At 42.1% G+C, this 144,179-nt stretch overlaps 6 pseudogenes; all 6 read left to right on the top strand.

The window, feature by feature from the left end:
* Window positions 1-4,508, top strand: part of LOC141128530 (legumain pseudogene) — a 9,168-nt pseudogene extending 4,660 nt beyond the window's left edge.
* A 1,176-nt stretch (window positions 4,509-5,684) lies between these two features.
* On the top strand, window positions 5,685-16,360 carry LOC141128521 (serine/threonine-protein kinase SBK1-like; annotated as a pseudogene).
* A 24,442-nt stretch (window positions 16,361-40,802) lies between these two features.
* Window positions 40,803-42,778, top strand: LOC141126589 (legumain-like; annotated as a pseudogene).
* A 3,413-nt stretch (window positions 42,779-46,191) lies between these two features.
* On the top strand, window positions 46,192-53,128 carry LOC141126580 (legumain-like; annotated as a pseudogene).
* Window positions 53,129-56,484: 3,356 nt separating this feature from the next.
* LOC141128517 (cathepsin Z-like) lies at window positions 56,485-119,483 on the top strand (annotated as a pseudogene).
* LOC141124100 (legumain pseudogene) lies at window positions 114,411-118,067 on the top strand (annotated as a pseudogene).
* Window positions 119,484-144,179: the final 24,696 nt, after the last annotated feature.

The following is a 144,179-nucleotide window of genomic DNA, read 5'->3' as shown; positions in this document are numbered from 1 at the left end:
AACACTCAGCAGTCTTCAAGGGATGGTTTTCAGTCCCCAGAAACCCAAGGAGTTGTACGTGGCTGGGAGGAGGTAGTTATGGATAATGTGATCCTTAGTGACCCAGAGGACTCAGAATCAAATGCCTCTTCAAACTTACGCTGCACGGCCTCCCTCAGTCTGCAAAAGGACCATAGGATTTGTGCTATTAAAAGGAGTGATCATTACTGGCTGGCAACCCTTCTTGATCCACGTTACAAGGGTAAGATCGCAGAATGCATCCTGCCTTCGTAGAGGGAGCAGAGGATGAAACATCTTCAGGATGCCTTGAAGAAAAAAAGTATGTAAATGCATTTCCAGACCCTGGGAGGTTACCATTTCCTGGTGCTGGACAATGTGTTTCTGAGGCTTCGTTCGGTCAGAGGAAGAGCGGTGGAGAAGGTGGCCGGCTGACTGATGCCTTTAAACAATTTTTCAGTCCTCAGCACCAAGGTCTAATCGGTTCAAGCAACCATCTCCAGCGTCTGCATTATATGGTGCAGGAATATCTAGGGGCAAGAGCAGACTTTACACCAGTGCATCCACTGGGTTGAGGATGAACCACTGGCCAGAACTCGCTCAATATGCAAATTGAGCTATTGGCATGTCCTGCATCCAGCCTGCTTTCTCAACGCACATTCAGTGCTGCTGGAGGGTTTGTAACAGATCAAAGAGTCTGCCTGTCCACAGACTCCGTTGATAGGCTCACATTCATAAGAATTAATCAGTCATGGATCAGCAGCTATCAAGCCCCTGATGCTGATGTAACTGACAGAATTTGCTATGGATCTGTGTTCCGTTGATGACACCCTATGCTGCATATCCTATGCCTGAATCTTGATAATGCTAGCTTCCAACAGTATTTTTGGTTTAGGGCACCACCAACACCCAAGGCCCAATTTTTTTTTGACTGGGGGGGCATGTAATTTCAATGGGTCTGGTATGGATTTTGGGGCAGATCCCTACGCCAAATTTTTCCTTGTTTTATATCTATATTGCCGGGAGTAGGCAATTTTAAATACATTTTTTACTTTAGAAATGTAATTTTGCTGCGGCACCGTTTTACACATCGCACAGATGCGCTACTTTACAGGCAGACTAAGGAGACACCCCAGGCATAATATTTAAAGGAATATTTAATTTTTATTGTTTCACTTTAAGCATTATTAAAATCACTGCCCTTGAAAAAATTGGTCATTGTTAATAAAAAAATGTTGCATTGATACAAGTCCCCTGTGGGTAGTACCCAGGTCCCCCATACACTTTTTATGGCAATAACTTGCATATAAGACTTTAAAATGAACACTTGTTTTCATGTTCCTGTCCCATAGACTAACACTGTTCACACACGTTTTTTGCCTGTTCCCGGTGTTCTGGTGCAAATCGAACCGGGGGTGTTTGGCTTATTCCTACTTGTGAGTGTCAGTGACTAAAATTAACATTTAGTCCATTTATCAGTGAAGAAAGTAAATGTACCTGTACTAGTCCACAAAATATTTAAATAAAAATATTGTCTTCACAGTCTCACGCTTTTCCTCTCTCTTTCGCTCATGCTTTCAGACATACTGAAACTTTCTGTAAGTTAAAAGAAACGTTGAAGCCCTTTCACCCTAATGGCCCGTACACACGATACAAAAATTGAATGGAATTTTTTTTATGACAAGCAGTCTGCCGATTTTCAGTTCATTAGTACGGTGCTTTCGACAGCCGATTTTTTTGTCAGGCAAAAGCTGGAAGTACAGACTCTAAAATTTTTGGCCAATTTTTGTTTAATTAGTACGGTTTTCGGATTTAAAAAGATTGTAAGAGCAAGACTACGCATGCTCAGAAATTAAATATGCATACAAAACTTATTCAACACATTACGTTACTTCTGACGTATTCTGTCGTATGAAAATTTTTGTATTGTGAGTAACCCTTCACTTTCGACATGAGACTAGCATGCCACAAAAAATGGATGTTTGGTCGTCCGCAAATCTAAGCGTGTGTATGAGGCTTTAGAGAGTAAAGATTTTAAATAATAAATGTTTGTGTTTTCTAGATACATACAGCTGAACTTACAGAACTCCCAATGTTATCGAAAATATTCCAAAGAAGTGCCTTTTTTTAAGAAATAAATGTTATAAAAAGAATGTCAAGCAATCCTAATGCTGCAGATAAAAAAATAAAAGCAAAAAAAAAACACAACACTACATCTGGTATATTAGAACTAAAAAGAGAATCTGAAATGGAGAAAATGCACATTGTTGACTTATCTGAAAAAATGCCATCATGCACTTGTATGTATGGGTTGGAAAAAAAGGTCATGCCTTGCAAGCACATGTGCTTCATTTTTGCTTTTGTAAATGAATAGGATGGGAAAGCTGCATCCCACTTAGAGAGACAATCCCCTTTTTTTGATGTTCTTTTAGAAAAGGGTTTGGAGGAAATCTCACCATTGTGGCAGGGGCAGAGGCAGATCACTCGGACTGCAGACCACTGGAGGGGAGCAGGATCCTGCTACTTCATCCAAGATGCTTCCAGTGACACTAATCCTTAGCTTCACTGTACTAGCCACATCCATGCCCATCAATGACCTAAATAATGGGGGGGAAGCACTGGGTGATCCTGGTGGCTGGCTCTAATGGTTGGTAAAACTACAGACATCAGGCCAATGTGTGCAAAGCTTATCAAATCGTCAAGAAGAACGGCATCCCTTATGAGCAGATCAGGGAGTTGATGTAGTACGATATTGCAGATAATGAAGAGAATCCATCAAAAGGAATCATTCTAAACTGGCCCAACAGGACAGATACGTATAAAGCAGTGCTGAAGGACTACACAAAAAGGAGTTTGCATCTCCTGACAACTTCCTAGCAGTTCTGAGAGGTGAGACAGAGGAGATGAAGGGAAAAGGATCTGGGAAGGTGATTTAGAAGGGACCTTACAACCATATCTTCATCTTATTTCCTTATCACAGAGCTCCGGGTCTGCTGGCCATTCCCTGTGATGACCTCAACATTTAGTAACTTTACAAAAATCTGCCTCATTTCTGTGCCCAGTACCAAACCAAAACATGACATCTCCTCAACCCCATAACCCACTCAAATGCATTCACTTTAAATTTCAGAATAGAGCGATAAATGTGTGCTCCAGCTATAATAGTAAAACCTTTTTTATGGCCTTGTAGGAGGGCAAGGGGAAAATGCACACTACTGAGAGGAAATCTCACCATTATGGGAGGGCAGAGACAAAACACACAGATGGCTGGAGGGGAGCAGGGCCCTGCTACATCATCCAAGATGCTTTTAGTGAGATTAATCCTCAGCCTCGATGTCCTGGCCACATCCATGCTCAATGACCTAGACAATAGGGGGGAAGCACTGACTGGTAAAACTACAGACTCCATGCTGACATGTGCCAAGCTTATCAAATCATCAAGAAGAACGGTATGCCTGATGAGCGGATCGGGGTGATGAAGTACGACAATATTGCATATAATGAGGAAAATACAACAAAAGGAATCATTCTAAACTGGAGTGCTGAAGGACTACATAAAAAGGAGTTTGTCACTCCTGACAACTTCCTGGCGGTTCTGAGAGATGACACAGGGGAGATGAAGGGAAAAGGATCCCGGAAGGTGATTAACAGTAGACCTAACAACCATATCTATCTACTTCACTGATCTTGGAGCTCTAGGTCTGCTGGTCTTTCCCAGTAATGACCTCCACGTCAAAGAACGGAACAAGACCGTTCAGTACATGTATGACAACAGGAAGTACAAAGAGATGGTTCTAGACATCGAGGCCTGTGAATCAGGCTACATGATGAATCACATGCCAAACAACACTGTAGTTTATGCCACCACAGCCGCCAACCCTCACAAGACCTCTTCCACCTGTTATTATGGTAAGGGAGTGAGACACATACCCCGGCAATTTTTACAGCGTCAGCTGGAAGGAGGACTCAGACAAGGAGACACTACATAGTTGTTACTGGTCAAGCAATACATCACTAGCAGTCAGGTGATGCAGTATGGGAACCAGACTATTTCCAAGATGAAGGTGAGCCAGTTCCAGGGTAGCACTAAAAACAGTGGCCCCCACGCATGACCCTGGGACCAGTACACAATATTGACCTGATCCCCAGCCCAGAGGTGCCCATGGCCATCCTAAAGAGGAAGTTCCTGGCTACCAACAATGGAATTGAGGCCTGGGAAGTACCAACCAGGATAAAGGCCCTACAGGAGGCCACAGCCTTGATCAAGGAATCCATGAAGAATGTTTCTGTGGTGATAGAGTCTGATGAGTTAGCAGGAGAGCTTCTCACCGATCAGACTGAAATAATGATCGTGTTACTCCGCAGCAGCTGAGCACCCCAATAACCAGTGCTTCAACTGGCACAACCCTCTGTATAAATACTCTGAGACAGTTGAACACTCTGGTGAATCCAGATACTCACTACAGAGCATAACCCATGCTATGATTAATGTCTGCCAAAATCTGCACTGACACAGCTGGCGACACCGAGTCTTCCAGTGGAGGGGGGATGAGTGATGATTAACCCTCTCTGAGATTTGCCCCTCTTAAGCTGCTGCCTCAAACCCAATCTCTACTTTAAGACCGTTTTATTTGCCTTAAGCCCTGGTTCCAACTGACAGCAGGAATGAAATTGTGCGAGTTTAGTTGAGCTCGCACAATTTCATTCCCGCATGTGTCAGTCCCAACTTTGGGGCGATTTCAGAGACATCTGTGCAGGTTCCTGATTTTGGGGTGGAAATCACACCCCAAAATGGCCAAAAAGTAGGACAGAAACTGTACGGTGTCGCAACAATTCGGACGGTGCCATTTCCGGCAATTGCCACTGATTTGGCATGCAGTTTGAAATGTCAAATTGCTTCAATGTGAACCAAGGCTCCTCGTTCACAAACATTCAGCACTAGCCCCAGCCTTCACTTACACAGCCAAGTCCATCTAAGTTGGCTCGAATGCACAACCACAAAACTACATGTCTGTGTAAATGGATATTTTAGGCTGACAAGCATTGTTACCTTCAGATCACATTGATGATTGTCATTATTAATAATTTGACAGTGAAATTTTGACTAAGTAAATTAAAGTAAAGTTACTAATTTACATCAACCAGTAACAGTGCGTTATTCAAACTATACGTTAGTACAATCTCTTAGAAGTGGCTTACCAAATATAGCAAAGAGGGACAACTCCACAACACTCCTCTGCACACCCACAATGGCCCACAGTGCAATGTGGTCTATATATAGGGTATTTGGGCATGTACGCTTGTTTGCAATCCCAAATTTATGCGCGCCAGCGAGCCCCTCTGATCATAAAATGGCAGAGGATCAGCTTATGTTGATGGTGGCAGTATTCTTTGCTGCCTTTTGCGAGGCAGCACAGCAGGTGACATCAGAGCAGGATGCACCTGTGGTTTGCCTTCATCAGCCACGGCTTTTTGCCCCACTGGCATATTTGGAAAACACGCAGGACTCTGATATCCGTAGGAGGTTTTGCTTAGGGTTAGACACGATTATGCAATTCTATCACCTCATACAGTATAAAATGTCACCATCCACAGGCAGCAGTTATGCTGTGCCAGGCACGGTCAGGTTGCTTGCGACTTTGTACATCTTGGGTCGGGGCACCTTCCAAGCCACCTTTGGAAGTATTATGGGTGTAAGCCAACCCACGGTGTCCAGGGTGTTTAAGCAGATCATAGATGCCATTTTTGACCTTGTACCACAATTTATCCGCTGGCCACAAAATGATGATGAGTGGAATGAAGTGAAGGTGGCTTTCTACCGCCGTGTGCAAATGCCACGAATCCTGGGGGCCATTGATTGTATATGAATGGCAATCAGGGCCCCCAGGAAAAGTGAAGCTGGCTATCAGAACCCGCAAGCAGTACCACTTCCTCAACGTCCAAATTGTGTGCGACGCCAAACAGCGGATCATGAGTGTTCAGACGGCTTTCCCAGGGTTGTGCCATGATGCCTACATCCTAAAGCATACTGGCCTATTCCAGAAGTTTAAAAGGTGGCCAAATTCCACCCGGGTGTTTTATTGGTACAGCATTTTTTTTTTTGGCAGAACATAAACTGTAATGTCACATACAGGCATACATGGTTGGATAATTTTGCGGCTCTACAGGGAGAAACAGATTTAGAATCAATGTATGTCCACCTTGGTTGGACACAAGCCTAAATCTTAATCCACTTGTGTGCACCCAGCCTGTCAGCTCATCCCAGCAAAATTAGAGAGGTTGTCTATAGCCAGCAACATTCATGGTGTAAACCAAGCTGTAAAGGCTTTACCCCCTCCATACAAGCTGAACACACAAGTCATTACAATGGTATTTATGAAAGTATTTACAATATAAGTTAAAGTAAGTAGTGCTGACTAAACAATATAAATCAGTAAACCCAGTGACAGGTGATCGTTATTAAAAACTCATACATTAGTAAACAAATGAAAAATAATAAAGCCTGGGATTAAACAGTCCATAAATGAGACCAGGATGTCTCAAACGAAAAGTAAAATTATCCTGATGTGAGATCTTCAAAGCTTTCACCATACCACATGCAATCAGTGTTTCCACTCACCAATAAGTGATATCATGACTCTCCATATATAATAAAACAAAAGTACTCCAATAGTGCAGTATCATTGTAAAAAATGTATTTCTATTAAAAGGCTTCAAACATTGCACTCATATAAGCTAAGATCAAATAAAGCAGAGAGACATCCACTTGCAGCAGCAAGTACTGTCTTAGTGTGGTCACAGTGGACAAAGCATGTGTGAACTGAACCTCACCAACGAGAAATTGTCCTCCTCGGAACGTCACTTCCGGTATAGTGTCAAGCGTTAATAACTGGTTGCCTTACAGCCAACGTCCCTACATGCTGTGTCCGCTGTGACCACACTACGCCAGTACTTGCTGCTGCAAGTGGATGCTTTTATTTGATCTTCCATGATATCGAGTGTCACATCTGGATTTCGTTGGATGTTTAACCCTTTTAGGGTTGATGCTGTTTGGCCGAGCATGAGAGTGCAAGGCATCGCTATTTGGTGAGTGTATAACCAAAGGGGAGTGGAAACACTGATTGCACGTGGTATGGTGAAAGCTTTGAAGATCTCACATCAGGATAATTTTACTTTTCATTTGAGACATCCTGGTCTCATTTATGGACTGTTTAAATCACAGACTTTATTTATTTTCATTTGTTCATTAATGTATGAGTTTTTAATCACTATCACCTGTCACTGGGTTTACTGATTTATATTAGTCAACGCTACTATTTACTTTAACTTATACGCTAAATACTTTCATATATATTATTTCATTTAAAGTAGCAGCTTTTGCACATTGAGGGTACTCCTGGCGCAGTGGCAGTACCTAAAGAGTGTGTGCACGGATCTTTTGTCCCAGCTATTCCCACATAAACAATGAATTTTTGATGCAGGAATGAATCAATTTTGTCGTGGACTAAACATGGTGCAAGATATGTTACAAAAGAAATGTGTGGGCTGCTTTAGGGACACACAGATGACCACGTTGGGCCAATACATTCTTCATTGTCTTCCTTTTTTTTTTTTTTTTTTTTTTTTTTTTTAACAGGAATCTAAGGTCACATGAAGGGATGGGAAGGACCAATTTATTTTTTTGTTTCCAGGGGATGCCGGTTATCCAAAGCTGCCATGGCTGATGGCTCCAATCAGGTATCCCCAGGGCCAGCCACAACATCACTATAACAGTGCCTTGAAAAGAAGCCGGGGCATTGTTGAGCTTACTATTGGCCTGCTTAAGTCCTGGTTTCTCTACTTGGCCAGGCCCGGGGGGAGTTACTACAATCACCTCCTAAGTGCCGGTTCAAACAGGGGCGACTTGTCAGGCGACCTAGCCGCCTGACAAGTCGCCTCCCGTTCCGTACAATGGAACCGTTCTAATAGGAGCGACGCAAGTCGCTCCGACTTAGAAAAAGGTTCCTGTACTACTTTGGGGGCGACTTGCATAGACTTCTATACAGAAGTCGTTTTGCAAGTCGCCGTGGAAGTCGTGTGCAGGTCGCTTCGGTGAGGCGACCTGCAAGTCGTGCCGCCCCTGTGTGAACTGGGGCTAAGGTTTATAGGATCATCAATGCCTGCTGCATCTTGCACAACATGTGCACTGTGAAGGAGGATTATTGGGAGGTGAATGAGCAGAGGTAGCCAGAGGTCAATCATCTGTTGGTCCCCAGATAGCAGAGCAGCATTGCCACCCGGAATCGGGTGATTGCTGTTTACATGTACGTATTACAGCATAGCTATAGATAGAGAATATGTAATAAATCCCTACTTTGCGGGATATCCCTTGCAGGGACACAGATGCTAATAAACATCTGACATTTGTGGTTGACCCTCTATCCAGTGTGTAGTCAACATGGCAAACAGTTTGCTTGGCCACTAACACTAAACTCAATTCAGAACTGTGTGGCAATTTCAAAAAGAGTGGAAAGGGAGTAGAACACCTAGCAGGTGTTTGATTGTGCTACCTGTATATATTTAGGAGGAACAATAACCTCAGCTAGGTTATATATATATTTTTTTATTATAAACACACACTCACACAGTATATAGTTTTAGAATATATGATGTGTAATTTGCATTTTTCCTGTCTTTTTATGTTTTTAGGATTCATAATGACAGCAATATAAGAGCACTTTCACACTGAGGCACTTTACAGGCGCTACAGCACTAAAAATAGCTGCATAGCGCCTGTAAAGAGCCTCTCCTGTGTCTCCAGTGTGAAGCACTTGCAGGACGGTAAAAAAAAAAAGTCCTGCAAGCCGCATCTTTGCAGAGCTATAGGAGCAGTGAATACACGGCTCGTAAAGCGCCCCTTCCCATTGAAAACAATGGGACAGCGCTGCAAACCCACCAGCAAAGTGCCACTACAGTGGCACTTTGCGGGTGGTTTCAACCCTTTTTCGGCTGCTAGCGGGCCCCCCCGCTAGCGGCCGAATATGCCGATAAAATGACGGTAAAGCGGTGCTAAATATAGCGCCGCTTCACCGCCGATGCCCGCCCCAGTGTGAAAGTAGCCTTAGTCTCAACTTGCCCCTTTACCACCACATCTGCTATTACGTTGTTAGTAATTATATTGATTGATGAATTAATGGAGATCTATATATATGTTCTGTTTTCATTTTTGCGTGTGCTGTGATCAAGGCTATTCGCCAAAACACGTTTGCCACTGTTTTTACTCGTTGATATGCAATAATCAAAGGATACAAATATTTATACAAAGCAAACTGCCCCATCCATCCATTTATCCATTTTTATTATGTTGAGAAGTCACAATTGGTGGTCTCATCACCATGATAAAACCTGGACCGCAGACCACTGGAGGGGAGCAGGGTCCCGTTACTTCATCCAAGATGCTTCCAGTAACACTAATCCTCAGCCTCGCTGTCCTGGCCACACCCATGCCCATCAATGACCCAAAAGATAGGGGGAAGCACTAGGTGGTCCTGGTGGCCGGCTCCAATGTTTGAAACACACACCCAGTGGAATATTGCATACCTGGAAACCTATGTTAAAAATAGCATGGTTCCCAGGAGCCTCAGATGGGAGGTTAGCCCCCAAAAAAGGTGACATATAGCTTGATGATTGGTTTAAATATTTTAAAGAGGCAGGGGTCAATTTCCTCAGATTTTTGATTGAGAGGAAAAGTGCTAAGCTCTCATGTTTGGATGAGGAAATTAAAACCATCAAGGAGAAACTCAGTCCACTCTATGATTGTGATTTATCCTTATATTCATTGCTATCACTTTTAAAAATATTGTAGGAGGACAGAGAACAAAAAAATAATAATAAGAAAAAATAACTAATCTATGTCATTGATCCCCATAGCTGAACTCCTTTGCTTACCTTATTAATTGTGTTGCCCTTCGAAGAAATCAAAACTGAACTGGATATTCCAGATGAGGGTGAACCAGTGTTTTGTAAAGGGATAGAACTATTGATTTACTGTATCATTGGAAGGTATGTGCTTTTTACTGCATGAGAGTAGTCTGCTGGATTTGTTAGCAATCGCGTTCAGGACCTGGATGATCTGCTGGTGGCACTGTGGTTTCCGAAGCCGAGGGTTGTAATTCCAGTGTCCACCAGCGGGTTTCTCCCAGCATTTTAAAGGGATGCAATTGTGAAATATTTATAGTACTTTGTTTTTGCTACTTTGGCATAGCTTGGAGACCTCAGTCTGGTACCTTGGATCTGTGTGCCCTCATTGCGTGTATTTCATTGTGTGTATTTTGTTCCCTGTGCATGGTGCTTGTCGCCTTCGTCCCTCTTTTTTCCCCCCGGTATTGAGTCCTGAGTATTTATTTCACTGGCTCCACCCTGGATGGGTTTTAAGTAAAATTGGATGGCTCATTCATGCAACTACATACTGTAATAATTATGGTTAATATTATTGTGATTATTACATTTTTGTTTTGTTTGTATTAGTAGTCTGTACCTAAACCATAGCTCATGATGAAGTCAACGTAATCCAAGAGACGTGTTGAGCTCTAAAGTGAAAGATGTTTGGAGCACAAAGAAGAAATTTATTTCTGCTATATTTAAATTCAATTATAAAAATGAGTAGACCACAGTTATGTGCCCCAAACTATTTTAATTTAGTATTTTACCATTTTTAGTAGTAATTTCTGTATTGTAATTATTTGTAAAATTAAAGTATGTTTTTAGTGAATATCTGAAGTGGTGTCTCAGAAATCCCACCATTTTGTCTTTTTTCATGGTTGTTTTAACTGATTAGATGAGAACTCCAAATATCAACCCAATGCTTGTATATTATATTAATGTACACCACAGAAGTCTGAATGCTTTACAAACACTTAGCAGAGAGCTTTGAGCATCTTAAGCCAATTGATATACTATAAAATCTTAATTTTAACATAAAAATCTATCCACCTGGGAGATTATAAAGCAATATATACTGTATATTTATGAATTATATCTGGATGCATGTTTGAGTGTATAGTTAATTTATTTAGACAGATCATTTACATGATCTTTAGATGAAATTGTTTTCCAAAGTGTGCCTATGTTTATAAAGGTGTGGTTATAACATTTCTATATTTTTGTTTATTTATTTTAGTTAAAAAATACTCTATTACAGAATATAATTGATACAAAATGCTCCATTATAAAATGTTTATTATAATACTTAGTTTTTCTAAAGTTAATGCATAAAATAAGTTTATAGAAACTGTTTTCCTTTGAAATTCTTAGTATCAGGGTAAGGTTTCCACCCTCTACTGAATACACAAACCCCATTCATATGAACCTACCTGTTACACCTTTCTACATCTCATGCCAAACACTCCAGTCATGTGATAATGAGCAGCTCCTGTGTGTTGGCCACTCAGAATATCTCATCAAATTGGAATTCCATTCTCTCCCTGACTAAATATCAGTCACTCCAGGCCCTCATTTCAATGAATCTTGTTTTGCTTGTAGCAAACGTGATTTATTTTCTCAGTTAACTATTTCCCAATGGAATTTATCTTGTGAAGACCACATAGATTTCCTCAGTGAAGACCAACTTGGAGATCATCTATACCTTCATTTTTAAGGTAAGCCATTTCAAGCATTGTATGTTTATAATCCTCAGAGTTTTATTATTTAAAATGCTAGGATTTTTTTCCACTAGCCTGTTATTTATTGCCACACAAAGGGGTGCATTTTTTCAGCGATCCGTATATTAATTAAATATTTACATTATCTTGCAATATTTTTTTTTTAGAACATATTCAACCTCATGCATACACTCAGATGGTATTTCTTCATTTAAGTTTGAAATAAAATTTGATGTTGAATTGTTTAAACTTGGAACTTTAATCTTAACATTCCTATATTCCTTTAATCTTAACATTAATAAATAGTTGTATATGGAAATGTTTTACTAACTTTCTTTTTCAGCTAAATTTACAATGACAACCTAACAATACAAATGTCTTCGCAGAAAGTTGTTTCCTAAATTTAGAATATTTTTCTTTATTTCACTTATTTGATATGGCCCTACTATGTTTTGTTTTTAATTTAAGCTCCTTGGGTGTACTAAAAGTTAAAATTTCAGGATACTTGTTTGAAAAAAAAATATGTTTTTAGTTTTTGGGGTTTACTTTTCCCACCTTGGTTTTCTCAAATTGTTAGTGGAACTTTGAAAAGGTTTGAATATAATAACTTGGAAACTACACTTACCCTCTGATAGAATTGGCTGCCATGTCCAATTTGGAATACTTTGTAGCTTGTAGTCTTAAAGTAGAATTCCAGATACCACCAAACTAATCTTTAAAATGCCCCCCTTCCTAGATTTATTCTGACCAACCTGTCTAAGAAAGATTTGTGCACTTACCTGTTTTAAAGCCGCTCTGGTCATGTGATCTCTCCATGTCAGTCAATGACAGGGGAGAGGCGAGAGCACCCAAACAGCTGGTAAAGCCTGGAGTCAATGGCCCATCCATTGACAGCGCTCCCTCCTCTCCCCTGCAGCTGGCTGACACCAGGGAGCCAGATCATGTGACTGGACTGAAGCGACCTGAAAATAGGTAAGTATAAAGACCTGTCTTACACAGGTTAGTCAGTCTGTATAGTCATTAAGAGAGGGCAGGGGACAGTTTTAAGATTAGTTAGGTGGTGCAGTTGGGGTATATATGTCCTGGATTTTTTAGATATTTTTTTGGGATATTTTATCCACTCCAGCTCCGGAAGATTTGGCTGCTCAATGACCGGGCCATTTTTTTGTGATACGGCACTGCGTCGCTTTAACTGACAATTGCGCGGTTGTGCGACGTTTCACCCAAACTAAATCGACGTCCTTTTTTTTCCCACAAACAGAGCTTTCTTTTGGTGGTATTTGATCACCTCTGCGGTTTTTATTTTTTGTGCTAAACAAAAAAAAGAGCGACAATTTTGAAAAAAAAAAAAAAACCCACAATATTTTGTACTTTTTGCAATAATAAATATCCCAAGTTTTTTTTTAAAGAAGGCTATTTTTTCACTCAGTTTAGGCTGATATGTATTCTTCTACATATTTTTGGTAATAAATATTGCAATAAGTTTATATATAGATTGGTTTGTGCAAAAGTTATAGCATCTACAAAATGAGGGATAGCTTTATGGCATTTATATTATTTTTTTTTTTACTAGTAATGGCGGCGATCTGCGATTTTTATTGGGACTGACATTATGGCGGACACATCGAACATTTTTGATACATTTTTGGGACGATTGACAATTATACAGCGATCAGTGCTATAAAAATTCACTGATTACTGTATGTCACTGGCAGGGAAGGGGTTAACCCTAGGGAGTGATCAAGGGGTTCACTGTGTTCCCTAGTGTGTGTTCTAACTGTAGGGGGAGGGGACTGACAGTAGGAGATGAGAGATTGTGGTTCCTAACTATTAGGAACTCATGATCTGCCTCTCCTCACAGAACAGGGATTTATGCGTTTACACACACGTCCCTGTTCTGCCTCTCATGCCCGTGATCACGCGTGGCCGGCGGTCATCACGACTGCCGGTCACGAGCATCGGCAACCCCGCAGTGCAGCGGGCGCCTGCTATCCCGCTTAAAGGAGCTGACATACAGCTACGACGGCTCACGGGATCGTGCCAACCTGCCGCCGTATACTGATGGCAGCTGGTGGGCAAGTGGTTAACAAGGAGTTGAAACATGAATAAATAATGCATGCTGCCTGCTAAAACCATGGGTACAAACAATTGGAGAAAGTTGATCACATCATAGATGCATACAGAGAGGTCCAAGATCAGCCCCAGCAAACAACAAAAAAAGGAAACATTATAGAACCATGTTCAATACAAACAGGGTGAGGAAGTAACAGAAAGGAGGTCATCTCACAATTGTGTATCACATGCTGCCAGATCTTATTGAGCAAGACTTAGATAAGGATCCATGATCCAAGTGTGGAGGAAATGTAGGAAATATCCAACCCCTTGATGGTAGCCTAACAAATGACATGAAAGAAAATCACACACTTGAAGATAACAGATTGTGGGTGGCTACAATAAAGGAAACCCCACAAGGATGCAGATACAGTACCCCAAATACTTTTAGCCCAGAATGCTTTTAAACATTTTTAGAGCAGTGGGAGCATCTGGAGGACTCCAAGAAATTGGGCATACCATTGGAAATGGTTACCTTGAAAAGATTAAGAGGAAGCCCACAGGTCTCTTTCCATCTATAAGAAAAATACAACATTGAAGGATAATTCAGATCTGACCTGACTTGGGAAGAGATTTTGTAAATCCGAAAAGGACCTTGATTTTGTATTAATTTCTGAACTGGGATAATGAATTGAAGAGTTCACTTTTTTTTTAATTGCCTGTCTAGCATGTAAAAATGAAATAGAAGGGAAAAGTACATTGAGGCAACATTTTTTTTTCCATTGCTTTTCTTTAAATCCCGTATCTCCCTTAATCCTGCTTTCTTGGTGTTGTGGGTTTTTTGTGTACAAAAACAAAAAAGTGGGGGGTGGGATATTTTGATTACCATTTCTAAATGGTTAACAACTTAAATGTTATTTAAGCCCCCCTCCTCTCTCTCTCTCTATATTGGAATGCTCTTCATGGGCATTTGGCATGTAGTCAGATGGCATATCCCCCTAAATCATGCTGCAGACTAATATTGTAGTATGTATTTTGTTATATGGGGTGTTTTTTTATTTTTAAATGAAGGAGACCATACATAGGTGTTATTTTAATGAGAGCCAAAACATTGTTTTCTTTTATCCAGATCAAAATGGCTTCTGCTGCTCATGAGGTGGAGATTCTCCTGAACGGACTTTTCTCCTCATAATCACAACGTCTGCTGCAAATAGACTTAAGCTGGCCATACACCATACAATTTTCTTATTCGATTTCCTTTGGATTTACTTTCAACTATGTAGTAGAAGGGCCTGCCTGATTGCATTCACATTGAAAGTTTTTAAGTTTGACCTCATATTATATGGTTTTGGTAAATCTAAAAGGAAAGTTGTACAAGAAAATTGTATAATGTATGGCCAGCTTTAGAGAAGAAATTCCACTTCATAAAAGAACTTGGAGTTGGAGCATACGGGTCAGTGCTGCTGGTGAAGGACAAAGAATCAAGTAAGTGTGACCAATTATTACGTGTTGTGGATGTTTTCATTTGATTACATGTTAAAAATATTCTCACACAAGTTGTGCCTAATCTTTATTGAACTTTCCCTATTTACAGATCAGAGGATGGCACTGAAGATCATGCAAAAGAGAAAAACAAGTGAAAAAAAAATTCTGATGGAGTTTAGTGTGTCCTCCTACCTATTATCTCATCCCAACATCATCAGGAGTTTTGGCATGGTCTTCCAGACCCAGGACCACTTCATTTTTGCCCAGGAGGTTGCACCACTTGGTGACCTGTTCTTTCTCATTACACCCCATGTAAGTCTGATTTTGTTTTATAAAAGATGTAGCAAATTCTAGACATTTTATTAGAAGAATAACTTTTTTTTTTTTTATATTGCAGGTTGGACTTCCAGAAGTCAAAGTTAAGAGGTGTGCAATGCAGATTTCAAGTGCTCTGGAATTTATTTCAGAGATAGGACTGGTGCATATGGATGTAAAACCTGAAAATGTTTTGGTATTTGACCAGGAGTGTCATTGCGTGAAAATCACTGACTTTGGTCTTGCTCTTGCCAAAAGGAACAGTGATTAGATTCCAGGTTGGCAGTACCTCCTACATGGCCCCTGAAGTGTGTGAGCTCACTGGTGAGAAAAAACTGGCTGTAGACTCCACACTGGATGTATGGGGTTTTGGAGTACTCCTCTACCTCCTGATCACAGGAGAATTTCCCTGGAAGGTGGCCATGTCAAAAGACAAGGCATTCAGAAGATTTGTTACCTGGCAAAGCAATACTCATTGTAATGACCCCCCAGCATCATGGAACAAACTATCCACATGTCTGTGGAGAATGTTTAGATGTCTCTTAGCTGCGGACTACAGTGAGAGGAGCAAATCAACTAAAATCTTACGTTACATGGGGGGATGCTGGAAAAGGGATTCAACCTTAACTGGTCAGAATCAGATAACTGGCATCACTTCCACCTCATACGCAAGAGATAAAGACTCGCTAAGCAACCATCTTCACAGAAAAGAGTCAGATTTCACCTCCATGTCTTGCCATTTCATTGCACAGAGTTCTGCATCTCAGTTTGAGGAGTTACCAGGTCAATGTCAGGATAATGCCGTATGCCCACTAATACTGATGGATGACCAGATATCAATGTTTGTTGGGGCAGAAGTGGAAATCACTTGACCAAACATCATCTGTGTCCTGTGTCATCATCCAACAGGTAAATATCTGTCTTCAAAAGTCTGTATGTATTAATTCTGGATCTGTTAAATCATTTCCATGGAATTGAGCAAGCAAACATTACTTAAATAGCGTTTTTAGGTTGTCTTTAATGTATAATGGTAATTGCAGGTCCATATTACTGAGAAGAAACACATTTTATGAAGAAAAATACTTAAATTAGTTCAACTGAAAGCTTAAATTGTCTTTTCTTAGTTTCTAGGAAGGATCTGCCTGGATAATTCAGTTGAGTGAGGTCTTGTCATTTGCATGGGGGATGTAATTGGTTATTGGCAATTACTCTTCCCACACACAGAGTTGGGGCTCTTAACCAGTTGCCGACTAGTTACTGATTACTGCATTGGTGCCATTTGTGACAGTTATAAGTGGTAGGGCAGTTAGTGGTAGGCCCCTTTAGGTCTAGGATACCCCCCCTAATAAAACGTTTAACCCCTTGATCATCCCCCAGTTAACCCGTTGCCAGTGTCACTAAGCAATCTTTTTTTCTGATTTCTGTATTAGTGTCACAGGTGACACTAGTTAGCCAGGTAAGTATTTGGGTTCAGTGTCAGGTTTTTATAGCGCCAGGTACCCCCATATACTACCTAATAAAAAAGTTTTAACCCTTTCACCAGTGATCACCGTATAACTGTTACGGGTGACGCTGGTTAGTTTGTTTTTTATAGTGTCAGGGCACCCGCCGTTTATCACCTAATAAAGGTTTAACCCCCCGATCGCCTAGCGGGTGATATAAGTTAGGTTTTAGGGTCAGATAGGATCTGCGTCGCCTCAGGTTTAGTGCCAGTACCGCTAACACCCACGCACGCAGCATACACCTCCCTTAGTGGTATAGTATCTCAACGGATCAATTTCTGATCTGATCAGATCTATACTAGCGTCCCCAGCAGTTTAGGGTTCCCAAAAACGCAGTGTTAGCGGGATCAGCCTAGATACCTGCTAGCACCTGCATTTTGCCCCTCCGCCCGGCCCAGCCCAGCCCACCCAAGTGCAGTATGGATCGATCACTGTCACTTACTAAACACATAACTGCAGCGTTTGCAGAGTCAGGCCTGATCCCTGCAATCGTCAACAGTTTTTTGGTAGCGTTTTGATAGTTGCTGACAGTCAGGAGCTTTTTTACCTGTGAGTCTCACTAGTGTACTACTAAATTTAGAGCCCAAAATGGCAAATCGAAGGTACAGTAGTGAAGAGGCCTACACGTTTCTGAGCATGACAGATAGTGAAGAGGAAGTCACTCATCTGTCAGATTCAGGCTCAGAATACGATCCTGTAGACGACAGCGGATCCATGACAGATACCTCTGACGACGGAGTTGTGGTCCCTGCCAAGGTCAGGCGTACCAGACCCCAATCTTCTACTGCTGTTGTTGAGGTGCAAGAACCGCAGGTCCCTCATATGGAGCAGAGCAATACTAGCGCCGCTATACCTTCTGGTGAACTGGCAAGCACCAGCGGCCTAGTACACCCTGGTCATAGTCAAACCAGCACTGCAGTATCACGTGGTTACGTGGCGAGTCCCATAAGTGCAGTTCAAGCTGGTGAGGTGGCAAGCACGAGTAGTGTCCCGCTGCCACCAAGAAGATGAACACAGGCCTGCCGTGCCTATGGTGCCCTTCCTGCTGCATTTGCCAATCCTAATTGGGAACCCACCACTTCTGCAGCACCCATACTTCCCCCATTCACTGGCCAATTCGACATTCAGGTGTTAACAGTTGATTTTACGTTACTTGATTCTTATTCACTGTTTTTTACCGAGGATCTCTATAGATCTATTGTGGACCAAAGCAATTTGTACGCTGGTCAACACATCGCCACTATTCCCCAGTCCTCACTTGCCAGAGATTGGAGACCAGTTACGGTTTCCAAACTGGACACGATTGGCTCTACAAAATTCGGCCCCTCGTAAACCACTTCAACCAACGTTTTGCAGACTTGTTTACTCCCCATCAAGTTGTCTGCGTTGATGAGTCCCTGATTAAGTTTTCTGGCCGTTTATCATTCAAACAGTACCTTCCCAGCAAGCGTGCCAGATACGGGGTCAAGATGTATAAGCTCTGTGACAGGGCCACAGGCTATACATGTAGTTTTATGGTTTACGAGGGAAAAGATAGCCACGTAGAGCCGACAAAATGCCCTGACTACATAGGAAGCGCTGGCAAGATTGTGTGGGACTTGGAGTCACCCTTATTCAGAAAAGGGTACCACTTGTACGTCAACAATTATTACACGAGCGTGCCACTTTTTAGTCACTTGTTTAATCATCAGATTGGAGCATGTGGCACCGTGCGATCTGATCACCGGGGCTTTCCCAAGCGGCTTGTAGATTCCCGTCTTAGGCTGGGGGAGAGAGCCGGCTTGAAGTGTAATAACTTGCTCGCTATGAAGTGGAGGGATAATAAGAATGTTTTCGTTCTTACCTCCCTTCATGCAGATACGACGGTCCAAATTACTACGGCAACTGGTGTTGTGGAGAAACCCCTCTGTGTCCACGAATATAACCTTAATATGGGAGGGGTGGACCTCAACGACCAGTTGTTGGCGCCGTACCTAGTTGCCCGTAAGGCCAGATGCTGGTACAAGAAAGTGTCTATTTATTTCAATTGGCTTTGATGAACACTAGGGTTCGGCATGTGGTGGACCGGGTGGATAAATTACTGGGAGGGGCTGGGCATGACCCAGCTGTCTTGGTCCACGTTGGAACCAATGACAGTATACATGGAAGGTGGAGGCTCCTTAAGAATCAATTTAAAGAACTAGGCTGCAAGTTGAAGGGAAGGACCTCCAAGGTGATATTCTCTGAAATATTGCCTGTGCCATGCGCAACACAGGAAAGGCAGTGGGTGATTAGAGAGCTGAATGCATGGCTCAAGACCTGGTGTAGGGAGGAGGGATTTGGGTTTCTAGAGCACTGGGCTGACTTTTCATTTGGGTGCAACCTATATGCTAAAGACGGTTTGCACTTGAATGGAAGGGGGTCTGCTGTGCTGGGGGAGAGGTTTATAGGAAGGCTGGAGGAGTATTTAAACTAGGATTGAGGGGGGAGGGTGAACTAGAATTACATCAAGAAGACAGGTCAGTTAGGGGTCAGACATTAATGGAGGGTGGAATGGGGACAGATGGGGGGAGGGTTATGGCAGGTGTCAAGAAATTTCCCATGTTGCAAACAGCCATTGGAAACTGTAGTGCCATTTGTACTACTAAAAAATATATGAAAAACACCAGACCAAAATGTAATAATGCATTAAAGTGTTTGTTCACCAATGCCAGAAGTCTGCCAAGCAAAATAGGTGAGTTGGAAGCTCTGGTGCATGAAGTGAACTATGATGTAATCGGTATTGCTGAAACTTGGCTTCAATCCTCACATGACTGGGCTATTAATATTCCTGGCTATGCACTCTTTCGGAGAGACAGGGTAAAAAGGAAAGGTGGCGGGGTCTGTCTCTATGTGAGAAGTGATCTCAAAGCAAGTGTGAAAGAGGACCTGATTGATGGAGAGTGTGATGAGTCTGAAGCATTATGGGTGGAACTACATATAGATGGGCGTAGTTCAAAGTTAATCATTGGAGTTTGTTATAGACCACCCAATGTTAACGAGGAGGTGGAGACTCAGCTCCTTGCACAGATGGAAAGGGCTGCAAGGGCTGGGACAGTGATAATAATGGGAGATTTTAACTACCCAGAAATTGACTGGAGTAATGGCACTGCTGGGACAGTTAAAGGGCAAAAATTTATAAACCTAGTACAGGACAATTTTATGGTCCAGTTTATTGAGGCCCCAACTAGGAATGAAGCTCTGTTGGACCTGGTAATCTCAAACCATGCAGAGCTTATTACTAATGTGCAGATAAAGGAACACCTGGGTAGCAGTGACCATAACATGATTTCATTTGATGTTAGCTGTAAACAAGAAATACATAAGGGAAAGATAAAAACACTTAACTTCAAGAGAGCAAATTTTCCAAGGATGAGGGCTGCTCTCGAGGACTTAGACTGGGAGGGAATATTGGCAGCGATAAACATAGAACAGAAATGGGAATTCTTCAAAAAGACTGTTTGGGACCTCACTGCAAAGTATATTCCCATGGGCAATAAGTTTAAAAGGCTAAAAAGAAAACCTATGTGGCTCACGGTCAAAGTTAGAAAAGCTATAAACAATAAGAAAAGAGCTTTTAAAAAATATAAAAATGAAGGAACACTAGTGTCATTTAAATGCTACAAAGAATTTAACAGAATATGTAAAAAGGAAATCAAGGGTGCAAAAATTCAAAATGAACGAGAGATCGCAAAAAATAGTAGGACAAACCCCAAAAAATTCTTCAAATATATTAATAGTAAAAAGGTCAGGTCTGAGCATGTAGGCCCTTTACAAAATAATCTAGAGTGGGTGACTGGGGACAAGGAGAAGGCTAATTTATTAAATACTTTCTTCAGCTCTGTATATACAAAAGAGCATGGGGAAGCTCATGTCCATAAGGGGGGTGGTATTGACACAGCCTCCAATGATCCACAATGGCTCAAAAGGGATATGGTCCAGAAATATTTAGACAGAATAAAGGTGGATAAAGCACCTGGACCTGATGGCATCCACCCACGGATCCTAAAAGAATTGAGCTCTGTAATTTCAAAGCCATTGTATCTAATTTTTAGGGACTCATTAATGACGGGAATAGTACCGCTGGATTGGCGCAGGGCGAACGTGGTGCCTATATTTAAAAAGGGATCAAAGTCTTTACCAAGTAACTATAGACCTGTTAGTTTAACTTCTATAGTTGGGAAGATACTGGAGCGTTTAATAAAAGACCACATAGACGAGTTCTTGCTGGAAAAAAACATTTTAAGCAACAGACAGCATGGGTTCATGAAAGACAGAAGTTGTCAGACAAACCTGATTTCTTTTTATGAAGAGGTAAGTAAAACCTTGGACAGAGGGGTGGCTGTGGACGTGGTTTACTTGGATTTTGCAAAAGCGTTTGATACAGTTCCGCACACACGGCTCATGTGTAAGTTAAAGTCTACAGGGTTGGAAATATCAGTTTGTAAATGGATAGAAAACTGGCTAAAAGACAGAATTCAGAGAGTAGTGGTTAATGATTCTTACTCTGAATGGTCTAAGGTTATCAGTGGTGTACCCCAAGGTTCAGTGCTGGGACCCTTACTCTTTAATATCTTTATAAATGATATTGGATCTGGGATCAAAAGTAACATTTCTGTCTTTGCAGATGACACCAAGCTATGCAGTGGAATAACGTCCTTACAGGATGTCTCCAATTTACAAGCTGACCTCAATGCTCTGTCTAATTGGGCGACTATGTGGCAGATGAGGTTTAATGTTGAGAAATGTAAAGTTATGCACTTGGGGGCTAAGAATATGCATGCATCATACATGCTAGGGGGAGTACAACTGGGGGAATCTGTAGTGGAGAAGGATCTGGGGGTTTTGGTAGATCATAAGCTCAATAATAGCATGCAATGCCAAGCTGCGGTTTCCAAAGCGAGCAAAGTTCTTTCTTGTATTAAGAGAGGTATGGACTCCAGAGAGAGAGATATCATTTTGCCCCTGTTCAAATCATTAGTAAGACCTCATCTGGAATATGCAGTTCAGTTTTGGACACCAGTTCTCAAAAAGGATATCGGGGAACTGGAGAAAGTGCAGAGAAGGGCAACCAAACTGATAAGAGGCATGGGGGAGCTCAGCTATGAGGAAAGATTAGAGGAACTGAATTTGTTCACTCTTGAGAAGAGGAGAATAAGGGGGGATATGATCAACATGTTTAAATATATAAGGGGTCCATATAGTGAACTTGGTGTTGAGTTATTCACTTTACGGTCAACACAGAGGACAAGGGGGCACTCTTTACGACTGGAGGAAAAGAGATTTCATCTCCAAATACGGAAAGGTTTCTTCACAGTAAGAGCTGTGAAAATGTGGAATAGACTCCCTCCAGAGGTGGTTCTGGCCAGCTCAGTAGATTGCTTTAAGAAAGGCCTGGATACTTTCCTAAATGTACATAATATAACTGGGTACTGACATTTATAGGTAAAGTTGATCCAGGGAAAATCCGATTGCCTCTCTGGGATCAGGAAGGAATTTTTTCCCCTGCTGTAGCAAATTGGAGCATGCTCTGCTGGGGTTTTTTGCCTTCCTCTGGATCAACTGTGGGTATAGTATTGGGTATATTGGATTGTACGTTTTTTTTTTTTTTTTTTTTTTTTATGGTTGGACTGGATGGACTTGTGTCTTTTTTCAACCTGACTAACTATGTAACTATGTAACTATGTAACTATGTAACACTCATATGCTATACAGAGCTTCAGGACGGACTGGATCCTTCCTTAAATTCCAGAAAGTGATCGTCAGAGCCCTTCTATTTCCCCAACCAAATGCAGTAAGCCGGCTGCATGAGAGGCATTTTATGTCCTCCAGAGTACCCCTACCCAACGAGCCCCCCAAAAAAGATGTTGTGTCTGCAGCAAGCGCGGATATAGGCGTGACACCCACTATTATTGTCCCTCCTGTCCTGACAATCCTGGTCTATGCATTGGTGAATGTTTTGAACGCTACCATACAATAGTTGAGTATTAGCGTAGGGTACAGCACTGCACAGACTAGGCACACTTTCACAGGGTCTACTTTACTGTTTACTGTGTTTTATTGTTAACCATTTTTTTTTGTTTTCAGGTACGCCATTCAGCTGCAGAGTGGATTTATTTATCTTGACAGCAACAGTGTTTGCTCCCATGATACATAAAGCTGTGACTCCAGCGCTGTAGGAGGTGATTTCACCACCACAGTTAAAAAAAAAAAAAAAGAGCATATATGCCGAAGCATGGGGGCAGCAGGGGCGGAGGAGCGATTTGCTCCTACCTTTTGCGGGTGAATGCCCCCATGCTTCGGCATATATAAATAGTGCATGTATGCCCATCATCAGAAGTGGGTGGATGAATGGAGGTATTCTAATGGTGGGAATACCCACCGATCAATCTCTTTTTTTCGTTCAGCCCATAGGCTGCATGAAAAAAAAAAAAAAAGAAGAAGATTACAATATATGCCCAACAAGGACCAGCAACATACTGGTTCGTTGCTGGAGTTTGAGTGGTTATACCAGAATGATGCCTGCAGGTTTAGGTATCATTCTTTTCAGCCAGTGGTCAACTTTCATGTAAAAGCAATCCTAGCAGCTAATTGGCCTCTAGACTGCTTTTAAAAGCAGTGGGAGGGAATGACCCCCCCCCCACCGTCTTCCATGTTTTTCTCTGGCTCTCCTGTCCCAACAAGGAACCTGAGAATGTAGCTGGTGATTTGGCCAGCTGACCATAGAGCTTATCAGAGACCAGAATGGCTCCAATCATCTCTATGGCCTAAGAAACCAGAAGCTATGAGCATTTAATGATTTAATGATTTCTCCGGATGTAAACAGCGCCATTGGGAAATTGGGAAAGCATTTTATCACACTAATCTTGGTGTGGTCAGATGCTTTGAGGGCAGAGGAGAGATCTAGGGTCTAATAGACCCCATTTTTTCAAAAAAAAAAGAGTACCTGTCACTAACTATTGCTATCATAAGGGATATTTACATTCCCTGACATAATTATAAAAAAAATGAAAAGGAACAGTTTAAAAGTAAAATAAAAAAAATAAAAATAAAAAAAGCAACCCTGCCCCCCCCCCCCCCCCCACTCTCATGCAAAGGTGAACGCATGCATCGGTCTGGCGTCAAATGTAAACAGCAATTGCACCATGCATGTGAGGTATCAATGCAAAGGTCAGATCGAGGGCAGTAATTTTAGCAGTAGACCTCCTCTGTAAATCTAAAGTGGTAACCTGTAAAGGCTTTTAAAAATGTATGTAGTTTGTCGCCACTGCACGTTTGTGTGCAATTTTAAAGCGTTTCGTGTTTGGTATCCATGTACTCGGCCTAAGATCATCTTTTTTATTTCAAACATTTGGGCAATATAGTATGTTTTAGTGCATTAACATTAAAAAAAAAGTTTTTTCTTCCCAAAAAATATGTTTGAAAAATCGCTGCGCAAATACTGTGTGAAAAAAAAAAAAAAAATGAAACACCTACCATTTTAATCTGTAGGGCCTTTGCTTTAAAAAAAATATATATAATATTTGGGGGTTCAAAGTAATTTCCTTGAAAAAAAAAAAAAAAAAAAATCATGTTTACAAAATGTGTCAAAAAGGGCTTTGTCTTCAAGTGGTTAGAAGAGTTGGTGATGTGTGACATAAGCTTCTAAATGTTGTGCATAAAATGCCAGGACAGTTCAAAACCCCCCCAAATGACCCAATTTTGGAAAGTAGATATCCCAAGCTATTTGCTACGCGGCTAGGCTCCCAAAAAGTCCCAAACATGTGGTATCCCTGTACTCAGGAGAATCATCAGAATGTATTTTGGGGTGCAATTCCACATATGCCCATGGCCTGTGTGAGCAATATATCATTTAGTAACAACTTTTTGTATTTTTTTTTTGTCATTATTCAATCACTTGGGACAAAAAAATTTAATATTCAATAGGCTCACCATGCCTCTCAGCAATTTCCTTGGGGTGTCTACTTTCCAAAATGGGGTCATTTGGGGGGGGGGGGGGGGGTGTACTGCCCTGCCATTTTAGCACCTCAAGAAATGACATAGGCAGTCATAAACTAAAAGCTGTGTAAATTCCAGAAAATATACCCTAGTTTGTAGACACTATAACTTTTGCGCAGACCAATATACGCTTAGACATTTTTTTTTTTTACCAAAGACATGTGGCTGAATGCATTTTTGCCTAAATGTATGACTAAAATTGAGTTTATTGGATTTTTGTTATAACAAAAAAGTACAAAATATTATTTTATCAAAATTTTTGGTCTTTTTCCATTTATAGCGCAAAAATTAAAAACCGCAGAGGTGATCAAATACATCAAAAGAAAGCTCTATTTGTGGGAAAGTTTACAGTTTTTGTGAAAAAGCTGTTTAAGTTTAGCGATCATTTTGTGCAAGGTGTCCAGCGCCATTTTAAATTAGGGCAACCAGGCTTTTGTTGCCATGGTTACCAAAGCTTCTTATACACCGTGATGGGTGGTGGGGGAGGTGGCTGGAGCATCTCAGCTCTGATTACAGAGCCCGGGGGACAGCACAGACACACCATGTACTGATTTATAATAGAGGAATATGATGGGGTCAGTTTTGATGGGGTCAGTTTTGATGGGGTCAGTTTTGATGGGGTCAGTTTTGATGGGGTCAGTTTTGATGGGGTCAGTTTTGATGGGGTCAGTTTTGATGGGGTCAGTTTTGATGGGGTCAACATGATGGAGCAGTTTTGATTATGGCAATGTTGTGAATAATAAGTCATAAGTATGTGCCTTTTTAAGGACAGGTTTCCCGCACAATATTATTGAGTAATTAACGAGGATATTTTTAAGATACAAAATCAATCTATATGACACAGTCTATGCATATGAAACTTATTCACGGAAACATGTGAGCATACGAAAGTCACATTTATTGGTTGACAAAAACAAATAATCACATGAAATTAAGATACCGATTGTGTTACATGAACGTCTTGAAAATCAATAAAAACACTTGCAAAAATGGGCGTACCATCCCTTTGACATAATGCCACCATGATAACTTCTCGGTAGAATCAATAACCTTGTGAACTTGACAATTAAACAGAACGTCTGTATTTCACACGTACAACCGTTACTATACTGCAGGTAAGTGGTTAACAATGTGAAATAAATTAAACATTTGTTTTGTCAATAAATGTGGCAACTATACAAAAAGAAAAATAATGAAAAATTTGAATCTTTAGAGAAAAATCTACAAGGCGGTTATTGATTCGGGAGAATGATTATCATTTGTATAATATTCAATACATCAATATTTGAGAGAACATACAAGATAAAATCAACATGACATAATTACCCATTCCAAGATGGCTACTATTCTTATTGGCTGGTTACCAGAGTTAAAATGGCTGCCGTGGCTTTCAAAATGGATACTCTTAGAGGATTTACTTCTTGTGACCTCCGAGTTCTAAGGATTAGGATTCAGGAATCTTCATAGCTGTTTAAAATATGTATTCATGCATGGTGCATAAGTGTCAGTCTGTCTGGGAGTGTGTGTATCTCCCAGTGTCCCCCCTCAGGGTGGATTCCTGAGCTTCCTCCTGAGCTCTCCCCCTGAGCTCACTTCCTCCTCTCATGGCCTCTTACTTGCCTCTAAATACCATTTCAGATAATGAGACCATAAAAATTATAATGGCTCTGCCCAAAAGGATGTGGCTTCTGTTCTATTGGTTAATGAAAACTTAATCATTTACCTTTCCCGGAAGTTTAGTGAGTTCAAATAATACCACCTTTAACCACCAGGTGTCTCACATGTGTTTTGAGTTTATCTTTTTAAGTTAATACGTTCTATTTTCATAACGTGTATAAATGGTAAAAATAGTATATACCTTTAAATACTCTGGTAATCGGTCTAATATAAAATACACTCAGTATAGTCTTGATTAATCACCATTACATAAACTGGTTATATATATGTATCTCTATAATTGTATATCTATAAAGAATGGTCTATCTATGAAAGACCCATGTTGTTATATATACTAAGCAATACTACGCAAAAATGATTATCCATATGAATATATGTATAATTCTGGTATATCCAATGAATATTTGTTTATCTAAACATAGGCTACAGTCTTATATAGTTATAATTATTTTTCATAATACTAATTAGTTTCTTAAAACACTTCTACTTATAAAAATCACATATATAATAAATATATTTCTTTATACCAAAGTTGTTGGGTCCGCAAATACTAAAATTATATGTCTCTGTGACTTACATTATCATACATTACTTGAAATGACTTATAATAACCATATAGGTACTTTTAAAATATGTCTGACTTGCACAAACTTCAAATCTTTTCCACCGTGTGTTGACTTGACCTTAGTTCAAGGGATGTTTAGATAGTTTAGCTCAGTTTGTCCCAATAGTTCCTAAAAAGTCACACAATGGGTTTTGTTGGCCAAGGTGTTAGCTAGTTAAACAGTTCCTCACTTGAACACAATGGTTTTGGCCAGGTGACATAATTTCTATTGTGATAAGTCTGTATAACCTTGTTTCCTATGGCTATAAGGGTAGTTTTTGCTTATTTACTAAAACCACATAAATATCTCCTTGTTTTGTTACTGAAAACTACCATTGCTCCATCGAGTTTCTGTCTCAAGGTAGGCTTGTGAAACTTTAAGAGATGGTTGATGCATTAAGCTTTCTAAAGTATGTGAGTTCACCTCTTTTGCATTAAATGGTTCCAAGAGGGGAACAGTTCAATTATTGCAAAATCACAATTCATCTACTTTTTGAGGCCTAAGCAACTCTCATATTTCTGCCAGTAAATATAAAATGTATTTCTTCATGAATTCAAAACAGCAATATGATGGGGCAGTTTTGATGGCGGCAATATGATGGGGCAGTTTTGATGGCGGCAATATGATGGGGCAGTTTTGATGGCGGCAATATGATGGGGCAGTTTTGATGGCGGCAATATGATGGGGCAGTTTTGATGGCGGCAATATGATGGGGCAGTTTTGATGGCGGCAATATGATGGGGCAGTTTTGATGGCGGCAATATGATGGGGCAATCTTGATGGGGGCCGTTTTGATGGTGGCAATATGATGGGGCTCATAGTAGTTTGCCTTCCAAAGCGGCCTATTCCATCGTATCCTTGTCCAGTTACTCCTTCTGTAGCCCCACCATCATGCACGGAGAAGTCCCCAGAATTATTCGACCACAGTGTTAGGTACATGCTGCTGGAGGATGTGCAGAAATTTGAAGCCTCCGATGTTGGTTCCCAGGTGGAGGAAGGGAGTAACGTGAGCCTAGAGAGAGTGGGTGCCACAGAAGGACAAGAAACTGGCACTCATGTTCCCCAAGCTGCAGCAGTTTGCTCCAGTGACAAGGAGGGAGGGGATGATGAGGTCACTGACCGTACTTGGGTGCCTGAGAGAAAGAAAATGAGGAGAAGGCAGCAGGATGTCCTCCAGGGGTCAGCTTAAGGGCAGCCACCCTATTGCATCGCTTCGCAGGTGCAGGGCGCTGCTGACTTTTAAAAGTGCCTTGGTGTGGGCCTTTTTCATCACATGTGCAGCAGATCGCACCGTTGCTGTTTGCAACTTATGTCTGAAGCGGATAAAGCGTGGCCAGAACAGCAGCTGCTTGGGCACCACATGCTTGACCAGACGTATGATGACCTGCCATGCAGTCTGTTAGCAGCAGCACCTGCAAGGCCCACATTATAGAAAAAGGCAGACTTATCCTTGCTCCTCATCTGGGATCTCAAACCCTGCTATACCTCCAGTCCTCTCAAAACCTGCACTGAGAGGAATGAAGGTATAGCAATAGTGTCAAAAGTACTTGCAGCCAATCTGCTAGCAGTAAACCACCAGTTGATTTCAGCAGGCAAAGTCTCCCTACCCCAGATGCTCAACTGTAAAAATAAATTTGGTCCCAGCCATCCACATGCTCAGCGTCTAAATGACAGCTTGGCCAAATTGCTACCACTGCAACTGCTGCCTTTTCAGCTGGTAGACTCAGCCCCCTTTCGTGAATTTGTGGAATGTTCTGTACCACCAGTGGCAGGTTCCAAAACGCCATTTCTTTTCACATAAAGCCATCCCAGCTCTTTACTGCCATGTGGAAGACAATGTTTTGGCCTCGTTGGACAGGGTGGTCAGCAGTAAGGTTCATATTACCACTGACTCATGGTCCAGCAGTCATGGGTAGGGATGTTACCTTTCCTTTACGGTGCACTGGGTAACTCTGCTGGCAGCTGGGAAGGATGCAGGACAAGGTTCAGTGTTGGTTCTTGTTCTGCCACCACGCCTCCAAAAAGCTAGTGGTGATTCTGCCACAACATCTGTAGCCTCCCCTCCCTCCTTTTCTTCATCTATGGCCTCTTCTGCAGAATTGTCCTCTGAACCAGCAGTGCTCCCTAAACACTCAAGGGGCTACGCAAGCAGTCAGGCAAAAAGATGTCATGCGGTGCTTGAGTTGGTCTGCCTAGGGGACAGGAGCCACACTGGGGCAGAGATTCTGTAAACTCTGCAGGGGCAGGCTCAGAGGTGGTTGACGCCATGCCAGCTTCAGCCAGGAATGGTTGTATGTGACAATGGCACCAACCTTCTCTACGCCCACAGGGACACTTGATCCACGTTCCATGTCCTGAATTTGGTGGTGCAGCGTTTGACCAGGTACCCAGGCTTACAAGATCTCCTGAGGCAGGCCAGAAAAGTCTGGTCATTTCCGCCGGTCATACAAATGCCAGTGCTCAGCTGGCTGATATTCAAAAGGGAATGCAACCTGCCCATCAACCGCCTCATTTGTGACATTCCCACCATATGGAACTCAAAGTTGACAATGCTGCAGCAGCTGCACACACAGCAGAGGGCCATCAATGAGTAACTGTGCGAGTACGGCACTAGGACAGGGTCAGGGGAGCTTGGCTTCTTTTTGCCATGCCAGTGGCTACTGATCAAGGATGCATGCACTGTCCTGCCACCATTTGAGAGGGCCAGGAGGATGGTGAGCAGCGACAATGCATGCATCAGTGAAACTGTCCCTCTAATCTTCCTGCTGGAGCACACGCTTTGTGAAATCATGGACAGGACACTCTAGGCAGAACAGCTGGAGGAAGAGGACTTCCTTTCCTCTCAAGGCCCCTTTATCCAGATAGCATTCCTGCGGGTCCGCCAAAACACACAGGAAGAGTAGGATTGTGTCAGCATGGATGTCGAGGATAACACTCAGCAGCCTTCAAGGGATGGTTTTCAGTCCCCTGAAACCCAAGGAGTTGTACGTGGCTGGAATGAGGTAGTTACAGATAATGTGATCCTTAGTGACCCAGAATCAAATGCCTCTGCAAACTTACGCTGCATGGCCTCCCTGAGTCTGCAAAAGGACCCTAGGATTTGTGGTATTAAGAAGAGGGATCATTACTGGCTGGCAACCCTTCTTGATCCACGTTACAAGGGTAGGGTTGCAGAGGGAGCAGAGGATGAAACATCTTCAGGAGGCCTTGAAGAAAAAAAAAAAAGTTTATGTAACGCATTTCCAGACCCTGGGATGTTACCATTTCCTGGTGCTGGACAATGTGTTTGAGGCTTCGTTCGGTTAGAGGAAGAGCTGTGGAGAAGGTGGCCAGCTGACCGATGCCTTTAAACAATTTTTCAGTCCTCAGCACCAAGGTCTAATCGGTTCAAGCAACCATCGCCAGCGTCTGCATTATATGGTTCAGGAATATCTAGGGGCAAGAGCAGACTTTGAGTCCTTTCCAACAGAGCATCCACTGGGTTTTGAGGATGAACCACGGGCCAGAATTCGCTCAATATGCAAATAGAGCTACTGGCCTGTCCTGCATCCAGCCTGCTTTCTGAAAGCACATTCAGTGCTGCTGGAGGGTTTGTAACAGATCAAAGAGTCTGCCTGGCCATAGGCTCACATTTATAAAAATTAATCAGTCATGGATCAGCAGCTATCAAGCCTCTGATGCTGATGTAACTGATTGAATTTGCTAGGGATCTGGGTTCTATTGAAGACTGCCTATGCTGCATATCCTATGCCTGAATCTTGATGATGCTAGCTTCCAACAGTATTTTTGGTTTAGGGCACCACCAACATCCAAGGCCCAATTTTTTTGACTGGGGTGGAATGTAGTTTCAATGGGTATGGTATGGATTTTGGAGGGATCCCCATGACAATTTTTCCTTGTTTTATATCTATATTGCCGGGAGTCAGCAATTTTAAATGACATTTTTTACTTTAGAAATGTAATTTTGCTGCGGCACTATTTTACACATCGCACAGATGCGCTACTTTACAGGCAGACTAAGGGGACACCCCAGGCACAATATTTAAAGGAATATTTAATTTTTATTATTTCACTTTAAGCATTATTAACCACTTCAGCTCCGGAAGGTTTTACCCCCTTCCTGACCAGAGCACTTTTTACAATTCGGCATTGCGTCGCTTTAACTGCTAATTGCGCGGTCATGCAATGCTGTACCCAAACGAAATTTGCGTCCTTTTCTTCCCACAAATAGAGCTTTCTTTTGATGGTATTTGATCACCTCTGCCGTTTTTATTTTTTGCGCTATAAACGGAAAAAGACCGAAAATTTTGAAAAAAAATGATATTTTCTACTTTTTGTTATAAAAAAAATCCAATAAACTCAATTTTAGTCATACATTTAGGCCAAAATGTATTCGGCCACATGTCTTTGGTAAAAAAAAATGTCAATAAGCGTATATTTATTGGTTTGCGCAAAAGTTATAGCGTCTACAAACTAGGGTACATTTTCTGGAATTTACACAGCTTTTAGTTTATGACTGCCTATGTCATTTCATGAGGTGCTAAAATGGCAGGGCAGTACAAAACCCCCCCAAATGACCCCATTTTGGAAAGTAGACACCCCAAGGAAATTGCTGAGAGGCATGTTGAACCCATTGAATATTTATTTTTTTTGTCCCAAGTGATTGAATAATGACAAAAAAAAAAAAAAAAAAATTACAAAAAGTTGTCACTAAATGATATATTGCTCACACAGGCCATGCGCATATGTGGAATTGCACCCCAAAATACATTTAGCTGCTTCTCCTGAGTACGGGGATACCACATGTGTGGGACTTTTTGGGAGCCTAGCCGCGTACGGGGCCCCAAAAACCAAGCACCGCCTTCAGGATTTCAAAGGGCATACATTTTTGATTTCACTCCTCACTACCTATCACAGTTTTGAAGGCCATAAAATGCCAAGATGGCACAAACCCCCCCCAAATGACCCCATTTTGGAAAGTAGACACCCCAAGCTATTTGCTGAGAGGCATGTTGAGTCCATGGAATATTTTATTTTTTGACACAAGTTGCGGGAATGTGACAATTTTTTTTTTTTTTGCACAAAGTTGTCACTAAATGATATATTGCTCACACAGGCCATGGGCATATGTGGAATTGCACCCCAAAATACATTCTGCTGATTCTCCTGAGTATGGGGATACCACATGTGTGGGACTTTTTGGGAGCCTAGCCGCGTACAGGGCCCCGAAAACCCAGCACCGCCTTCAGGATTTCTAAGGGCGTAAAGTTGTGATTTCACTCCTCACTACCTATCACATTTTTGAAGGCCATAAAATGCCCAGATGGCACAAAACCCCCCAAATGACCCCATTTTGGAAAGTAGACACCCCAAGCTATTTGCTGAGAGGCATGTTGAGTCCATGGAATATTTTATTTTTTGACACAAGTTGCAGGAAAGTGACAATTTTTTTTTTTTTTGCACAAAGTTGTCACTAAATGATATATTGCTCACACAGGCCATGGGCATATGTGGAATTGCACCCCAAAATACATTCTGCTGATTCTCCTGAGTACGGGGATACCACATGTGTGGGACTTTTTGGGAGCCTAGCCGCGTACGGGGCCCCGAAAACCCAGCACCGCCTTCAGGATTTCTAAGGGCATAAATTTTTGATTTCACTCCTCACTACCTATCACAGTTTTGAAGGCCATAAAATGCCGAGATGGCACAAAACCCCCCCAAATGACCCCATTTTGGAAAGTAGACACCCCAAGCTATTTGCTGAGAGGCATGGTGAGTATTTTGCAGCTCTCATTTGTTTTTGAAAATGAAGAAAGACAAGAAAAACATATTTTTTTTTTTTCTTTTTTCAAATTTCAAAAGTTTGTGACAAAAAGTGAGGTCTGCAAAATACTCACTATACCTCTCAGCAAATAGCTTTGGGTGTCTATTTTCCAAAATGGGGTCATTTGGGGGGGGTTTGTGCCATCTGGGCATTCCATGGCCTCCGAAACTGTGATAGGCAGTGAAGAGTGAAATCAAAAATTTACGCCCTTAGAAAGCCTGAAGGCGGTGATTGGTTTTCGGGGTCCCGTACGCCGCTAGGCTCCCAAAAAGTCTCACACATGTGGTATCCCCATACTCAGGAGAAGCAACAGAATGCATTTTGGGGTGTAATTTCACATATTCCCATGGCATGTTTGAGCAATATATCATTTAGTGACAACTTTGTACAAAAAAAAAAAAAAAAAAAAATTGTCTTTTTCCCGCAACTTGTGTCACAATATAAAATATTCCATGGACTCGACATGCCTCTCAGCAAATAGCTTGGGGTGTCTACTTTCCAAAATGGGGTCATTTGGGGGGGGTTTGAACTGTCCTGGCATTTTATGCACAACATTTAGAAGCTTATGTCACACATCACCCACTCTTCTAACCACTTGAAGACAAAGCCCTGACACTTTTTGTTTACATGAAAAAATTATTTTTTTTTGCAAGAAAATTACTTTGAACCCCCAAACATTATATATTTTTTTAAAGCAAATGCCCTACAGATTAAAATGGTGGGTATTTCATTTTTTTTTTTTCACACAGTATTTGCGCAGCGATTTTTCAAACGCATTTTTTGGGGAAAAAACACACTTTTTAAAATTTTAATGCACTAAAACACACTATATTGCCCAAATGTTTGATGAAATAAAAAAGATGATCTTAGGCCGAGTACATGGATACCAAACATGACATGCTTTAAAATTGCGCACAAACGTGCAGTGGCGACAAACTAAATACATTTTTAAAAGCCTTTAAAAGCCTTTACAGGTTACCACTTTAGATTTACAGAGGAGGTCTACTGCTAAAATTACTGCCCTCGATCTGACCTTCGCGGTGATACCTCACATGCATGGGGCAATTGCTGTTTAAATTTGACGCCAGACCGACGCTTGCGTTCGCCTTTGCGCGGGAGCAGGAGGGGACAGGGGTGCTTTTTTTTTTTTTTTTTTTTTTTTTTTCTTTATTAATTTTTTAATTTTTTTTCTTATTTTTAAACTGTTCCTTTCATTTTTATTTTTTTTTTTAATCATTTTTATTGTTATCTCAAGGAATGTAAATATCCCCTATGATAGCAATAGGTAGTGACAGGTACTCTTTTTTGAAAAAATTGGGGTCTATTAGACCCTAGATCTCTCCTCTGCCCTCAAAGCATCTGACCACACCAAGATCGGTGTGATAAAATGCTTTCCCAATGGCGCTGTTTACATCCGGCGAAATCTAAGTCATGAAATGCTCGTAGCTTCCGGTTTCTTAGGCCATAGAGATGATTGGAGCCATTCTGGTCTCTGATCAGCTCTATGGTCAGCTGGCCGAATCACCGGCTGCATTCTCAGGTTCCCTGTTGGGCCAGGAGAGCCAGAGAAAAACATGGAAGACGGTGGGGGGGGGGGGGATCCCTCCCACTGCTTGTAAAAGCAGTCTAGAGGCTAATTAGCCGCTAGGATTGCTTTTACATGAAAGCCGACCGCTGGCTGAAAAGAATGATACCAAGATGATACCTAAACCTGCAGGCATCATTCTGGTATAACCAAAGTCCAGCAACATACCAGTACGTTGCTGGTCCTTGTATTGTAAACTTTTTTTTCATGCAGCCTGTGGGCTGAACGAAAAAAAGATATTGATCAGTGGGTATGCCCACCATTAGAATACCTCCCTTCATCCGCCCACTTCTAATGATGGGCATACATGCACCATTTATATATGCCGAAGCATGGGGGCATCCTCCCGCAAAAGGCAGGAGCAAATTGCTCCTCCACCCACTGCTGCCCCCACGCTTCGGCATATATGCTGAAGTATGTAACTGTGGTGGTGAAATCACCTCCGACAGCGCTGGAGTCACGGCTTTATATATCGTGGGAGCAAACGCTGTTGCTGTCAAGATAAATAAATCCGCGCTGCAACTGAATGGCGTACCTGCTAAGCAAATGATGGTTAACAAAAAAACAAAGTAACATTACAGTATAACAGTAATACTTACCATACCTGCAAAGCAAATACAAAAAAAACCATAGTAAAAAATAAAACATTTAACGCAACCTGTGCCTACCTAAAATATATATATGCCGAAGCATGGGGGCATCCTCCCGCAAAAGGCAGGAACAAATTGCTCCTCCACCCACTGCTGCCCCCACGCTTCGGCATATATGCTGAAGTATGTAACTGTGGTGGTGAAATCACCTCCGACAGCGCTGGAGTCACGGCTTTATATATCGTGGGAGCAAACGCTGTTGCTGTCAAGATAAATAAATCCGCTCTGCAGCTGAATGGCGTACCTGAAAACAAAAAAGTGGTTAACAATAAAAAAACAAAGTATAAAAAACATTGCAGTATAGAATGCAGAACAATAGAGAGAGAATAGAGAGAGAGAACAATAAAACGACAACTATTTTTGTTTTTTTTTATTTTATATTTTTTTTGTATTTTTATTTTTTTATTTATTTTATTTTTTTTTTAACACTTTTTTTAGTAACTTTAACTTTTAACTGTAACTGTACCAGGTTTGGGTCTCTCAAAATGCGATGGCATCTTGGGAGACCCTGTGTTAGTGTGCCTAGTCTGTGCCGTGCTGAACCCTACGCTAATACTCCACTAGTGTATGGTAGCATTCAAAACATTAACCAATGCATAGACCAGGATTGTCAGGACAGGAGGGACAATAATACCGGGTGTCACGCCTAAATCCGCGCTTGCTGCAGACACGACATCTTTTTTGGGGGGCTCGTTGGGTAGGGGTACTCTGGAGGACATAAGGAAAATGCCTCCCATGCAGCCGGCTTACTGCATCTGGTTGGGGAAGGTGAGGTGGAGCACCGTCTGGATACAGAAGGGCTCTGACGATCTCTTCCTGGAATTTAAGGAAGGATCCAGTCCGTCCTGAAGCTCTGTATAGCACATGAGCATTCAGCAAAGCCAATTGAAATAAATAAACAGACACTTTTTTGTACCAGCGTCTGGCCTTACGGGCAATTAAGTACGGCGCCAACAACTGGTCGTTGAGGTCCACCCCTCCCATATTAAGGTTATATTCGTGGACACAGAGGGGTTTCTCCACAACACCAGTCGCTGTAGTAATTTGGGTCGTCGTGTCTGCATGAAGGGAGGTAAGAACGAAAACATTCTTATTGTCCCTCCACTTCATAGCGAGCAAATTATTATACTTCAAGCAGGCTCTCTCCCCCAGCCTAAGACGGGACTCTACAAGCCGCTGGGGAAAGCCCCGGCGATTAGGTCGCACGGTGCCACATGCTCCAATCTGATGATCAAACAAGTGACTAAAAAGTGGCACGCTCGTATAATAATTGTCCACGTACAAGTGGTACCCCTTTCCGAATAAGGGTGACACCAAGTCCCACACTATCTTGCCAGCGCTTCCTATGTAGTCAGGGCAGTTGATCGGCTCTACGTGACTATCTTTGCCCTCGTAAATCATAAATCTACATGTATAGCCTGTGGCCCTGTCACAGAGCTTATACATCTTGACCCCGTATCTGGCACGCTTGCTGGGAAGGTACTGTTTGAAGGACAAGCGGCCAGAAAACTTAATCAGGGACTCATCAACGCAGACAACTTGATGGGGGGTAAACAAGTCTGCAAAACGTTGGTTGAAGTGGTTTACGAGGGGCCGAATTTTGTAGAGCCGATCGTATTCAGGGTCTCCACGAGGACGACAGAGTTCATTGTCGTTGAAGTGCATGAACCGCAAAATCTGCTCGTATCGTGCCCTGGCCATGGAGGCAGAGAACACGGGCATATGGTGAATTGGGTCAGTGGACCAATATGACCGCAACTCACTCTTTTTGGTTATGCCCATGAGGAGGGAAAGGCCCAGAAAGATCTTAAATTCGGAGACCGTAATTGGTCTCCAATCTCTGGCAAGGGAGGACTGGGGAATAGTGGCGATGTGTTGACCAGCGTACAAATTGCTTTGGTCCACAATAGATCTATAGAGATCTTCGGTGAAAAACAGCGAATAAAAATCCAGTGGCGTAAAGTCAACTGTTTCCACCTGAATTCCGGGTTGGCCAGTGAAAGGGGGAAGTACGGGTGCTGCAGAAGTGGTGGGTTCCCAATTCGGATTGGCGAATGCAGCAGGAAGGGCACTATGGGCACGACGGGCCTGTGTTCGTCTTCTTGGTGGCAGCGGGACGCTACTTGTGCTTGCCACCTCGCCAGCTTGAACTGCACTTATGGGACTCGCCACGTCACCACGTGATACTGCAGTGCTGGATGTACGACCAGGGTGTACTAGGCCGCTGGTGCTTGCCAGTTCACCAGAAGGAGTAGCGGCACTAGTACCTCTCTGCTCCATACGAGAGCCCTGCGGTTCTTGCACTTCAAGGACAGAAGAAGTTCGGGGTCTGGTACGCCTGACCCTAGCAGGGACCACAACTCCGTCGTCAGAGCTATCTGTCATGGAGCCGCTGTCCTCTACAGGTTCGTATTCTGAGCCTGAACTTGACAGATGAGTGACTTCCTCTTCACTATCTGTCATACTCAGAATCCTGTAGGCCTCTTCACTAGTGTACCTTCGATTTGCCATTTTGGCCTCTAAATTTAGGGGTACACTAGTGAGACTCACAGGCAAAAAAGCTCCTGACTGTTAGCGACTGATTCAAAACGCTACCAAAAAACTGTTAGCGATCGCAGGGATCAGGCCTGACTCTGCGAACGCTGCAGTTATGTGTGCTTAGTGTTTTGTAAGTGACAGTTATCGATCGATACTGCACTTGGGTGGGCTGGGCTGGGCTGGGCCGAGGAGCAAAACGCAGGTGCTAGCAGGTATCTGGGCTGATCCCGCTAACACTGCGTTTCAGGGAACCCTAAACTGCTGGGGAGTATAGATCTGATCGGATCAGATATCGATCCGTTCAGATACTATAGCACTAAGGGAGGTGTATGCTGCGTGCGTGGGTTTTAGCGGTACTGGCGCTAACCTGACGCTGCCTGGGGCGACGCAGACCTTATCAGATCCTAAAAACTTAACTTATATCACCGCCGGGCAATTAGGGGGTTAAACCTTTATAAGGTAATAAACGGCGGGTGCCCTAAAACTATAATAAACTATAATAAACTGTAATAAACTACAAAAAACAAACTAGCTAACCAGCGTCACCCGTAACACTTATACGGTGATCGCTGGTGAAAGGGTTAACTAGGGGGCAATCAAGGGGTTAAAACCTTTAGCAGGTAGTATATGGGGGTCCCTGTCGCTATAAAACACTGACAGCGAACCTATATACTTACCTCCCTAACTAGCATCACCTGTGTCACTAATACAGCGATCAGAAAAACGATCGCTTAGCGACACTGGCGACGGGGGGTAATCAAGGGGTTAACTTTTATTAGGGGGGGGGTTAGGGGGGTACCCTGGACCTAAAGGGGGGTACCCTAGACCTAAAGGGGGCTAACCTAACTGCCCTAACACTTGTAACTGACACAAACTGACACCAATGCAAAAAAAAAAAAAACTGCTATTGGTGACAGAGTGACAGGGGGTACAGGGGGGTGATCGGGGGGTGACAGGGGGGTGAAATGTGTGCCTGCGTGTTCTACTGTAAGTGTAGTGTTGGTGCACTTACTTGGATGTCTTCTCTCCTCTGCGTCGGATCAAAAAGACCGACTCGAGGAGAGATTACATCACTTCCTTTCCCTCTGTTTACATTACAGAGGGAAAGGAAGCGTTTCCATTCGCTGGGAGCGATCGGGAGGGGGTGGCCAACAATGGATGGCCTCCCCCTCACCTCTCATCGCCCGCGAACGAGAGCCGACCGCCTATGGCACCGGGGGGGGTCCGATCGGACCCCCCACCCGCGGGAGGCAGATCACGTACAGGTACGCGATTCTGCCTGCCCGTGCCATTCTGCCGCCGTATATATGCGTTAGGCGGTCGGCAAGTGGTTAAAATCACTGCCCTTGAAAAAAAAAAAAAAAAACGGTCATTTAAAAAAAAAAAATTGCACTGATACAAGGCCCCTGGGGGCAGTACCCAGGTCCCCATACACTTTTTATGGCAATAATTTGCATATAAGACTTTAAAAAAGAACACTTGTTTTCATGTTCCTGTCCCATAGACTAACAGTGTTCACATGTTCGCCCACATTTTTTGCCTGTTCGTGGTGTTCTGGTGCGATCCAAACCGGGGGTGTTTGGCTTATCCCTACTTGTGAGTGTCAGTAACTAAAATTAACATTTAGTTCATTTATCAGTGAAGAAAGTAAATGTACCTGTACTAGTCCACAAAATATTTAAATATCCTCACAGTCTCACACGTTTCCTCTCTCTTTCGCTCATGCTTTCAGACATACTGAAATTTTCTGTAAGTTAAAAGAAATGTTGAAGCTTTCTCCCTAATGGCCCGTACACATGATACGAAAATGAAATGGAATTTTTTTTACGACAAGCAGTCTACCGATTTTCATATCATTAGTACGGTGCTTTCGACAGCCGATTCTGTTTTTTTGTCAGGCAAAAGCTGGAAGTACAGACTATAACATTTTTGGACGATTTTTGTTTAATTAGTACGGTTTTCTTATTTTAAAAAAATCGGAAGAGCAAGACTACGCATGCTCAGAAATTTAATATGCATTCAAAACTATTCAACACATTATGTCACTCCTGACGTATTCTATCGTATGAAAATTTTTGTATTGTGAGTAACCCTTCACTTTCGACATGACTAGCATGCCACAAAAAAATTGATGTTCGGTCATCCACAAATCTAAGCGTGTGTATGAGGCTTTAGAGAGTAAAGATTTTTAATTATAAATGTTTGTGTTTTCTAGATACATACAGCTGAACCTACAGAACTCCCAATGTTATCGAAAATATTCCAATGAAGTGCCATTTTTTTAAAGAAATTGATCACAACAATTTGTCACTTATGTTATGAAAAGAATGTCAAGCAATCCTAATGCTGCAGATAAAAAAAAAAAAAAATACTACATCTGGTATATTAAAACTAATAAGTGAATCTGAAATGGAGAAAATGCACATTGTTGACTTCTCTGAAAAAATGCCATCATGCACTTGTATGGACTGGAAAAAAAGGTCATGCCTTGCAAGCACATGTGCTTCATTTTTGCTTTTGTAAATGAATAGGATGGGAAAGCTTCATCCCACTTAGAGAGACAATCCCCTTTTTTGGATTAGATATTGATTGTTTTTTTACAGAAACTGTACCAACTGCAGGCACTGAATGGTGTATTCCATAGGCATCCATAGAATATGATGTAAACAAACTCCCATCACGAAGAACCAAAAGAACAAGACTGATACGAAAGTTGTTCACAAAAATGTATAAAAACTTGTGGATACTGTGTATTTAATAAAAGACGAAAAGTGTCTATCAGAGGTGGAAGTCACAATTGATGTTCTTTTAGAAAAGTGTTTGGAGGAAATCTCACCATTGTGGGAGGGGCAGAGGCAGAAAACCCGGATTGCAGACCACTGGAGGGGAGCAGGATCCTGTTACTTCATCCAAGATGCTTCCAGTGACACTAATCCTTAGCCTCACTGTACTAGCCACATCCATGCCTATCAATGACCTAAATAATAGGGGGGAAGCACTGGGTGATCCTGGTGGCTGGCTCTAATGGTTGGTAAAACTACAGACATCAGGCCAATGTGTGCAAAGCTTATCAAATCGTCAAGAAGAACGGCATCCCTGATGAGCAGATCGGGGAGTTGATGTAGTACGATATTGCAGATAATGAAGAGAATCCAACAAAAGGAATCATTCTAAACTGGCCCAACGGGACAGATATGTATAAAGCAGTGCTGAAGGACTACACAAAAAAGGAGTTTGCATCTCCTGACAACTTCCTAGCAGTTCTGAGAGGTGAGACAGAGGAGATGAAGGAAAAAGGATCTGGGAAGGTGATTTAGAGGGGACCTTACAACCATATCTTCATCTTATTTCCTTATCACAGAGCTCCGGGTCTGCTGGCCATTCCCTGTGATGACCTCAACGTTTAGTAACTTTACAAAAATCTGCCTCATTTCTGTGCCCAGTACCAAGCCAAAACATGACATCTCCTCAACCCCATAACCCACTCAAATGCATTCACATTAAATTTCATAATAGAGCAATAAATGTGTGCTCCAGCTATAATAGTAAAACCTTTTTTTATGGCCTTGTAGGAGGGTAAGGAGAAAATGCACACTACTGAGAGGAAATCTCACCATTGTGGGAGGGCAGAGACATAACACCCAGATGGCTGGAGGGGAGCAGGGCCCTGCTACTTCATCTAAGATGCTTCTAGTGAGACTAATTTTCAGCCTCGATGTCCTGGCCACATCCATGCTCATCAATGACCTAGACAATAGGGGGGGAAGAAATGGCTGGTAAAACTACAGACACCAGGCTGACATGTGCCAAGCTTATCAAATTGTCAAGAAGAACAGTATGCCTGATGAGCGGATCGGGGTGATGAAGTACGACGATATTGCAGATAATGAAGAAAATCCAACAAAAGGAATCATTCTAAACTGGAGTGCTGAAGAACTACACAAAAAGGAGTTTGTCACTCCTGACAACTTCCTGGCGGTTCTGAGAGATGACACAGGGGAGATGAAGGGAAAAGGATTCCGGATGGTGATTAACAGTAGACCTAACAACCATATCTATCTACTTCACTGATCTTGGAGCTCTAGGTCTGCTGGTCTTTCCCAGTAATGACCTCCATGTCAAAGAACGGAACAAGACCCTTCAGTACATGTATGACAACAGGAAGTACAAAGAGATGGTTCTAGACATCGAGGCCTGTGAATCAGGCTACATGATGAATCACATGCCAAACAATACTGTAGTTTATGCCATCACAGCCGCCAACCCTCACGAGACCTCTTCCACCTATTATAGTGAGACACATACCCCGGCAATTTTTACAGCGTCAGCTGGAAGGAGGACTCCGACAAGGAGACACTACATAGTTTTTACTGGTCAAGCAATACATCAATAGCAGCAGGTGATGCAGTATTGGAACCAGACTATTTCCAAGATGAAGGTGAGCCAGTTCCAGGGTAGCACTAAAACAGTGGCCCCATCGCATGACCCTGGAACCAGTACACAATATGGACCTGATCCCCAGCCCAGAGGTGCCCATGGCCATCCTAAAGAGGAAGTTCCTGGCTACCAACAATGCTATTGAGGCCTGGGAAGTACAGACCAGGATAAAGACCCTACAGGAGGCCACAGCCTTGATCAAGGAATCAGTGAAGAATGTTTCTGTGGTGACAGAGTCTGATGAGTTAGCAGGAGAGCTTCTCACCGATCAGACTGAAATAATGATCAATTGTGTTACTCCGTAGCAGCCGAGCACCCCAATAACCAGTGCTTCAACTGGCACAACCCTCTGTATAAATACTCCATGAGACAGTTGAACACTCTGGTGAATCCAGATACTCACTACAGAGCATCACCCATGCTATGATTAATGTCTGCCAAAATCTTCACTGACAGCTGGGGACACCAAGTCTTCCAGTAGAGGGGGAATGAGTGATGATTAACCCTCTCTGAGATTTTCCCCCTCTGAAGCTGCTGCCTGAAACCCAATCTCTACTTTAAGACCGTTTTACTTGCCTTAAGCCCTGGTTCCAACTGACAGTGGGAATGAAATTGTGCGAGTTCAGCTGAACTCGCACAAATTCCCGCATGTGTCAGTCCCAACTTTGGGGCGATTTCAGAGACATCTGTGCAGGTTCCTGATTTTGGGGTGGAAATCACACCCCAAAATAGCCAAACTGTACGGTGTCGCACCAATTCGGACGGTGCCATTTCCGGCAATTGCCGCTGATTTGGCATGCAATTTGAAATGTCAAATTGCTTCAATGTGAACCAAGGCTCCTCGTTCACAAACATTCAGCACAAGCCCCAGCCTTCACTTACACAGCCAAGTCCATCTACGTTGGCTCGAATTCCCAACCACAAAACTACCCGTCTGTGTAAATGGATATTTTAGGCCGACAAGCATTGTTACCTTCAGATCACATTAATGAGGATTGTCATTAATAACTTGACAGTGAAATTTTGACTAAGTTAAAGTTACTAATTTACATCAACCAGTAACATTGTGTTATTCCAACTATACGTTAGTACAATCTCTTAGAAATGGCTTACCAAATATAGCAAAGAGGGACACAACTCCACAACACTCCTCTGCACACCCACAATGGCGCACAGTGCAATGTGGTCTATATATAGGGTATTTGGGCACGCACGCTCGTTTGCAATCCCAAATTTATGTGCTCCAGCGAGCCCCTCTGATCACAAAATGACAGAGGTGGAGGATCAGCTTATGTTGATGGTGGCAGTATTTGTTGCTGCCTTTTGCGAGGCAGAACAGCAGGTGGCAGCAGAGCAGGATGCACCTGTGGTTTGCCTTTATCAGCCATGGCTTTTTACCCCACTGGCATATTTGGAAAACACGCAGGACTGATATCCGTAGCAGGTTTTGCTTAGGGTTAGACACAATTCTATCAGCTCATACAGTATAAAATTTCAACTTCCACAGGCAGCAGTCATGCTGTGCCAGGCATGGTCAGGTTTCTTGCGACTTTGTATATCTTGGGTCGGGGCAGCTTCCAAGCCACCTATGGAAGTATTATGGGTGTCAGCCAACCCACGGTGTCCAGGGTGTTTAAGCAGATCATAGATGCTATTCTTGACCTTGTACTACAATTTATCCACTGTCCACAAAATGAAGGGCAGTACAATGAAGTGAAGGTGGCTTTCTACCGCTGTGTGCAAATGCCACAAATCCTGGTGGCCATTGATTGTATATGCGTGGCAATCAGGCCCCCCAGGAAAAAGTGAAGCTGGCTATAAGAACCGCAAGAAGTACCACTCCCTCAACCTCCAAGTTGTGTGTGACGTTAAACAGCAGATCATGAGTGTTCAGGTGGCTTTCCCAGGGTTGTGGCATGATGCCTACATCCTAAAGCCGACTGGCCTCTTCCGGATGTTTAAGGGTGGCCAAATGCCACCCGGGTGGCTTATTAGTAGAGTATTTTTTTTTGGCAGAACATAAACTGAAAAGTTACATACATGGATAACTTTGTGGCTCTACAGGGAGAACCGGATTTAGAATCAATGTATGTCCACCTTGGTTGGACACAAGCCTAGATCTTAATCCATTTGTGTGCACCCAGCCTGTCAGCTCATCCCAGGAAAAATAGAGAGGTTGTCTATAGCCAGCAAGATTCATTGTGTCAAAATAACTCAACACAGCCATTAATGTCTAAACCGCTGGCAAAAGTGAGTACACCCCTAAGTGAAAAATTCCAAATTGGGTCCAATTAACCATTTTCGCTCCCCGGTGTCATGTGACTTGTTAGTTTTACAAGGTCCCAGGTGAGAATGGGGAACAGGTGTGTTAAATTTGGTGTTATCGCTCTCAGTCTCTCATACTGGTCACTGGAAGTTCAACATGGTGCCTCATGGCAAATAACTCTCTGAGGATCTGAAAAAAAAAAATTGTTTCTCTACATAAAGATGGCCTAGGCTATAAGAAGATTGCCAAGACCCTGAAACTGAGTTGCAGCATGGTGGCCAAGACCATACAGCGGTTTAACAGGACAGGTTCCACTCAGAACAGGCCTCACCCTGGTCCAAAGAAGTTGAGTGGACGTGCTCAGCGTCATATCCAGAGGTTGTCTTTGGGAAATAGACATGAGTGCTGCCAGCATTGCTGCAGAGGTTGAATGGGTGGGGGGTCAGCCTGTCAGTGCTCAGACCATATACCACACACTGTATCAAGTTGGTCTGCATGGCTGTCTTACTAGGAGGAAGCCTCTTCTAAAAATGATGCACAAGACAGCCTGCAAACAGTTTGCTGAAGACAAGCAGACCAAGGACATTTATTACTGGAACCATGTCCTGTGGTCTGATGAGACCAAGATAAACCTATTTGGTTCAGATGTCAAGCGTGTGTGGTGGCAACCAGGTGAGGAGTACAAAGACAAGTGTGTCTTGCCTACAGTCAAGCATGGTGGTGGGAGTGTCATGGTCTGGGGCTGCATGAGTGTTGCCGGCACTGGGGAGCTACAGATCATTGAGGGAACCATGAACGCCAACATGTATCGTGACATACTGAAGCAGAGCATGATCCCCTCCCTTCGGAAACTGGGCCACAGGGCAGTATTCCAACATGTTAACTACCCCAAACACACCTCCAAGACGACCACTGCCTTGCTAAAGAAGCTAAAAGGTAAAAGGTGATGGACTGGCCAAGCATGTCTGCTGACCTAAACCTTATTGAGCATCCTCAAACAGAAGGTGGAGGAGCGCAAGGTCTCTAACATCACCAGCTCCATGACTTTATGCCCAAGATGGTTAAGGCAGTGCTGGAAAACAATGGAGGCCAGACAAAATATAGACACTTTGGGCACAATTTGGACATTTTCACTTAGGGGTGTACTCACTTTTGTTGCCAGCGGTTTAGACATTAATGGCTGTGTGTTGAGTTATTTTGAGGGGACAGCAAATGTACACCGCTACAATGTAAAGTAGTGAGTGTACAGCTTGTATAACAAAGTGTCATTTCTTCAGTGTTGTCATATGAAAAGATAGAATAAAATATTTACAAAAAAAAGTGAGGGGTGTACTCACTTTTGTGAGATACTGTGTATATGTATTATATATATATTCTGTTTTCATTGTTAGGTGTACTGTGATCAAGGCTATTCGCCAAAACACGTAAGCCACTGTTTTTACTCGCTGATATGCAATAAGGAAACAAGTATGTATACAAAGCAAACTCCCCCATTTCTACATTTTTATTTTTTTGAGCAGTCACAATCTGAGGTCTCATCACCATAAAACCTGGACCGCAGACCACCGGAGGGGAGAAGGGTCCTGTTACTTAATCCAAGATGTTTCCAGTAACACAAATCATCAGCCTCGCTGTCCTGGCCACATCCATGCCTATCAATGACCTGGAAAATAGGGGAAAGCACTAGGTGGTCCTGGTGGCCGGTTCCAATGACTGGTACAACTACAGACATCAGGCTGAAGTGTGCCACGCTTATCAAATTGTCAAGAAGAAAGGCATCCCTGAAGAGCAGATTGTGGTGGTGATGTATGACGATATTGCAGATAATGAAGAGAATCCAACCAAAGAAATCATTATAAACCATGCCAGCAGAGAAGACGTGTATGCGGGAGTGCTGAAGGAAAAACACAAATAAGTTCCTCACTCTTGACAAATTCCTAACGGCAGTTCTAAGGTGATGCATATGTGGTGAAGGGAAAGGGATTGGGGAGGTCATTAAGAGTAGACCTTATTATTTTTGCAACTGTGCTATGTGCCTTTCAGCTATATTTTGTTCTACACTCACACCATAACTGTTTGTTTTCTGCATCTTTGGTTTCTCATACAGTACACAAAGAGCCGCACACATCAGAAATGTAATGTAGAATTCAGCAAAATAGCATGCATGACCTCACGTAGTGCAGTGGGTCAGCTGACTCAGACATTGTAATGATTTCATTTCTGTCACTTATTTGCTAAAGTGATTTTAAATTTAGTAATGTTTCCCATCAATGTCCAATTCCATTCATTATGAGATTGTTCATGGTGAATACATTGTAATTAATCTTTTAATTCTGAATGTCATTTTTCTCCTGTTATATTGAAAGAAAAACAAAGACGAATGATGGTCACAAAACATCTGGGAAAGATGTCCATAGAGATATACAAGATGAGACCAGATAAGATCAGGAACAGATCATCCTAAACCTCGCTCCAGTCACAGAGGAGGAGGAATCAATCAACAGCACCAACACAGGTATATGACATTTTTGCTTACCTCAAAGTTGTTCTAAATTAAAAATCTTTTTGATATTAATGCATGTTATGCATTCATATAAAAAAAAAAATTATATATATATCTATAAATATATAATTTGGACTTAATTGTTATAGCAGGAATACACAATTAGAAAATTGGCCGATTGCTCGACTGCTGACCAACAAAGCAGCATTTGTTTGTCAAAATCGTTGCCAACATTTACCCATTGAAAAAAAATTGTTAAAAGAGCAATTGATTTAATACGTAGTGTTGACATCTCACGCACAAGTGGGAGTGATGTAGTGTGCATGTGACCTTGTAGCCACACCCTTCCTCCCAGCACAAACATTCCCAAAATACCTTTCATAGATTTCGTAGTGAAAGCATCTACGTGCATTGATAGTGTTTCTTCGGTGTGCGTGTGTTCAAGAACGTACAGTTGAGATTCAATATGGATGAGGCCCAGGAGGTAAAAAATTTGCATCATTGCAATTGGTGTTTTGGCCATACATAAATATTCTTAATATCACTTGAAAAAAAAAGCCTTTGAAAATTTGTTTGTAATAACTCCATCATTATCACCAGCAAAGCAGCTTCATTATTATCCCATTAAAGAAGAAGAGAATTGTGCGCTGCATTTGGAGATTTCATAATTTGCCGCGTCACGAATGTTAATTCTCCATAAGGAACGCTAGTTTACAAGACCAACCGCTTCTGAGCATGCGTGGACTTTTGTACACTTGAACAGAAAGTCCGACAACAAAAATTTGTTGGCGGAAAATTTGAGAACCTGCTAGCCAACATTTGTTGGCAGAAAGTTCGACAACAAATGTTCAATGAAGCGTACACACAGTCAGATTTACCGCCAACAAGCTCACATCCAACATTTGCAGTCATGTGTACGGGGCATGAGGGTTGAAAGAACAATCCAGATGACTACAGGAACTCCCGGAGGCTGTCGGACGCCTGTTTCCAGCAACCATTATCTGTGGTTGGTCCACATATTTGAAAGCAAAACACAGTTATGAGAAACTCCATCACCGTTGAGCAAAGACTTATTGCCACCCTGAAGTTCCTAGCAACTGGAAGAAGCCTGCAAGACCTGAAATACAGTACTGGAATATCCTCTCAATCTCTAGGAAATTGACATTTTTCCATCATCATAATGCCAAAATATTTTTTTTATTCAAATGTATCCAATTTTACTAAATTTCATTATCTCTATTTTTAACACCTAGTATTGCATCCAAAAACACTTTCCCTTCTTCAGTTAAAATATACAAAACAAATAAAGAACAAAATTATCCTAATATACCTATAATATCCAAGCCCAGTACCATCCAGTTTTATTTACTTAACATATATTTTACATTCTTGTGCTTGGTATTAAGGTTATTATTTACATGGACATGTTAGTATTCATTAATTGATAGATATTTGAATTAAACTTCCTCTTTTAATTTAAGGTATATGGTCATCTATTTATATTTTTATTATGTCTTTTACTTGTGTCAAAATTTCCATTACCATTATTATATATTATTCCTGGTAAAAGTTTATAGTGAAGTATGTGCACTCTATTCTTTCCCCATTATCATTTGATCCTTTACTATGTTCATATTGCTTCTGTGCTCACACAGTTAGCGATATTGAATCTCACCACTAGGTGGCAACACCAAGGCACATAAATAGGCCACATACAGCCTATACACCGTAGCTTGAGAAAGGAGCGCGCACCTCCTGTATTCCCCTGGTGCGTATGCTCAGAAACGCATCGTTTTACGGCAGTACAGTCACTCCACTGAACTCTGTACTCCAGCCCTCTCTGTGACCGTTCGGCTGCGGTCCAAGCCTCGCTTTGGATTCCGCCTGAATACCGGAAGTCTCCTGTGGAACAGGACGCCAGCTGCATGGACAGACAGAACACACCACTATCCTGATTGCAGAGACTGAGTATGACTATACTGGTCCCCCTGTGCCTGATAACAAATACCTACATGTCAGTGTTTTAATGCATTTTGCTATTGAATTCTAAACAGTCTTACTAAGAGGCGCTTGTTGCTTTGTTTTTTCTAGACTAAGGGGACCCCCCAGGCACAATATTTAAAGGAATATTTCATTTTTATTGTTTCATTTTAAGCATTAATAAATCACTGCCCCTGAAAAAAAAAAACAAATAAAAAAAAAAATGTTTTGCATTGATATATGTCCCCTGGGGCAGTACCCAGGTCCCCATACACTTTTTATGTCAATAACTTGCACATAAGCCTTTAAAATGAAGACTATTTTTCATGTTCCTGTCCCATAGACTTTAACGGTGTTCACATGTTTGCACACATTTTTTGCCTGTTCGCGGTGTTCTGGTGCAAACTGAACCGGGGGTGTTTGGCTCATCCCTACTTGTGAGTGTCGGTAACTAAAATTAACATTTAGTCCATTTATCAGTGAAGAAAGTAAATGTACCTGTACTAGTCCACAAAATATTTAAATAAAAAAAAATTATCCTCACAGTCTCACACTTTTCCGCTCTCTTTCGCTCATGCTTTCAGACATACTGAAACTTTCTGTAAGTTAAAAGAAATGTTGAAGCCCTTTCTCCCTAATGGCCCGTACACACGATACGAAAATTGAATGGAATTTTTACGACAAGCAGTCTGGCGATTTTCAGATCATTAGTACGGTGCTTTCGACAGACAATTCTGATTTTTTGTCAGGCAAAAGCTGGAAGTACAGACTATAAAATTTTTGGCCGATTTTTGTTTAATTAGTACGGTTTTCGTATTAAAAAAAAAATCGTAAGAGCAAGACTACGCATGCTCATAAATGAAATATACATACAATAACTATTTAACACATTACGTCACTTCTGACGTATTCTATCGTATGGAAATTTTCGTATTTTGAGTAACCCTTCACTTTCGACATGAGACTAGCATGCCACAAAAAATGGACATTTGGTCGTCCACAAATCTAATCGTGTGTATGAGGCTTTAGAGGGTAAAGATTTTAAATAAGAAATGTTTGTGTTTTCTAGATACATACAGCTGAACTTACAGAACTCCCAATGTTATCGAAAATATTCCAATGAAGTGCCATTTTTTTATGAAATTGATCACAACAATTTGTCACTCATGTTATGAAAAGAAGGTCAAGCAATCCTAACGCTGCAGTCAAAAAAAAATAAAATAAAAAAACACTACATCTGGTATATTAAAAACTAAAAAGTGAATCTGAAATGGAGAAAATGCACATCGTTGACTTCTCTGAAAAAATGCCATCATGCACTTGTATGGACTGGAAAAAAAGGTCATGCCTTGCAAGCACATGTGCGTCATTTTTGCTTTTGTAAATGAATATGATGGGAAAGCTTCATCCCACTTAGAGAGACAATCCCCTTTTTTGGATTAGATATTGTTTTTTTTACAGAAACTGTACCAACTGCAGGCACTGAATGGTGTATTCCATAGGCATCCATAGAATATGATGTAAAAAAAACTCCCATCACGAAGAAGAACCAAAAGAACAAGACTGATACGAAGTTGTTCACAAAAATGTATAAAAACTTGTGGATACTGTGTATTTAATAAAAGACGAAGAGTGTCTATCAGAGGTGGAAGTCACAATTGATGTTCTTTTAGAAAAGTGTTTGGAGGAAATCTCACCATTGTGGGAGGGGCAGAGGCAGAAAACCCGGATTGTAGACCACTGGAGGGGAGCAGGGTCCTGTTACTTCATCCAAGATGCTTCCAGTGACGCTAATCCTTAGCCTCACTGTACTAGCCACATCCATGCCCATCAATGACCTAAATAATGGGGGGGGAGGGGGAAGCACTGGGTGATCCTGGTGGCTCTAATGGTTGGTAAAACTACAGACATCAGGCCAATGTGTGCAAAGCTTATCAAATCGTCAAGAAGAACGGCATCCCTGATGAGCAGATCGGGGAGTTGATGTAGTACGATATTGCAGATAATTAAGAGAATACAACAAAAGGAATCATTCTAAACTGGCCCAACAGGACAGACATGTATAAAGCAGTGCTGAAGGACTACACAAAAAAAGGAGTTTGCATCTCCTGACAACTTCCTAGCAGTTCTGAGAGGTGAGACAGAGGAGATGAAGGAAAAAGGATCTGGGAAGGTGATTTAGAGGGGACCTTACAACCATATCTTCATCTTATTTCCTAATCACAGAGCTCCGGGTCTGCTGGCCTTTCCCTGTGATGACTTCAACATTTAGGCCCCTTTCACACTGGGGCGGTGGGGGCGTCGGCGGTACAACAGCGCTATTTTTAGCGCTGCTGTACCGTCGTTCTTGCAGCGGTATTCGGCCGCTAGCGGTGCGGTTTTAACCCCCGCTGGCGGCCGAAAAAGGGGTAAAATCCCTTGTACAGCGCGGCTATAGCCGCGCTGTCCCATTGATTTCAATGGGCAGGAGCGGTGAATACACCGCTCCAAAAAAGCGGTTTGCAGGACTTTTTTCACCGCCCTGCCTGCGCACCGCTTCAGTGTGAAAGCCCTCGGGCTTTCACACTGAACAGCGGAGGCTGTTTAGGGGCGGTTTTCAGGCGGTATTTTTAGCGCAATACCGCCTGAAAACCGCTCCAGTGTGAAAGGGGCCTTAGTAACTTTACAAAAATCTGCCTCATTTCTGTGCCCAGTACCAAGCCAAAACATGACATCGCCTCAACCTCATAACCCACTCATGCATTCACTTTAAATTTCAGAATAGAGCAATAAATGTGTGCTCCAGCTATAATAGTAAAACCTTTTTTATGGCCTTGTAGGAGGGCAAGGGGAAAATACACACTACTGAGAGGAAATGTCACCATTGTGGGAGGGCAGAGACATAACACCCAGATGGCTGGAGGGGAGCAGGGCCCTGCTACTTCATCTAAGATGCTTCTAGTGAGACTAATCCTCAGCTTCGATGTCCTGGCCACATCCATGCCCGTCAATGACCTAGACAATAGGGGGGGAAGCAATGGGTGGTAAAACTACAGACACCAGGCTGACATGTGCCAAGCTTATCAAATTGTCAAGAAGAACGGTATGCCTGATGAGCGGATCGGGGTGATGAAGTACGACGATATTGCAGATAAATCCAACAAAAGGAATCATTCTAAACTGGAGTGCTGAAGAACTACACAAAAAGGAGTTTGTCACTCCTGACAACTTCCAGGCGGTTCTGAGAGATGACACAGAGGCGATGAAGGGAAAAGGATCCCGGAAAGTGATTAACAGTGGACCTAACAACCATATCTATCTACTTCACTGATCTTGGAGCTCTAGGTCTGCTGGTCTTTCCCAGTAATGACCTCCACGTCAAAGAACGGAACAAGACCGTTCAGTACATGTATGACAGCAGGAAGTACAAAGAGATGGTTCTAGACATCGAGGCCTGTGAATCAGGCTACATGATGAATCACATGCCAAACAATTCTGTAGTTTATGCCATCACAGCTGCCAACCCTAACGAGACCTCTTCCACCTGTTATTATGGTGAGGGAGTGAGACACATACCCCAGCAATTTTTACAGCGTTGGAACCAGACTATTTCCAAGATGAAGGTGAGCCAGTTGCAGGGTAGCACTAAAACAGTGGCCCCCTCGCATGACCTTGGAACCAGTACACAATATGGACCCGATCCCCAGCCCAGAGGTGCCCATGGCCATCCTAAAGAGGAAGTTCCTGGCTACCAACAATGCTATTGAGGCCTGGGAAGTACAGACCAGGATAAAGACCCTACAGGAGGCCACAGCCTTGATCAAGGAATCAGTGAAGAATGTTTCTGTGGTGACAGAGTCTGATGAGTTAGCAGGAGAGCTTCTCACTGATCAGACTGAAATAATGATCAATTGTGTTACTCCGCAGCAGCTGAGCACCCCAATAACCAGTGCTTCAACTGGCACAACCCTCTTTATAAATACTCCATGAGACAGTTGAACACTCTGGTGAATCCAGATACTCACTACAGAGCATCACCCATGCTATGATTAATGTCTGCCAAAATCTTCACTGACAGCTGGGGACACCAAGTTTTCCACTAGAGGGGGAATGAGTGATGATTAACCCTCTCTGAGATTTGCCCCCTCTGAAGCTGCTGCCTCAAACCCAATCTCTACTTTAAGACCGTTTTACTTGCCTTAAGCCCTGGTTCCAACTGACAGCGGGAATGAAATTGTGCGAGTTCAGCTGAACTCACACAATTTCATTCCCGCATGTGTCAGTCCCAACTTTGTGGCGATTTCAGAGACATCTGTGCAGGTTACTGATTTCGGGGTGGAAATCACACCCCGAAATGGCCAAAAAGTACTACAGAAACTGTATGGTGTTGCACCAATGCGGACGGTGCCATTTCCGGCAATTGCCGCTGATTTGGCATGCAGTTTGAAATGTCAAATTGCTTCAATGTGAACCAAGGCTCCTTGTCATAAACGTTCAGCACTAGCCTCAGCCTTCACTTACACAGCCAAGTCCATCTAAGTTGGCTCGAATTCCCAACCACAAAACTACCTGTCTGTGTAAATGGATATTTTAGGCCGACAAGCATTGTTACCTTCAGATCACATTAATGAGGATTGTCATTATTAATAATTGGTGACAGTGAAATTTTGACTAAGTTAAAGTTACTAATTTACATCAACCAGTAACAGTGCGTTATTCAAACTATACGTTAGTAAAATCTCTTAGAAATGGCTTACCAAATATAGCAGAGGGACACAACTCCACAACACTCCTCTGCACACCCACAATGCCCCACAGTGCAATGTGGTATATATATATATATATATCGATATATATATATATATATATATATATATATATATATATATATATATATATATATATATATATATATATCTATATATATATCTATATATCTATATATCTATCTATCTCTATCTATATCTATAGTATTTGGGCACGCACGCTTGTTTGCAATCCCACATTTATGTGCTCCAGCGAGCCCCTCTGATCACAAAATGGCAGAGGATCAGCTTATGTTGATGGTGGCAGTATTCGTTGCTGCCTTTTGTGAGGCAGCACAGCAGGTGACAGCAGAGCAGGAGGCACCTGTGGTTTGCCTTTATCAGCCACGGCTTTTTGCCCCACTGGCATATTTGGAAAACACGCAGGACTCTGAAATCCGTAGCAGGTTTTGCTTAGGGTTAGATGCAATTATGCAATTCTATCACCTCATACAGTATAAAATTTCACCATCCACAGGCAGCAGTCATGCTGTGCCAGGCATGGTCAGGTTGCTTGCGACTTTGTACATCTTGGGTCAGGGCAGCTTCCAAGCCACCTATGGAAGTATTATGGGTGTAAGCCAACCCACGGTGTCCAGGGTGTAAGCAGATCATAGATGCCATTCTTGACCTTATACCACAATTTATCCACTGGCCACAAAATGAGGGGCAGTGGAATGAAGTGAAGGTGGCTTTCTACCGCTGTGTGCAAATGCCACAAATCCTGGGGGCCATTGATTGTACCAGTACCACTCCCCCAACCTCCAAGTTGTGTGTGACGCCAAACAGCGGATCATGAGTGTTCAGGTGGCTTTCCCAGGGTTGTGCCATGATGCCTACATCCTAAAGCAGACTGGCCTCTTCTGGAAGTTTGAAGGTGGCCAAATGCCACCCGGGTGGCTTATTGGTACAGTATTGTTTTTTTTGTCAGAACGTAAACTGAAGTTACATACAGGCATACATGGTTGGATAATTTTGTGGCTCTACAGGGAGAACCGGATTTAGAATCAATGTATGTCCACCTTGGTTGGACACAAGCCTAAATCTTAATCCATTTGTGTGCACCCAGCTTATCAGCTCATCCCAGGAAAATTAGAGAGGTTGTCTATAGCCAGCAACATTCATTGTGTACACCAAGCTGTAAAGGCTTTACCCCCTCCATACAAGCTGAACACACTAGTCATTAAAACCTCAAAAACTATAAACCCAAGTCTTGGAAGTTCCCTGCTTTACAGGGAAACCCCAATGTATGGGCATTTACCAATCAAGTAACGAAAGAAATCATGGGGACCAAATGGAGAAATACATCTGAATCTAATTTAAACCCCCTCCCAGGTGGTGGCCTTAAAATCTCTACAACAAAATAAAAACATCACAATTAAGCCTTCAGATAAAGGTGTAAATTTGGTGGTGATGGACAATGACCAGTACGAATCTATGGTGCTGGCCATTGTCCAGAACCGTGAATGGTACTGTAAGGTATCATCAAATCATTTAACCTTAACGGTCAATCGCTATCAGTATTTAATTAGCTCGGCTTATCGTAGAGGCCTTATAAATAAATCCACTTGATTTAAATCCTAAATGTTGCCTCTCCAGGAACACCTACGCTGTATGCACTCCCGAAGATTCACAAAAACCTGACAAAAACTTCGGACCGCCCTATTGTCTCCGGCAATGGCAGCCTTACGGAGACATCTAGCCAGTTAATCGATGATTTTCTTAGGCCCCAAGTCGAGGGATTGGTGTCCTATCTCCAGGATACCAATGACCTTCTACGCGCCCTCGATGGAGTTTTTATTCCTGCGGGCTCGTGGTTGGTAGCCCTCGGCGTGGAGGCCCTGTATAATTCTATTCCTCATCAACATGGTGTAGTTGAAGGCTTTATCTCTGAGAATCCAGAAGTATCCTACCAGTACAATAGATTTATCTTGGACCTGTTGTTTATTCTTTCCATTAACATTTTTATTTGGGGGCCCCACTACCTCCAGATACAGGGAGTGGCTATGGGGACCAAATGTGCCCCCTCCTATGCCAACCTGTATCTGGAGGGGTGGGAGCGCCAACTCTTTTGTAGAGATGACATGCAAAGGTACATGGAACAAGTCCCCCAATGGAGAAGATTCATATGGACGGGTACCAAGGACTTACTTTTGTCCTTTTTGGAGAGTTTAAAGATTAACGAGTTCAATCTCAAGTTTACATTTGAATTTAGCCAGTCAAACTTAACTTTTCTTGACATTCAAATGGTAGTCAATCCAGATGGCAGTATTGGAACAACTTTATATCGCAAACCATCTGCAGGGAACTCCCTGCTCCATGCCACGAGTTCCCATCCTGCTCCCCTCATCACCAGTGTGCCTTATGGACAATATTTGCGAGTCAGGCGCAATTGCAGCGCCGATTCTGATTTGGAAAAGGAAGCTAGAATGCTGCGATTGCGTTTTCTCAATCGTGGATACAGCAAAAAATGCCTCAAGAAGGCATCTTAGAGCAAAAAAACACAATAGAGCTCCCCTCATACATAATGTAAAATCAAAAAAGTCAACCCTGGTGTTCGACTTATTACTAGCTTTTCCAGTCAACACAAATACGAGAAATCCTAAAAAGATACTGGTACCTGCTAATGGGGGATGAGAAGGTGGCTAAGCACTTAAAGCCTTATCCAGAGATTACCTTCAAGCAAACCCGTTCCCTGAAGGACACCTTGGTCCACTATGAAAGTCATACAAAAACTGTTAGGGAGGCTAACAAAGGTAGTAGACCATGTCACCAATGTAACTATTGTAGATACATTCTGGTGACACAAAGCCTATTGTTGCCTAATAGGCATCTCTTTAAACCCAAATTTGCAGCAACATGCCAATCTGTAGGCATAGTGTATATCATGCAATGTGAATGTCGAATGTTCTACATTGGTAAGACCAAGCAACCCTTTGTCGGATAAGGGACCATGTTTCTTTAATCCAAAAAAAAGAGAATGGAGACTCCTATTAGCCACCATGTTGGCTAACAGCATAATTTTGATAGCAGTTGTCTGCATTTCTTTGCTTTAGAACACATCCCCCCTGGAGACAGGGGAGTAGATTATGACAAACTACTCCTTCAGAAGGAAGAACGTTGGATACATGAACTGTCGGCCCTCAGATATCCAGGCATGAATGATGCATTTAGCTTTAAACCATTTCTGTAAAATTCCCTTTTCCACTTCCTTCCTGGTTTTTGATTTTATTTTTTGAATGTCTATACATGGTGGGCATCTTTATGATGCACCTTTGTATATATATTTCGGTATCATTGTAACAATTCTCCACTGAGTTGGTGTTGACTTTCTTGCAGGTTGTTTGTGTAACAATATATGTATACATACTCATTAATCTATTTAAACTGATTATTAATTAGGTCTCTCATCTATGGCTACCCTTGTCTACTTAGGTCCACAAGGACGCCCGGGGCACCCACGTTTGATGAGTGAATAACCAATCGCTCCTAAATTGGGAGCCTTAGAGATGTGAGTCCGGTTGTGGTATATTGGGGGAATACCATATCAACAAACCTCTAATGATGAGCCCATGATAAGCCATTTAATAATGGACTTTCAAGTATATACCTTTTTCTGCAGCAGGCCCGGCGTTCCAGTATGGATATTGAGGGGTTTGCCATTTATTTTGCCCTCTTTTAAGATGGCGCTGGTGGCGTCTTTAGGCTCTGTAAGTAAACGCTGCGCACTAGTTATGTATGCAGCTGACGTCGAAATGACGCCGCTGCGTTCCCCCAATTGGCCGCGACCTAGGCATTCTCAATCAACGTCCGCATCCCGGCGGTGAGGTCAGACGCCACCGGGATGGGGGGTATATAAAGGCGGTTCGACACACCGCATACTGCTCTGCTACAGGCACCCTACTACAGGGAGTGTATGGATCGCTCCCAAGCCTATTTGCCTTTGGACATTTTATAAGTGCTCTATCTGCAGCCCTGTCATTTTGTGACAGTAGCTGCATTTACAAAGCCGTTTTAACCGTCTTTCTATTTTTTTATTTTTTTGTTTTTCTACTTAGAAATTGTTGCAGAGAAGGGATCTCTTCCTCTGCACAACCTTTTATAGTCCACAGCATTGTCATCCTATTGTATACCAATTTATCTTGGTTATTGGTTTCATCAATTGCTGGGAGGTGTCTCTCAATTCAGGCAATTATCTGTTGGTTCTATTTGAGGTAATAAACTCCTCCTGAGCTATGGACTAATTCAAATGCTTATTGCATTCATGCTTTGGCTAACTGTGAATTCTATTGTTTAAGGACCATACAAAACTTTATATTCCTCTGTGGCCATATCAAGACAAGGGAACCCATATGTATGAGAGCCTATATTTTGAAAAAGTTGTAGCGGTTTTTCAGCCACTTCAAGTTTAATGCATTACTGGTGCACAACAACCTGGTAAGATTTATCAATCACAACAAATATATATATATATATATATATATATATAATATATATATATATATACATACATACATATATATCTCTCTATCTATATCTATTTTGCTTTGTAACAGATGACCATTTTTGTACAATTTTTGATTTTGTTGAACCTTATTGGTTCAACATTTTGCATTGTCAATTAACATATATAATTTTTCACGATTGTGTATTTATTGTTTTTGTTTCTCATTTACTGTTTAGAGCTTACTACAATCTTTGCCACAAACTCCAGAAGAAGCTCGTATTAGAAACATGTCGAGCGGCAGATTGTCATGGAATTAAGTACCTCTGTCTTTATGTGCCCTTGAATGGGTTAATTTGTTGGTCCATTTTGTACTAATTTTTATGATGATGTCTTATTTGTTAGAGACATATGGTTTTAAAAAAATGAGTTTCTAATAAAAATTATAGATCTTTTATAAAATGATTGTACAGATTTATCTATTTTTCGTGTCTATTATATACTTAAAAGCACCTTAAAAGTCACTGGGGTATTTGTTTCAAACCCCTTCCCCTGGTAATTTGCCTTTTTACACAGTCATTACAATGGTATTTATAAAAGTATTTACACTATAAAAAAGGTAAAGTAAATAGTAGTGCTGACTAAGAATATAAATCAGTAAACCCAGTGACAGGTGATAGTACTTAAAAACTGATACATTAGTAAACCAATGAAAAATAAATAATAAAGTCAGTGATTAAACAGTCCATAAATGAAACCAGGATGTCTCAAAAAGAAAAAAGTAAAATTGTCCTGTGAGATCTTCAAAGCTGCAATCAGTGTTTCCACTCCCCTTAGATATAGATATATATATATTTTTTTTTTTTTTATACACATACATATATATTATTTCATTTAAAGTAGCAGCTTGTGCACATTGAGGGTACTCCTGGCAATACCTTAAAGAGTGTGTGCACTGATCTTTTGGACCAGCTGTTTCTTACAATGGTATTCCCACATCATCAACAATGAGTTATTTGATGCAGGAATGAGTCAATTTTGTTTTGGACTAAACATGGTGCAAGATATGTTACAAAAGTAATGTGTGGGCTGTTTTAGGGACACGTAGATGACCAGGTTGGGCCAATAAATTCTCTCTTGTCTTTTTTTTTTTTTTACAGGTATCTAAGGTCACATGAAGGGATGGGAAGGACTAATTTATTTATTTTTTTTATTTCCAGGGGATGCCGGTTATCCACAGCTGCCATGGCTGATGGCTCCAATCAGGTACCCCCAGGGCCAGCTACAACATCACTATAACAGCACCTTGCAGAGAAGCCGGGGCATTGTTGAACTTACTATTGGCCTGCTTAATTCCCAGTTTCTCTGCTTGGCCTGGCCAGGCCAGGGGGAGGTGGGGAGCTACTGTACTCTACTCCAAAGGTTTCCAGGTTTCTTGCCTGTTGTATTGTGCACAGCATGTGCATTGAAAAGGAGGATTCCTAGGAGCTGAATGAGCAGAGGTAGTCAGAGGTCCGTCAGCTGTAGGTCCCCAGATGGCAGAGCAGCAATTCTGGGATTGTCACCCGGAATTGGCTGATTGCTGGCTTCTTTACATGTACGTATTACATAGATTCATAGACAGGGTCACATATGCTAACACCTGACAGTTTTGGTTGACCCTCTATCCAGTGTGTAGTCAACATGACAAACAGTTTGCTTGGCCACTAACACTAAACTCAATTCAGAACTATTAAAAAAAAAAAAAAACTGAAATATCACATGGTCCTAAGTATTCAGACCCTTTGCTGTGACACTCATATTTAACTCAGGTGCTGTCCATTTTTTCTGATCATCCTTGAGATGGTTCTACACCTTCATTTGAGTTCAACTGTGTTTGATTATACTGATTGGACTTGATTAGGAAAGCCACACACCTGTCACACCTTACAGCTCACAGTACATGTCAGAGCAAATGAGAATCATGAGGTCAAAAGGAACTGCCTGAAGAGCTCAGAGACAGAATTGTGGCAAGGCACAGATCTGGCCAAGGTTACAAAAAAATTTCTGCCCCACTTAAGGTTCCTAAGAGAACAGTGGTCTCCATAATCCTTAAATGGAAGACATTTGGGATGACCAGAACCCTTCCTAGAGCTGGCCGTCCGGCCAAACTGAGCTATCGGGGGAGAAGAGCCTTGCTGAGAGAGGTAAAGAAGAACCCAAAGATCACTGTGACTGAGCTCCAGAGATGCAGTCAGGAGATGGGAGAAAGTTGTAGAAAGTCAACTATCACTGCAGCCTTCCAACAGTTAGGGCTTTATGGCAGAGTGGCCCAACGGAAGCCTCTCCTCAGTGCAAGACACATGAAAGTCCGCATGGAATTTGCTAAAAAAAACACCAGAAGGACTCAAAGATGGTGAGAAATAAGATTCTTTGGTCTGAGGAGACCAAGATAGAACTTTTTGGCCTTAATTCTAAGCGGTATGTGTGGAGAAAACCAGGCACTGCTCACCTGTCCAATACAGTCCCAACAGTGAAGCATGGTGTTGGCAGCATCATGCTGTGGGGGTGTTTTTCAGCTGTAGGGACAGGACGACTGGTTGCAATCGAGGGAAAGATGAATGCGGCCAAGTACAGGTATATCCTGGATGAAAACCTTCTCCATAGTGCTCAGGACCTCAAACTGGGTCAAAGGTTTACCTTCCAACAAGACAATGAACCTAAGCACACAACTAAAATAACGAAGGAGTGGCTTCACTACAACTCTGTGACTGTTCCTGAATGGCCTAGCCAGAGCCCTGACTTAAACCCAATTGAGCATCTCTGGAGAGATCTAAAAATGGCTGTCCACCAATGTTTACCATCCAACCTGACAGAACTGGAAAGGATCTGCAAGGAGGAATGGCAGAGGATTTCCAAATCCAGGTGTGAAAAACTTGTTGCATCTTTCAAAAAAGGAATCATGGCTGTATTAGATCAAAAGGGGGTTTCTACAAAGTACTGAGCAAAGGGTCTGAATACTTAGGACCATGTGATATTTCAGTTTTTATTTTTTGATATATCAAAAATGTCAACAATCCTGTGTTTTTGGGGTATGGGGTGCTGTGTGCACATTAATAAGAAAAAAAAAAATGAACTTAAAATTATTTTAGCAAATGGCTGCAATATAACAAAAAGTGAAAATTTAAAGGGGGTCTGGATACTTTCCGACCCCACTGTATATATTGGTTTTCCAATGTACGCAAGCACCATCTATGTCTTGGTTCATTCCATACACATCTACTGAACTGCACACCCCAAAACATAAAGGGAACAATTGCTGCTGCACCCAACCATTGATGTGTGGATCTTTGGCATCATGGTATGCCTTGTAAAGCAGAGGGTCCTGACCCAATGTATAGGGACTTTGCTTGGTGGCAAGTCAAAAAGGATCTTACCTTAGCTCAATGAAGAAAAAAAAAAGGAAGGAAGTTCTCTTGAAGTCAGGCAAATGTTCTGGGACACGTTGATCCTCAATGCCCCAAAGAAGTGCTCTGCCATGGACATTGTGAAATATGTTAATTTGCCATAGAAAGCAGAAATGGTTTCAGAAAACCTAACTAGGAGTACAGTAATACATATGGCATGAAGAGCAAATGATGTCCATTCTGGAGCTTCATCAAGTGCTGCCTTGTGTCCTCTTCCAGATCATAAGACAACCTCACTTACTATTGAAGCTGAGGTGGTAATGACATAACCCCTAATGATCGCCTATTAACTCAGGAGACAGACAAGTGTACATGTCAATAAAATCTGCATATTCTTGTAATGAAATTCTTTGGTTTCCATGTACTCAATATACACCAATGTGCTTTATGACAACAAATATAGCCGCTTGCTGCACACTAAATCCAATAACACACTGAGGAACTTTTCAGGTGCCTTTGGGCTAAATAGCACCTGAAAAATGTCTCCCCTGCAGCCCCAGTGTGAGAGCCTTTCACATGGGGCGGTGCGCTTGCAGGACGGGGGGGAAAAAAAAATGGACTATTGAGCATGTCATATTTATAGGTAAATAACTGAGGATGAGGATGAACAGTATTCATATTTGACACAATTCTATCTCTTTAAAGATTTGTTTTCTGCCTAATAAATTTAACACTTTATTTTTCTCTTCAGGACACTATGGCCTCCATTGCTCATGATATGGAAGATCTTCTGGATAGAATGGTCTCCTTCTATTCACAATAACTACAGAAAATAGACTTCCAAGAATACTTCCTTATTGTGAAGGAATTTGGAAAAGTATGCTTGGCACAATGACACGAAAACAGGTCAGTAAAACAAGCTAACCACCATTTCAATATCCTCCACAAATAGTTATGTAGATGCATAAAAAAAAAAAAAAAAAAGTATTCTGCAAAATAGACTTTTTCCAAGAGGTCACTAAACTTACGCTAAAATAAAAAGGAACAGTAAGGTAGAATCCCTGATCAACACTAATAATAATAATGCAAGGTCTCCGGCCTACTTCAGTCTAATGAGAACCTCCATGGCCAGTGGTAGCTGACATCCTTTTGTATTTGGTGGGCTGTGAGGCATAGTGGGTCCAAGGTGGAAGTTATTGGGTGCCAGACACTTTTTGAATGCAAAATAGATGTTTATTTCTCTTAAACTTTTATGGGGGAAAGAGGGTTAGGGCCAGGACACCCTTGAGCAGTTACAAGTTCAATTAGCAGACTCCGAGACTTCAATAGGGGGACAGTCGTGCAGGGAAAAGCCTCCAGCAAGAAGCCACATCTGCATGTGCAGAAATGCTGTCTCTTATGGTAACAGTTTCTTCACTTTCACTACAACTTCTCCTTGTAGTTCTTCCACCCACTGAGATCCTGGTCTCTCACTACACCCTCTGATTCACTGCCACTGAATCCCTTGAGCTCCTCCAATCTTCACTGTGGTATCTTCCTCAAGCGTCACCCCCCACCTCTCTGCTGGGTCCCTAGCTTGGCACTCCAGATGCTTCACCCCACTAGCCTGCTCAGTCTCTGGCTTGACACACAAGGCTGCTCTTCAAGCGTCACGTTTGCTTGCTGGGTCCCTGACCTGATCACCGTCTGAAGTTTCCAGATTCTCCACCGTGCCCGTTCAGTGAGAATGTGACTCTGTTACTCGCTGTGGTCCCTGGTAATAAGGCGGATGGCCCCTTTGTGGCGACAGCTTCCCCTCTACCTCCGACCACTGACAGGTTTTCCAACCGGCAGAACCGCCACTTCTGGTTGGACTGCAAGCCGCAATCCCAACCTTGCACTGCTCTCTTGCTTCTGGATAGGCCTCAGACAGCTTAGAAGGCAGATGCCCCCCGGATAGGCCCAACATCCGGACTAGCAGCCCGGGGCAACACGACACATGTCCACCAAGACAGCCGTCCGGGTGGCACACAACATAGATCATATATAGGTTCTCCTAGCAGGCCAAGAATCCAAGAAAACCCTTGCCCACTGGCTGATATACACATAACCTGACCTTGAGTTTCCCTTCTCATATCAAGTACCACCAAGTACCCGGCCACCTAGCGGTAGAAGAGAAAAGTGCAATAAAAGGTCAAAACTTAGGGAGAAAACAATTGATCACTAACAAAATTGACCAGGTTGACTACTCCTGGCAGGTAAATTTGTGGGGAGCATCCCGATCTAAGCTCCAGGGTGCTACATCAAGAATAGCAGGTATATGCCTTGAACAAATATGGCCCAATAATGTAATTACATCATTACCAAAGGACTGGTACACATGGACTTGATGCCAGATGTTTTCAGGTTTTTGACCTGGACTGCCATTCCATCAAGCTCACAGACTTTGGGTCTTGCTAAGGTCAAAGGGACGGTGATAAGAGGCAAGTGTGGCACAATGTCTTAAAAGGATCCAGAAATGTGCCAATAACAATTCAGATGGCCTGGTTGTGGATGGCAAACCTTGGTGTGTGGGCATTTGGAGTAGTCATCCATTTTCTACCTACAGGGGAGCTTCCATAGGAGGATGCTATTCTGGACTATGAAAAATATAAACATTAACATGTTGACTGGCAAAATAGCTTTCGGATGGATACTCCTCCTGAAGCATTGACCAAGGTTGCCTCTGGGATACAAAGGATGTTTAGTGATTTTTTTTGAGTATACTAAAAGGTAGTCAAACTACAGAAGTGCTGAAATACATGAGGGAAAGCTGGAAAGCAGAAAACCCAGATTCAGCCACAAGACAAGAGGATGAGGATCCTATAGTTCAGGGGTAGGCAACCTGGGGCCCTCCAGCTGGTGTGGAACTACATTTCGCATGAGGCATTGCAAGGCTGGCAGCGGCATGATGGGACATGTAGTTCTGCAACAGCTGGAGAGCCCCAGCTAGTCTACCCCTGCCATAGAAAGTTATTCTTGTGTGCAATCTGATGAACCCTCGTGTGGTGCTTCCCTCCCTGAACTCATTGCAGAGCAGTGATTGTATCCCCGGTTCGTTACCCATAACATGACTCTTTCTACACAAAGCTCTGTTATTTTGGGGTGTGTTTGGAAGTGTCCTATGTGCCCTGTCAAAAGAGGAAACATGATTGGAATGTCATTCTGTTCCAGTGGCCGATCCATTAAACAAGTGCTCAAAAAAATGTCAGCTCATCCCTATGTTTTTGCCCTTTTTTGTTGAACATCTCTCCATTGCATTGAAGAGGTGGTGGTCTGATGTGCTATTGGTGAGAGTGGCTCTTGCTGCACCTTGGGATGTTCTGGATGTATATACTGAGGAGGGAGATTGATGTTAATCGTTGCACCATTTGCTGGGACTTTTTTTTTTTGCACTACAAGCACTTTATAAGGATTGATGTCATTTAGTTGTTATAATCCTTTAATATATTGTATTTAAACAATTCATATAAAAAAGTTTTTTTTTGGTATTTTGATTATCACTCATTTTAGCACTTTACGTATACATGCAAGTTAAGGTGTTTAGGATTTTATAAGCGCTGCACTGTCACTTTCCATTTATGCAGTTATTGCTCCTGTAGAAGAGCTCTTGATTTCTGGATACAATGTGTACAGGATGGGGGTCTGGATCTAGCACTTATAAGCCTCCCCCTGGCTTTGCATAAACCAGGCTTGAGAAAGGGGCAGATAGGCTGGAAACATGTTCACTGATCTTATATTGCTTCCACACCTGCTCCTATAGGTCTGTGTATGGTAGCTTGATCTCAGTTCAGTCAGTGCCGGTTTCATCTGTGACACCCAGCTGGCTTTAAACGTTGGGCCTCTGCTGCTTCTGTCCTGTGGTTTGTGTTTATGTGCCTGATAAGGATTCCCACGTGCTGCTGAGCTAATGTGCCGATGGACTTTGAATGTAATGTGATCCAAGTGGCAGATTTTGGACACGCCAGGCTCCAATGTACACAGGCACTATCTGTGTCTTGGTCCATTCCATACACATCTCCTGAACTGCACAGCCCAAAAGAGCATTGCTGGTGCGGATCACATGCAATGCAAATTCAGCCATAAAGCATTGGATTCCCGCACTGCAATGGGATCGCATTGAGGTTCACACCATTGCAAACCGATTTCTGTCCGAATCCACAGTTCGCACTGCGATCTGAGAACCGATCTGGGGGTGTCATTAACATTGTATTGACACCCGCAGTGGTTCGCAGAGTGAACTGCCTGCGGGAGAGATGCAATGTGTGAACTGGAAACATGCCTGTACCTGCACCGCTATAGTGTGAACCCGGACATGAGGTGTGGAGTGTCTGATGGTACAAAGTATTAAACATTAATATATTAATGGCCGGGATCATCAAACATGGCAGCACAACATCTTGAGTAAGACCGGGGAGACTAAACTTCCAGTGTTTGTATCATGTTGTTTCACTCCATTGATGATCAGTGATGGAGGAATTCTTGACACCAACACCATTGAGGTTTTAACTTACATTTTTTGATCCTGTACAATTATTACATTTGAAAAAGGAAGCAATGACCGTTACCAAAAGAGGTGATGTCTCCAAGTGTATTCCACATTATTGGAGCTGCTGGACACAATATAATGATATGAGAAGTTGAGGGGAGCAATTAGGAGCAAATAGGGAGCCAATGAGCCCATCCCCCAGCTGACTAAACCCATCACTATATAGGAAAAGCCTGTAATGTGTATGGGGAGCAGTGTGATGAGGACAATGCTTTGTCTTTACTGCTTGAAAAGGCCGATAGCAGAAATGACTTCAGTTCTGGTTTTCAGTTTTAAGAATTACTCTGACCAGAATGTAAAGGAAATTGTATACTGAAGGCATTGCTGCACTATTACAAAAATACAAGAGGGGGCAGAGAAAAAAAAATAAATCTATTCCTCATTTCCCAACTTCAAACATGGTGGATTGCTTTGAGGCTGGACCCTCAACTAAATTAGAGTTTGCACAGCCCATACAGCTCTATACACACACGCTGGGTGATTGTTATATTCACATCCCAGAACATTTCCTTTAGGATCTCCTTCCAAATACAACTTTTGTATCAGCGGCTCCCTACACAGAACACTGGACTTTATGGCTCCTCTTATTTCTAGAAGCTCATAAGAGACAACTAAGTCCTATTTATGAATGATTTCCCTGGACTGAGCTCTGTCTCTGATATACAAGTTGGTTCTCTCCCTATACTGAGATTAAGATCATCTCTGTGCTGATATATCAATCAAGATTTTTCCCTACAAGAAGCTTCAAATGTTATTGTATTTCAGTATAAACCCCTCTCCACCACACAGCACACCTCCCTCTCCCAACACACAAATGGCTGACTGCTTCTCCTCTCCACCCAGATATAGTCAGCACTGACCCCGCCCACTCATCACATGACCAATACCAACCAATGAATGTGCTCCAGCCCTTCCCACTCACTAATCACATGACCTCTCATTAGCTATTCATACTGTCCTATAGCTCCTCCCTTTCACAGATTAACCCTTTTTTGTCATTCTTTCTCTTGGATGATTTATAAAATCTTAATCTAAGGAAACTGTTTCCCCCCCCCCATCCCATATATACGGCCCAGCCATTCAGAGTACTGTGAATGAAGAGACTACAAGTATAGAAAGCCTTTTCAGATGACGGCTTGTAGTTCCCAATGCAATATGAGGGGGGCGCTGGTGAACATCCTTGTAATTCATTGATTCTTCCTGGAATGAAATGTCTCCCCGTACCTCCAATACAGGCAGTTTCTACACTGACAGTCTGCAGGAGCCTGACATTGTACCAGAGATCTGATGATCCTAAGTAAAAAAATTAAATGCACTTTTTTTGCAAGTAAAAATAAAGTGTATTTACTGTTTTTTTTTTTCTTAAAAGGTGAACTTATCCTTTAATCATTATGTGACTTTCCCTTCAAGTATCTTAGAAGGCTTTTGTTATTACATTAATTCTGTGCAACACTTTGTGTGCCAATTCAGAACCCAAATTTATGTTCTTCTGCTGAGCAAAACTTCCTGCTGATCGCTTTTTATTTTCAACCAATTCATGAGAATCATGGACAACTTTCCACAAGAAACATGCCGCTTCCCACCATTACTTCCAGTATGATCGGGACGATGGGTTGTAGATCGGGACGATGGGTTGTAGATCGGGACGATGGGTTGTAGATCGGGACGATGGGTTGTAGATCGGGACGATGGGTTGTAGATCGGGACGATGGGTTGTAGATCGGGACGATGGGTTGTAGATCGGGACGATGGGTTGTAGATCGGGACGATGGGTTGTAGATCGGGACGATGGGTTGTAGATCGGGACGATGGGTTGTAGATCGGGACGATGGGTTGTAGATCGGGACGATGGGTTGTAGATCGGGACGATGGGTTGTAGATCGGGACGATGGGTTGTAGATCGGGACGATGGGTTGTAGATCGGGACGATGGGTTGTAGATCGGGACGATGGGTTGTAGATCGGGACGATGGGTTGTAGATCGGGACGATGGGTTGTAGATCGGGACGATGGGTTGTAGATCGGGACGATGGGTTGTAGATCGGGACGATGGGTTGTAGATCGGGACGATGGGTTGTAGATCGGGACGATGGGTTGTAGATCGGGACGATGGGTTGTAGATCGGGACGATGGGTTGTAGATCGGGACGATGGGTTGTAGATCGGGACGATGGGTTGTAGATCGGGACGATGGGTTGTAGATCGGGACGATGGGTTGTAGATCGGGACTAATACATGAAGACGGCAAATCTAGAAGTTTAGAGTAAGTTGGCTGGTTGGACTCCTGGATTATCCTCGGTGTTCTATTCTGTGATCCTGTGTGGGGGGAAGGGCCTTATGTCTCACCTGGTACGGGTGGGGTGATCCACATTCATTAATCAGATTGACCTTCCTCAGGTGTGTCGGCACCCCTGGTCGCATGCTCTACATCTCAGAGAAATAAAACATGGAGAGGAATTTATAGCATTTTAGTGAGAGGGACAGAAGAGTTTCCAGAATTGTAAATCCCTTCCAGGTCAGACCCGGTGTATGGGGTGTGAGATGCCCACCAGTGACCCCACAGAGACCCCCCATCTCTCTCTGCAGACACGGGGGGATTCACTAAAATTGGAGAGTGCAAAATCTGGTGCAGCTCTGCATAGAGACCAATCAGCTTCCAGGTTATTTGTCAAAGCTTTAATTGAAGAAGCTGAAGTTAGAAGCTGATTGGCTACCATGCACAGCTGCTCCAGATTTTGTACTCTTCATTTTTAGTAAATCAACACAGATTTATACATTTTTTTTCCCTATATATACACACAGGGTCTGTTAACCCAAGCAACACAATATTAATCCTTGATCATTAAGAGTACTTTCACACTGCAGCACCCGAACGTTAGTGCTAAAGTGCTGCTCAATTTCGTAGAGCTTTTTGGCCACTAGTGGGGTGCTTTTACCTTAAAAGAAAAAAAAAAAAAAAGTAAAGTCCAGTTTTGCAGCACTTTCAAAGCTCTTTTTAGGCGCATTGGAAGCGCTGCCCATTAATTTCAATGGGCACGGTGTTTTGGATGGAACTACCGTATTTATCGGCGTATAACACGCACAGGCCTATAACACACACATTCATTTTAAGAAGTAAGTTTCAGGAAAAAACTTTAATTTTAAATAAGGAACTTTGGGTCAGTGCCCATCTGCAGCCTCACCATTGCCATCAATGCAGCCTGATCAATGCCCATCTGCAGCCTCACAAGTGCCATCAATGCAGCAGCCTCGCCATTGCCATCACTGCAGCCTGATCTATGTCCTTCTGCAGTTTAGAGGGGACAGGGAGGGACGAGCGCCAACAGATTACATACAGTGAGAATCTTCTATGATAGACAGAACAGTGGTCCAATGGTGGCCCAGGAGACGGGACTTCCTATTACAGAGGCCGCCAAGTAAACAGGAGATTCTCACTGTATGTAATCTGATGGCGCTCTTCCCACCCCCCTCCCTGGCAGCTAAAATTGAAGTATTGGCGTATAACACGCACATGCTATTTGCACCCGATTTTCATGGTGAAAAAGTGAGTGTTATACGCCAATACAGTAAATACATCGCTCCCAAACCACCCCAACGATGCTGCTTGTAGGACTTTTCCTAATGTCCCATAAGTGAACCGCCCCAGTGTGAAAAGTCACACTGCAATGAATGGGAGGCAGCTTTCAAGCACTATTTAGAGGCTTTTTCTAGCACTAAAACGTCTGAAAACTGCCCAGTGTGAAAGAAAATAATTATCGTTGGTCTGGTTCTTGGATGTATCTTCCCTCACCATAGTGACAGTGTGCCCGGCGTGTACTATGACATCACTGACCAGACATGGAAGGGTGTGTTGGGTGTCTAATAAGAGGTGCTGCTCCTCTTCTGCCTGGAAATGTGGCCTCCTGTCACTCCGACTCCTTTGAGTTTCTGATTCAAAAAGCTTAAAAAAAATAAATGCACATCTTTTTGTAGGTAAAACAAATGTGCATTATTTTCTTTTTGTTTTTAATTAGGAGCCTGTAGCATTGCACCTGCAATCAGAATATCACAGGTGCAATACTAGGCTCCTGCAGACAGTCAGTGTATCTGTCTGCTCGTACCTCATATAGGAAGGCAATTACAGAGTCACAGGAAGGATCAATGAACTACTAGAGCGCTCACTATCACCGTTAGTTCATTGAGAACTACAAGGCAACATCCGCAATGGATGATGGTAGTTGTATTTTTTCCCCATTCACTGAATTCTGTAAATGAATGTTGTGTCTGGGTGGGTGGAGCCCCGCACAGTCACATTTTTTAAAAATTGTTTTAGGCTCCGGCGGACTTTTTTTTCCCAAAAGTCTGCTGTACCTAGATTTAAAGCATGCTTTAAATCTTAGTCATCACCCGGTGACCACGTCCCCTAAAACGTCACAGTCCCAGCATGCCTAGGGACTGTGACGGCATAAGGGGGCGGGGTCTCCGCCTATATAAGTGACATCAGAGCGCCCAGAGACCAGTCCAGCCAGAGAGACCGTCGTGTCAACATGAGAAGAAGCCAGAAGTCCGGACCTCTGCTGGCAAGAGAGCGGCATGAAGACAGTGGAGGAGCCGGCCGAAAAACTGGAACATCGGGAGAAGACAGAGAGAGCGGAGAAGAGGAACCCCGGAGCTGTCTAATAAATTATTTCAAAAACCTGTGTAGTGTGTTTCTATTGTTGACACTTTTTCCCTAGGTGAATGGGTAGGGGTACCATGTACCTCATACTCATAGGGTGGGGGGGCCCTCTTATTATAGGGGGCTCCCGGATTCCGATAAGCCCGCAGACCCCGACAACCAACGGCCAGGGTTGTTGGGAAGAGGCCCTTGTCCTCATCAACATAGGGACAAGGTGCTTTGGGGTGGGGGCCCCGCAGGGTGCTCCCTCCCCCAAAGCACCCACCCCCCATGTTGAGGGCATGCGGCCTGGTACGGTTCAGGAGGGGGCGCTCGTTCGTCCCCACCCCCTTTTCCTGACCGGGCTGCGTGCTCAGATCGGGGTCTGGTATGGATTTTGGGGGGGGACCCCACGCCGATTTTTCGGCGTAGGGGGTTCCCCTTAAGATCCATGCGAGACCTAAGGGCCTGGGATGCCCCACGACGGGGCTCGCAAGGTGTCAATCTCGCCGATAAAAGCGGCGAGATTGACTTCCTTTTCTAGTCCCATCGTACCCGAGTCACATTCAAAATGAATGGACTTGTGTGTGGGCAAGTCTGTTCATTCTGAAAGTCCATCGGAAAGACGGGCGGACCTAGCCTGCCGGAAAGTCCGGTCGTGTGTAGGCAAGTCTGTCCATTAAAAAGTCCGCCGGAAAGACCGTCGGACCAAGTCTGCTGAACATTCCGCTCGTGTGTATGCGGCTTTAGATTTGAAACAGGTTTCAAATCTGTCCGACAGACTCGAGTCCGGTCGAAAAGTCCACTCATCTGTATTCTAGTCCGACGGACAAAAACCAATGCTAGGGCAGCTATTGGCTATGAACTTCCTTGTTTTAGTCCGGTCGTACGTCATCACGTACGAATCCGTCGGACTTTGGTTGATTGTGTGTAGGCAAGTCCGTTCATTCGGAAAGTCCGTCGAAAAGTATGCCGGACAAAGTCTGCCGTAAAGTCCGATTGTGTGTACGCGGCATTAGGGAAATTTAAGTAACTGATCCATACTCTCACCAGACACCCAATCTCCCTACCACATGGCTAGATCTCCTTAAAAAGTAAAAAAGAGATGAAGACAAACTAATCCAAACCAAACTCCAAAAAATGAGAAGAGACCTGGATGACTACAATAACAAAAAAGTCTTCCAATGAAAAACAAAAAATCCCACACCAGTACCTCTAATGCAGATTTCCTTCCCTTTGTCTTTCCAGCTTTCTCAAAATCACATCACCCTACCCCACGTCCACATCCTTACCCACATTCCACAACCAAAAACCACCTACCCACCAGGCCCCCACCCATCCATCTCCTGCACCCGCCATTTCAACACCACCTCCCTCCACTAAAGCCCAAACCCAAAAGATATAGGAAACCCAAAAAAACTCAAGCCAAACACATTGGAAACAAGGAACCTACTCCCACTGTCACTACACCCAAAATTACAACAGTGGCCACCACCAATCCCCATTTTAGAGATAACCAACCCACCATCCTCTACCATCCCCCCTCCCAACACTGCCCTCTGTGGCACACCCAGCACCCAATCCTCAACAGACTCCCCAAACCCATCCATGTACCATATTGAACTCAACACTCAAGATACCACCTCCTCCCAGTCACAGACAGGCCACCATATGGGCCCATCTCTACCAGCTACTGACCAGCCTTTTTTTAGTAAAACCCCCCCCTCCCTGTCCTAAAAAGAAAACTAGAAGAGGCAGACGAGGGGGCAGAAGAATCGGACACAAAGCCCAAATAAAAGATTGCCAAACTATAAAAATCTTCAATCTCTCCTCCCATGTCCCTACCCCTGAAGAAATCTCCCTACTAAACAAAGGCCTAAACTTTGCACTCACCTCACAACCCAACCTGTTCACTCTGTTTGTGGATCTAAACAAATTCATCAGCAACCTCACAGTCAAATGCTTCTTCAACATCAAAGCCAACAAAGAGAAATTAAGTGACAACCAAGATAAAATGAACACCACTAGATCCACATCCACTCTAGAAGATGATCTGGACGATCCATGTTTAGCGATTTCGGAGGCACTGTAAAATTTCGATGAAGATTCTACTGTTCCAGACACTCCCCATCTCCAACAATACTTCTGTGACTCACCCCCCATACAACACACTCCCCTCCGACCCAAATCCATCTTCAATCCAAGCCACACCAAAGGCCCCTACATACATAGCTTTTACCAAGTTGTATTCTCTGACATACAGCGAATGTGCAAATCCACCCCCTCCCGTTTAAAAAGCAATCTCAATCCACAGGAAACAACCGCCCTTAAACCAATAACACCTCCATCATCTTTAAAACTGCAAAGGGGGCAGCATTGTCATCCAAAATTGTGAGGCCTACCTTGGTGAAGCCCACAGATTACTTTCAGATACCAACACATACTCGCCTCACCAGTGACCCACTCCCCCTCTTCTCCATGGAGGCCAAAACCCTCGTAAAGCAAACTCTCAATGACCACATAATTACCAAAGCCGAAGCCTCCTTTTTATCCAGATCATACTACAACACTCCCTATTTTTACCATCTCCCAAAAATACATAAAGATCAAAAAACTCCCCCAGGTTGACCTATTGTAGCTGCCATGGAAAGCGTCACCAGCTTTTTCTCCATATACATCGACCATTTCCTACAACCATTAGCACAAAACCTACCCACATACATCTGTGATGGTACCCACCTCTTAGACATTCTTAAAAGTTACAGCTGGGAACCCACATACCAATGAGTCTCCCTAGATGTAAACTCCCTATACACCTCCATTCCCCATGACATTGGCCTCCGAGCTGGCAAGCATTTCCTATCCCTAGACCCATCCATCAAAACCACCCAGGCAAAACTTCATCATAGAGTCCACCTATTTCTGCCTGACCCACAACTACTTTTCATTCAACAGCTTCTACCTTCAAATCCAAGGGACGGCAATGGGCGCCAGTTTTGCGCCCAGTTATGCCAATCTTACCATGAACCTTTGGGAACATCTATCTGGAACAAAAACCCCTTTTCTGAATACATTATCAACATAGGTCTATACATAGATGATCTCATCATATGGGACACGACCGGACCACCTGTCGATGAATTTGTAGCCTACTGCAATTCCAATGACCTAGGCCTCTCTTTCACATCCGCTTGCAGCCCAGATGGTTTAGCCTTCTTGGACCTTGAGCTCTGTCACACTGAAAATATGATCTATGCAAAAAACTATATAAAGCCTACAGCAGGCAATTCATATCTACACTATCAAAGTTGCCACCACTCCAGATGGATCTCCAATATCCCTAAAAGTTAACTGCCTGAAACAAAATTGTACCCACAACCCTGATTACATCAGACAAGGCAACCTGTTTAAAACTAAGTTTGAAGAAAAAAAGGGTACTCCCCAGCCCTAGTACAAGAAGCATTTGCCAAATTCTTGGATGATGACTCTCTCCCCCCCATACAGAACCACAAACCCAACCCACCACCCCCTCCCAACCTCCCACCAGGTTCATCACCCAATTTCACTCCCAATACAAAAAAAAAATAGAAAGAATCTTCCAAAAACATTGGGACATCCTACTTGAGGACCCCATGTTAAAATCATCTATCAACACTGCACCCAAGATAACATGCCGCAAAGCCAGAAACATAAAAAGCTTTATCGCTCCAAGCAAGCTCAAAACTATACACAATCCCATCCCAGACATTCCTTACACTAAATGTCATGTACCAATGCAAAAAGCTAAAATGTCTCACCTGCAAATTTGTCCCCCATCGCCAAAAATCCTTTACCACAAAAGGAAACACCTACCAACTCAGAGAATTCTTTAATTGTTCCTCAGAATTCGTAATCTATGGCATTTGTTGCCCTTGCAACCTACCCTGTATCGGTCGAACTATCCAAACACTCAGGAAAAGATTTGGAGAACACTGCAGATCAATAGAAGAAAACCTTAACCTAACCATCTCTAGACATTTCAAGGAGTACCATCAGGGCTGCACTAATGAAATACAGGTCTGGGTTATAGAACAAATACCCAGGACTCTCCCCCCCTACAAACGCCTCTGTGAAAGGGAAAATTTTTGGATATACACCCTTGCGCCTGGAGGCCTGAATGAGGATAAAGAAATTAACCCAGTCCTCAAAAAAAACCCATCCTCGACCATGTCCAAATCCAACTCATCCCATATCACCCTCCTATAGCCCCAACATACACCTCACAAACAACCCCCCCTCCTCCCTAAACCACACGCTCCCCCATGTCTCCCCTCCCTTTCTCTCAGCTTCCCCCCCCCCCCACAACCCCACTCCAACGTATAACCCTCAATATCCCCCCCATAAAATCCACCCATACCCGCAATCCACATAAATCTCAGCATGCGCCTATACATATTAATGCACATGTGCCTATAAATATACACATATGCATCTTCCACTTATGATCCATATATGTGTATATATGTGTTTTTAGAAAAAAAAATTATATAATATATTTTTTTCTACATTCTTTTAGATCTTTAATATTATTAGTTTAGATTTTCTCATTAAAAACCCTTCTACTTTCATTTCCATTTTTTATCATCCATGAAATTTTACAAAATCAAATTGGTTCATCCTATTTTCATCCTTATTGTTATCCTATTTTTATGCTCATATATATATATATATATATATATATATATATATATATATATATATATATATATATATATATATATATATATATATATATATATATTTTATTTTTTTCTCACTCTTTATTTTTCATCTCTTATTTATTTTTTACTTTTTCATTTTTTTCACCCTCTTCCTTTTTCTATATATACCCCTTCCCGCATCCCACCATCCAGGTATATGTATATACATATATCCTTCTCATCACATTTTCCCACCCCTCATCCCATCATTCATCTCATATCTGCTCCTTGATACCACAAATCCATGTATCTCGTCCCTCTGCTGCTCTCTCTTCTGTACACACACTACCACCACCTTTGCTATCCCTCCTTGTCTCCCTTACTCTTTTTTTCCTTTATTCTGTCAACAGTACTATGGCTGATAGAGCCTGTGCAACACAAATTCAATCCCCCCCTTTTCTCTGGTTCTACCAACCTCACATGATTTTAATTGTTAATTGATTTTAAACTGGATTGTACTGCCCCCCTTTTTTTTGGAAGAATGGACACCTTTTCCTATATAAACTTGATTTTAATGTAAATCTGTATGCTATGAGGAATGCTTTTGCTGAAATATGTTAGCGTTTCGATGTCGCACTGCTGTTTGTGCTCAATAAAGATTTAAGAAGAAGCAATCGAGTTGCCGGCATTCTTTTTTGCAATTTTGATGGTACCCATCTGTCCCTTAAAATGTAAAATGAAAAAGGAAAAGGAAATAATGTCCGGCCCACGAATCAAGGCCTCACCCTGCACCCCTAGGGGTTTTTGCAGGTTAGACACCTGGAAGTTATATGCTTCCATGTCACAGGGATTAAACTCAGCACAGACTGACACGTTGGTACATTGTGAAGGTCACAGGGAGACCCGAGGAAGCAAGGAGGCTGCGCTCTCGAAGAGTGGATCGAGTTTTCTGATGTGAAACCCACGACCTGAAGGAAATGGTGGCCAAGGTAATCGGATTACCGGTACCTGCGGAAGGAGAGGAGGATTCTCATTTAGGGTGCTCATATCTGCTCTGGTCCATATTTCTGGTCTTATTCAGATCTTGTATTTCTCTCCTTAATGTTCCAAGCATGCTCGAGTTTCAAGCCTGACTTTTAGAGCCGAGTAATCCATTTTTAATGCCATTAAAAGCTACCTTAAGAGCCAAAACAAGCAAATACCTAAAACACGTGCAAAACTTTTTCAATACTGTAGGTTTTCTATGCAAATCACCAATGATATACCAAAGAAAATGATAAGCATATCCAACGATTGTCGGTAAAAGGTTTGAATCCCTGATGATCATCTCCAGAACTCCCGCCACAGGCTTCTGGAGGCAGCAAAAAAGCCCTTTCGTAAAGCTATTGGTAAAGCCCAAAGTTAACAAATATTGGATTTGAGTGTCAAGCTGTACATTAAATATTATCTGGAAGCTGTTTTGGTACTTCAACATCTTCAGGGACCAGGGGTGGTCAAGAATATGACTGTGTAGGAGTGGGAAGAGAAAGTGGACCACCAATATATCACTTTCGAGCACACAGTGACTTGTACAATCATTAGGGTCAAGTTGGATAGATATCGATGAACCAAGTAGCAGCATTCGCTTTGACAGAAAAAGAAAGAAATTAGGTTCAAGGTATATTTTGGGTGAACAAAGCCAATCTTGCTGGAAAAGACTCTACAGAGAACACTTTCCTTTTATCATTGGGACAGAACATTTACAGTGCGGAAAATAACTTGAGATATCATGAGAGGTTCAGACAACCACATGTAACAAGCCAAGTCATCAGTCCTTTATGTGAGGCATGGACAATGTTATGAGTATTCTGATGTTAATTAAATAAGACAGATCAGTGTTAGAGAGAGGTAACGGGCACCTGTCACATCTCTACTTGTCACACATGTTGGTGTGAGCAATACAACCAGCTTCCAAGCAAAAACCTCAAGAACTCCATGTCTCCATGCAATCTTAAAGAAAATTAGACATCCCACCAGGATCCAGAAATTAGGGAAAAGTACTAAAATGAATAGTGGAACACATTTCCTGAGAGCTATATTGCAAGATGTACAAAAATACTTGGGATCAAAAGTGTTCTGGTCAGGCCTTTTTTTTTTTAAGCTTGCAGAAGACCAATGATTTGGCTATTGTCAAAACATGAATTCCTTGGATTGGGACTTTAAACCGGGCCACAGACAGTTGCTGGTAAAAAAAAAAAAAAAAAAAAAATATATATATATATATATATATATATATATATATATATATATATATATATATATATATATATATATATATATATATACTCAAAATATATTTCACATTGATCAGTACCTCTCCAGTACTGAAATGTGTCAGCTGAATGCTGGTAGGGCTGAGGTTTAGCTTTACATGAAACATAATACATCAATCCAGGAGCAGCAGATCTTATTACAATTCTTGAGATTTGCAAGTGAACATAAAATAATCAGCTGAAATTTTCCAATTCTTGATTTAAGTTAAACTCTCTTTTTCACAGGTTAAAGAATAGCTTTGAAGTTCATGGATAGAAGTAGAATCAGGAGTCTTTCCTCCTAGAGTTCAGCATTTCATTCTTTTGTCTCATCCCAACATCATTGGATGCTGCAATATTATCTTCTTACTACTTTGTGTTTGCCCAATAACTGGCTCCTGTTGGTGAAATGTGCTCTCTGATTATACCAAATGTAAAAACATTAAAGTATACATAATGGCCAAATTAGTTCTTAGTTCTGGATAGAGTTACAATATGAGGAGTTAAGAGGGTAAAACTCCTGTCAGTCCTTTTAGGGGGATTTCCCCTTCAACTTTGCTCCTGGAGATGCAAGAAGTGTGATGAAGCTCTTTTAGTTGGACAACTGTGAGCTGAGTGTTTGACTTGCAGTTGCAGTGCGGCCCCATTAAACTCAATGGGCAAGCTTGACAGGCGATGACACCTATCATTCTTGCACTTCTGAGGTAAAGATGCCCAGACCATGTCATGTGTACAGCTACATCTGGCTGGGTGGTAATACCATGATTTTCTTTTTACTACCCCCCAGCCACCAAACCCTATCTGGATATTGAAGTATGTATTTTATTATATGGTGTGTTTTGTTCTATTAAAATTAAGGAAATATGCATAGGTGTTACTTTAATAGGAGCCAAACATTGTTCTCTCTTCATCCAGATCAAAATGTCTTCTGCTGCTCACGATGTGGAGATCCTCCTGAATGGACTTGTCTCCTCATCATCACAGGGCCTGTAGAAGATAGACTTACAAGAGAAATTTCACCTCATAAAAGCAGGGGTAGGCAACCTCAGCCCTCCAGCTTTTTTAAAACTACAAGTCCTGTGAGACCTTGCAAGACCCTGACAATCACAGGCATGAATCCTAGAGGCAGAAGCATTATGGGATTTGTAGTTTCACCACAGCTGGAGTGCCAAGGTTGCCTACTCCTATCATAAAAAAAATGGAGGTGGAGGATACAGGTTTGTAAAATTGAAAGAAACAGGTAAGTGTGACAAAATATTTTGTGATTAGGATGTTTTTATTTGATTAATTTTTATGTTACACATATTCACACACAAGTTGTAATAAATCTATATTGAAGATTCCATATTTGCAGATCAGAGGATGGCATTGAAGATTATGCAAAAGAGAAGAACATGGAAAAATAAAAATTTATGATGAAGTTCAGTATGTCTTCCTACCTTTCATCCCATCCCAACATCATTGGGAGTTCTGGCATGGCCTTCAAGACCCAACACCACTTCATGTTTGCCCAGGAGGTGACACCAGTTGCAGACCCGTTTTCTATAAATATACCCAATGTAAGTCTGATTCCAAATTTGAGCAATTTTTGGATCCATTTCTAATAACTTTTTTTATATATACAGTATTTTCCAGGAGATGTGCCATACTGCAACACAGGCAGTATGGATACCAGGCTGTAGTTAGGACATACACAAGGCCACATAAATACCTCTCTATAAATAGCCCGCCAAAGGCTTGGGACTGGCGTAACGTCAATTGTTCCAACTAGCGCTACGGAAAACCAATACATCCCTCAGTACTGATGATCATGTTGGGCACATGGGAGTACCAATGTAGATCACAACATCAAGAGGAAAGGGGCAAAGCCATCTGCGTACCTGTTTGTACAGAATGTAATCGACTGCCGTGAGGCCGGGTCTTGCAAGGGTGGAGGGATCTGGCAATATAGAAATATCCATGGTATTCCCGATGAAACTTGCAACAATTACCAGGCGAAGGACCAGAACTGCAACAAATTCAACCAGTGTGGTACATGTATGACATTTGGGCAATGCTTCTACCTGTCCAACTACACTCTGTGGAAGGTTGGAGATTACAGCATGTCAAGGGGAGGGAGCAGATGAAGAGAAAGCCCCCATATATTCAGACATGAGCAGCAATCAGACCCAAAAACTGTCTAACAAAACCAAAAAAAATTTGCCCGTGGGACTTTTGAAAGAGTGGTGCTCACTAATAGGTACAATAAGGTTATATAATAGTACAAATTGTATTAGAATTTAAGAAAAATAGGTACAAGTAACAAGTATATATCTGCATATAAAAAAAATGCAGAATAAAAAATTGAATTGTTCAAAGTACATTCTGAATATCAGCCTAATTTAAAAAACGATGTTGTATTGCCGAAGCTGCAGTCTCCATGCATTTTGCAGGGCAGAGCCCACTTCGTCAGGAGGCAGCTCACATTGGTATAAGTATCCATATAGCGATGAAATCGCAGGTAAAATCTGCCAAAACTGCAGACCCAAAGCCAGAAAAATAGTAAACCAAAGGCTATATGAAACAATTTCATCTGGATCTTGATGCTGGAATGCAGCATAACAAAAGTCCCCCCCAGGAGCCGAGGGTGGGTGGGCAGCCGAGTGGTGAGGTACACATGAAAGATCCCCCACTGCAGACACCCTGTACTAATTTGTCCTCAAAGCCAATGTGGATACATCAATTATAAAAAAGACACAGAAACCCCCAGCATAGGGGTATGCCGGATATTCAAAAGGTCAGGCATGTTAAATTCTAATAAAATATTTGTACTTAACTGCATAAATTCACATGAAGTAAAAAAAAAAATCCACAAAAAAAATTCTGTGTTATTTAAAATGAAAAATGTGTTAGTAAATATTGCAAGAAATCATGTGGTAAGCTGTTAAGTTCAATTCACATACGGGGAAAAAAAAAAAAAAACACAATATTTACCACCAGGGTTTGGCTGGTAGATCCTCTGAGGGTGATTGGATTTAGTGCAAAAATCAGCCATGGAGTTGTTTGAATACAATTTCCAGCAAATCAACCTCCTAATAAGACGTGTTAGGAGGAGAAGAGTGGTTGTCATGGCTCCAAGGCATTTTCCAGAACGCACACTTCTAGATGGCTTTATGGAGGCTGAAGATCTGCCAAAGTTCAGTCTCCTACTGTATGTCGAGGCTGCGTATCGTGTCAGAGACCACCATCCAGTGGAGTCATGCAATATCTGGCAGGACTAAATTGCTTACTGTACTTCTTTTTCTAGGAAAGGTCTCCTACCACATAGTAGCCGGTGATGTGGTCGGAATGTTGCAGGAATCTTTTTCAAGAATGCTGGGAAGGGTGCTACAGGGCTTTAGTTCCATTGCACTGACCTACATCTACATGCTCTCATCAAGGAAGGAGTGGGAACAAATTAAAGGCGGATTTTATGCCACGGCATTGATCCCAAATGTAATGGATCGATTGTACCCCTATTGGCACCCAGTCACAAGGAGCACATCTATCGGAATAGAAAGGGATATATTTCCATAAACATTTACGTGGTGTGTGACACCCAAATGTTGATCGGCAACGTGGTGACCGGTTTGCCTGGATCCGTACACAATGCCCATATACTACGTCAGTCTACTTGGTAAGTCGATCAGTAATGTCAGTGTCAAATACTCATATATACCGTATGTCTCTGAACCTCATGAATTCGCATGCATGTTTTTTTTTTATACATTTACTTTTAAGCTCCATGCCTTGTGTGTCATTTCCATGCGGCCTTAAAACTTCTTAGTAATCAGTAGTAGTTCAGTGATTCAGGATATTCTTCTCTACCCTGGCTGTTCACACCGATTTCATACTGTACCACTTGTGCCCAAATCCAGGTAGAACACAGCACATTCAAGAATCTGAATTGTGATTGAGTGGACATTTGGTGTTCAAGATTTGCTTCCATGGCACAGTTCCCCCTAAAAAAACAGGTCTAATGTCTCCCAAGGACACCCAAAAAGTGGCACAAATCCTCCCCAAAAAAAATTAAAGTTACGCTTACCGGTAACGTCTTTTCCAGTAGTCTTTCAGGACAGCCACATTGAGAGACCTTGGCTCCTCCTCTTCCTGGGAAACACTGCGCCAGCCCCCATAAATTTTCACCTCCCCCTGCCAGCCTCAGTTGTTTCTAGAGCACCTCCGGTTAGCTGGGGAGACACAAGCACACATTAATAACATACTATCACATATTACTATTGTGCCCTTTTTTCTTTTAGGTCTTCCTCAAGACCCCCCAAAACCTCGGGTGGGTACTACGGCTGTCCTGAAAGACTACTGGAAAAGACGTTACCGGTAAGCGTAACTTTAATTTTCCCTTCCCGTCTTTCAGGACAGCCACATTGAGAGGATAGACGAGCACTTACCAGTTAGGGTGGGACAACAGCTTGCAATACCTTTCGCCCAAAGGATTGCTCACTTGCTGATACCAGATCCACTCTGTAGTGTTTCACAAAAGTAGTGAAACTAGACCATACGGCTGCTTTGCAAATCTGCTCTGGCGTTGCTCCAGCTCTTTCCGCCTGTGAAGCCGCCATAGCTCTGGTAGAGTGTGCTTTAATTCCCATGGGGGCCTCTCTACCCGCTAGCCTGTAGGCCTGACTAATAGCTATTCTGAGCCACCTGGCAATGGTGCGTCTAGACGCCTTCTGTCCCTTTCTTGCTCCGCAAAAAGAAATAAAGAGAGAATCTGACTTTCAAAAATTCTTTGTCAGCTCCAAATAACGTAGGATACATCTCCTGACGTCTAAAGTGTGAAACCTGAATTCCCTTTCACTTGAGGGATTAGGACAGGGGTGTCCAATCTTTTTTCCAAGAGGGCCAGATTTGATGAATAGAACATGCTTGAGGGCCGACCATTTTGCCTGACATTCTTAAACCATTAAAATTTGGTCTAAGTGTGTCCATCCGAGCACTAATACACGGCCCAACAAGAATTCTCTTGCCTTTGTGCTGTGTGTGGTGAATAGATGAGCTTGGGCGTGTTATTTGGATATACCGGATTTAATCTGCTTATAACACGCACCTTCACTTTAAAAATGAAGTTTCAGGAAAAAAAATCTTAAATTTTAAATAAAGAACTGTGAAGCAAAATAAGGGTCAGTGCCCATCAATGCAGCCTAATCAGTGCCCATCTGCGGCCCCCACTCCATTGCCATGAATGTGGCCCCCACTGTATTGACATGAATGCAGCCCCCACCGTATTGACATGAATGCAGCCCCCACCGTATTGACATGAATGCAGCCCCCACCGTATTGACATGAATGCAGCCCCCACCACATTAACATGAATGCAGCCCCCACCACATTAACATGAATGCAGCCCCCACCACATTAACATGAATGCAGCCCCCACCACATTAACATGAATGCAGCCCCCACCGTATTGACATGAATGCAGCCCCCACCACATTCACATGAATGCAGCCCCCACCACATTCACATGAATGCAGCCCCCACCACATTCACATGAATGCAGCCCCCACCGTATTGACATGAATGCAGCCCCCACCGTATTGACATGAATGCAGCCCCCACCGTATTGACATGAATGCAGCCCCCACCGTATTGACATGAATGCAGCCCCCACCGTATTGACATGAATGCAGCCCCCACCGTATTGACATGAATGCAGCCCCCACCGTATTGACATGAATGCAGCCCCCACCACATTGACATGAATGCAGCCCCCACCGTATTGACATGAATGCAGCCCCCACCGTATTGACATGAATGCAGCCCCCACCGTATTGACATGAATGCAGCCCCCACCGTATTGACATGAATGCAGCCCCCACCACATTCACATGAATGCAGCCCCCACCACATTCACATGAATGCAGCCCCCACATTGACATGAATGCAGCCCCCACCACATTCACATGAATGCAGCCCCCACCACATTCACATGAATGCAGCCCCCACATTGACATGAATGCAGCCCCCACCACATTGACATAAATACGGCAGCCCCCACCACATTGACATGAATGCAGACTCACCATTGCTGTCAGTGCAGCCTGATTCATGTCCATCTGCAGCCTTGGAGGAGACAGGGAGGGGGCGGGACGAGCGCCAACAGATATACAGGAGAAATTCCTGTTTACACGGCGGCCTCTTTAATTGAAAGTCCCGCCTCCTATGATGGACAAAACAATTGTCCAATGGCAGCGCAGGAGACGGGACTTCCTTTTACACAGGACGCCGTGTAAACAGGAAATTCTCCTGTATCCTGTACGGCGCTTGTCCCGCCCCCTCCAAGGCAGCCAGCATATCTATCTTTTATGGCCCCCGGCGCTCGGGGATTCGTTGGGGGCCACAAAAGATATATATGTCAAAATTACCAGGCGGGCCGTCCGAAACCGGACCGCGGGCCGCGATTGGCCCGCGGGCCGGACTTTGGACATGCCTGGATTAGGACAAAAGGATGGTAAAGTTACCTCTTGGCTTCTATGGTATTTTGAAGCCACCTTCGGTAGAAAAGCCGGGTCAGTCTTAAAAACGACTCTATCCGGAAATACAACACAAAAGGGGGGTCTAATTGAAAGAGCCTCTAACTCACTGACCCTCCTGGCTGTGGTTACAGCCACCAAAAAAACAGCTTTATATGTTAGGTCCTTTAGAGTACACTCCTCTAAAGGTTCGAACGGGGGTTCAGTCAAAACCTGCAAGACCAGGGAAAGGTCCCACTTAGGGAAGGAGGGACCCTGCACTGGTCTTTGTCTTGCCAGGGCTCTGAAAAACCTGACCACCCAAGCGTTGGTGGCCAGGGATTTCTCAAGATATGTGCTAAGTGCTGAAACCTGGCTCTTAAGGGTACTGATGGCTAACCCCTTAACAGCCCCGCACTGCAGAAACTCCAGGACTGCTATAGGGCTCTGCACCTTAAAGGAGTTTTCTAGGCACCAAGCCTTAAAACGCCCCCAAACCTTTTGGTAAATTTGGAGCGTCTCCTCCTTTTTACTATCGAAGAGGGATGCTACCAGTTGATCTGAAAAGCCCTTGCTTCTTAGAATCTCTTCTTCAGAAGCCAAGCAGCTAAGTTCCAGCGGGCTACCTGGGGGCAGAGAACTGGGCCCTGCGACAGGAGATCCCTCTTGGACGGAAGGAGCCAGGGCGGTTCCGCCGCATACTGCCCGAGAATCGAGAACCAAGCTCTCTTGGGCCAGTACGGAGCCACTAAAATTAGTGTGGTGTTTTCTACCTGGAATTTTCTTAGAACTGCTGCCAGAAGCACCGGGGGTGGGAAGGCATAGCAAACTCTGAAGTGCCAACTTTGTGTCAGAGCGTCTACTCCGAACGCGTTCTCCCATCTGCTGAGAGAAAAGAAGTATGGGGACTTTGTATTGCTTCCTGAGGCAAATAGGTCTACCTCTGGGAGGCCCCATCTCCTGACTATGAGGTCGAACACCTCCTGATTGAGTACCCAGTCCGCCTCTCTCAGCTGTGTTCGGCTGAGAAAATCGGCCACTATATTCTCCTTCCCCTTTAAGTACACTGCTGAAAGGGACAGAGCATTGGCCTCTGCCCAGCCCAGAACCTCTGTGGCTAGGCTTAACAGCACCCCGCTTCTCGTGCCACCTTGCTTGTTTATATAAGCAATGGCCGAAGAGTTGTCGGACCGTACCTGGATATGTTGTCCCAGTAGGTCTTCCCTGAAAGCTGTGAGTGCCAGTCCTACTGCTTTTAGTTCTTTCCAGTTGGAGGACCTTTTGAGCTCCTCTTCCTTCCATGTCCCCTGCGCCAACTGGGATCCCAGATGTGCCCCCCAGCCTCTGCCACTTGCGTCCGTAGTGATCACTCTGGAGACTGGAATGATCCACAGGCGCCCCTGAGACAGATTTATCTGCTTCCTCCACCACCATAGGGACCTTTTGACCCGAGGAGGGATAGAAAGCAGCGTGCCTAAAGACTGCTGGCTGTGGTCCCACACCTTTAGAATCAGTGCCTGCAGGGGACGGAAGTGAAGGCCTGCCCACTGGACTGCCGGGATGGCAGAAGTCAGCAGGCCGAGGGTTGACATAGCCACCCGTATTGTTACCTGCTGACTGCTCTGAAGGCATGCTACTGCTTGATCTAGCTTCAGAATTTTTTCTGGTGGGAGAAAAACTCTTAGTCGAGTAGAATCCAGCAGGTATCCCAGATAGGAAATCTGTTGAGCTGGAATAAGGCTGGACTTTTCCAGATTTAGCAGCCATCCTAGCTCTTTCAGGGTTGTCTTTGTGAGTTCCAAATCCCTGATTAGTTGTTCTGAGGATGGTGCGAAGAGAAGAAGATCGTCTAGGTAGGCAATAATTGATACCCCCCTGATTCGCAAAAAGGCCATGGCCTCCGCCATGACTTTCGTAAATACTCGGGGTGACGAGGATAGGCCAAATGGCAGCGCCTGAAACTGCAGGTGAATAGTTTCGTCTTCCACCTTTATTGCCAGGCGTAGGAATTTTTGAAAGGCCTCCGCAATGGGGATGTGGAGGTAGGCGTCCTTCAAATCTAGCGACACCATGTAACAGTCCTGGGGAAGTAACGCCCTGACAGTGAATATTGATTCCATCCGGAATCTTTTGTAAACAATCACTTTGTTCAGAGGTTTCAGGTTTAGAATTAACCTGTAACTCCCCGAAGGCTTTCTCACCACGAAAACGTGTGAATAAAAGCCTGTCCCTTCTTCTTCCTTTGGAACTCTGCACACCACATTCTGATGTTCTAGTTCCCTTAATGCCCCTAGGAGGGCCTCTGCTTTTGCCAAACACTTGGGGAGAAGCGTTATTAAGCTTCGACGTGGAGGGGGCTTTGTAAATTCCAGACAATACCCCCTTCGTATGATCCCCAGTATAAATTGATTGGGGGAGATTACTTCCCATTGTGGAAGGAAGGCTCCCAATCTTCCCCCCCACTGTGACCCCTGAGTCACTGGGTCTTCTTGGGCTGTTCAGGAGGGCGAAAAATCGCACCTCTTTTGCCCTTATCCCTTTGGCTCCAAAGTCTTTTTCCCCTGTGACTTGGGAGGCCTACTCTTTTGTGGACGAAACCCTTTCCTGGGTTGATTTGGGGATTTTCGTTTAACTGGGAATGCTTTCTTTTTATCAGCGGTACGGTCTAATACTGTCTCTAGACCCGGGCCGAAGAGCAGATCACCGGTCAGCGGAATGCCACACAACTTGACCTTTGATGCATTGTCGCCTGGCCACGTTTTGAGCCAGAGAGCTCTTCTGGCTGAGTTGGCAAGTGCCGCAGTCCTGGCTGACATGCGCACTGACTCTGCCGAAGCATCCGCTATGTATGCTACGCCTCTCAGTATAGTTGGAAAGGACGCTAAAATAGTCTCCTTAGCCGTACCTGCCTCAATATGAGCCTGGATTTGCGTAAGCCAGTGCTCGAGGTTTCGGGCCACCAACGTGACTGCCATCTCTGGTTTCAGATTACCTAGAGTTGATTCCCAGGTCTTTTTTAACAGGGAATCTATTCTCTTGTCCATGGTATCTGTCAGAGCTCCCAGATCCTCGAAGGCCAGATCTGTGTGTCTGAACACCTGCGAGAATGCTGCGTCCAATCTGGGGTTTTTGTTCCAGACTGAGGCAGGATCGTCCGAAAAAGGGAATCTTCTTTTTAGGGCCCCAGAAAAGAAGGGTTTTCATTCGGGATCCTGCCATTCTTTTTTGACCGTTTCTACTAGGACCTCATGAACAGGAAATACCTTTCTTTTCTGTTCTTTCAAGCCCCTATACATTTGGTCATGGAGAGATAGGGTCTTTTTATCCTCCTGGATACCCAGGGTAGTGTGGATAGCCCCTAAGAGGTCCTCTACCTCATCAAGGGACAACTTGTACCTTGAGGGCTTCCTGCACTCCCCCTCCCTACTCTCCTCCTCCGAGTCGTCCTGAGACCCGTAGGTAGCACTGTCAGGTTCCTCCCTTGCTTCCTCTCTAGAAGTGCCTGCCACTTCAGCTGAGGTGGCGGTCCCTGGTTGGGAAGATGCAGAGTCCTGTGCTAAACATGGGATTGTATTCTGCGATGCAGGTGAGGGTTTAAGGGGAACCTGTAACCCTTCAAACAGGGTCTTAAATGATTGGAAGGTTGAAGATAATTCTTTAACTGATGCTGCTAACCCTGACTCCTGTTCAGAAGTTCTTTCGTCAACAAAAGCATCTATACAGTTTTTACATAAGACCTTTTGCCAAGCCTCCCCCAGGGTGTCCCTACAGGAGGCACACTTTCTCCTAGAGCTATGTGGGGGCTTTTTCTCAGAAGCTTTCTGAAAAACATAGAAAAAAACCAAATACCAATCAATATCCCCACACAGCCTGACACAGCAATACAATCCTGGGGAGATTCAAGTCCCTCCTTTACAACTGAGGGACCTGGTCTCCCCCCCTCTGCCCACCTAGAGGGGTTTCTTCCCCACCCCCCCCATACAGGAACCCTAAGGGGGGAGGGAAAGCCTAGGTAGAGGGGGGACCCTTCCCCAGGGTGCCCTTACCTTAGGCTGGCTGGAGCTGGCATCGCTGAGCGCCGTCTGAGCATCTGCTTCCGACATGCTGGTGGGCGGCCTGTGGAGTCCTTACACTGCCTGTGCAGTGAACAAACTCCTCTCCAGCCTGTGCCCGGCCCTATATCAGCGCCGCACGACCCGGAACCGGAAGCCGCGGGTCAAAGGACACACTTCCGTCCCCCCCCCCCACCGGAAATGACGTCACCCGCCCTCCGGCCCGCTCGGCTCCACTGTGGCCTGTACCCTGTACAGGGGGGACAGAGGTGTATCCTGCTAACAGCCCTGTGGCTGTGAAAGAGGGCCCCCCCAGACTTCCACCAGCGCTCGGTAAAGTGGAGGAGGCGGACGAGATGCAGCCGGTATGTAGCCTGCCGCTGACCCAGAGACCCCTGTCTCTTTAGTTAGGGATTTTAGTAATATAGCCCCCAGTCTCCCTGACTGCTTAGGCCTGGTTCCAGACGCAGTGTCTCCCCACCCGGGGGAAACACAAACAACTGAGGCTGGCAGGGGGAGGTGAAAATTTATGGGGGCTGGCGCAGTGTTTCCCAGGAAGAGGAGGAGCCAAGGTCTCTCAATGTGGCTGTCCTGAAAGACGGGAAGGGAAAAAAAAGGGGACGTCTCCCAAGGACACCCATTTTAATTTTAAAAAAAAAGTAAACTTTTAAGGTATCTGGGTTTCAACTGTTCTCTAGAAAACCTGTTTATATGCAAATCAGCAAGTACAATCCGGGGTTATTTATACATTTCCATTAGTTGGAATGGAAAGCTTTCAGTCACTGCCTTCCCCTCCCATCTCCCTTGTATAAAGCGGGCCTCTCCCTCCTCTGATCAATGACTACTTCCAGAGATTCCGGTATACTCATCTACTACAGCATAGCTGGAGATTTGGTGACGTTGTCCGTGGTGATCGGCAGTGGATCCGAATACTCAGAGAAACTAATCCGACTTCATCACAGCTGAATCCCCACCACATTAAAAAAAGGTAAGGTCACTTTCATTTAACCAATGAATCTATATTATTTAATAAGCATTCTGATAATAATCCTGCAGAGGTTTATGAGGTGTATGTAATACGTTTTGAAGAGCCTACCATATTTATTGGCGTATAAAGCGCTTTTTCACCCTGAAAACGGGGTGAAAATAGCGTGAACCGATATAGATTAAAAATGCCATGGTACATACTTGCACAGCGCCTTAGGGGGTGCGATCTCAGATGAGCAGACACCAGAGACAGCCCAGGGGACCTGGGAGTCCCGGGACACTCAGACCCGGCATTGCAGACCTCCGACAGACATCCTCCTGCTGCACTGCACACAGAAGCCACAGTCTAAAGCCTCGTACACACAATCGGATTGTTGGCCAACAAAACCGTGGGCTTTTGTTCGAAGGGCGTTGGCCCAAACTTGTCTTGCATACAAACGGCAAGGAATTGTCGGCCAACAAAAACGAACATACTGACGTACTACGTGGTTTTTCAGCTCTTTAGCGCCACCCTTTGGGCACCTTCTGATAATTTTGTGTTAGTAGAAGTTTGGTGAGTGTTGATTTGCGCTTTTCATTTTGTGTTTTTCAGTTTGTTTCTGAACGGCCATTTGTCAACCAGACATGTTGCGGAATCGGAGATAACATGTTATTTATTATTGGCCTTGGCGTTATTGCTTTGACATTTTTTTGGTTGAATAATGGATTTGATTTGGTATATTTTCTATATTTTTGGATGCATAGAATGCACTTTTTGGTTAAGTTCTATTGGCAGATAGCATGTCTAATTTTATTTGTTTTCTTTTTTTAATGCACAATAAAAAAAAAAAAAAAAAAAAAATTGTGTAGAATTACACTTGGCTATGTGTTTTACTTCAATTTACGTTTTGGGAGTCGGCAGTTACATTTTAAAAAATACAACGTAAAATTTATAAGGGATCTTAGATCTTAAAAACTACGGGATAATGGTGTTATGGTAACTTTCCAAAAAAAAAAAAACACATATTAATCTTGATATCACTAGAAAAAAAAAGCCTTTAAAAATGTGTTTGCAATAACTCCATCAGTATCACCAGCAAAGCAGCTTCATTATTATCCCAATAAAGAAGAGAATTGTGCGCTGCATTTCGACATTTCATAATTTGCTGTGTCACATATGTTAATTCTCCATTACAAACGCTAGTTTACAAGACCGACTGCTTCTGGCTCGTCCTTGCTTCCCAGCATGCGTGTTTGTACTTTCCTACGACGGACTTGTGTACACACGCGTGGAAAATGTGAAAACCTGCTAGCCGACATTTGTTGGCGGAAAGTCCGACAATTGTCCGATGGAGCGTACACACGATCGGATTTACCGCCAAATTTCCCATCAGAAAGTCTGATCATGTGTACGCAGCTAAACGCTCGTGGCCGTCAGAGCGCAACCATGGTAACGCTCTGCACTGCTCGCAGGAGTTGAGGCTGACAGGAATCTGACTTGTGGATGACAGAGCTTGTACCCAACAGGTACAAATAGTTCGAAAAAGCCGAGTGAAAAAAGAAGTCTGCCCGGGGGGGAGAGCAATAAATTATAATGCCAGCGACCAATGAATGACACTGCCTGACGGGGGGGGGGAGCTAAGAGACACACACACAACACACACTGGCTGACAGGCCCCCCTCCCGGCAAAGCATTGTTTGTGTCTCTTTGCCCTCCCTTGTCAGGTCTTTTGTAAAAATATAAACTGTAATATCCAAAATTTCTTTGTTAAAGCAGTTGCTTTTACTTTCATATTATGTTATTTAAAATATTAACCTTATAAGTGGTATAAATGTTAAAAAAAAAAAGTTCTGAGCTACCCTTATTTTGCTTCAAAGTTCTTTATTTAATTTTTAATTTTTTTTTTTACGGAAAAACTTCCCTCTTAAAATTAGGGTGCATTTTATACACCTGTGTGTGTGTGTGTTATACGCCGATCAATACGGTAAATATGAAAAAACGAACAAAAGGGTCAATGAGTGGTGGTTCAGTAATACAGGAGCACAAAGCAGCAGTAGTTTGAACAATCAATTCCCGACTCGACTACGCAAACTCACTCTACATAGGATTACCCCAATATTTATTTACATAGATTATTTTTAGACTTTTACAATTAACGAAAAAAAAAAAAAAAAAAATATAAAATATATATATATATATATATATATATATATATATATATATATATATATACACACATACACACACTCCTATTACAAGTATATACCAATCTGTACATAAAAAAAGAATGAGTGAACAGCGTTTAATTATTTGCTATGAAAGATTCCCTCTCACTAAAAACAGAAGTACAACATTTTACTTAATGATCTTACTAAGCATTCCCTTCAATTCATTTTGTTTGTTTTTTAAATCTAGAACAGGATGGAAGTTTTTTGGTTATCTGAGTCTCCATTTGTTTGTTGTCTTAATAACCAGAATTTTTTACTAGGGCTATTTTCTAGTTTACACAAAGCACCTACATAGCCAGTGTATGTAACCTTTTAAATGTTATATATGCATATATCATTAATTTACTGCAGGATAATCAGTCATCCTATAGAAGGGAACATACACATGTGGACTCTGCGATTATTGGGAATGGATACTAGTGTCTCTTATTCAGACTATCTAATGGGACATTACATGAGGCCAGACATTTTGTGGATTGCCAGACAAAGGGAGTGATTTACATCATGTCATTAAACAACGTCTGTAGATTACAGTTATGAGTGGCTTGTGGGGTACTGTTCTCGAAAGATTTGAGTTTTTTGCAAACTAAACCAAAAGCATTGACATTGATGTTGGAATTGTATTGGAGCTATACGAGTCACAGATCTAATTAGTTAATGACACCAGAGAAATGTTCACAACTTATGAAGCTACAGCAAATGAAAAATCAGCTGTCAAGGACTATGAGATCAAGAGAAAAGGAAACCAAGGAAAAAATCTGAGTAGGGATATAAAAATCAGGTTCATAATCAGTGTCATAATGGGCTACATGATTGTCATTATAGGCATACGTCTCATTGTGACCTACATCGCGGGAATAATTTTGAACCACTGGACGGTTGTCAGGATATCCTGATTTAAAGTCTGAAGTGGGGCCACTCCCTCAAAGAGGGCAGGCCCTGTGTCAGACCCCGTCCCTGAGCATGGGGAGGGCCTGGGTTGGTATTATATTGCTGGCCACGTCCATATGGGTGAGAAAAGGGGGTGGCATTCTGATGGTTACCACTATTTCTTCCTGAATATCCATAATGAGGGTAAAAAGGACGCTTACCGCCACCGTTATGGGCATTAGACACGCTTGAGGGTATACATACCTGGCACGGATTCGGAAGAATACGATTAGTCTGTCCCGTTAGGGGCCTCCCTACTGGTTGGTTCACGGTTTGTGGAGTAGTGTCCATGGCAGGATTAGCAACGGCAGTTTGTTCTGCCAGAAGCTTTTTCTGCCATTCAAACACTGTTTGAGATTGATAATCTCCAATATCTCTATTGAATTTCTTTTTAATTTGTTGTTCTCTCTTCCAAGACGTTATGAGCAAATATTTGGATCTTTCCGCATTTTCATCACTAGTTTTAAAAGGCATCATCTTCTCTTTAATGGCTTTAAATTTCCTCATCTAGTCTCCCTAAATTACTGGCTTTCCTTTCAACTAAAAATTTCAAAAAGCTGATTCCAGCCTCATTGAAATTATTGAACCATTCCTCAAGTTCAACTTCTCCTTTCTGGGGACACACCTCCGATCTCAGACCACAGGGCACCATGAGGTTTTTAATATAGGTCTCAAGGAATGCTATATCCCATTGAGTATGGGTTTTAGAGATGGTAAGATTCTTCAACCTCAAACACACCCCCCAGGTCACCATCACCATCCTTTATGGCCTTGAACACACCTTCAGCATTGACTACTCTGGTAGCCCTGAATTCAAAAATATCCATAATGTGAAGTGAAAAAATTAGATAAAATACTTAAAATTGAGTGAAGCATGTGAATTGTCAAAAAATAGCTGCAATAATAAGTATAAAAAACACATATGGCAAAAAAAGAACTGTGCTATTAAATAAAGTGCTGAAGCTGCAACTCAAAGTGATATACAACACCAATAAAACAAAAGGAGCTGCGCTAGAGGTATATAAATAGGAGGGAGGAGTATGTTATCTATACCCAGCCAGGACCCCAAGTGGTCTTGTGGGCACGATATATAAATTACATCCTCCTCCTATGGGATGGTAGCGAGACTGACCTCTCAGACTTTATATCATTGAATGATAACAGAGGGATCCATCTCAGTTATGAGGCCAGTTGAGAAAAACATCTATTTCTTAGATCTTACCATTTCTGTCAGTGGCGATAAGTTTGTCACATTGACCTTCTTTAAGCCCACTGACAGAAATTCTTTAATCCCCAATGACAGTTGTCATCAAGCCTCTTGGCTTAAATCTGTGCCTAGGAGTCAATATTTATGTTTGAAAACGGAACTGCACAGAACATGAGATCTTTATAGCCCAGGCACATACCCTCACTGAGAGATTTGTGCACAAAGGGTATTCCCTTGAGTCTCTTACAAATATGTTGGATCTCGTTAAAGGTGTTGATAGAGCTGAGCTTTCAAAGGAGAAGCCATGCAATTCAGGGAACAACAATACCTTTAGAAATCCCTTTATAACCAACTATTCAAGACAGCATTCAAGTATCAAACACATAGTGAGACGACATTGGCATATCTTGAAGATAGATAGGGTATTAAAGTCCCTTTTGCCAGACAGACCTCAGGTTGTGTTTAGGGGTGTCCCTTCTTTAAAGGATAAACTAGCTCCCAATGTCCTCAAACCCCCCAGGAACAAACCAACATTTTTTTTCAGAACTAACTGGATTCTACCAGTGTAGAAAGTGACAGGTTTGCTTGAATGGGTGTAGAACGAGGAGGACTAACAGTTTCAGTTCTAGCTGTACTTCCAAAAATTTTACTATAGAACCATTCATCACTTGTTCCACGGTGGGAGCGGTGTACATGCTCCAATGCCCGTGCGGACTCCAGTACGTGGGCAGGACCAAACGACCCCTACAAGTACGTTTGAATGAACATATCAACAATATTCGTAGGGGTTTTACTAAACATTCTGTGTCTAAACGCTACCTCACAGTGCATAACAGAGACCCAAGTAATACTATTTTTTTTGGGAATAGACAAGTATAGGCCGCAGTGGAGGGGGAGTTGTCTGGTTAGGAGTATCTCTAAATTGGAGATGTCATGGGTACACAAGATAAAGTGTTATACCCCTTATGGATTAAACATTGACGGTGACATTAACTCCTTTATTGATAACTCTTAGCGATATATATTCCCCTTTTTAACTTTCATTATATTCATGTTTAAGCAATTTAGCACTTTGAGGTGTTAACATCTATTGTAAACTTGATGCGAGTCCTGGGCAGCTATGTTAATTTTTACAAGGCATTTGACATTTCCAGTGTCTGGACCTCTGTGAGGTTTGATCACTACGTTACATCTCAAAGGTGACCCTTGAGGCCTTTTTGGCTCTTGATTCAGTTATTATCATTGAGTCAATTAAATTTTTTTTTTTTTTTTCATTTTTGGGTATAAATAGTGCAAGTTAAAATTATCAATACAATATCTACTGAATGTGGCCCCTATGGGACTGTTATGGTGTTGTATGAGGTGGCACCCCTTTTTTTCACCGCACATTATATGTGGGGTGTGTCACCTTCTGACAATATGTACACGTATATGTTATCTATTTTTTGCTGCTATTTGTTTTAATTTGAAGCTCATGGGCAAACCACGAATCAATTGTTATTTAGAGCCATCACTTTCGTCCCGGTTCTGTTGCCCCACAGTAAGGTGGCGTGAACTAGTCACTGTTTGGGACTTATATTGTTTAGGCAGTTTGTATTTTTACCCTTAGTTTGAGTTCTCTTCATGTTAGTAGTTTTTTTCCCACTAATAAGATGGCTACATCGTATTAGCATAGACTTTTTAGAATACCTTGGTGGTTTCATTATTTGCCCTTAGTATTGGCACTTATGTTACCAATCCCAATCTCTTCCCACAATCAAAATGGCCACATTAAATCAGCGGCCCGGGACTCACATCGAGGCCTGGTATTTTGGTTTAACTATATAGCGGTGCGTCAGAATGCAGCCCGTGCCCCGAGACGCCCCCTTGGGGTCTGAGAATACAGATTTTCCCTACCATTAACAAACTGGAACCTGAGTTCAAGTCACAATGGGAATCAAACTTGCAGCAGTGCTCAGTCAAAATGATGGAGCTGCTTTGCAGTCACTATACTAGTGAACTAATACTTCTGGACAAGGAGATAGAGAAACTTTATGGGGACAATAAATCTATCACCCTGCACGCGCTCTTTCCGAGTCACGAGAGCACGCACAAGGCGGGTCTTGAATCTTATGTAACTGAAATTTTGAAAACCAAAGAGAAGAAATTCATGAGGGATAAACTCACTTATGATAACAATCAGGCCTACAACTGGGCATACCAGAAGGCGGGCAATGACTGAACAGACTTCTGAACCAAATGACTCGGATACTTCATCACTATCATCTGTTTCTTCCTCACAGGCACCGGATCACTCTACAATTCCCAAGAAGCAACAATCGCACATGTGCACCAACGGCAATGTAAGTGCACAACTGGGAAAGTCCAAACACTTTCCTAGTCTAAATCGTACATCTATGAACACTAGAGCAGCTGCTGCCAAAACCACTGCTACTAATACACGAAGTCAATCTGAAATCACTTCACACACGGGCACAACCCATCCAGTGGTGTCTCAGGTCTCGCCTAATTGTGCTGGCGGCACCAATATTCACCCAACCTGTACATGACCCAAAAAAGATGGGAATTTTGGATCTACCACATTAGGTCTCCCCTAACTGTGTGGGCGGCACCAAATATTCACCCAACCTGTGCATGACTCAAAAAAGATGGGAATTTTGGATCCACCACATCAGGTCTCGCCTAACTGTGCGGGCGGCACCAATATTTACACAACCTGTGCACGACCCAAAAAAGATGGGAATTTTGGATCCACATCAGGTCTCGCCTAACTGTGCGGGCGGCACCAATATTTACACAACCTGTGCACGACCCAAAAAAGATGGGAATTTTGGATCCACCACATCAGGTCTCGCCTAACTGTGCGGGCGGCACCAATATTTACACAACCTGTGCATGACCCAAAAAAGATGGGAATTTTGGATCTACCACATCCAAAACAACCCAAGACCAATTCGAAGTAATCAACCTGTCCTCAATTATTCTTACTGAAGCCCACAAATCAGTTTTACAGCTTGACCTAACTTTTTGTCCCACACAAATGATTGATCCCTTTGAACTGATCAAGGATATCAATTTGTTCTCACGCAAATTGATGTTCTGAATTTTGTATGACAAGTCACAGCCAGAGACTCAGAGCCAGCAACTTGCTAATCCTCTATGGAAGGAAATGGATATCAATGACAAAAGAGCCATGGAAGAACTAATGGAATTGTGGGATGAGGGACATATTGATGAGATAGACCTGGCAGAGGCTGACATTCTGCAATCGGTTTCAACTAATACAGGGATCTTCCCCGCCCATTCTTCCCCTTCTCTTCCCCTATACTTTCTACACCCAGAGATTACAAACCCAAATCGACTACTTTTCCTACCTTGCAGGGTAACCCCAACGTGTGGGCTTTCACCCAACAAGTGACCAACGAAATACGCAAGACCCGTTGGAAGGGATTGACTCAATCCAACTTAACGGTAGCTCAAAAAGAGGCACCCCGTTTCTTAGAGCAAGAAACGAGGGTTATCATTAAACCTTCGGATAAATGGGGAAATCTTTTTGTAATGGACAACTCCCAATATGGTCAATGGTCATGCAGCTTCTACAGAACTCTGAATGGTATAGGAGAATACCAGAAAGCCATGTGAATTATACCATAACCAAATACAGACAACCTATTGGCTCTTTTAAGGAGTGGTTGGGAAAAATTGGCGCTGCACTATTAATATTTACTTAATTGAGGATGTAGAAAACATTAAATCATGCAATATCTAAGTGAAATATACAAATGAGAAACTGTATGCTAAAACTATACGTGAAAATGACTACGCTCTATAAAAGTTACCATGTGTAAAAATAATTGAAGATGAAAAATAAAAAAATAGGGGGGCAGGAGGCGGAGCCTAGCAGAGCAGACATGCATTGTTAGAGCTCCACACGGCTGAGGAGAGAAGAGAAGGACAAAGCGGAGCCTGCAGGCTCAAAAGGTATCCATTTAAACCTTTTTGCCCCAGGGAACAAACTGTGAAAGTTTGGGCAGGAAATATGGTACTGGGAGGAAACCGTGGCAGAAATAAAAATCACCTCACAAAGAGCTCACAGGCACTCACTGCAGCTGAAGCAGCTCCAGTCACCTCACAATATACAGCATCAGGGCGCTCTCACAGACAGAAAATGTCACAGCAAGACTCTCCATTTGAATCAGATACAGAACAAATCCTCTCACAAACTTCTCCACAAGCCTCCTCAGTATCCCCAGTAATATTATTACAATTTGAAAAGATGCTTCATAAGGCTTTAAAACAAACCTCAGACCAAATAACAAAAAGCCTAACCAAAGAAATAAGAGAGCTGGGAAACCGCACCGCAGCCTTAGAAATAAAAATGGATGAAATTGAAATTACAACCCAAGAAAATATAACAGAATTGGAACAATTAAAAAAAGAGAATTTAATACTTCAAACTAAGCTCAAAGATTACGAAAATAGAGCCAGACGTTCAAACTTGCGCATAAGGGGAATACCTGAAACTGTGACAGACCTGCAATCTACTATTACTGCTCTATTACAAGAACTAAAGCCAGATATCCCTATTGAACGTTTAGAACTGGACAGAGTACACAGAGCCCTCACAGCCAAAAAGAAAGATGGACCCCCACGTGATATAATCACAAAATTTCATTATTACAGAACGAAAGAACAAATACTAATTGCTGCAATAGAAAAAAAGGAACTTAATTTTCAAGGACACAATTATCAAATTTTTGCTGACCTATCCCAACTTACTATTACTAAAAGACGATCCATGAAACCCCAACTAATGGAACTGCAACGCCACAACATTATGTATCAATGGGGCTTCTCCTTTTCAGTCAGATTTAACTACCAAAGGTACAATTTACAGAAGCAGATCAGCAGATGAACTACAACAAACCCTTTTAAAATTAAATCTGACAGAACCCACAAGCAGCAACACTCCCACACGCAGAAGAATGACATCATCTTCACCTTCAGGCAGCACCCAGAAAATTCCAGAACAAAATGGGAATCATCATTCTCACAAAAGAGGCCGTTATGCCACATCATCCATGGACCAAGAAGATTCAATGGACTGACATCCTAATTCCTGATATCTCTTCATTTATTATACTAAGAGATGGTTCTCTATAAAAAACCTATATTTATAACTGAATGTAACTGCATTCTGATAGTCACACACTGTGTGGGATCATGTTACATTCCAGTTATATTTCTTATTACTTCTGATTCATATAGCCTTAGAATATATAAGTGAAATAAGGAAATTCTTGTTCAGTTATATATTATCAGGTAATAACAATAGATTTATTACTTTTTAGGACAAATATGTTTAATAATCCAGAAGTAATGGAAGCTTTTTCTTTCTTTTCTTAAAACAAATATATTATTACCTAATTCCTAGAATTATGTTTTTGTTTATTCTAATCTGAAGCAATACAACCTCAATTTTATGAATTAACATATCTAAACAGTTACATATGAATAAAATATGTAATTGTTTACTCTAAAAGGGTTAAAATCCCAAAATAATTCAAATTATCTTCATCAATACCAAAGTTATTAACAGTACCTTTCTAACTGAATTATTTAGCCTAGGGCAAGACTAACCATATACAACCACCCTGGAATAAATAATTTCAACAAAAACTATATTCTGCACTCCAATTAATGAAACATCATTTTGATGCCTTTTGACATAGCACTTCTCTCCTGTAAGCGGAAGATCCGTGTACCCCCATTAGCCCTCCTCATTCTCCCAACCATATTATGTGGGAGTGTGACGAAGGCATTTATTCCCCTGAGAGAGATATTTATTCTCTTTCACGGGCAAATTGTGATTACTTGCAAAAAATAATTTATACAATGTATCATCTAATCTCATATGTTTTTTGTTTACTCTTTACTCCAGAATTCACTGGTTTCTTTTCTATCTATTCATCTCTTCAGTCCACACAGGTTGATCTGCGCAGTCAGCTCTGCATAACAAAAAGTAAGTCAAAACTATTTGATCTATTGCCATGGCACCACTGAATATACTTTCCCTGAATGTTCAGGGAATAAATGTCCCTCAAAAAAGGACCAAAGCCTTCCGTACTTTCCATAACAAGAAGGCTCACATAGTATGCCTCCAAGAAACACACTTCACCAAAGATTCTACTCCAAAATATATTTCTCCTTTTTATCAACAAATTTACACGGCTTCTGCCTGTACCAAGCAAAGGGGAACTCTAATTGCATTTCACCGATCCACACCATTCACCTTATCATCAGAAATTAAAGACCCAGAAGGTAGATACCTGATACTCATGGGTTATATAATGAATACAGCAATCACGGTGATTTCCTACTACGCTCCTAACAAACAACCTACACCATTCCTCTCACATATATTACAAGTGATTAATACACACAAAATAGGAACAGTGATAATGTGTGGGGATTCGAACCAGGTCCTCCTCCCATTTCTAGATAAATCACCTTTTACACCATCCAAAATAACCTCTAGATTACCTTTTTCTCAACTTCTTTCTAAATACAATCTGGTAGATTCATGGAGAGAAAGTAACCCAATGAAAAAGAAATTCACTTATTTCTCGCACCCTCATCAAACCTTCACCAGAATAGATCATATTTTTCTAACAATAGGAATGCTACCAGAAATTATTGCATCAGATATAATTCCGATTCCGTGGTCTGACCATAATGCAGTATACACTACTATAGCCTCAGCCATACCAAAAGCGCATGACCCAACGTGGTACTTACCGGACATAATGCTCAAACACCCACTACATCAGATGGCCATTGAACAAGCTTTAAAAGAATACATATCAATTAATAATACAACAGACATCTCCCCAATAACACTGTGGGAAGCTCATAAGCCTGTCTTGCGTGGTACAATACAAAGACAAATGGCACTATTTAAATGGGAACGCAAAAATCTAGCAAAAAAACTAGAACTCAATTTTAATGCAGCCTACATATCATTTCAAGATAATCCATCTCAGAGTACAAAATCTCATCTGGAAAAATCTAGATTGGAATACGATCTATTTCTCACTGAGTCAGTTGATAAATCCCTCAAAACGCTCCAAACACAATTTCTACATGAATACAAACAAACCAGGTACATATTTGGCTCGGGCATTAAATTCAACTAACAAATCTTTCAAACCAATACGTTTGAAATTATCAAAAAATGTTTACACTTGTAATCCAGTTAAAATAGTCCATAAATTTCACTCACATCTCGCAACTTTATACAAGACAAACAATGAATTTAATCCTACAGAGGCTGAATCCTTCTTCTCAAAAATAACCTTACCTGAGTTATCTCAGAATCAAAAAAGCAGTTTGGATGAGCCTATAACTATAGATGAAGTTGCTAACGCCATAAAAGACCTAAAACTTAACAAAAGACCAGGCCCAGACGGCTACTCGGCTTTATACTATAAAACATTCTCAGAAATACTCTCTCCCATTCTCACTGAAACTTTTAACAAACTTCTAGATGGACATTCTTTTCGGCAAGAAACACTAATGGCAATTGTTTGTATGATCCCAAAACCCCTTTCTGATGATACTTCCTGTGTGAATTATCGGCCTCTTTTAAACCTCGATATTAAATTATTAGCAAAAATAATAGCAAAACGCCTCAATAGCATTATAGGAAAATTAATACATAGAGATCAAGTAGGCTTCATGCCAAATAGACAGGCAGGCGATAATATACGCAGCGCAGTGTTATTGGCACATATTGCTAAAAAACGGAAAATCCCTTTATGTTTTCTATCTCTCGATATTAAGAGGGCATTTGACACAGTATCCTGGCAATATATGCAATATTCATTACAAAAATGGGGTTTTGGACCCCACTTTTTAACATGGATCAAAGCATTATATAATAAACCCAAAGCCTATATAAAATATGCTGGATACAAATCTGAAGCCTTTAATATCGTAAGAGGTACCCGACAGGGTTGCCCATTATCTCCCCTTATACTCGAACCCATGGCCCAATACATCAGAACAAACCAAACTATAACTGGCATTGAAGTAGGAGGTATTACACACAAATTATGTATATTTGCAGACGATATATTACTTTTTCTATCATCACCACAGGTCTCTGGTCCTAACTTAATACCAGCTCTTGATGGGTTTGCAGCCCTATCCGGCCTTATGATTAATCCTAAGAAATGCCTAGTGCTTAATATTTCACTCAAAAACATGGAATTGATCCCGGCTAGGGCTGCACTCCCATTCACATGGGCAGAAAACTCAATCCCATATCTTGGAATTCATTTAACAGCATCTCATTCTGACTTATTCTCAACCAATTATCCTCCTGTATTAAGACAGATCACAAATCTAATAAAACAATGGTCGCAACTTCCTTTATCCTGGATAGGGAAGATTAATGCAATCAAAATGACTATTCTACCTAAATTGCTTTATCTATTCAGAGTCCTCCCTATTCCAATTCCTTCCTATTTTTTGAGAATAGTACAAAAAAGAGCAACTTCGTTTTTATGGGGCTCTTCTAAACCACGTATACCTATACACACACTACATCTTCCCAAAAATAAAAGAGGCCTGGGATACCCTAATTTTACTAACTACTACAGAGCAGCACATTTGGCCAGTCTGTCCAAATACCATGCAAAACAGGAAATCCCATTATGGGTATTTATAGAGGCTTCAGAAAATGACCCTCTATTAATATCAAATTTATTATGGCTTGATCCTAAAGACTGCTTTAAAATTCATAATCCCATAACTAAACACTTCTTATCTCTCTGGGATAAACTAAAAACCAAATATCAGTTACAATCTCCACACAATCCTCTCCTTTCTTTTATCAGAAATCCAGCCTTTTATCCGGCATGGATCTACCCAAATTCTTTTAAAGCTTGGACAACATCAGGCATTCAGACACTAAATGACTTCATAGCATCTAAATCATTCCTTTCATTCCCATCGCTTAGAGAAAAATATGATCTACCAAACTCTGAGATATTTAGATATCTCCAAATCAAAAATTTCTATACACCATTCCTAAAGGGGGATACACCATTATCCCAATTATCCATTTTTGAATCAATCTGTACAAAAGATCCATTTGCTAAAGGTACAATTTCATCACTTTATAATCAATTATATGGAGTAGCAAATCTTAATAGACCCTCTTACGTTCAGAGGTGGGAGGAGGACCTGGGACGAACTTTAGAAGACACGGACTGGTCTAACATATGGCTCACATCTAAGTCATCTTCACCCAACATCTTAGCACTGGAGACAAATTATAAAGTCCTAACTCGCTGGTACCTTGTACCCGCTAGAGAGGCAAAACATTCACCTAATACCTCAGCTCTTTGTTTTCGAGGATGCCCAGAAATAGGCACATATTTACACATATGGTGGACGTGCCCAGTAATCCAAACCTTCTGGAAGGAAGTCTTCATGATTGCATCTAAAATATTTAAAAAAATAATACAACCAGATCCATATTTAACTTTACTTAATTTAAAACCAGAATGGTTAACACTCTCTCAATTCAAAATTATGATCCAACTAATAACGGCTGCAAAACAAACAGTGGCCAAGGCATGGAAATCTCCTACATTGGTACTAGCAGAAACAATTCACAGAATGAATAATACAATGTCCCATGCTAAGATGGCATCCTTGGATAAAACAACAGTTCCTGTCAAATGTCAATGACTCTGTCCTGTTGCCATGGTAACAGATTAAATGACTTACAGAGACACCCATTCTAAGGCTTCAAAGAGAACTAAAAAGAACAATAAACTGACGAGCGGGACAACCTTGTGGACCATACCTCTACCTTTCAACCCTTTTTCTTCTCTTTCCTTTTCTCCACCTTACGATTAAAGCTCATTATCAGAATTTATTTGACCTATATACACTCTACTTGTAAACAATATGTATAGTAGGTATAAATCATTTAAATACCTACAAAAGTAACTAAGGAAATTATATATATATATATATATCTTTAATTTAGGTTTACGTGAACCCAATGTTTAATATTTGAAATTTCATGATATTTACCTATATAAACCCTACTGTAAAACAATGAGCTTACTTTATAGATCCTTGTAAACTTACTTTATGTATCTTTATAACATTGTATACTCAATAAACTTCTTTTGACAAGGAAAAATAAAAAATAAATATGTGTACAATCCTTGTGTATTAGAATAAGTGAAAATAAGTGCCGTGTATTAAAAATATATAAAAAATTTGTAAAAAAAAAAATTTATGAAACGTAATAACCCCAAAGATCTAAAGTATTGTGACAGTATAACGCCCCCTGTGGGGCTAACGACATCAATAGTGAAACACTCTAGTTAATATTAAGTATCAATACAGTATCATGTGTGTGACTTCCTATATATGCTAATTTGGAAAAAAAATGGTCAGTAAAACTGACCTCTGTGCTACCATATATTAAATCCCAGTGAGACTCATGTGATATAGAAACAAAATCTGTACAAACAGCTGTGTGCGTAAATAAGCAATCGTTAATATGGCTCTAGCATATAACCATATATGTTAGAAAATCTATGTAAACAAACACAGAGATTTTCTAACGTCATTTCTGACGTCACCGCGTACTGTGTTTTTCTGTCTTAAATTTTACATTTTTGCCGGCCGGTTTTACTGCGCGCTACGATATAGTGCTATATGTCTGTATAGACTATTGTCCAGTCCTTTTTACTTTAATAAACCATCGGATTTTACCTATGGCGGTGCATTTTTGCTTTTTCCCCATGGCTTTACATACCTGATGAGATCATCCACCCTTACCTTGGCAATTATGGTGTGATGTTCATTCACATATACACATTGCACTGTTGATTTATGTATATAATCCATTCTGGTTCTTATTTATATACCTCTAGCACAGCTCCTTTTGTTTTATTACAGTATATATGGTATAGATTTGAAGGAATTTCTAGTTATGGCAGTGGATTTTAACACATCAATATTTTATCTTTGACCAGATATACTATCTGCAATGCAGGGGTGCCAAATTTTCCCCATCCATGGTGAACTTGTACATGGGTTGGTGGGAGGAAAATGCTGCCCTTTTCTCCTGTGCCAACCCATGTGTGGGTTCTATCCAGTGGTATGGATGCTACATAGATGACCTGCTTTTGATCTGGGATAATTCAACAATGAACCAACCATATGTCCTCCATCTATTTTGTGAATGACAACTATTTAAATCTAGAAATTAGTTTTGAATGTCATTCTGACACCATCAACATTTTAGATCTAACCCTGGTGTGGGTACAGTGTGTCAGACACCATCCACACCTATTGCAAGGAGTGTGCCGGTAATTCCCTATTATTGGCTCCCAGCTTCCACCGAGCACACACTGTGTGATCCATACTAATAGGAGAATTTGTCAGAGCCAGATGAAACTGTTCTACTAAGAAAGGATTTGACAATGAATTTAAGATCATTGCTTCCAGATTAAGAGAACGTCAATTTGACAAGTGGAACATTGATAAGGCATTTTGGCCTCTGGCAAAGACAGGTCTGCTCTTTTGGGTGGTGCTGCTCACAACCATCAGAAGAGAAGTAGAAACAAATGTTCTTTTGCATCCAGTGATAAACAGTCCATAATTTTTGTGACTGCCTACTCACAGGAGTTTGGTTCTGTTAAAAACATCATAACAAAATATCTACTGACAAGGATTTGGCTCCCATTGTGTCAGCGGGCTGCAGATTTTCTAACCTCTGTGCCGACACATTGGGTAGTATTTGGTCTCCTAGCCTGTTTCAGTCCCGATGCTAAAAAATAAAATAGTTATGTTAAGTTGGTCTTTCCACGAAGGATATAAAAGCCAAATCAGCTTTTGTTATCTGTGTATGGTTTATTCAGAATATATGATGTCATCGGACCACAGCCTAATGCAGTATGGCGGACTATAAAATCAATCATATAATCATGTGTGTTGTTGCATACTCCATAAATTTTCTTTATGAAAACATTCTCAAACATTCAGTCAGGTCCATAAATATTGGAACATCGACACAATTCTAATTACACCACCACAATGGATTTGAAATTAAATGAATAAGATGTGCTTTAACTGCAGACTTTCAGCTTTAATTTGGGGGTATTTCCCTTCAGTCGGCCTTACGAATTATTGAGGAATTTGGACAGTTTTCAGGGATTAGAATTAACTGGGACAAGTCCCAAATCCTTCCCATTGACATATTTCCCCCATCGAGAGAACAGGCTAATTTACCCCTAGTACAAGAGAGCACTCAAACATTTGGGGATACAGATCTCCCGATTGTTGGCAGATTTTATCCCTCTAAATGTCGAACCCCTAACCCCATTTATTAAGTCTAGGATTCAGACATGGCCAAGACTACCGGTGGGGAAGATGGGCCGTGTAGGCTTAATAAAATGATACTCCTGCCAAAAATCTTGTATGTGATATGGCACTCTCCAATATGCATCCCCTTCAAATACTTTAAAATCATGGACACGCTTCTACAATCCTTTATATGGGGACCAGGCAGACAAACTTTCAAAAACATTACAATGCTCGAAACAATTGGGGGCCTAGCTGTCCCGAATCTTGGGACATACTATTTAGCTGCCCACCTTTCCCACCTTTATCATAAATAAATCAGATAGGTACAGGTATTTGGCCTTGGTATCTGATTCCACAGATTCACGCTTCCCACATCCCTTTTGTGATATACTGGGAGGACTGAAGGGCGCGACAATATCTCCTCATAGTTCCAAAACTCTCATTCCAGTACAAAAGGGTTTGGGATCTGGTGACATCCAAACTGGACTACCCAGTATTTCATGATAACACCCCTCTTTGGTACAATAAACACCTTCCGGAGCTCCTTCAGGTACCTGATCCTTCCATCTGGATATCTCGAGGAATATATCTAATGTCACATGTACTTGATAATGGAGAGATTAAAACCTTTGCTCAGCTCAAGACGGAATTTAATCTCCCAAATCATATGCTATTTAGTTTCTTTCAGGAACGCCATGCCCTCCACACTCAGTTCGGGAACACGCCTCCCGCACTATCCCCCCCTAGACATACTCATAGTGATTTTTTGTGATGAACAACGTCAAATAATATCCCTCTTTTATGGTATGCTTAACACGCCCTCTACAACTAAATTAACTTATTCAGTTAAACAGAAGTGGTCAGATGGGATAGGTGTAATAGAAGATGAGGACTGGGGCGACATATTGGAGACTCCTAAACTGGTTTCTCCTTAACGGTCTGATAGGCTTATACAAACCTACATCACATATAGAGCCTATCTAACCCCACAACGTATGGCCAAATTCTGCCCATCTCGCAGTGATAGGTGCCCCAGATGTCTGATTGCTCTTGGTACCTTTGATCACATTGTCTGGCAGAGCCCTCGGATCCAGGGATACTGGTCTCAAATCGTTCAATTTTTGCATGATCAAATGGGTTCGCCAGTAGCCCTGGACCCCAAACAATGTTTATTGGGATTATTTCCTGAAGAAGAAACTGATAAATTTACACGCCGTTTCTTAATTTTTTTTCTTTTGTTCTATGTCTCTCCCTTTTCTCTTTCTCCTCTTTTCCTTTTTTTGTTTCTTACCTATTGCTATGTGTTTTGGTATTTTACCATCCACATTGAAATGACATATTCACTCCTACTCTGGGTACTGTTAACAAGCCTATCTCTGCACCTATACTATATTTTCATTTGGCAGAAATATACATATATACTGATGACATGCATGTATATATTTTTTTTATTTGCTAGATTCGCACCCTCCTTATCTTCTTGGTGGTCCCTGTGAGCTCTGACTTACAGCTCCACTCTCTCTCGGGGTCCAGCTCACCTGTCTCTCCAATTTGTGTTTTGCCGCATGTCCCACTCATTTTGCACCCAAGCAGGTAGTAAAAAGTTAATCCTATCTGGGTTGTTCCAACTTGATAAATCAACCTAGTGAACTTTTGGATGTGGGAGTTCACCTATCATCAATATTGCTGTGTATCTTGTCATAGTCATTGCAGAGGAACGTGCGTTTATTGTGAGTGCCATTGTAAATGATACATGCTTTTTATGTCTGTCTTTCTGGATAATGCCAGATTAATTACTACAAGTATGGAATCATTACCTATTATATGCATATACTGTATATATGTTTTCTTTTTCTGTTAGAAACACAACAGCACGCTTTATTTGAACCCCTGAAGAAGGAAATATAGTGTCATGAAAGGAAATCTTTTTATGCTCTCCTAAAAATGTAGGATCCTCATGCAGCCATTTCTGGTCTCTGTTTCCCAGTTTTCAGAAGTGGTTTTTGCTGCAGCGTGTAATACTGTGCAATACGCCTGTTCTTCATTTGCTATTCCATGCTTTTAGTAATGGTATTTGTCATTTTTGGACTATTTTTGTATATCGAATACAATTTATATATATATATTTTTATCGGTTTACCATACTTTGATCCTGTGTTGGTTTTCTGCCCATAGTATCCCTTTTGGGGCATTTCTCTCTTCACATTAGGCTTTGGGATGTGGCAGAGACCCTCAGGACTAGCTTCCTAACTAGCTCCCCTTTCTCTATATTGTGCCATTTCTTACATGAAACGCTGTTCACAGCAAGGAAAATAACAGCCCGTAACTGGATCCAGGCGGCGGCTCCTACGTTGTCGGCCTGGATTGCAGAGATTAATAATACACTGCCATATAAAAAAGTAGTCTATACGAACAGGGGGTGCTCAGCCAAATATAATAAAATCTGGGATAGATGGCTGAAATTCCTCACGACTTGTGATTCATAATTGAGCTTGATATATGCTATGCCTGTGCAACTTACTGTCTGGGTTATGCTTTGTTAATATGCAAATCTATATTATACGGTCTCTTAATGTACATGAAAAACAACACCAAAGATACCGGTTGAACTTGTTTTTAGTTTGATACCTATTTTTTACTTTAAAAAGTTTATTGAACAGTATGGTCGTATTTACCCTGCATGTAATATTTTGTAACTCTTGCATAATTTTCTTTGTACCAAACTGTGAAAATTCAATAAACTTTTGTTTCTAATTAAAAAAAAAAAAAAAAAAAAAAAGAAGAATGTCAGGGGTGGGCGACGTAGGCGGAGTTTCACGCATGTGCAGTGTGTATAAAGCCATCACGCATGTGCCGTACGTTCTGTGCGTAGAGAAGGGGGCGGAGAATATTCGTTAAAAAAAAAGAATGTCAGGGGCGGGCGATGCAGGCGGAGTTTCACGCTTGTGCAGTGTGTATAAAGCTATCACGCATGTGCCATATGTACGTTTGGTGCGCAGAGGAAAGCGGAACTGAAGTTCTGAGTGTCCAAAACGAAGGTAAATTTTACTAACTTTGTAACGGCCTATACTGCTTTTAAAGATTGAGGCCTATGTTGGGATAAGATTATGAGAGTTTAGCCTAACATTAGTGTTTGTCTTTTGCAGAAAAAATTAATAGTAAATTTAAGGACCCTGAATTTGACACAATTTATTGAGAAGTACAGGAAGATGAGGAATCTGTGGGAGGTCAAACACCCTCAATATTACATTAAACCAGTAAGGAAGGCAACGCTGGAGAGACTTCAGGCATTTGTGCAGACTTTCATCCCAGAAGCAACCATGGAGATTGTGGATAGGAAAAATTGGGATCTTGAGGAATATATGTACAGGAGGGAGCATAACAAGATCCAGACTTCCCTGAGATCAGGAGCATCAGCAGATGATGAATATGTACTCAGGCTGTGGTACTACGGATAAACTATGTTTTCTTGATGACCAGACTGAAGCCAGGGAATCTTTCGACCCTTCCCTCCACCACAGCAGAGGCTGATGAGGACCAACCTGGGACTTCTATTCTGGAAGAACCGGATGTGACCATCTGGAGCCAGGTATATTATTTTTAGACATATTCAGTGTCCTAATATTATTATATATATATATTATTATATATATTGTTAACTAGATGTTCTAATTGATTACCTATTAAGGATTTTATCCAAAAAATTATGTCTACATATATCAATTGACAGTAGTGGCCAAAAATGTTTGTCACCAGCTTGAAAAAATGCTGGTGTCTGAATTTTCAAGTCATGAGCTGAAAATTGTGTGTGATTGATGAACCAAAACCTAAAACTATGTCCCTTTTTTATACACAGGATGAGCTCAGCCAGGAGGAGGCCGGGGTTACTCTCAGCCAGGAGGAGGCCGGGGTTACTCTCAGCCAGGAGGAGGCCGGGGTTACTCTCAGCCAGGAGGAGGCCGGGGTTACTCTCAGCCAGGAGGAGGCCGGGGTTACTCTCAGCCAGGAGGAGGCCGGGGTTACTCTCAGCCAGGAGGAGGCCGGGGTTACTCTCAGCCAGGAGGAGGCCGGGGTTACTCTCAGCCAGGAGGAGGCCGGGGTTACTCTCAGCCAGGAGGAGGCCGGGGTTACTCTCAGCCAGGAGGAGGCCGGGGTTACTCTCAGCCAGGAGGAGGCCGGGGTTACTCTCAGCCAGGAGGAGGCCGGGGTTACTCTCAGCCAGGAGGAGGCCGGGGTTACTCTCAGCCAGGAGGAGGCCGGGGTTACTCTCAGCCAGGAGGAGGCCGGGGTTACTCTCAGCCAGGAGGAGGCCGGGGTTACTCTCAGCCAGGAGGAGGCCGGGGTTACTGTCAGCCAGGAGGAGGCCGGGGTTACTGTCAGCCAGGAGGAGGCCGGGGTTACTGTCAGCCAGGAGGAGGCCGGGGTTACTGTCAGCCAGGAGGAGGCCGGGGTTACTGTCAGCCAGGAGGAGGCCGGGGTTACTGTCAGCCAGGAGGAGGCCGGGGTTACTGTCAGCCAGGAGGAGGCCGGGGTTACTGTCAGCCAGGAGGAGGCCGGGGTTACTGTCAGCCAGGAGGAGGCCGGGGTTACTGTCAGCCAGGAGGAGGCCGGGGTTACTGTCAGCCAGGAGGAGGCCGGGGTTACTGTCAGCCAGGAGGAGGCCGGGGTTACTGTCAGCCAGGAGGAGGCCGGGGTTACTGTCAGCCAGGAGGAGGCCGGGGTTACTGTCAGCCAGGAGGAGGCCGGGCCCAATAGGAGCCACACACAATCCCAGGTGCCTCCCTTCCAAACTTCATACAAAAAGGCCCAGAAAGGGGACAGAGGAGGCATCACTGCGCCTCATGAGAGAAGCTACAGATTTCCTCAAGAGCCCCCCTGAAGCTGAAGAGGCCTATGGCTCCTATATAGCCAGCAGGTTGCTGGAAATGGTGAAGGGCCAACGCCTCCTGTATGAAAATTTTTTCTCTGATGTCCTTCACAAGGGGCTGAAGGGCGAGTTAACTGTCAACACCCAAATAAATGAGCAAGCCCCCCCTCCTGCCACAAGTCAAACCAGAGCCAGAGCCACAGCCTCCAAGGAAGGCTGCAGGGCAGCGTGGAGGAAAGGCTGCAGGGCAGCGTGGAGGAAAGGCTGCAGGGCAGCGTGGAGGAAAGGCTGCAGGGCAGCGTGGAGGAAAGGCTGCAGGGCAGCGTGGAGGAAAGGCTGCAGGGCAGCGTGGAGGAAAGGCTGCAGGGCAGCGTGGAGGAAAGGCTGCAGGGCAGCGTGGAGGAAAGGCTGCAGGGCAGCGTGGAGGAAAGGCTGCAGGGCAGCGTGGAGGAAAGGCTGCAGGGCAGCGTGGAGGAAAGGCTGCAGGGCAGCGTGGAGGAAAGGCTGCAGGGCAGCGTGGAGGAAAGGCTGCAGGGCAGCGTGGAGGAAAGGCTGCAGGGCAGAAAAGAAAGTGATGACCCGGCTTCAGTCTGGTCTGACAGAAGATGCAGGCTGGTTTCTCCAGAATTGACTTAATCTTTATTTTATTAACCAGAATAAATGGATATTTTATTTTCTGAAAATACTTGCCTATGTCTTTTTATTAAAATATATTTTTAAAAGACAATGTCAAATTATAAATATATAAAAATATCTGGATGAAATAAAAAATAATAAAAGATGACTCAAAAACACGTGTAAACATTAGTATGGAGATCGGGCTTTTAAAAAATACAAAATCATTCATGAGATCAAAGAGAAATAATCCAGAAATCAGTTTGTGTGAATATGAGCAGCAAAACAACTTCGTTCTTCTAGCATTATAAAGAAGACAAATAATGCGCTGTATTCAATGATCACATAATTTGCAGCGTGAGGAACGTGCTACCTACAATATGAACACTAGTTTTACCAGACCGAGCGCTTCTGTTTCGCATTTGCTTCTGAGCATGCGTCGTTTGTCTGTCGGACTAGCATACAGACGAGCGGATTTCTCGATAGGAACTGGGTCCGGCGGTTGAAAACACGTTCCACATCTAAAGTCCGTCAGATTTATGAGAAAAAAAGTCCACTGAAGGTCCGATGAAGCCCACACACAGTCGGATTGTCCGTCGGACCAGTCTGGTTGAAAAGTCCGCTTGTATGTACGCGGTATCAGAGTGTGCAGTGAAATCAGAGTAGGAGCTGTTTAAAGAATAGCTTTGAAGTTCATGGATACAAATAGAACCAGTCAGGAGTCTTTCCTCTGAGATTTCAGCATTTCATTATTTTGTTCCATTCCAACATCATCGGATGCTGCAATATTATCTTCAAAACTACTTACAACTTTGTGTTTGCCCAATAACTGGCTCCTGTTGGTGATTTGTGCTCTCCGATTATACCAAATGGAAATAAATTAAGGTGTACATGTGGCCAAATTAATTTTTCTTAGTTCTGGATAGAGTTACAGTAAGAGGGTAAAACTATTGTCAGTCCTTTTGGGAAGATTTCTCTTCACTTTCCCTCCCGGAGATGCAACAGGAAGTGAGAGGAAGTTCTTTTAGTTGAAATTAATAGAAGTGTCTATGTTGGAGGATTTATACTGACAACTTAAACATTTTGGATTTTCCATCACTTTGTCTCAATGACGGTGGTCACCGGAACAATTAAAGAGGGTGACTATATGGCATATACATTCACATATGACAAAGAATTAATCTCTAGTCTAAAACTAAATAAGTTATGGCTATACATACAATTTACCTGTTTCTGGATATGTATTCTGAATGTCTCCTTATATTCTACCCTACTGTTTTTAACATCTATTGCATTTTGATTTGATTATTTTTTGTTGGTGAAATATCCAGAATATGCAATAAAGAGATGTGCTGTTCAGATCTTCAAAGCAGAGGAAAGAACTATACACATGGATCTGAAGCCAGAAAATGTTTTGGTATATGACAAGGAGTGTCATTGCATCAAGGTCACAGACTTTGGCCTTGCTAAGGTCAGAGCAACAGTGATAAGATCCAGGTGTGGCAGCAAATCCTACATGGCCCCAGAAATTTGTGATATGACCATTTCAGGTGGATTGATTGTAGATGGCAGCCTCAAAGTGTGTGGGCGTTTGGTGTCATCATCTTCTGCCTACTCACAGGAGTGTTTCAATTGTGGGTGGGCATACTTGATGCATATAAACATTTTATTGAATGGAAAAACTATTTCCAGATGGATAATCCTCCTGAAGCATGGAGAAAAGGTTCCCACTGGGATACAAAGGATGTAGATGCAGTGGAGGGGGAGTTGGCTGGTTAGGGGTATATCTAAATTGGAGATGTCATGGGTACAACAAGATCAAGTGTTATACCCCTTATAGAATAAACATTGACATCAACTCCTTTATTGATAACTCTTAGCGATATATATTCCCTTTCTTTTTAACTTTCATTATATTCATGTTTAAGCAATTTAGCGCTTTGAGGTGTTAACATCTATTGTAAACTTGATGTGAGTCCTGGGCAGCCATGTTCATTTTTACAAGGTAACCCTCTTGACATTTCCAGTGTCTGGACCTCTGAGGTTTGATCACTACGTTACATCTCAAAGGTGACCCTTGAGGCCTTTTTTGGCTCTTGATTCAGTTATTATCAAGTCAATTAAAATTTTTTTGGGTATGAATAGTGTAAGTTAAATTATCATTACAATATCTACTGAATGTGGCCCCTATGGGACTGTTATGGTGTGTGAGGTGGCACCCCTTTTTTTCACTGCTCATTATATGTGTGGTGGGGTGTGTCACCTTCTGACAGCATGTGTGTGTATATGTTATCTGTTTTTTGCTGCTATTTGTTTTAATTTAAAGCTCATGGGCAAACCATTAATCTGTTATTTAGAGCCATCACTTTTGTCCCGGTTCTGTTGCCCCACAGCAAGATGGTGTGAACTAGTCACAGTTTGTGACTTCTTATATTGTTTAGTTTGTATTTTTACCCTTAGTTTGAGTTCTCGTCATGTTAGTAGTTTTTTCCCATTAATAAGATGGCTACATCGTATTAGCACAGACTTTTTATAATACCTTGGTGGTTTCATTATTTGCCCTTAGTATTGGCGCTTTTTATGTTACCAATCCCAATCTTTTCCCACAATCAAAATGGCCACATTAAATCAGCGGCCCGGGACTCAGATCGAGGCTGGTATTTTGGTTTGACTATATATATATATATATATATATATATATATATATATATATATATATATATATATATATATATATATATATATATGCGCGTCAGAATGCCACCCGTGCCCCGAGACGATGTCCTCTGTGTGACGAAATGCGTAGGGTGAGCGACGTACTGATGTCCCAGCATACTGTCACGCTCCGCTTTGCACAGGCGGTTTTTTCTGTCCTTATGTATTTTAAATTTGTGCTGGCCGGTTTTACTGCGCGCTACAATATAGCGCTATATGTCTGTATAGACTTACTATTGTCCAGTCCTTTTTACTTTAATAAACCATCAGATTTTACCTATAGCGGTGCATTTTTTGCTTTTTCCCCATGGCTTTACATACCTGATTAGATCATCCACCCTCATCTTGTTCCTCTCATCTTCGGACCGAGCCTCTCGGTGTGTCAGCTTACGCTAACATATCAGGATTGTCGGATATCTGAGGCTGTAACTTTGGGAGACACCAGGCGTGTGAGTTGTTTGCAATGGACATTTTCAACAACGGAAGACCCTTCACTACCCAGGATTGGGTGACAAGCTATTTTCAGCTGGCAATCTGGTAAGCCTGCATTCTTTAAGGTGGTGGATTCACATTGTTCCTTGATCTATAAAGATTTGTCACAGGGTGTCGTAGCACCATCATCGTCCCGATTATTATTATCACTGACTGTCTGCCTATTTGCTTTTATCACCAGTAACATTGACTTTTTCATTATGCAATTGTGCCTATGTTCATAATACTTATTGGCATTTTGGCAACTCTGGTGTGATGTTCATTCACATATACACATTGCACTTTTTGTTGATGTGTATAATCCATTCTGGTTCTTATTTATATACCACTAGCGCATACCAATAGCTTGTTTTATAACAGTATATATGGCATAGATTTGAAGGGATTTCTAGTTATGGCAGTGGATTTTAACACATCAATATTTTATCTTTGACCAGATATAATATCTGCAGTGCAGGGGTGCATCTATGGGTGCCAAATTTTCCCCATCCATGGTGAACTTGTACATGGGTTGGTGGGAGGAAAATGCTTCCCTTTTCTCCCGTGCCAATCTGTGTGTGGGTTCTATCCAGTGGTATGGATGCTACATAGATGACCTGCTTTTGATCTGGGATAATTCAACAATGAACCAACCATATGTCCTCCATCTATTTTGTGAATGACAACTTTTTAAATCTAGACTTTAGTTTAGGTCATTCTGATACCATCGACGTCATCCACACCCAGATTTATTGCAAGGAGTGTTCCGATAATTCCCTATTATTGTCTTCCAGCTTCCACCTGGCACACACAGTGTGATTCATACCAATAGAGCCAGACAAAACTGTTCTACTAAGAAAGGATTTGACAATGAATTTTAGATCATTGCTTCCAGATTAAGAGAACGTCAATTTGACAAGTGGAACATTGATAAGGCATTTTGGCCTCTGGCAAAGACAGGTCCGCTCTTTTGGGTGGTGCTGCTCACAACCATCAGAAGAGAAGTAGAAGTAGAAACAAATGTTCTTTCTAGCCTACTCACAGGATTTTGGCCATGTTGAAATCATCATAACAAAATATCTACTGACAAGAATTTGGCTCCCATTGTGTCCGCGGCCTGCAGATTTTCTAGCCTCCATCTCGACACATTGGGTAGTATTTGGTCTCCTAGCCCGTTTCAGTCCAGATGCAAAAAAATAAAAATGGTTATGTTAAGTTGGTCTTTCAAGGAAGGGCATCAACGCCAATCAGCTTTCGTTATCTGTATATGGTTTATTCAGAATATACAATGTCATCGGACCACAGCTTAATGCAGTGTGGTGAAACGTGTCTGAAACAATCACTTTTTTTTTTTTTGTTTTTTTTTATAAACACATAATTTTGGCTTTCTAAACTATTGGACACATATCAAAGCAGATGGGATTTTCCTAACGGACCTTTAACCATCTTCTTGATCGTATCAACCGACAGCATGTTCTCATCGCTTATTTCTCAGCCAAGTCTTTAAATTTAAAAACTTATGGTTACACTTATACAGACAATCAAAATAGCTGATTACAAAAAAAAAGACTAAATAAGTGTCAACAATGACATTTGGAATTTCCCAGACCATGTCTAATTTTTCGTAGCCAAACTATTAAATTTCCCAGAACATAGAGCTTTAAAGGTCACTTCTAGGTAAATTTCCAATACCGAGAACTGTTAGAACATGGGTCACTCTTAGTCTAGTTCAAGAATTTCAGAAAAAGACATATGTAGCTTTAATACAACATTATATATCCTTTTATGCATACAAAAAAAAATCTTGAACAACTAGCATCATGCAATATAAAAGTTTAAAACAATATGTTCTTTAAAATATGAGATCTTCATGTTTGAGTCAACTTGTCAGTTACATACACAAGTTTATATAGTTTTGATAACACGTGCCCTTTTTGTAACAAACATTCCAAACAGCATAGAAATGTTTCTTGTGCCGCTGGATACTAATTCTTGATTTATGAATTTATTAATTGGCAGTAGCAGCATTGTCAATGCAGTGGAATGTACACTGTATAATAGACAATATGTGGGATGCATTTTATTTCTCTCTATATATATATATATATATATTTTCATTTTTATGTGTCCTGTGATTAAGGCTATTCACGAAACACATTAGCCACTGTTTTTATGCGCTGACGTGCAATAATGAAGGATAGAAGTATTTATTCAAAGCAATCCATCCATCCATGTCTCTATTTTTATTTTGTTGGGAAATCACAATCTGTGGTCTCATCACCATGATAAAACCTGGACCGCAGACCAGCGGAGGGGAGCAGGGTTCTCTTACTTCATCCAAGATGCTTTCAGTGACCCTAATCCTCAGCCTCGCTGTCCTGACCACATCCATGCCCATGACCCAGAAGATGGGGGGAACCACTAGGTGGTCCTGGTGGCCAGCTCCAATGGCTGGTGCAACTTAAGACACCAGGCTGAAGTGTGCCACACTTATCAAATTGTCAAGAAGAAAGGCACTCGTTAAGAGCAGATTGTGGTGGTGATGTATGACGATATGGCAGATAAAGAAGAGAATCCAACCAAAGGAATCATTATAAACCGAACCAACAGAAAAGATATTTGGAACTGCTGAAGGACTACACAAAGAAGTTAATCACTCCTGACAACTTTCTGGCGGTGGTTCTGAGAGGTGACGCAGAGGATGTGAAGGGAAAATGATCTGGGAAGGCGATTAAGAGTAGACCTAAGGACCATATCTTTATGTACTTCACTAATTACGGAGCTGGCCTTTCCCAGTGATGACCTCCACTTCAGGAAACTGAACAAGACCATTCAGTAAATGTATGACAACAAGAAGTACAAAAAGGTGGTTTTATACATCGAGGCCTGTGAATCGTGCTCCCTGATGAATTACCTACCCAACAACATTGACGTTCACTCCGCCACAGACCCCAACCCTCGCGAGTCCTCTTATGCTTTTCATTATGGCAAGAAGTAACACACAAACCTCTGCTATCTTTACAGTGTCAGCTGGATAGAGGACTCAGACGTGGATGATCTGTCCAAGGAGACACTACAAACAGTTTTTACTGGTAAAGCAACATACCAATACCAGTCATGTGATGCAGTATGGAAACCGGACTATTTCAAAGATTAAGGTGAGCCAGTTCCAGAGTACAGCTAAAACAGTGGCCCCTCACATTGACCCTGGAGGAGGTACACAATATGGACCCGATCCCCAGCCCAAATGGTTCCCTTGGCCATCCTAAAGAGGAAGATCCTGGCTACCAATGATGCTGTTGAGGCCCAGGATGTACTGACCAGGATAAAAGGCCCTAAAGGAGGCCAAAGCCTTGATAAAGGAATTGGTAAACCTGTATACTCTGTTAGATATGTTCTAATGTTACTATTTAAAGGCTCTCCAGGTTGGACGTTTCCTTGGAGGGCATTTTTTTGTGTGAAAACAGCATAAAGGGTGTGAACTGCAAGTACACAATTACCTGGTGAAGGATCAGAACTGCAACAAATTCAACCAGTGTGGTACCTGTAAGACATTTGGGCAAAGCTTCTACCTGTCGAACTACACTCTGTGGAAGGTTGGATGTTACAGTATGTCAATGGGAGGGAGCAGATGAAGAGAAAGCCTCCATATATTCAGACATGAGCAGCACTCAGACACAAAAACTGTCTAACAAACCAAAGAAACATTTGCCCGTGGGACTTTTGAAAGAGTGGTGCTCACTAATAGGTACAAAGTTATATAAAAGTACAAATTGTATTAGAATTTAACAAAGAAAATCGGCACAACAGCATATATCTGCATATAAAAAAAAAAGCAGATTAAAATTGAATTGTTCACCAAAGTACATTCTGAATATCAGCCTAATTAATAAAACACTGTTATATTGCTGAAGCTGCAGTCTATGTTCTCTATACATCAACAAAAAAAAAAAAAAAAAAAACACACAAACCCCCAGCATAGGGGTATGCCGAATATTCAAAAGGTCAGGCATGTTAAATTCTAATAAAATTTGTACTTTTATATAACCTTGTTGGACCTATTAATGAGCACCACTCTTTCTAAAGTCCCACGAACAAATGTTTCTTTGGTTTTGTTAGCGAGCAGATGATGACTGAGATCTACAAGAATGGAACAAATCAGCTGTGGTATGATGGCTACAGAAAACCTGCATACCTACACTGGAGGCCTATATGCCGAGTACCAGCCAAGTGCCACGAAGAATCATCATGATAATAAGGTCACATGACTCATTTGCATAAATCACGAGGTGGAAAAAAAAAAAAAAAAAAAAACACCACAATTCTGTGGTATTTAAAAAGGGGTTGTAAAGGCAAAAAACAAAAACAAAAAAAAAACAAAACAAACATGTTATACTTACCTCCACTGTGCAGCTCGTTTTGCACAGAGTGGCCCTAGACCTGGTCTTTTGGGGTCCCTCGACGGCTGTCTCAGCTCCTCCCCGCAAGAACTAACCATCTTCATGCTAGCTCTCTCGCATGGTGGTTAGTTCTTGTGGGCACGCTCCCGTGAAAGCCCGTGGCTATAGCCGTTCACTGTATCACTTGGCCCCGCCCCCGGCGCACCACATCATTAGATGTGATTGATAGCAGCGCAAGCCAATGGCTGCGTTGCTTTCAAGCCATCCACTCTAGCCAATCAATATCCAGGCTGAGCAGCGAAGAGGACATTGGGGGCGAGCGCAGCAGGTAAACGGGGGGGGGGGGCTGTGGGCAGTATTGTCGGATGTTTTTTCACCTTAATGCATAGGATGCATTAAAATGAAAAAAAAAACGCAAACCTTTACAACCCCTTTAATGAAAAATGTGTTAATAAATATTGCAAGAAATCATGCGGTAAGCTGTCAAGTTTCTCATATGGAAAAAACCTACAATATTTACCACTAGGGTTTTGCTGGCGGTATTTCCTGATCCTCTGGGGGTGATTGGATTTAGTGCAAAAATCAGCCATGGAGTTGTTTGAATACAATTTCCAGCAATTCAACCTCCTAATAAGACGTGTTAGGAGGAGAAGAGTGGTCTTCATGGCTCCAAGGCATTTTCCAGAACACACTGATGGCTTTACAGAGGCTGAAGCTCTGCAAAAGTTCAATCTCCTACTGTACATCGAGGCTGTGTGTCGTGTCAAAGACCACCATCCAGTGGAGTCATGCAATATTTGGCATGGCTAAATTGCTTACTGTACTTATTCGGGGAAGGGTCTCCTACAAGATAGTAGCCGGTGATGTGGTCAGAATGTTGCAGGCATTTTTTTCAAGAATGCTGGAAAGGGTGCTACAGGGCTTTAGTTCCATTGCACTGACCTACATCTACATGCCCTCATCAAGACAGGAGTGGGAACAAATTAAAGGCAGATTTTATGCCATGGCATTGATCCCAAATGTAATGGATTGATTGTACCCCTATTGGTACCCAGTCACAAGGAGCACATCTATCAGAATAGAAAGGGATATCTTTTCATGAACACTTACGTGGTGTGCGACACCCAAATGTTGATCGGGGATGTGGTAACCAGTAAGGATGAGCTTTGGCGTGTTCGTACAATCCACATGCAGAGCTCACCAGGAAGTCGGCACTGCGCTAATCACAGGCAGTGAAACATTTCCCGATCTCTGCAGCCACGCATCAGGCCAATGTCTCACCGCCTATGATTAGCGCAGCCCCAACTTCCTGGCGGGCTCTGCATGTGGGCTGTGTGAACACGCCGGAGCTCATCCTTAGTGACCAGTTTCCCTGGATCTGTACACAATGCCCATATACTACGTCAGTCTCAGCTTTCTGAAAATTTTGAGAAGAGAACATGGCAGCTGTCTACTTGGCAAGTTGATCAGCAATGTCAGTGTCAAATATATATATATATATATATATATATACACACACATACATACACACATACATACACAACGTATGTATCTGAACCTCATGAGTATGCATGCATTTTTTTTGTATATATTTACTTTTAAGCTCCATGCCTTGTGTGTTATTTCCATGTGGCCTTAAAACTTCTTAGTAATTAGTAGTAAAGTAGTAGTTTGGTGATTCAGGATATCCTTCTCTACCCTGGCTGTTCACACCGATTTCATACTGTACCACTTGTGCCCAAATCCAGGTACAACACAGAGCATTCAAGAATCTGAATTGTGATTGAGTGGACAATTGGTGTTCAAGATTTGCTTCCACGGCACAATTCCCCCTATAAAAACAGGCCTAATATCTCCCAAGGACACCCAAAAAGTGTCACAATTTCTCCCAAATACATTCAAAAAAAAAAAAGGGGACTAATGTCTCCCAAGGACACCCATTTTAATTTTAAAAGTCAGTAAAGTTTTAAAGGTATTTGGGTTTCAGCATGTTTAATCTCATCACCTGTTCTCTAGAAAACAGGTTTATATGCAAATAAGCAAGAACAATCCAGGGTTATTTATAGAACATATCCATTAGATGGAAAAGAAAGCCTTCATTCTCTGCCTTTACCGCCCATCTCCCTTGTATAAAGCGGGCCTCTCCCTCCTCTGATCAGTGATTCTACTTCCAGAGATTCCGGTATACTCATCTACTACAGCATATCTGGAGATTTGGTGACGTTGTCCGGTGGTGATCGGCGGTGGATCCGAATACTCAGAAAAACGAATCCGACTTCATCACAGCTGAATCCCCACCACATTAAGGTAAGGTCACTTTCATCTAACCAATCAATGAATCTATTATTTAATGAGCATTCTGATAATAATCCTGCAGAGGTTTATGAGGTGTATGTAATACATTTTGAAGACCCTACTGTATTTATTGGTGTATAACATGCACTTTTTCACCCTAATAACAGAGTGAAAAGAGTGTGCACCGATATAGATTAAAAATGCCATGGTACATACTGCATAGCACCTTAGGGGGTGCGATTTCAGGCAAGCAGACACCATCAGAGACAACCCAGGGGACCTGGGAGTCCCGGGACACTCAGACACGGCATTGCAGACCTCCGGCAGACATCCTCCTGCTGCACTGCACACAGAAGCCACAGTCTAAAGCCTCGTACACACGATCGGATTGTTGGCCAACAAAACCGTGGACTTTTGTCTGAAGGGCGTTGGCCCAAACTTGTCTTGCATACAAAACGGCAAGGAATTGTCGGCCAACAAAAACTGACGTACTACGTAGTTTTTCAGCTCTTTAGTGCCACCCTTTGGGCTCATTCTGCTAATTTCGTGTTAGTAGAAGTTTGATGAGTGTTGATTCACGCTTTTCATTTTATGCTTTTCAGTTTGTTTCTGAACGGCCATTCGTCAACCAGACATGTTGCGGAATCGGAGGAGGAGATAACATGTTATTTATTATTGCCTTGGTGTTATTGCTTTGACATTTTTTTGGTTGAATAATGATTTGATTTGGTATATTTTCTACATTTTTGGATGCATAGAATGCACTTTTTGGTTAAGTTCTATTGGCCGATAGCATGTCTAATTGTATTTGTTTTCTTTTTTAATGCACAATAAAAACAAAAAATTGTGTGGATAAATACTTGGCTATGTGTTTTACTTCAATTTACGTTTTGGGAGTAGGCAGTTACATTTTAAAAAATTCAGTCAGTCTCACTGCTGACATCACTTCCGGGATCTCTGTCCATCATGAACTCGGTGTGTGTACTCATTCATCAGCTTACTGGTAGCTCAATGTTTTTGGTACAGCACAGAACACAACTTGTGAGAGTCCTCACATGCCGGGGACCCATCCGCCTGCAGGACCATTTGCATTATCAATGACTACACGCTTTTTAATTCGCCAGATTTTGTAAGTGTTTTTAATCTTGTTTGGGGAAATAAACAGCTACTAATTCTGCACTTAGAGGCGCCTCTCTCTTCTGTCTTATTGATGAAAACATAAGCAGTGAAATTATCCAGGGGGTCATGATCTCTCCTATTTGCAGCATCTGCCAAAGCATCCCAAAGCATCAATCACACACCTAGGGAAGCAATACGGGATTCCACTCACTGTGGTACCTCTTAGTGTCACACACGATGTGCAAGTAATACGACGCTGGCACAACAAATCATAGAGATGATAGAACTGGGCATTGGAAGGCATACTCACACATTGTTTGCTGAAAGAGAGCCAGTCTGGAAAACAGAGTTTATAGAGGAAGTTGGCTACACAACGATAATCTCGTATATAATTATGATAGCTAGTAAGGCTATGACTGCTCATGTTAGTTGACTTGAGACCGCCAAGAAGAGGATGGACGCCATGGACAGATCTTATACAGTGAGGAAACATTGGTTTCTGTGGAGAGATGCTGCCGATAAGGCTAGCCATTTGTTAAGGAACCACATCAGAAGAACAATTGTTACTCTCATTGTCGCAGTGGACAATGCAGGGAGCACCATGTCCAATTTGAATTTGTCCGTGTCTCATGCAAGAACATACCTGAAGATGGCAGGACTTACAGGTTTCCAAATAGTATGTCAGTATGTCATCTGGACCAGGTCTCCGATCCTTGCTGTATCCTCTTATCGAGCCCAGGTAACCTCGTTCAGATATGCAATCATCCAGACCCCATCCATGACCAACTACCTCCCCTGGAGATAAAATAACTTTGCATATTAGCTACAAAAGTCGGGATGGCTTATGCTCTGAAGGCTGTGGACAGTTTAAGTACAGACTTTGCCCAAAGCTTAGAGCTTAATGAAGCATAAGTAGCTAAGATCAGCGTTTTCCATGACGACCTGGCAGGTGACGTCAGGGAGCATCGAGAGGAGTTTGGAGTGTAACCTGCGTTGAATTATTTGCTATGAAAGATTCCCTCTCACTAAAACAGAAGTACAACATTTCACATAATGATCTCACTAAGCATTCCCTTCAATTCATTTCATGACGTCTGTCATTCTGATGCTATGAGGTCTTGCTGAGAACACAAAAAGACATTGAGCAGGAAAATGCCTTGGATTTTATTTGAAGTTGTGACAATTGAGAGTTTCTATGTTATGACATCACTCATAGTTATTGTGGGTCATTCTGGGACTTCACAGTTTTAGGAAGAATGTTTTAGGGAAGAGTCACTAATATCTTCTGATGGCCTTTAGCATGGCCTCTGATGTCTTGTAGGTACAAAAAAGGCGAGGCAACCATTTTCCATATTTTACACGATCATTTTAATTAAAATACACTTCTTACCCAGCTGAGCTCTGTGTTTATGTAACCAAAACTGGAAAGTTGACATACCTGGTTTGCAACAAAAAAGTAGAGTATCTCTTGTAGTTCATCCTTATGGAATAAAACAAGTAAAAATTCGCGCTGAACTGAAAAAAGCAAGCGGCCAGCAAAGTTCGTAGATAACAAACAAAAAGTCACATGCATATAAATTATTGCGGCTCTGAAAAGTTCAAAAATGAAATTGAAGAGTGGGAGGAATCCAATCACCAAATATATTGTGCAGATGTAGAAAGTCACTCGTCACCACGTGGTAATGTAGTCTGCTTACCAGAAGGTATTAAGGATTAGGCATAGATGATAAATACTCAAAAGCATCCAGCAAATCCAGCCCACTGGAACCCCTCGTCAGACCACAACATCTGTGGGATTTCCTTCACATATAAACTTCTCCCAATGGTCACTTCAGAATTAGGCATTTAGGCATGTATTCATTATATATCCGAGAAAAGAAAATGAAGGACCCATAGTGAAGCCCGTAATGATAGATAAAAAACGTTTATTGTAGTAACTTACAGTTGAAGCTTAAAACAGCATGCATCAAGGATAGGCACAAACGGCTGCAGCAATCAGCGTACGGATGTCAGCCTCACTATGGGTCCTTCATTTTCTTTTCTCGGATATATGATGACTACATGCCTAAATGCCTAATTCTGAAGTGACCATTGGGAGAAGTTTATATGTGAAGGAAATCCCACAGATGTTGTGGTCTGACGAGGGGTTCCAGTGGGCTGGATTTGCTGGATGCTTTTGAGTATTTATCATCTATGCCTAATCCTTAATACCTTCTGGTAAGCAGACTACATTACCACGTGGTGACGAGTGACTCTTTCTACATCTGCACAATATGTTTGGTGATTGGATTCCTCCCACTCTTCAATTTTTGAACTTTTCAGCGCCGCAATAATTTATATGCATCCTTATGGAATGTTTCATCTTTATCATTGCAGTATCTGCCATAAATATTGGGGTCACCAAGATGCTTTTAGCAGCACATACACTTTTCCATCAATGCTGGTCAAAGTTTGTTACATCTCCTTCCTGAAGTAATCTTGAAAAAAAAAAAATGAGTCTTGACCCCACGTTATTAACCACCACACACAACAGAACTGGTAACTATTGGCTATATCCTGGCACTTATTTATGTATTGCTATATATGTCTTGGATTTTCCATTAGCTTTTGTAATTGATCAAGTTATACTATTGCATGATAACTTTGTTAATAAATGGATTGCTGGCTTTCCATATTTAGTCTTTAATACATTTCTATTGTGTTCAAGCTCTATATTTAGCGGCCAAACCTTATTCCTGAGACATATACATATACAGTAGATGTGGAGGTCTATTGAGCATTTCATATTTATATGTAAATAACTGAGGGTAACAATATTTATATGTTACACATGTTGATAATCTCTTCAAAAAATTAGCTTTCTGCCTAATAATTTAGCACTTTATTTTTCTGCTCTCCAAGACACTATAGCCTCTGGATAGAATGGTCTCCTATTCGCAAGGACTACAGAAGATCGACCGATAGGAGTACTTGCTCATTATGAAGGAACTTGGAAAATATATATTCGGAAAAGTATTTCTGGCAGCACAACAGGAAAACTGGTCAATAGAAAAATCTAACCACCATTTCAATATCCTCTACATATATTTATGTGAAACTAGGGAAGTGTTAAAATATATGAGAGAAAGATGGAAAGCAGAAGCCCAGAATCGGCCACAAATCAAGAGGATGAGGATCCCATAGAAAGTTATTCTTGTGTGGAATCTGATGAAACCTTGTGTGAGGATTCCCATCTCAACTCCTCACAGAGCAGCGATTCCATCAGGTCAACTACCAGTTCCATGTCTGGTCATTTGATTATGGATACTTCTATATCCCAGTCTGAGATGACTCCAGAGCAACAGAAGGACACCATGGGGGTTTATTTACGAAAGGCAAATCCACTTTGCACTGTAAGTGCACTTGAAAGTGCAGTCGCTCTAAATCTAAAGGGTAGATCTGAAATGAGTGGAAGCTCTGATGATTTTATCATCCAATCATGTGCAAGCTAAAATGCTGTTTTTTTTATTTTCCTTGCTTGTCCCCCTCGGATCTACAGCGACTTAACTTCCAAGTGCACTTGCAGTTTAAAGTGGATTTTCCCTTAGTAAATAACCTCCCATGGTAAATAGAGGCTCTAATTGTGTTTGATAGAGTTCTCTTTACATGTTGGTGTAGAAGTAGATATTGGATAAACAAGATTTAGTAGGTTATGGAGCGCCTGAAAGATCACATATGGTCTGTAATGTCGCGAACACACGACCATCCAAGGTTTTTCCAACGGAATTCTGCTCAAGCTTGGCTTGCATACACACGGTCACACAAAATTTCTCTGAACTTGCAACCGTCAAGAATGCGGTGACATACAATGGCACTAGAAAAAGGGAAGTTCCATACGAAGCATGCCACCCTTTGGGCTCCTTCTGCTAATCTCATGTTTATCTTGTGTTAGTAGAAGTTTGGTGAGAGACTATTCACGCTTTTCAGCCTTGAGCTTTTCAGATCGTTACGGTTCTTCAGTTTGTGCTTGTGGGTTCGGATCTGTTCTTCATTGCGTGTAGTCAGTTCGTGTATGGGTTTCAGTGCATATTATTATAGTACGTATTTGTTTTTCAGCTCGATCTTCTCAGGCCTTTGTTTTTCAGTGCTTTCTGTTAGTTCGTTCTGACCAGCCGACCATTTTGAAGCCATGTTGAGGTTACGCACTCATCGTAGAGTTCGTGCTGTGCGGGGGCTTGGTGTTGGGGGTTCTTGCTTTGACCCAAGTCCAGTCCATGAATAGGGTGGGGAGGAGTTCATGGACGAAGAATTGGATGTTCCAGCGTGACCAATTCTGTCATATGCCTTTGTTGCGGGAGATCCAGGAGAATAATCCTGATGATTTCAGGAATTTTCTCCAGATGACGGACCCAGTTTTTCACCGTCTGCTGGCTTTGCTGCCCCCTTATATTATGAGGCAGGACACCTGCATGCAACAAGCCATCACTCCCGAGCAGAGGCTAGTCGCCATGTTGCGGTACTTGGCGTCAGGGAGAACTCTGCAGGACCTCAAGTTCTCAACAGGCATCTCCCCCCAGGCTCTGGGGATCATTATTCCAGAGACCTGTTCTGCCATCATTCAGGTCCTACAGAAGGACTATATTAAGTTAAGTTTTCTCCTTTAACATCACATTCTATGTATTTATTGTTTGCTAATGTATTATATTTCATCATTCCCTAATTACCATGATTGTAACATGCTGTGAACGTCTCCTTTGTCCTCATGCATGTTGTAAGCTTTAAATGCTCTTTTTTGTCCTTCATGCATATTTGCCTTCACTAACCTCCCCAGCATGCTATATTGGGCCCATACACACCTAGCCTAGTCACTTAATGTATTTTGTCAGCTCCATAGTAGTGCTTTACCCTAAACACCCCCTAAAATGTGTCCAAATGTTATTGTTGTCCTTAAATTCAGGCAAAGTGCCATAATCTTTTTTTGGGTCCCAAACTCATCTAGAACACCCCCCTAAAATTTTTACAATGGGCCAGAGGGGGTGAGGAATCTGATAAGTGTACCTTATCTTTTTGTCTTTAAATACTCCTTCAAATAAATGTTATACTGATGTTGGCCAGGAATGTTTGTTTCTAATCTGCTTGCAATGTTATGTGCAAAAGTAATAATTTTATTTTTTCTGGTTTGACTCCACAGTGAATGGCAGACTGTGGCCTTCCAGTTTGCCGAGCGGTGGGACTTTCCCAACTGCGGAGGGGCAATCAATGGTAAACATGTCCACATCGTCCAACCACCCCACTCGGGGTCATACTATTTTAACTAAAAGGGGTTTCATAGTATCATGTTGACGGTGGTGGTGGTGTCGGTGACATGAGTTTTTATATGTGGACGTGGGGAAGAATGGCGGATGTCAGATGGTGGAGTCTTTGCCCAGACCGAGTACTATCAACGTCTCCAGAGTGGTGGCTTGGGATTGCCACCTGCTGAAGAGAACGTGGAAGGATTCCCATTTGTGTTTGTCGCAGATGAAGCATTTGGTCTGGGTGAAAATCTGATGAGGACATTCCCCCAGAGGACCCTCACCCAGTAGAAGAGGGTTTTTAATTACCAGCTAGCCAGAAGAGTGGTGGAGAATGTGTTTGGTATAATGGCCAGCCGGTTTAAGATCAATGTGATGCCAGGCAGCACATTGTGAGTGCTAAAACAGGTTGCCCAGGGTTGTGTCACAAACGCCAACATCCTCAGGCAGACCAGCTTATTCTGAGAGTTCAAGATCAAATGCCACAAGGCTGTCTTGTTGGTAAAGTTTTGTGTTTTGGGTGTGTTAACTGGCACCTTTCAAGTTGATCTTTTGTGGCACCATTTCCTGAACATGAAGTGGAAAGAACATATAACAGTTCATTTTTGACTTAGCAGAATGAAAATTTACATTTTTATTGAAAGATTTAAAAGAGCATTCCCTAGCTACAGATATTGGTTTGGTACCAGATACCCTGTTTGGTGGGCACCAAGGTCCCAGTAAATCATGATCAGTATTGGTTTTGTTTTCTTTTCTAGGGGATGCAGGTTACCCACAGCTGACGTGGTTGATGGCTGCAATTGGGCACCTCCAGGACAAGCAGTAGCTCAGGTACAACAAAGGCCGTGCAGAGAAGCTAATTGTGGAGGCCATATTTAGTCATAAGATATGGTGCCTCTGCTTCCCAGGATCATCATGTTGCATCCTACATAACATCTGCCTTGCGAGGAATTATTCTTGGGATCTGACAGGAGAGGGAGCCAGAGGTCCATCAACTGCTGATCCCCAGAAGTCACATAACTGAGGTTGGATGTGCCACCCGAACTAAGCTGATAGCCCAGTACTTTACATGTATTTATGTATTCACACATTAGTAATGATACAAAGCAGCCCATGCCTTGCATTGCCCACAACCTGCCACCTTTGACCTCTCTCACTAACAAGAACAAAGATGGAAATAAAGAACTGACAGGCGTTGTGATCCTTAACCAGTCTATAGTTTAGTTGGGGCTTTACTAAGTCAAGGAAAAGGGGAAAAATGTTGCTAATTTTTGGGAGAGAAGGGGGAAGAGAACAGCTGTCAGATGTTTATGTATGTGAACCCTTTAATGAGAATGAGCCTGTAGATTTGAGAATGACACGAATGTCTGCTAAGTACCTATTTTTTTTTTTTTTTTTTAACTTTTAGCCTGATATTACTCCACTTGTAGAGCAATGGTCTGCAGCACACATGTGCACACCCATGTCATGGCCGTACTTATTGCCCGAGTGCACATTTTCACTTCCTATCTGTGAACTTCATGAGAACCTGTGAATTGAAGTGGTGCAGCACAACGATGTTGAGCCTCTGAATCCTCTGATTTATAAGGATGTCATGGTGCTAGGGGTCACTATAGTAGCAGGAGCCTTTGCAGATGAAGTACTGGAGGAAGAAGCCTATGCTGCTGTTGCCTTCCATCAACCACGTGTCACTTCACATCTCAAGCCTATTTGAGAAACATGCGGGACTCTGATATCCATTCTAGATTCCGCTTTGAGAGTAGTAATTATGTATGTGTATGGGCTCTGAGGAGAAATGTGCCCCATCTACAGCCTGAAGCCACACAGTACCAGGGATGGTTAAGTTGCTGGTTTCTCTTTACATCTTGGGGTGCGGCAGCTTCCAAACTACCACTGGCACTATACTTGGGATCAGCTAATCAACTGTGTCCAGGGTGTGTATGCAGGTCATTAATTCCATTCTTGCCCTTGTGTCACAGGTTTATCCACTTTGCACAAACTGAAGATGAGTGGAATGATGTGAAGGAGTCTTTCTACCAGCCTGCTGAATGTCCTCTGATCCTGGGGGGCCACTGATTGTATGCATGCTGCAATTAGGGCCCCCAGGTAAAGAGAAGTTGACTTTCATAATTGCAAGCAGTACCACTCCCTGAATGTACAAGTGGTGTGTGATACCAGGCAGGGCCTGTATGCTCAGACAGGGATCTGTGTAGAGATAGAAGTAATAATGTAAGCATTCTATCTCACAGAATAGTTTGGTACACTAGAAAGGCTGTGGGAGCAGCCAAGCAAATCCCACACATTTGAGATTCCTCAGATTGTATGCAAGATTTATATCTTCCTGTATGTGTCCAGCCAGATAGAGGCCCTCACCCGAATCTATCTGTGGCCAGTGGTATTGCAGGCTGTAATAACTTTGGCAGTTGGTTTTATATTCCTTATAATAAGCTTTTCACCTCCAATCAAGGATCTTGCTCCAGGTATTATGTTACCATGGGCGTGTATCCTTGATATCTGGTGGGAGATGAGTGTTCATGTTTTGTGGTTGTTACCTGGGTCTGTATTGGAGAATTTGAGGCTCCTTTAATAATTTGCCAGAATGCTGGTTGATTTCCAAAGACACACAATGGAAAGAGATACATTGCATATATTCCACATCTGTGATGGGAAGACTTTTATTGGTTCCTACCTACCAAGCCTAAAAGGTTTCCCCTCACCCGCTCTGGGTGTTGGATAACCATTGTTTCTGTAAGGGATTTTTTTTTTTTTTTAATAGGTTGAGCTTTACAGATTGTGATGAAATTTTGGGTGATATATACAGTATATGGGGTGGGGTGGGGTGGGGGGGGGGGTAAGAATGGTGAATACAATGCTGCATTCCTGACCATTTAATTTACTCTATCAGTTTGAGACTGGATGAATATTGTCCTAGGTTAGGGCTCTTTCACATAGGTGGGGCAAACTACTACTCTATTTAGATGAAGATATTTGGGTGTGTGTAGTATGATGAAGTTCCATAATAGTTATAATAAAATCCTGTGTACCTTCAATAGATCAGAACCTGGACATGTGGAATGTGTGATGGTACAAAGTAATAAACATTAATATATTATTGGGCGGGGTCATTAGACATGGCTGTGAGACATCTTAAGACCAGGGAGACTAAACTTCCAGTGTCTGTATCATGTCATTTCACTCCATTGGTGATCAGTGACGGAGCAATTCCTGACACCAATGTATTATATCTGACACCAACACTAATAAGGGATCTAATTTTTCTACCCCATACAATTATTACATTAGAAGGAAGCAATGTCTGTTACCAAAGAGGTGATGTCACCAAGTGTATTCCACATTATTGGAGCTGCTGAACACAATATAACGACATGATGGTGAGAAGTAGAGGGGGGGCGGCAAATAAGAACACACAGGGGGGCTAATGAGCCCATCACCCAGCTGAGGATAAAACCAATCACTATATGGGAAGAGCCTGCAGTGCGTATTCTGACGGCGATGCTTTGTATTTGCTGCTTGAAAAGGCCAATGAGACCAAAAAATGTACTTCTTTCATTTCTGGTTTTCAGTTTTAAGAATTACTCTGACCAGAATGTAAAGGAAATTGTATACTGAAGGTTCTGCTGCACTGTTATTGCAAAAATACAAGAGGGGACAGAGAAAAAAAAAAATCTATCCCTCATTCCCCAACTTCATACAAGGTGGATTGCTTTTTGAGGCTGGACCCTCAACCAAATTAGAGTTTGCACAGCCCATAGAGCTCTATACACACACGCTGGGTGATTGTTATATTCACATACCAGAACATTTCTTTCAGGATCTCCTTCCAAATACAACTTTTGTATCAGCGGCTCCCTACACAGAACACTGGACTTTATGGCTCGTCTTATTTCTAGAAGCTCAGAAGAGACAACTAAGTCCTATTTATGAATGATTTCCCTGGACTGAGCTCTGTCTCTGATATAGAAATCTCCCTGTACTGATATACAAGTTGGTTCTCTCCCTGTACTGAGATTAAGGTATCTCTGTGCTGATATATCAATCAAGATTTTTCCCTACAAGAAGCTTCAATGTCATTGTAATTCAGTATAATCCCCTCTCCACCACACAGCACACCTCCCTCTCCCAACACACAAATGGCTGACTGCTTCTCCTCTCCACCCAGATATAGTTAGCACTGACCCCGCCCACTCATCACATGACCAATACCAATGTGCTCCAGCCCTTCCCACTCAATCACATGACCTCTCTCATTAGCCATTCATACGGATTTATAGCTCCTCCCTTTCACAGATTAACCCTTTTATCTCTCTCGCTCTCTTGGACGATTTATAAAATCTTGATCGAAGAAAACTGCCCCCCCATATACATGGCCCAGCTATTCAGAGTACTGTGAATGCATGGACTCCAAGTATGGACAGTCTTTTCAGATGACGGCTTGTAGTTCCCAATGCAATATGAGGGGGCGCTGGTGAGCATCCTTGTAGTTCATCGATTCTTCCTGGAATGAAGTAATTGCCTGTATTGGAGGTACGGGGGAGACATCTACACTGACAGTCTGCAGGAGCCTGACATTGTACCAGAGATCTGATGATCCTGAGAAAAAAAAATTAAATCCACTTTTTTTGGCAAGTAAAAAAAAAAAAAAGTGTATTTACTATTTTTTTTTTTCTTAAAAGGTGAACTTATCCTTAAATCATTATGTGACTTTCCCTGCAAGTATCTTAGGCGGCTTGTTCTGTTATTACATTACTTCTGTGCAACATTTTGTGTGCCAATTCAGAACCCAAATTCATGTTCTTCTGGTGAGCAAAACTTCCTGCTGATCTCTTTTTATTTTCAACCAATTCATGAGAATCATGGACAACTTTCCACAAGAAACATGCCGCTTCCCACCATTACTTTCAGTATGATCGGGGTAATGGGTTGTAGATCGGGACAAATACATGAAGACGGCAAATCTTTATGTTTAGAGTAAGTTGTCTGGTTGGACTCCTGGATTATCCTCCGTGTTCTATTCTGTGATCCTGTGTGGGGGAAGGGTTGAATGTCACACCAGGTACGGGTGGGGTGATCCACATTCATCAGATAGACCTTCCTCGGGTTTGTCGCACCTCTGGTCACATGCTTTACATCTCCGAGAAATAAAACATGGAGAGGATTTTACAACATTTTAGTGGAAGGGACAGAAGAGTTTCCAGAATTGTAAATCCCTTCCAGGTCAGACCCGGTGTATGGGGTGTGAGATGCCCGCCAGTGACCCTGCAGAGAACCCCCCCCCATCTCTCTGCAGATACAGTGGGATTCACTAAAACTGGAGCATGCAAAATCTGGTGCAGCTCTGCATAGAGACCAATCAGCTTCCAGTTTTTATTTTTTTTGTCAAAGCTTTAATTGAAGAAGCCGATTGGCTACCATGCACAGGTGCTCCAGATTTTGTACTCTTCAGTTTTAGTAAATCAACACAGAGTGTGTGTATATATAAATCGTTCCCATATATACAGGGTCTGTCAACCCAAGCAACACAATATTAATCGTTGATCATTAAGAGTACTTTCACACTGTAGTGCCCGAATGTTTGCACTAAAGTACTGCTCATTTTTGTGCCGCTTTTCGGCCACTAGTGGGGCTGTTTTTACCTTAAAAAGGAAAAAAAAACAAAAAAAAAAAAAAAAAAGTAAAAAGTCCAGTTTTGTTGCACATTCAAAAGCTATTTTCAGGCGCATTGGAGGCGCTGCCCATTCATTTCAATGTGCAGGGCGTTTTGGGAGCACTAAATACAGCGCTCCCAAACGGCCCAAAGATGCTGCTTGCAGGACTTTTCCTAACGTCCCGCAAGTGCACCGCCCTGGTATGAAAAGTTACAATGCAATGAGGCAGAGGCGGTTTTCAAGCTCTATTTAGAAGCTTTTTCTAGCACTAAAATGTCTGAAAACTGCCCCAGTGTGAAAGAAAATCATCATCATTGGTCTGGTCTTTGGATATATCTCCCTCACCATAGTGACAGGGTACCCGGCGTGTACTATGACATCACTGACCAGACATGGAAGGGAATGTGGATGTCTAATAAGAGGTGCTGCTCCTCTTATGCCTGGAAATGTGGCCTCCTTTCACTCTGGTTCCTTTGAGTTTCTGATCCAAAAAGTTAATAAAAAATAAATGCACATCTTTTTGTAGGTAAAACAAATGTGCATTTATTCCCTTTTTTTTTCAAAATGAGGAGCCTGTAGCATTACACCTGTGATCAGAATATTACGGGTGCAATACTATGCTCCTGCAGACTGTCAGTACCTCATATGGGCAGGCAATTACAGAATCACAGGAAGGATCAATGAATTTCTAGAGCGCTCGCTATCACCCTGGTAGTTCTTTGAGAACTACAAGGCAACATCTGCAATGGATGACGTGGCCGGGTGGGTGGAGCCCCGCTCAGCCGCATTTTTTAAAAATTGTGACAGCGGGTGCTGTGAATGAATGACGGCATGATTAGATTTTTCTTTATTTTGGATGATTGGGGATCGTATCACCACAGAGAGGTGCTGTGGATACGAGAATTAAGTATATAGTGCCACGTCCCGATAAATTAGATTTTAAAAAGAATATGTTTGCAGATGATGGACTTTTAATTCATACCTGTGTTATGCCTATAAAGTTAATTTATTACAAAAAACATACAAGACAATTACATTAAAATTTAATGTCTATTAACAAATATGCCTTGAAGCAAACACCACCACACCACCTACGTAACATATACAGTAATATACTGAAAATGAGGGACCAAACAGGTCACTCTCCAATACTTGGTGAATTAGTGTATGAGTGAAAGAGGTGGTATGTCTTCATGCAGCTCAGCTCTACATGTTGCGCATATTCAAAGGACATTTCTCCAGGAGCTTAAGGCGTGTTCGTTTTATAGTTAAAAAGAGAAAAAGCAGAAAATAAATTATGCAGCACAGCTGGGGATAAGGGGAGAAGTATAAGTATCTTCACGTTGCTTCTAGATCAATCTGTGAGACCACCTCACACAAAAAGCTTTAGAGCGATTGATAGTGACTTGTAAATAGGAAGTGCTGATGGTCAACTAATGTGGCAATGTCTGGATCAGGGGATCCCCCACTAATTATACAGCTTCATTCTCCATGTATACATAGTTCCCAAAGGACATCCCACGTGATAGAAGTCCCCTTCAAGTCTCTGCCTCAGTGATGGCCACCGAGTGTGGTAAAGGTAGCCGTTTCCTTTATTTTGTTTCATTGGATATAAATGTATATATTGAACTTGGCTGTTGGCTTTATTTATTTTTTGTGAAAGTAAACAAACAAAATTGGATAAGTCTAAAAGATGCATATATGTGCTACAGGAGGCAACTGAGGGAGTTGTAAAGTGGCCAGACAGCAAACACTCCAGCAGCAGATGTGAATGAGAAAAGCCTTGATTTCTTATGTGCCATCATATGAAAGTGTGAATAATTTTCTAAAGAATGCAGATGTTCTAAAGCATCTTTCTAATCTTACAACCCAAAGCTCCTTAGAAACAGTGAAGGAAAAGGAGTCAAAATTTGAACCTTTGCTCGTGTTACATGACAGCCAGGAGGAACCACCAACCATTCCATCAACGGACAACAGCTCTCATGTTCTTTACCTGTCCCAGAATCAAAGAGAAATCACTCCTCCAGTAGCAACAATGCAAGTGCAACATAGGAGAGAGGTTTTAAGGGCAGATCTCAAGCACAGAGTTATGAAAAACTAGTAGATCTTGGTGGGTTCTTTACCAAAGGCAAAAATCCACTTTGCACTACAAGTGCACTTGGAAGTGCAGTTTCTGTAGATCTGAGGGGGACATGCAAGGGAAAAAAAATTTAAAAAACACAGCATTTTTGCTTGCACATGAATGGATGATAAAAATCAGCAGAGCTTCCCCTCAGATCTACAGCGACTGCAGTTCCAAGTACACTTGCAGCGCAGAGTGGATTTGCCTTTAGTAAATCAACCCCTTATGTTAGACTTCAGCTGAAAAATTGACAATGGCAAGGCACGTTTATATCCTCATATCCTAGATGGGCTTGTGAACAAAGTGCCAGGGTCTCGGCAGGTGGAGAGGAGAACCGGGGTCATGACTTTCATTCAGTCCTTTACTTGCTACCCTGCTCCATACACACACACACACACACGTATCATCAGCAACCCCCCCATTTTCCAAATTAACAAAATATTTATCATCCCCTTCTCCATCCACATACCGACCAGCACCATTACCAACTCCAAATTACATGTGCCCATGGACACATACAGAAGGCTGACATGGAGGAGAGTTTACAGTCAGAGTAAAAACTCAAACACTTGAAGAAGCAGCTTGAACAATGACAGTAACTGGGACATGCTTTCTGAGCTTGTGAATTTCCTTCAGTCTGAGTTTTCCCGGGTCTGGGTTTACACTGTAGCAATGCGAGAACCAGCGCCGGTTCCCGCATCGCATCTCTACCGCAGGTAGTTCACATCGCCTTCTGTGATCCACTCCGAGTGTTAATATAATGTTAATGACACCCCCAGATCAGTTCACAGATCGCAGTGTGAACTGTGGAATCAGACAAGAAATCCGATCACATGGGTGAGAACAGCCATGCGATCCGATTCCAGTGTGGGGAGAAAAAAAAAAAAAGTGTGTAGTCATTACTATTTGCACCAACATATCCACCACCAATTTTATTTTTACTAAAGGCATGACATCTACATCCAGAGCACAGCTCCCAACTTTCCTCATTTAAAGGGACTACCCTTTTTTGGAACCAAGTCCCTCTGGTCTTATCAGTTGCCTCTCTTCAAATGTTTAGATCTCTATAAAAAATTTACTAATTGTAACCCACTAAACCTTTCATCCTATTTCTAAACCAGCATCTCTCAACCAGGGGTCAGAGGAACCCTAGGATTCCTCCAGTGGTTGCTATGGGTTCCTTGCGTAATTACCAACTTCCATCTCTCAGATGAGTAACCACTGACACCAATTTTAGCTATCTGTATAGAGGGATTCTTGCCAATGACCACAAATGTAAGGGGCATTCTTCCTAGTGACCATCACATTAATATACTATGAGCTGTAGTTATACACAGTTATCAGCAGGAGTTCCCTCAGCCTGGAATGTTTAACATGAAGAAAACCTTGAATTAAGTGGAGTTCCAGCCAAAATATGACTTTTAAGATAAAAATACCCCTAGAATACTCATGCCTCGTGCAATGTAACAAAGGTATGCTGTAAACTATGCCGAGTTTTCTATCTGTACAGCATCGTTTTCTTACTTTGTGAAGTTTCTGCACAGCCATCCCCGTAGTGTGGACATCTGAAGCCACAATGTCCTTTTTACCACCCCAAGTGTAAAGTCCATAGTACTTCTTAGATAGAACTTTGCTTTATAGATTTTATTGTCATTTAGAATTTGTACAAGTGGAGGAAAGATGCATTCTAGTATGTGACTTCTCATCTCTCAGTCATGATGAACAGATTCAGTTTGCAGAGATGAGATTTGGAAAATCTGTATTAATAAAAACCTCCAGTGATGGGATGACACTCAATGTTGATATTTCACATGACAAAATGTTTAGGAGTTGTTCCAAAACTATGTCTACCTGTGATAGCAGAGCCTGGGAAAGTTGGCTGGTGGTGGAAGCTCCAGCAATAGTCCAAGTGGTCTGAGGGGAACAATAAACCCGATCATTACACTGCTGTTCATTAGAAACAAAGAAATGATATCTGGAGATGAAAATGCCAAGAGGAGATACAAGGAACATAAACCTGAAGATCAGCGGGTGCTCAGGCTTTAGCATTCGAATTTGTCCAAGAAAAAAAGAATGAATGGCTGGATCATTCATCCAAAAAAAAAAAAAAAAAAAAAAAAATGGAATGCCTATAAAGCCTCATACATACAGGACATCAGGGATGAGCCGAACACCCCCTGGTTCGGTTCACACCAGAACATGCGAACAGGCAAAACATTCGTTTGAACACGCAAACACCATTAAAGTCTATGGGACACGAACATGAATAATCAAAAGTGCTAATTTTAAAGGCTTATATTCAAGTTATTGTCATAAAAAGTGTTTGGGGACCTGGGTCCTGCCCCAGGGGACATGGATCAATGCAAAAAAAAGTTTTAAAAACGGCCGTTTTTTCGGGAGCAGTGATTTTAATAATGCTTAAAGTGAAACAATAAAAGTGTAATATTCCTTTAAATTTCGTACCTGGGGGGTGTCTATAGTATGCCTGTAAAGGGGCGCATGTTACCAGTGTTTAGAACAGTCTGACAGCAAATGACATTTCAAAAGGAAAAAAGTCATCTAAAAGTATTCGTGGCTATTAATGAATTGTCGGTCAGACAATACACATAAAAGTTCATTGATAAAAACGGCATGGGATTTTCACACAACCAAAATTTAAAAAAAAAAAAATGGTGTGGGGGGTCCCCCAAAGATCCATACCAGACCCTTATCTGAGCATGCAATCTGGCAGGCCACAGGAAAAGAGGGGGGGATGAGAGCACCTTGTCCCCCCCAAAGCACCTTCTCCCCATGTTGATGGGGAAAAGGGCCTTATCCCCACAACCCTCTCCCGGTGGTTGTGGGGGTCTCCGGGCAGGGGAGCTTATCGGAATCTGGAAGCCCCCTTTAACAAGGGGACCCCCAGATCCCCCCCCTGTGTGAAATGGTAAGGGGGTACAAAAGTACCCCTACCATTTCACAAAAAAAGTGTTAAAAATGACAAGAGACAGTTTTTGACAAACCCTTTTATTTAAATGCTTCTTCTATCTTCCTTTGGTTTCTTCCTCCATCTTCTTCTTCCTCTGAGCCTTTGCTTCTTGCTCCAGTGTTCTCGGCCGGCATCTTCCTCTGCGGCGTCTTCTTCCCTTCTTCTCGGGCCGCTCCGCATCCATGATGGGAGGCTCCCGCTGTGTGACACTTCTTGTCTTCTGACGGTTCTTAAATAACGGAGGGCGGGCCACCCCCTCTGACGCACGGGGACTTGACAGGGACTTCCCAGAGGCTTTCCCCGTGACGTCAGAGGGGGGTGGGGTCACCCGTTACGTAACAGCTGGTGGTGGGGGTGTAATGGTGTGGGGGGATATTTTCCTTGCCACACTTTGGGCCCCTTAGTACCAATTCTTTAAAACACCACAGCCTACCTGAGTATTGTTGCTGACCATGTCCATCCCTTTATGGCTACAGTGTCCCCATCTTCTGATGGCTCCTTCCAGTTCTGCACTCAAAACGGTGCTATGAAAGCTGTACATAATAAAGTGTCCAGTATGTATAGGCGTGTGTGTAGAGATATCTATCTATCTCTACACACACACACTTTGTTTCATTATATGTGCGTTACTATACATATATTATGTGTGTACATATATACATTTTTTTTACTAGCTATACAAAATATAATTATATTTATTTCTAATTTAACCTAATTTGTAATTTTTTGTGATCTAATATTTTTTTTTTTATTCTTACATATAACAGATCTTACTGGAAAAAAAATAATAATGGTAAGTAACTTTTTAAATTTCAAAAACAAACTTACAATGTAAAAGTTACATGTCCGTACTTCGTATTGTGGTTGCAAATAATTATAGGAGAAGTCATGCATGAGCTCGTTTGGCTGGGCTTCTCCCGTTTTCAGCAGATTATGGTCTGAAGTCGGCTCTCTGCTGACATCACACAGATCAGTCCAGGCACCGCGTCATTCCGACTATGGAAGTCTGGATGCACCAGGTGCTTGGACAGCGAGCCGTCTCAGCAAAGCGCTCCCTGCCACAGCTTAGTGCTCCAGTGAGCGTGGAGGAGCAGAGCGGAGAGCCGCTGACTGACAGACTACATAAACATGGTAGTTACAAGCATGTAGAAAAAAGCCGGCCGGCTCCAAAGTAACCCGTGTCTTCCGGGTGTGTGTATCGCGGTGTCGTCGGGACGTAGCTCCTCCTCCCTACGCCGTTTCGTCACAACAGGACACCGCGATACACACACCCGGAAGACACGGGTTACTTTGGAGCCGGCCGGCTTTTTTCTACATGCTTGTAACTACCATGTTTATGTAAGTGCAACTTTTAATTTTTATATTCATTAAAATGCTGGTTTTACACTATGTGGAGCACTTTGTTTCTTGCATGGTGACATTTCCCTATTTTCGGAGGCTGGTGGGAGAGAGTCCCTGGACGCTGAGTGCCTGCTTTAAAGATCCCTGGCTGGGGTTGCAGCCATCCGCTCCCTGGGTCTCCTGTAATTAAGAGACCATTTTTATCTGGTAAGAGGCAGAAAATTTTTTTTTCAAGAGGTGGAGGTCTGTCTACGCACTCTATTTTTTCACTACAGCAAGATCCTGTTATAATATCCACAGAGCACTTGGAGACAAGTCATTTTTTATATTTTAATTTCACACGGATGGACTTTTATTATTGTTTGTGTTGAGCCACGGACTTTTCTTTGGGATTATTGTTATTATTATTTTATACCATTTTCCCTTATTTATTACACCACAGTTTTTTTTCTCTCACTGATTTGTCACACCATTTTTCCTACAAGTTACTGGAGATACTCACCTGTCATTGATTGGGTCTTGTAATATTGTTTTTTTGGACATAGTCATTGTTATCTGTGTCCCACCTAACTAATAGCATTCAGTTTGGGTTAACCTTAAAGTGTGTATTTATACTGCTCAGCACTTTTATAATATTCATCTATAATATTCATCTATATAGTGATTATTATTTATCCCCATATCTCTATAATCCATTAAAAGAGATTTCCACCCTGCAATCAACAAAAACCCAAGAGGAAGGTGAAACAGAACGTCTTGGGAATACGGAATGGTGCAAGTGCAGAAAATGCATTCCAATGCCAACTCCCGTTGAATCTTTGTGCTGCCAGGAAATCACCGAGGTGGCCGGCACCATACCAGAGGGTGTTGAGTGCATTACACAGGTCGGATAGTTTCCAAACTTATAGTGTGAACAAACAAAATGAAGTCCATACCATCTCCCTGCATCTTGGAGGGTCCCATCCACTGTTGATCCTGACAACAGGTATATATTAACCATTCAAATTATTACTGATAATCTCATCAAACAAACAATCTCATGTTTATTATAAATTTTAAAATAACAAAATTTAACACATTAAAAAAAATTGATGTGTTGTCAGTGTAAAAAAAACCCCAAAAAAATTTAATAAATACATTTTCAATGTCGATTTCAGGAAATTAAAAAAAAAAAAAAAAAAACTTTGATTATAATATATTTATATTTTATTTATTGTGTCTGAGGTTTATGTACGCATAAGTTCATAAAATTAATAAATATTAGTATTTAATTTACAATTAAAAGGCTGTTATCCCATGTTGTTTAAAATAAATAAAAATGTTGTCTTATGTGAAAGATTTACCAAATTCAAATAATTTTTTCTAGTAATCACTGTTTATATGGGTTGATTACAGAATAAAATAGGTACAGTAGCCTTAAAAACCACAGTATACACTTAAATAGCATTCAATATTTATGAATGTTTTTATTGAATATTTTTAAGGTTAAGAAATATTACTATTGTCATACAAGTCTATTAAAAGTTTTATTTCTACAACCAGTTAAAGCCGATTTCCACCCAAAAGTGGAACTGCAGCTCATTTGTCTCAACCGCCCCCCCAATCCCATAGGTGTCTTATTTGGCAGCTTTCGGGGGGGGGGGGGAGTGGCATTGGATACCGGTCTCCGACAGGTATCCTTTCCCCACCTCCGGGAGTCTGGACCACGGCGCATTACGTCCGCAGCCCAGATCCCCCCCCCCCGCAGTTATGCCCCGTACACACGGTCGGACTTTGTTCGGACATTCCGACAACAAAATCCTAGGATTTTTTCCGACAGATGTTGGCTCAAACTTGTCTTGCATACACACGGTCACACAAAGTTGTCGGAATATCCGATTGTTCTGAACGCGGTGACGTAAAACACGTACGCCGGGACTATAAACGGGGCAGTAGCCGATAGCTTTTGTCTCTTAATTTATTCTGAGCATGCGTGGCACTTTGTGCGTCGGATTTGTGTACACACGATCGGAATTTCCGACAACGGATTTTGTTGTCGGAAAATTTTATATCCTGCTCTCAAACTTTGTGTCGGAAAATCCGATGGAAAATGTGTGATGGAGCCCACACACGGTCGGAATTTCCGACAAGGTCCTATCACACATTTTCCGTCGGAGAATCCGACCGTGTGTACGGGGCATAAGAGTGCGCAGCAGTACCCCACACACACGCAGTAGGGACCCAGAGTGAAGTCGTAATGCTGCACTGCCAGATACTCTTACCCGCAATGGCGGCATCGGCACCCGACAGCTGATGTTAACATCAGCCGGGGTGGCGACATTCCTAGACTTCAGGACAGGTAAGTGTCCTAATATTAAAAGTCAACAGCTGCAGTCCGTGTAGCTGCTGGCTTTCACATTTTTGAAAAAGGTGGGCAGACCTCTGCTTTAACAAAATTAAAAGTTCCAATATATAGTGAATTATTTGTTATGTAACTGTAATAATTGAGTTTTATTCATTTTTTTTTAAAGACGATTTCGAAGACAGCTTATAGAACATTTACTGCATGGATATAGGGCTATTTGGGAAAGGGAAACCGGAAAGTCATCCCATCTTGTGCTGTTAATGCGGTACGAAGCGCTTTTCCGGATCCCAACGCTTCATATGTCGGATTCATGTATTCTAATGACTATGACGCCTCAGAAATGGCCTTAGAGTAACAATCAATTTAAATTATTCTTTATTTTATATTATTTTTTTTACATTATTTTAAAAATGTTATGAAAAGAAAAAAAAAAAAGTAAACTGAATGAGAATATTTATACATCTTTTCATGTTTGATTGTATACTTACAAAGTTGTTAGATACCATAAACCAGAAATGGATATCCTAGTTAAAAATTAAAAAATATTTTTCAATCATTTGAAGAGTATCTATCTATTTTTTTTTTAATCAAGATAGGGGTTATGCTTGTTTAAAAAAAAAATATATAGGTACTACATTTATAGCAATGTTGAATCCATATAATTGTCTTACCTTGACCCACTAGTGTTTTCTTTTTTTAGAAATTATTACAATATTTAAAAAAAAAAAAAATAGGAAAAAAAATGAAAATATTAAGTATCCACAAATCAGAATATCCGAATAATATTAATTTTATTTCAATTCAAATTTATTGTATTTAATTTTTGGTGTTATTTTCATATGTAATTTTACTCACCACTCAATCATTTGCTCATATGTGGAAACCTTGTCTGTTGTAGCTCCACAGCAATGGATGTTGCCGGTCTTTCTTCCGAAGCAATATTTTGTGGCATTAATTTGTTTTTGGATCTCCGTGTCGAAAAAAACGTGCCTTCAGTGAGACTGAGCATGTCACTTAGAATTGGTTTGACATGATCACAAAGACATTTTTTCATAAATGTTTCTCACAATCCATTTTTTACGGCCACGTGGAAATTCAAGGTTCTTACGTGGCATTTATACAGTTTCTAATGTTTTTTTCAATTATTGCAGGTTTTCTTGTAATGTTGTTGTTGTGGCATAACACTGCTATTTTAGTCCGTGCCTCCATCGAATCATAACAATAATGTATTCGTTTAGGTCTGTATTTTAGCATCATGCTGTGGAATGTCTCTAATGCACCAGTCTGGCAAAAGTATATAAGATGAGGCATGTCCTTCATAATTTGTGGATCAAGAACTATTGCAGATAGTGCATCATAAGCTTGGCTGCTCTTTACCATCCATTCCACATGTTGGTCATCAGTGCTTATTTTATCATGTTTACAGTTGTATTCTGTTTCTCCGATTTTCCAACTGTGCTCATTGATGACATGGTGCATTATCGACTCCCATCTGATTTTAAATTCATGTTCGTCCCCTTTGCAGTTTCGGCTGCACCAATAAAAATAGGTTAGAATTTTAGGAATCCATGGCGTCAGTGGCCAGTATGCTTTTTTTTTTTTTTTTTTAATTTGTAATAATTTTCTTTAGATTTTTTACATAGTGCCAGATGTCGAATTGGTGATTTACACGTTCATTTTCAGGACTGCTCAAGAGTTTTCTAACTCCTGTATGGCGATCTGTGCCAATAATATGCACTTCCAATTTTGCATCGCAAATTCTGTATAAGCATTTTTGGAAGCCTCAATTTCTCCATGGTCACAGAGGAAGTGCTCTGAGTCACCTGCACAACTTCCATGTCCACAATTTTTTT

This window comes from Aquarana catesbeiana, linkage group LG01 (assembly GCF_042186555.1).
Source record: "Aquarana catesbeiana isolate 2022-GZ linkage group LG01, ASM4218655v1, whole genome shotgun sequence".
Classification (NCBI taxonomy): Eukaryota; Metazoa; Chordata; class Amphibia; order Anura; family Ranidae; genus Aquarana; species Aquarana catesbeiana.
Note: the sequence above shows the minus strand (reverse complement) of the source record. Positions and strands in the feature narration are given on the sequence as shown.